The sequence below is a fragment of the Leptidea sinapis genome, chromosome 5 (genome assembly GCF_905404315.1).
Source record: "Leptidea sinapis chromosome 5, ilLepSina1.1, whole genome shotgun sequence".
In the NCBI taxonomy this organism is placed as follows: domain Eukaryota; kingdom Metazoa; phylum Arthropoda; class Insecta; order Lepidoptera; family Pieridae; genus Leptidea; species Leptidea sinapis.
This window is the reverse complement of record NC_066269.1, coordinates 6,495,759-6,600,729: the sequence shown is the minus strand read 5'-3', so window position 1 is coordinate 6,600,729 and position 104,971 is coordinate 6,495,759. Positions and strand designations below refer to the sequence as shown.

The following is a 104,971-nucleotide window of genomic DNA, read 5'->3' as shown; positions in this document are numbered from 1 at the left end:
CGGCAACAATTAGTATTGCTTGAAGGCAAAATATAAGGATGAACAACATTTTTCTGAAAACAGAATAACGAAAGAAATATTAGAAAAAATCTTAATACTCATAAAAGTATTTCGTAAATAGCAATACATACCTTTAAGTGAAGAAAGCGTTCTGATTCTGAAATGCGATGCTATTTGTATTTATAGTTAGCTTCATTAACAAATTACTATTGAACGCCAATTATTTTAATTCTGGGTGCATCAATTAGAATAATTTTTACTGAGAAATATGTAACAATTTTTAAATTATAAAATGAACTCATTTCAATGAAAGAACTTTAGAAGTCGTTTGTAAATGAAAACTTTGCACAATAGGTTTACTTTGAAATCAGTTGTCCTAATTTTTGGCTAATAAGAATGAAAAAGAGTACAAACAAAAGTTTATTTATTACTTTATATAACAATGTTAAAGTTGTGTTATAAAACACAATAGTCATCAATTTTAAGATTAATCATATTGTATTATATTGTATTTTAATAATATTAACAATTTCGATAGGAATAATTTTACACTTTTTTTTAATAATGTTTTCTTTTCAATAATCTCTCTTTTGTGTTGTTGGAACAAGGCGTCATTAATTTTTATTGTAGAAAGATTGAGTAGTTACGAAGGATAAGAATCTTAATGACAAATTATTCTCAACAACTATAATATTGAAGCTACAAGCACCAAATTAAATAATACCTTAGAACTTAATTAAAACGATATATATATTATATAAAATTACAAGCCTATAAAATATATTATCTTTGGTTAACAGTTACTCAATTAATTATGTGTTTATTAATAATATTCCGGCCCTTTTTTAAATAATTAAATTACAAATTAGATACAAATGTGATTTAAATATAAGCTCTATAGTAAAAACATTATATTAAGTACAATGTTTTATTAGGTACTTCATAATAGTACCTACGTTATTTTGATCCCGTCGGTACGGTTCGACGCATACATAACTTAAGTGGAAGGTGTGGAAGGGTTCTTCCTTGGTTGATATAAGGAAAAACATTGCTATTTGTAAAATAATATAAGTTCACATAAATTGAATAGGTATTATTTACAATAAATAAATCGTTAATTAATTTAATGGCTAAGTCGTTCGTAAAATATTCGATTCGTCTCTTCCTAATGAATTAAAAATAACATAGATAATTTATACGTCTAGAGAATCTCTTACTGTTAGACAACCGATAAAATCAAGTCAGGAATATTAGTTTAGCGTGACAAGCTAGGTCTTAGACTTGCGGTTGGTATGAAACTTTGTGTAAGTGTGCGTGAATTGCTCAAAAATAAAAGTTAGTTCTAAAGTCTATTTTTCGACCTTTTTCTTATGGAAAGTAAGGGACAATACGAGCAGGACGTTCAGTTGAAGGTAATTGATACGCCCAGCCCATTACAATGCATTGCCGCTCAGGATTCTTGAAAAACCCCAAAAATTCTGTATGGCACTACAACTGCGCTCGTCACCTTGAGACATTAGATGTTAAGTCTCATTTGCCCAGTAATTTCACTAGCTACGGCGCCCGCCCCTCAGACCGACATACAGTTATGCTTACACATGACTGCTTCACGACAGAAATAGGCGCCGTTGTGGTACCCATAATCTAGCCAGCATCCTGTGAAAAGGAGCCTCCCACTGGTATTGGTCCCAATGGCTTTCACAGCCGTCATAGTCTACCTAGACGTATAAATGATCTAAGAAAAATAAATACTGAATTGAGATGGTAACTTCAAAGGCATATTTTAAATATAATATCATTTATCGATCGGTCTAGGGTCGTAGGGAGTAGCGTCGTGCCCAACATATCTATTATTCTTACGAACTTGAAAACCACGCCCCGGAGACGAGTTATAATATATGACTCGACGGATACCAAATGGATCCACATATCCGAAACTGCCAGTTTTTTCATCTGAGTCACTTTGCTCTTCGTGGTATTGCTTGGGAAGGTAATAACGGAAACCATTTCTTCTGAATGCAACTCCGTCATAGCTTGAAAACTGCGGCGTGTATCCATCACCAAATCTAGCGGCAGGCTGCTGTCTCCGCGACCATTCATTTGCATGTCGGTATGAATTAGGATTATATACATCAACCCGTCCATAGGAAGAGCTGTCACTAGCGAAGTAATTATCTATAGTATTTGTGTTTGTTAAGTCAAAGTCACTGCGACTCGCCGTTGAAGACGCTTCATCAGCTGTTATTGGAGATACAGTAGGTCTGAAGTTATATCTTGTTGTGTCAACTGAATTTGGTGAAACTTCCACTATTGGCGTTGATGATACATCTGGGTACGGTGAAGGGGTTGCCGTAATTGTTCCTTCTCTGGGATAGGCGTACGGTGGAGCCAAAGTAGTTGATAAAGTTGGTGGTAGCTTTGTTGTGGTGCTGAAACGTGGTGTGCCACGATTAACATTACGAGCTGGTGCAGGCGTTATGTTGAACCCAGAATCCGTCGGAGCCGTCTTAGCAATCTTCAAGGATTCCTAAAACAAAAAGATAATAACTATCTTTATTGTAGCATCATACTACATTACGCAATAGCTTGTGTAGATAGATTTAGGTCAATATTTGCTTGTATTCTCATCTTATCTTATCAAATGTTTATAAAAATCTGCGGGTAAAATGTTCAATTAGGTTTATGATTGTTTTCTTTTAATAAAACAGGCGCATTATAAGTTATCATTTCCTTTTTTTCATAACTTCGAATATAATTGTGCAATTATATTGAATATATTCTACCTTCTAATAAGTTTAATGGATGCATTTGGTAATAGTTCTATTATCGATCGATTAGTTAAATTATACGAAAAGTTTAAATGAATGCTCAAATTGTGCTATTTAAAGTAATCTATGAATAGTGTTTATATATTTATTATTGTTGTTTACTATTGTTAGCAGTTTAAATTGTCGGGGACCCAGTGCTCTGTGAACCACTTTGGAGGATCACTTGGCATTGCGGAGAGACATAGCTTCATTGTGTGTCTTCTACCGCATTTATCACGGGGGTGTTCCGAAGAGCTGTTTCACCTTCGCACGATACGCCACAAATTAGGATATCAATCCCACCATCTGGATGTGTGGTGATCCTCCAAAGTGCAGTTTTCAAGGAGCTTTCTTCCACGTACTACAAAGCTATGGAATGTGTTTCCTTGTGCATTGTTTCCGGGGCGATACGACATGGGTACCTTAAAAAAAGCTCGTACACCTTCCTTAAAGCCCGGCAACGCTCCTGTGGTTCCTCTGGTGTTGCAAGAGAATGTGGGCGGTGGTGATCACTTAAGACTAGGTACTCCTACGCTCGCTTGTCCTTCTTTTCCATAAAAAAATAGTATGAACTGCATTTTTAACAGGTTTACTATTTATAGGAGTTTATATGTACAGTTGGGAAAGGATTCTACAGATTTGATGCATCTACAACATGCTAGTAATCATAGATCAAAAGGTCGAAAAAAAGGGGTAGACTGTTAACCTCTATTTTGAGCAAAGCGCGCACACTAATACAAATTGACATACAAAGCGCGAGTGCAAAAAGTAGCTTGTCACGCACACTATAGTAATAAACCTGGCCTCAAGAATGGTTGAATTTCTTAATGCTAAAGGAAAATGATATTAGTATTGACGTTAAATAATTGATTTAAAAATCCTATTATTAAAAAATAAATAAATTACATTACATTCAATCTTATTGAGTTGGGTATGTAACTTACAAAATTTGCTAATATAAATTTATCAGGCGTTAGTTTTCGTTAAAAGCAAAAATGTATGAGGTATGTACAGACTTTTCATCTAATTTGTAAAAGAACATCCCTTATAATACGTTTTTATGCCGTTTATTGGAGATTTCTTAAAATCTACCAGTCCAAATCGGTTCGAATTGTATTCAAAATCTAGTTTGCTGAAGCGCTTTCGAATGGCACCAACCGCGATGAAATCGGTCGAGCCATTTAAAAGTTATAAGAGGCTTACATACATCCATACACACAGACACACACACACATACATACATACAGACGTCCGGACCCCATCGCGGGAATAGTCAGGGAAGCTTCCTAGGACCCTAAAACGTCGAGATCTGTGTAACACTCGATTTTGAAAAACCGGTTAACACCAATAACTTCCTGAATTTATGATAATTTTCAATTTCTTAGCAGGAAGATAAAAATACTTATGACTTACACCAATAGAGCGATCGCCTACATAGACAGTCTTCGATTTGTATATTCTGTAACCTTGATCATCTGCGATGTAGTCTTGCAAACGTAGATAACCATCAGCGCCTACCCATCCTGTGGTTCCTAGAAAACGATGATAAGATATTCATTATTCTTCCAGAACTGGATATTTTTTTTATGAATATGAGGGACGAGACGGGCAGGACGTTCAGCTCATGGTAATTGATACGCCCTACCCATTACAATGCAGGGCTGCTCATGATTCTTGAAAAACACAAAATTCTGAGCGGCCCTACAATTGCGCTCGTCACCTTGAGACATAAGATATTAAGTCTCATTTGCCTAGTAGATTCACTAGCTACGGCACCCATCAGACATCAATACAGTAATGCTTACACATTACTGCTTCACGGCAGAAATAGGCGCTGTTGTGGTACCTATAATCTAGCAGGCTTCCTGTGCAAAGGAGCCTCCCACTGGTAAATGGTAGATGCACAGAATAGAAGAAAGTAAGTCCAGCTCTTATAGTATATGGCCCTTCACTTAGAATCAGTGCATCTTAAATTTATGCCATGTGTAATCCTAATGTCTTGTCTCTTTTATACACAGTTTTTTTACTTTACCAGTGGGAGGCTCCTTTACACAGAATGCCAGCTAAATTATGGGCACCACAACGGCGCCTATTTCTGCCTTGAAGCAGTAATGTGTAAACATTATTGTGTTTCGGACTGAAGGGCGTCGTAGCTAGTGAAATACTGGGCAAATGAGGCTTGACATCTTATGTCTCAAGGTGACGAGCGCAAGTGTAGTGCCGAAGGCGAGGGTTGATAGTAATGTCGAGGAAAAATGGTTTTTGTGGACGAGTTATAAACTCTGCTTTTCATTTCGATTGCGAGGAAATAAAACAGTAGTATAACATGGACATTTTTAACAATTTTAGCAAATTTGACGAAATTATAAACGCACGAAAAAACAAGACCTGTTTCCCGCCGATTTTTTTTAAATCTTACGACATTGACATTAGGCTTGGGCTCCAGACCTATACAGCCTACTATTTAATTAATTTGGTAATATATATTTTTTTAATTAATTAAATAACCTGCCGTATTTTAATTTAAATTTTAATATCTTTTATGTTTTAAAAAACACATGAGGCAAATAAATTAAAGTAAATATTATAAAATAACAAATTCTATCTCTGAACTTTTTATTGTGTTTGACTGTATGGCTCATTTTCTTTGCCTAAGTTAATGCACTTGTGCACAAAAATCGATTTTGTGCAGCCTATATCGTGCACAAATAAGCAATTTCAGAACATGAAAAGTGAAAAAAATATTATTTCACTTTAAAAAATGTAAGATAAAAGTAGGTATATTTCGTGTGATTAATCTCGCCTGGATCAAGCTATATATATACATATATATTTTTTTATATGAGAGGGGGCAAGGGTCATGTGGCTTACCCGATGAAAAGTGAAAACCTGCCGCTCGTCGACAAAGGTATCCGCAATACCAAAGGTCAAAACATCTATAATTATATTCAATGACTCTCAACACTAGTATTAGAAGAGATAGCTACTAAAGTTTGCTTTAAACTATGTACTTCAGCCCATGACTTGGGCTGCGCAGATTCCAAAAATGTAACAATTATATCGAGATTACAAAAATAAAATTTGATAACAAAATTTATGAACGATGCGGGACTCGAATCCGCCACCTCTCATATAACCCTCACTTATGGGATTAATTACACAAATAAAAGTTGAAAACAAAAAATTATGAGCGATGCGGGACTCAAACCAGCGAGTTTAGATTTGAAAGAGCGATTTGTCAAGTCAATTTCCTAATTTCGTAACATACAAATGTTGGGGTTTAGTAGGTTATTAACTGTAAACTAGATTTTGTAGATGAAGCCACAATCTGAGAGTTGAATAAAACATAAAAGATCTTATCAACGATACGTCACTCGAAGGGTTGGTGCAGTTGGAAGTGCGTTCGCATGGAACGAGGTCGCGGATACGAGTCCCGCATCGTTCATAAATTCAATTTTTTTTATTCAAAATAGGATGTGACATCACTTACTGAAAGTCAAATTAAATTTATTATTAATGTACAATTAAATTTATTACTTAATAGCTTGAGGTCGGTCGCTCCATTCCCAATCTGTGGTATCATTAAGAAAGTCATTTATGTTATAGTAACCTTTACCACACAACTGTTTTTTAACAATTCTTTTGAATAACAACTTGTTTTATAAATATTTTCTGGGATCTTGTTGTCAAAGCATACATATCTCCCAAAATAGACTTACTAACTCGACTTAGCCGAGTATTAGGCAATAAAGTTTATGTCTGTTCCTGGTGTTAACATTATAGTTATGACAGTTTCTAGCAAATTCACTTATGTGCCTATGAACATACATAACATTAATAAAATTTGAAAAAAATTGAAAAACAACACAACTTCTGTCGTTCCATGCCAGTGCTCTTACCAACTGAGCTAATCGTTCGAGTGTTTTTAACCGTTGAGATTTTGTTTTTCAAATTTTATTTGTGTGTTAATCCTAGAAGTGAAGGTATCACTTTAAAAACATAACAAATACATTATCAAGAATATATAAAATTTTGTTAACAAATTTTATTTGTGTAATATGTAGGTACTTAGTTAAAATGTGTTTATTCATAGGACAAGAACTTCGATATATTATACGTACCAACAACAGAGCCATCCCTCAATCGCCTTTCCTTCCGATACTGTCCATTGTGTGTCTGGTACAAGAAGTATCGTTCATCATCCTCATCTGTCTGTATGTGGAACTGTTCCGTATCCTGTTGAGAGCTGTAGCCGTCCAAAGCACCAAAGGCGCTACAAACGTACATCTGTTGACAAATTAAACTTTTTAACCGACTTTAAAAAGAAGGAGTTATTTTTATGTTTGTTACCTTAGAACTTTCGACTGGGGGAACCGATTTTGATTATTCTTTATTTGAACGCTGGTGGCTTAAGTGTGTTCGTGTCCATATCTGACAATGGCATCCATGAGAAAACCATAAAAGTCTTAAATTTACTATAAGTATGTGCGCGACAAATTTACGAATAACTCAATATCGCGACAACCGATTTCAATGATTCTTTAATTCTTGGAAAGGATATACTTCAAAGGTAGTTTGGTGAGAGTTTGTTTAGGTTTTAATTATGGGATCCATGACAAAGTTACGGAATTCTTTAATTCTTAGAAGCAAATTAACGATACTCGGCCGAATCTTTTCATGCTATCCGGATATTTGAGCCAACTACCATAACGTCGTTATGGTCAAGTAATTGTCGCAGTCGAATATGATGATCAATGGATCTCCTTAACAACTTACAGTAAGGGTGCGATCTGTGGCGGAATTTCTAACTGTCTCTAATCGAACTGCTATGCGCTTACATTACTGCATTGCAAAATTTAGTAGATCTACACATATTTAGACAAATTATTAGTAAGTGTACTTCAGATTACCCAAAAATCTAAAAAAAAAAAATATATCCATGAACCATTATGACCACCATAAATATAGACTGTTGTTTAGGTAATATTATATCCTTTAAATTTCTAACATCTCTGAAAAACAAAGAAACTTGATTTGACATCTGTCATAACTGTCACCTATCATAATATCAGTCGAGATGACGTTTAGTTCGAAATGAAATGTCAATTTGCAAACAAATTTGGCGAAATTTGCGTGTAAGTAAGATAACAAACGAAATGATAGTTGGATCCGACTCTCGTTTGTCTCTGAATTAAAAAAAAAACTATGACAGCTGCCAGAAAACTTTTCATTACTGCCATTACCCAAAGTGGATGTAAATACTACGTAATAAGAGGTGGGACTGCCTGAGTAAAAATTGAAATTTAGTTTAGTATGAAGCATGCTGTCATTTGACACAAGTTTGAAATAGTATTTACATAACTATGGCGACGAAGTACAATCCAGCTAACTCTGAAAGCGAACAGTTGCTTTAAACTTAGTGCCAGATTTTGGCGAGACGACACGTCGTGACGATGCCTCGAAACACGGGTCGAATTGTGTAAAGACAAATATTGGCGGAATCAACACTAAAGAAAACTCAAATCATTTGTATAATTATGGATTTCCGCAAAGTAACGCCTACTTCAATAAAAAACTTAGTGGATTTCAGCTATCTCCGTTTTTAACAAGATTATAGCCGTCATCTGTCAATCTATCAATGACTGCACATTTCATACAATCGAGTGAATCGCTTTTTTCTTAGAGAGTTTCGCTAGGCTGACCACCATTACCGGTTAATATTATTGGTAGTCATAATATGCGGCTCTTGAATGCATCATAGAGGTTTATGATATGTGGGCAGATAAAGCAGTGTATGTGACTGTACATAATTAGGTATTAAAACACTCTTGTCATGTTATATGAAACGCCTTCTCTTGGCTCGTCCCACACTCGTGTTTACTGCCCTTCATGTACAGTCACTTAAACAACTATATAAGGACTCTATAGGACATTAAACGAAAATTGATACATTTTCTAAAACTTCAAATAAAAATTTATTTCCATGAGGTTAAGGAACGGCCGAAAAACTTTTTGTATGTATCGCGGGTATTTTTAACATTGGATTTAGTTATCTTCGTGGTAACTATAAAAATTGTAATTGATAATTATGTTAATTACAAAGAGTACCTACATAATTAATAATTTACGTGTGTGTAATTAATTCCTAAGATTCTGAAATGAGTCATCCGGTAATTATTAAAATATATTAGCAACGTGTATGTTTTTTTTAAGTCCATTAAACCATCTTAAGTCTGTGTTTATAGTGCGTAAAAATCAGGCTCGTAAGACAATGGTTTACCTAAAACTTAAGCGGATGGTATACGAATTTTATTGAACAATAGGTGATGGTAACTAGGACCCGAAGGTTGCGGCTAATTGCTACAAAGATACATTACGGTTTATCTTAAGTTAATACTAATTAATGAGACGTAACTCCAGAAAAACGTTCCAAAACACAATCATGTCGAAATTGAGTTAAGAACACAGAACTGGTCACATGATTCATATTAACGGATTGAGAAAAAATTTGATATTTGTGGCTTGGAACGTGTTTCAGAAACTACAATTAACTAAAGAATAAGTCTAGATAAAGGTTGGCAGTACCCATTTAAATTTGATTCATAATGCTTTAATAATTTATACGTCAAGATAGAGTATTTTGCTGCTAGACAACTGATGAAAATGGGCCAGGTTTGTTACTTTAGTATGATTATTGTTTTACTAAATGAATAAGGGCTACTGTAATGAAATAAAATGTAATTCAATGATGAATCATTAAAAAAATGACAATACAGGGTAAAGTCAAGGACAGCCTATCAATAATTTTATCATCATCACCAGGGAAAGTCCGTTTGCTGCTGAACATAGGCCTCCCTTGAGTACTTCTATAACATAGGAGAGTCCCAGGCCCATAGGTGTCTTAAGAGGCGATTAAGGGCACCAGTGGGAGGCTCCTTCGTACAGAATGCCAGTTAGATTATGGGTACCATAACTGGGCCTCTTTCTGCTGTAAAGCAGTAATGTGTTAGCATTATTGTGTTTCGGTCTGAAGGGCGCCGTAGATAGTGAAATTACTGGCCAAATGATACTTAACATCTTATGTCTCAAGGCGACGAACACAATTGCAGTCAATTTCATTACCATCAGCTGAAAGTCCTGCTCGTCACATCTCTTACTGTCATAATAAAATAGAGGTTAAACTATTAAACACTAGAGGTAAAACAAGTACACAGGCTCTGATGTCATACCGCGGCTTCTTGCATTTTAACGCAATTATAATTAAACAGCTAGGTACAAGGAAGAAGTACGGTGACAAATGAGTAATGTTACCTTATTCAAAGTCTCCTAGAATAACAAGAGGCCTACAGGTGGAGGTGTGACCTCGGTACAAACGTGGGTCGGTCTCTAAGTACTTGTTGCGGAAACATCATGCATGTCAATTTAGAAACCTCAATGACAAAATGTATTTAAATACTTGTGGGTATTGCTCTGACAGAAGCCGCAAAATAGCATTACTAATTCACATGAAGTAAGAACTTAAAAACCAACCACAATGAGACAGATATTTATTATTCAAACAAAACAAATCTAATTAATATTTACAATATTATTACTACATAAAATAAAAACTATCATTACGTGGAAGCATACCAAGAACACTGGCAGCATTTACGCGTTGCTAGGCTGATCCGATGACCGAAATAGCTGCCAGCGCTTGGGTTTCCAGTAGCCGTTTTAAGGGGCGAAGATAGTATTTTGAACATTCTCCGCGACTCAGGGCCCCACGGGCCAAACGTCTGTGACACCAAACGGTACAAAGATGTATGACTCACTGTGGCCAACATATTTGGACGCTTGCTGTCTTCGGCAGTCGAAGCAGCAGCCCAAGCACCAACTGATGTAACTTGGACATAAGAAGGAGCCAAAGTGTCGAAGCAAGTCGCGTCCCCCACCAGCGCCCTTCCTCGTGCCCAACCACAAAGATATATTTAAAACTTAAGGAAACCAAGTTAACATCTTTTTGCAAATGGTGTACGTATATATAGATATGAAATATTACTTACACATTTAGGGGTGCTTCTCTCCTACAGTAACCTAGCTGACCCGATAGACGTTGTTGTGTTCATAATATAAAAACTTGCGGGTGGAATTATGTAAAATCTTAGCTAACCTCTACACGGCGAAAGGAATATTCCTACTAAATTTTAAGTCTCTACGCCTTATGGTTCCAGAGATATCGTGCTGAGAGTCAATATACATATATATATAGGTGGAAATCCCTAATGTATGTATATGTCGCAGTGATAAAAACAGTGATTTCGTCATATCTCGGAGGATGTTAAAATAACAACACGGTTTTATCATTTCTCGAAACAAAACTAGTGATTTGACCAAATGCCAGAGTTGGTTCCGTGAAATACAACATACTCCGTGATTTGATCAAATCACTTAGGGAATTGACCAAATCTCTGTTATTATCATTTCCCTGCGACGCGCGACGTTTATATATTACACTTTTTAGATTTGTACTTTCAAGTCAAAGTTTGTCTGTGTTGTTTTTAACTGTGCTAATCTGTGGCAAATATGAATAAAGGACAATTTGTTATGCTGTTAGTGATAACCTATCTAGGATTAATTACACAAATAAAACTGGAAACAAAATTTTATAAACGCGCATCGTTTGCGCGGACGCGGAATCGAACCCGCGACCTCTCGCGTTCCGTGCGAGCGCACTTCCAACTGTGCCAACCGTTCGAGTTGACGTATCGTTTATAAAATGTTGTATGCTTTGTTCAACTCTCGGGTTGTGGCTTCATCTACAGGATCTACTATACAGTTAATAACCAGCTTAACCCCAATATTTGCAGATAAGAAAATTGACTAGAGATGTCGCTGTTGCAGATCTACAACAATTTGTTATGTTTTTAAAGTGATAACCCTCACTTTTGGAAGAAAATCCTGTAGATGAAGCCATAACCTGAGAGTTTTACCCAATTACCAATCTGTAGAATCGTTAAGAAAGTCATTTATGTTATAGTAACCTTTTTTACTTGTGTACTCTCTTTTGCCACAACGTGGCAAGGAACTCTGTTCCAAAAATTATGCGGTTACTCTTAATACATACACAAGTTATAATTAGCATTAGGTATTTTATTTATGTAAATAGAAACCTGTGTATTGCGAAGCTTCCTAGAGCGCGTACCGAATTTGTAATACAAATATGACTCATCATATGCTTGCTCTAAAATTCAACAAAAACCTCCCATTCGAGATTTTTACTTAGCGTGCAAATATTTTAATTACTAATCATTATAATTTTAATTGGTTCTACTGAGATTTAGGCAATGACCTTCATTTCTCACGGAAGTTAGACAATCTTAGAGGAATAATACGTTTTGTTTTATAACGAATATTTAAAACCACTTTAAAAAAAGAGATTTTTATCAAAATAACCGTGTGGGATTTTATGTTAGACTCATTGATCCGTCTTTCATGGATAGAGTTGGTAATTTGTTTTTCAATTGAAAATGTAAGCTCCTTGATACATACAATTCACAACTGAAAATGGAACCTATGAAAAACGGTTTTAAAACACTGTTTCCAATTGTTCAGTAATATTTATTAAAAATTTCCAAGTGTTGTTTATTAATAACTACTTTTGTAATAAATAAAAACAAATTTTTAATAAAAAAAAAAGTTTGCAAATTTCGTAATTTTTTTTTTGATTTCTTCGTCCATTATAAGCACAGGCAAAGGGTTCAAGCCCACACAGCCATATTTATTTAATGTTCCATATTTAATTGTAAAAGCCGTATTTGCTTCGTATATAAGATTTTCATCAAATGTAAAAATTTCGATGCTTATTATAGCCACCGTAAGCCAATTGTTACTTTTATAGGATTAATAGCTGACCCAGCAAACGTTGTGTTGCCGATATTAAAATCGCGATACAAAAGTAACTGTTGATCGTATATGGTTGAAAATTTGAAGTTGTATGTATTTTTTAATGCTGACTCATAATCAAACAAATTAAAAAAAAGTCAAAAAAATTAAAAAAAAAAGAAGTTTGGCGCCCTTGACATTTAGGGGGATGAAAAATAGATGTTGTCCGATTCTCAGACCTACCCAATATGCACTCAAAATTTCATGAGAATCAGTCAAGCTGTTTCGAAGGAGTTTAACTACAAACACCGCGACATGAGAATTTAGACATAATGATACTGTACGTACAAAAATTCTAATATACTTATTTAAAAATTGTGACTAAGAATAAAATATTTTCTTAATAAATACTATATATAATATATAATAAACCTTTCTTTACATTACATATCAATATACATATAATATAAATAATAACCGATGCTTTTCTCAAGTTAAACAATTTCAATATTAAATAGTTCTACTTAGATTAGTTTAAGTCATCACTTCTTTCGGGCGTCCCGAGACGCACATGTTTTTTTTAATGAAAGTGGAGGCTTAACGGGCGTAGGTCACTTTTAAATTAGCGCCCACATTAACCTGTAACACCAGATGAATGACAAGAGCGTTGCCGGCCTTCCAAAAATTATCTTGATAAACATCAAACAGAGTAAACACTCATCACGACAGATGGCCGTTGGGCCACTGAAGTCCTCGAATGGCTACCACGTTGACCAAGATGGACCGACGATCTGGTCAAGATCGCCAGAATACGTTGGATGAGGGCAGCGCAGGACCGATCGTTGTGGAAATCTTCGGAGGAGGCCTTTGTCCAACAGTGGACATCTTCCGGTTGATGATGATGATTTTTATCATTATCAATTTTTTTTAACTTGAATCAATACAATCAGTGAGTATGAATATTGTGCTGTGTATTTAAATTCATGGCTCAACAAATTAGTAAGCACATTTCTGAAATCTATATTTTTTTAAAGCCTATCATTAGTAAAACGATGATGCTTTGTCTATAACTACGGGCTCATTTTAATATACACGTGAACTTGCTGAGGTGACCTCGTGGTAATCTTTGGGGGAGGCCTTTGTCCAGCAGTGGACGTCTTCCAGCTGATGATGATGATGATACTAATCATATTTTTATTTAGTTCTAAGAATTTAAAAAGATCATACTTAATACAAATACAAAAATACAAAATGTTTATTTTCTTTAGCAAGTATGTACATAAATCAATATTCATGATTGGAGCCTCCTTTTAAGCACTATAGCGCCTGTGTTAGAAGACTCCGCTTTTCCATAGCTTATTAATATTTATTACATTATTTACAGACAATCAAACTCTTACTACTAAGAAGTATATCTAAAAAGTATGTATAGTAAGAAATAAGGTGTGTAAGGTGTGTGCATTGGGTGTGTTGTGAGTGATAAGTAAGGTGTGAGAGGTATGATGAAGTGTGTGTGAGTCAATGTGTGTTTGTGATCAAATGAATGAATGTTAAATTAATATTATGATTGTGTTAGAAGTTCTTCAGTTTCTGTATAAGTGAGAGAATTTATTCAACTTACTAGCATTGTTTTACATTCATAAAGTTGTTTTGCTTTGCTCATCCGTGTTAACACAAAAATTGCATAATTATTTCTGATTGAAATTAGCACTACACAATTAACTAATGATAGCAATAACGTAAATTTAACATAACAAGTCCATTAAGAGACATTCCAGTATTGTTATTGCAGTTGAATGAATTCATTAATAGTCGACTTATCTCCGTACAATATGAGTCATACTTATGCTAAGTTGTAACTTGAGTATGTTGGCTCGTAGGTTTTGCCCTGCGGTGGTTTTTACTTACTTTAATATACGCTTAGAAGGCTTTAACGCTTACGACAACAACAGCTGTTCAAATCATAGATCATAATTTTGGAATCTAACATGGTTGGGTTTATTTTTATTGCTTGACGAAAAGACGCATATGTTTATCAGTATTTTGTATGTATGTTTCTATTTTAGCTTTGCAGAAGAGACTTGTCTTTGGCATTAACTACGTATTCAGAGGCGTGAGGCACGACGCGGTGCTGATAACCTAGAACGTCTGATGGTCACCGAGAAAATTGAGGAAGAGACCAAGAGGCCGGAGCCCATGACGCTGGTCTGACTAAATATCCGAGCAGACTAACCAAACCATCAGCATCGCACTCCACCCACCATACGACAGACCGAAACAGATGGAGGAAAGCTGTAGAGGAACTTAAGCGGAGTCACGATCCTCAGCTATGAGGGAACGACTGTGAAGAGAAAGAGGCGTGACTGCCTTATTAAAAATTGAAATTAAGTATGAAACGTGCACTGATTTGACATAAGTTTGAAATAGTACTGCTATAGTATTAACTAATTACAGTATGGTGATTGAAGACAAAGTATAATCCGGCTAAGTTTGAAAGCAAACAGTTGCTTAAAACGCAGTGGATTTCGGCTATCTCCGTTGTTTACAAGATTATAGCTGTCATGTGTCAATGTATCAATTACTACTTTTAATTAATCTCTTTTTTCTTAGAGAGTTGCCCTTAGCTGGAATATTCAAATCATTTATGAATTGACCTAGGTATTATATATGCTTATCTTGATTTTTTTGGGGAAACAAAATAGATTAAATATATTAGAGTATTTTATATTGTACACACACCTATAAAGTTTCCATGAATATAAATAGAAAGTTATTGAGCAGTCAAAAAAGAGGAATAAAACAGCAAAAAATTTATAATGCCTAAGAAAAAACAAACTAATTAATGCTAGCTTAAATAAAATTAGAATTACAAGTATTCTCTAAAAATTTTTTAAACTATGTGATCGAGCAAGTATGAAGCTACCTCTGATAACAATTAATAAATATTTACACACTCTTACACAAATTATCTTGTCCCAAACTTGGCATAGCCTGTACTATGGGTGCAAGAAAACTATATAAAATTATCACAATACATAATTGTGAGTGAAAAAATCATATTAATTGAGTAAAACATTAACAAGTGTACATTTCATAAAATTACGTTCGAAATATTCTATTTATGGAAGATATTTACCACTGGAACAGTGAACACATCGACATTGAAAAAGTTTAGATGTGGCGCGCCGATTGCCAAATAAGGTATAGAATTAAACATTTGCTCAATGTTCCTTGGAAATGGATGACTATCGTTCCACTAGACACCTACATAATCTATACATAGATATAAATAAAATTGGAGTGTATGTTTGTAATATAGAAATAACCGTTTTTTACTACATGTATTTGATTGTATATACGGTACATACACTAAAATAACATTTTTTACAATTTTTGTCTGTCTGTCTGTTTGTTCCGGCTAATCTCTGAACCGATTTTGACAAATATAATTGTAATAAGGAGTAACTCAGGCTACGTTTATTTTAGAAAAATCTTTTATTTTAGAAAAATAAACTAATGTTGCAATGTTCAAGAAATGACCTAACTCTAAAAATAATTTATATGGCAAAACAACGTTTGCCGGGTCAGCTAGTATGTAATATAACTTGACGCATGTGAACGAGGTCCAACAAAAAATCACGGGAAATGATACATATCTTAATTAACAACATAGAGTTGTTATAAAAACTATAACATTGTGTTCATTAATATATATTATCATGTTTTTTAGTCTAGCTACTGATTCAGCTGCGAACAATTAAACTGGAATATTTATGTAAACGTGAGATACTACGAATTGAAATTATACGAATGTTATACGAATCGTAAAATATACTTGGATAATTATTTAATAATAATAACAATGAATCCACGACTGCTACATTTAAAATAAGTATTTTAACCTATGGTTATCTTTATTATTTTAATTTTACATTTTCACGTACGAATATATTAAAGTGAATCACAATGGACTAACTCAATTTTAGCGATATTATCTGCCTTTAAGAATAATAATGTTATTATCATCATCAGCCGGAAGACGTCCACTGCTGGACAAAGGCCTCCTCCAAAGATCTGCACTACGATCGGTCCTGTGCTGCCCTCACCCAATCTATCCATTGCATCTTCCGGTACGTGGTCGCCATTCTAGGACTTTACTCGGCCCCAAGGGCTGTGGGTTCTTGCCCTGTCAGTGACTTTGGTTCTCCTACGGATCTCCTCATTTCTTATTCGATATTGCAGGGAAACTCCGAGCATAAACCTCTCGATTGCCCTCTGAACGACAATGACCTTCCTATGTTACGTTAAGTTTTTTCCTTTTCTTAGGGTCCTTTCGAAGGCCCAAAGTTAGCGACCACTCAAATAACAATATAAATTCACTTATCATGCATTGTTCATAAAAGTACACTGTTCATTTTACACTAATAATTAATTTACAGAATTAAAACAATAACATGTTCTAGTAAAAGAAACATCAAACCTCTATTTTGAGCAATGTAATCAACAATTTAAAAAAAACACACACACAAAACATGCCACGCACACTAAACTAATATTTCTGGTCTGTTTTTGTCGGTTTTCTAACAGCACAAGACTCGATCTAGCCGCATAAATTATCTTAGATTAAAAATTAAAAAAAAATATATATTATGCTTATAATTATTATGACATGTTTTTTTAATTCTCTTCTTGAACTTTTTTATATAGGAAGATACCGTTAGTGCTATTGTTGGTTAGTATTTTGTTATAAGATCGTTTAGTTCATCATGATGAACAAATAGGTAGAGATCTTGAATACTGTCAAGAAACCCAAGCTGCAGTACTTTGGTCACATAATGCGTAATGATAAATACGTCCTTTACCAATTCATCATGTAAGGGAAAATCCAGGGAAAGTGTCCTCCCGGAAGAAGTCGTACTTCGTGGCTTAAGAATCTCCAGACATGGTTCAACCTTAGCACAGGATCCCTGTTCCGAGCTGCTGTATCAAAGATAAAAATAGCACTAATGATAGCTGACCTCCGGTAGGAGATGGCACCTCAAGAAGAAGATCGTTTAGTTCTATTAAGGGCTATTTTAAATCTAGTTACCATCTGTATGACAGATAGAAAGAGTTTTACAAAGTTTTTTTTACAAGGCAATGTTACTGTTAAGTAACTTGAGTATTTTACTTTGATCAATTCAATGACAAAACCCCGGGATTCCAGTGAATAAACCCAGTGTGATACTAGGGTATGTCGTAATTGGCTATTCAGCTGCTAAGGTTGAAGTTTGAATGGACTATGTCCGATTGTGTGGGTGACACCCACTATGCAATCATGGTATGTTGAATGTGGGCTTGGATCAAGTAATCCGCATTGCAAAGTAATTAAGGCCTTGAGTAACGAGAATGATAATTCCAATTATGACTCACACAAAATAAAGATTTGTTATATAAATTCAGTAAATAATATAGTATACTAGTTTTATGTATACATAATATTAAACATTCACCAGTTGAAGGCTCCTTTGTACAGGATTCCGGCTAGATAATGGATACCAAAACGGCGCCGATTTCTGCGGTGAAGCAGCGATGTGTAAGCATTAATGTGTTTCGGTCTGAAGGGCTAACTAGTCCATAGCTAGTGAAATTACTGGGCAAATGAGTCTTAACATCTTATGTCTCAAGGTAACGAGCGCAGTTGAAGAGCCGCTCAGAATTTTTCAAGAGTCCTGATTGGCAGTGCAATGTAATGGGCAGGGCGTATCAATTAATATCAGCTGAACGACCTGCTCGTCTCGTTCCTTATTTTCATAAAAAAAAGATAAAAATAGAGATTCGATTTTCGAAACCTTAATAAGTCAAAATGGCGTCGCCAGAAATCTAATAACAGTAATTTCCGTCTTAAACAACAATAAAATACTTCGAACTAGAAAAGCTCAGACGCTCAATGCATTTAAAAATTTATAACTGTTTCTTAGAATAACAACAGGTCGCCTAGCGAAAAAGTATAGTATAACTATACAGTAAAAATCGATATAAGATTTATTTTGTTTGAATAAAATTTTTCACTATTTAGTTATTTTTAAGTTGTTAAATTCTATTATTTTTTCTTCTCTTTTGTGCATATATCTAACAGTACAAAATACAAATATAAGTTGTGTATACATATGAAATGTAATGAAATTGAAATGAAATTTATTTATTTGTAAGAATCGTGGTAACATAGTTTTTAACAATATGTAGATGCACAGAACAATTCACCAAAATGTCGTCATAAAAATATTTGATTGTCAATATTGGAATTTTTATATTATGCGTCTTTAATACACATTACATAGCTTTATAAACATGCAAAATAAACATTAGTTGGTAGGTACCACGCTCAAATAATAACTTTTAAATACTATTATTATTGGCTAAAAAAATCTTTTAAACTACAGAAGCATTTATCTATTACACATAATTTAAATTTTTTATGCATTATTGTTTTAGGCATCTCTCTAATATTTTTTGGAAGGTGGTTAAAGGCACACATTGCAAGACAACGATATATTTAGTACAATATACTTACTTAAACATACATATAAACATCCATGATGCGGAAACAAACATCCATATTCATCATATAAATGCTTGCACCTACCGGGATTCGAACCCGAGCTCTAGCTTAGTAAGTAGGATCGCTAACCACTCGGCTATACAGTAGATATTTGTGTTTATGTGTATATATATATCCTATAGGATGTTAATTTATTGCCCTATGTCAAGTTATAAATAAAATCCCCTACACTTTCATGTTTATAAAATAAGTTTGACGTTTAGCGGTAACGAACAACATAAGCTAAATTTTTTATGTATCGTCAAGTTTACTTTACGTTAATCGGAAAGCTATGAAACACATTTGATTTAAATTGAAACAGTTTGCATTTGAAATGGGCACAATCTTAAATCAGTAGTAACGTGTATAAAGCCGTTGAAGTCGAATAGAACTCTATCTAAATCATTTAAGTTTCAAGTACTCGCTCTAGCTCAGTGCAATGTGGGAGAAAATGCAATATGTTAATTCGCGATGTAGATATCTAGCCTTTCTGTACCGTTAGCAATGGTCCATTGTGCATTACGATGTTTACTTTACCGTTTCAGAGGCTTGCTATCACGATGAAACCATAACTTGCTATGGGTAAATTTATTAAGCGTGCAGTAAATGCTTACAGTAGAGATTTCATCTAATAAGGGACGAGACGAGCAGGACGTTAGCTGATGGTAATTGATACGTACAATTAGTGCCCCATTACAATGCAGTGCCGTTTAGGATTCTTGAAAAAACCATAAATTCTGAGCAGCACTACAATTGCGCTCGTCACCTGGAGACATGATGATGGTAAGTCTCATTTGCCCTGTAATTTTACAAGCTACGGTGCCATTCAGATCGAAAAACAGTAATGTTTACATATTACTGCTTCACGGAAGAAATAAGTGTGGTTGTGGTACCTATAACCTAGCCGGCTTCCTGTGCAAAGGCGCCTCCCACTGGTTTTCTATTCCCCTTTTCCTACAACATTTTAATAAACATATAGTTCGGTCAATGCAGACAAATAAATGAGAGTGATGGTCCATAAATTCGCAACAATCTGTAAAATTGTTCAAAACATAATCTATATAAAAATTAATTGCTGTTCGTTAGTCTCGCTAAAACTCGAGAACGGCTGGACAGATTTGGAAAATTTAGGTCTTGAATTATTTGTGGAAGTCCAGAGAAGGTTTAAAAGGTGAATAAATAGGAAAATGCTCCGAATGAAATAAAAACAACAAATTTGTTTTTCCTTTGATGTGTTGACATAATTTCTATGAGAGAATTAATTGTCGCACGGTTTGACAGTTCTGCTGTGAAACAATTTCATTACTACAGCAGGGTGCATATTTTACGAAGTAATTCTTGATGTTATGATATATTATTGACAAATTCATAAAAAACATTATACAGAACAACATCTGTCGAGTCAGCTAGTTATAAATTAATGTTTTAGATAGTACGGCTTCCTCTAAACGCCATGATAATTTGGAGTCCCTAAAACAATCCGTACGATTGGCAGTGAATAATTTTTCCATGGAAAACGTGCGTAGTTGATAGCTGGCCTCAACGTTTAAAGGACTGTATTGCAGCCAATGGAGACCACTTCGAATAAGCTTTTTAAGTTTTAAATGAGTCCATATTGGCTCACCTAAAGTTCTTTACCCGAAATTATTCTTCCTAACTATTTGTAATCCGAATGATCATTCTTCCTAAAAATTTTCATCCTAAAGTTTTCATTCATACTATTTGTAGTGCTACCGGCGATGCTCATAACACTGATGTTTTTGAAAATTGTAATTAATATCATCATTATTGTAAATATATTTAAACTCCTACTGTTTTTTATCATTCGGATTTCCAACTATCGGAGTTGAAATTTTAGGTGAACTTTGGCACCCGTTTTAAATTGTTTTATATTTATGTATTAAACTAACACACTGTAAGTTATAAACATTATTTGCAATAGAACATTTCTTTTTCTTTGTTTCAGTATTTATGGCAAGACTACATAGGTAAGTATACGAACAAAACGCAGTGCGCCTGTTCCAAGACGTTTTTCATTTCGGAGAACATTTTATTGTTCAAGTTATTATCATATTGTTATAATAAATGGTAGATTGACGCCACGATATGAGTAATAACGCTCGTTCCGTTCCCAGATCCCCGGAAACAATGAAAGTGAGTCTTACAATAAGGCGACGTTCTCACGCGACGAAAGCAACGCGCGTGACGTAATCATGCGTCGACGCATCTGCAAGGCTACCAACCTTTTATAGAAATATTTTGTTAACAATTTGTTATATTTTTAAAGTGATAACCCTCACTTCCAGGATTAATACACAAATAAAAACTCTCGCGTTCTACCAACTGAGCTAACCGTCCGAGTGACGTATCGTCATAAAATCTTGTATCCTTTGTTCAACTCTCAGGTTCTGGCTTCATCTACAGGATCTACTTTATAGTTAATAACCTGCGGAACGCGAGAGGTCGTGGGTTCGTGTCCCGCATCGTTCATAAAATTTTGTTTTCAAATTTTATTAGAATATCATATTAATTAGTAATAATCTATACATATATAATAGATTTCCACGTATATAGTCACTTATCACGATATCTCTGGAACCATTAGAGCTTAAGACTTGAAATTTGGTATGAATATTCTTTTCACCGAGTAGAGGTCAGTTAAGAACGACGAAATTCCATCCGCAAGAGTTTTTTTATAACAGAAAAACGTCTGTCAGGTCCGCTAGCAATTATTATATTTTACGAGAGCTCCTTTTCCGTTTGTTAATTACCCATCTAAGTTCACCTAAAACTCGAGAATCGTTAGTCGCACAAATTTTATGACTGTTTGGCCCCACCCCCTCAAACTAATTGTGTACCACCCTCCATGATGTGAGGTAATATTTTTGAAGTAAAAACTTCTTTAGCGGCGTTGAGCACTTTTCTTGGGATGGTTATAAAATGTTAAAATCGCGTCAGAATACGTGGCCTGATCGAAAATTCGTAAACAACTGAAGCCTATACAATATAAGCTTTATAAATAAAGATCGAGTAAGCAATATTCCCAAATTTTCGGCTTACTTATAACTTTATAATGTTAGTAATTTAAAATATGAAGTCAAAAAGCTCTATCATCCTCCCTGTCCTTTGTCATACAATGCCAAATTTCTTAAGTCTTTTATTAAATACTAGCTGACCCGACAGACATTGTTCTGTATATAATAAATAAAATAATGTTTTTATATGAATTTGTCAATAATATATGATAACATCAAAAATTACTTCGTAAAATATGTCGTAATGAAATTGTTTTACAGCAGAACTGTCAAACCGTGCGTCAATAAATTCTCTCATAGAAATTATGTATGGACACATAAAAGGAAAAACAAATTTGTTGTTTTTATTTAATATAGCAGCATTTTCCTATTTATTCACCTTTTAAACCTTCTCTGGACTTCCACAAATAATTCAAGACCTAAATTTGCAAAATCGGTCCAGCCGTTCTCGAGTTTTAGTGAGACTAACGAACAGCATTTCATTTTTATATATATAGATAATATTACTCAACAATTCAAAATAATTAAATTCGTCAAATACTATATGGTTCCCAAGTTATTCGGTTTCATACTTCTCTAACAGCTGTGTACAATAAAATTCCTAATTAGCTTCACATAAAGACTTATAACAACCTACATTAACAATAATATGATATTATAAATATTTATTAATTGCAGCTTATGTAAGTCAATAAGATTACAAAAACTATTTGAGCCGAGCCTACTGCGTTCCAATTTTAAAACAAGTATTTTTAATTCTAATAGTTTTAATTATTTATTTTGACAAGATAGGGTTGCCTTTTACATCAATTATACGTTTGGATACATTGTGACAGCAGCGAAAACGTCAAAAAAAATTGAGAATGATATACGAGCGTATCTGATGTTAAGTGATCACCCACTCTCTTGCAACACCAAAGGGATCGCAGGAGCGTTGCCAGCATTTTAGAAAGAAGTATGTGCTTTTTCTGGAATGAGTGGTGGGGAAGATATTGTGATTAGTGGGGTGTCGTGTGAATTCGGAATTCCGCGGCAGGAATAAGGTCAAAAGCTCTTCGGAACCTTCTCCCTGTCATAAATGCGGCAGTAGAAGGTACCGTGTACAAAAAGTCATCGGAATACATAATATTATTTAATGTTAAAGTGTAATACTTATTAAATTATAAAAGAAAAAGGAAACAACTTAAAACAGCATACAAGTACAAGTATTAATTATGTTAAAAAAAACACTACAAAAGCATAAACATTTAGGTGCTAACACATTATATGAACAACATTTCAAACTTAATAATTTACGAATACCCTCAATATTAACACTAAAAGTTGCTTTTTATACAGAGTGATTATTTTATCAACTAACAATATAACACTAACGACGAGGAGGGTGAAAAATGAATATTTTATTTCTATATGAATTAAAACATTAAGTAATTGTGTTTTGACAGAAAAGTTTAATTTAAATTTCAAATTTTTTACTGTCAGATCCTGCTTTACGAAGTTGGGCAGTTCATTGTACTCGTAAGTCTCAAAGTGACGAGCGTAATCGCTGAGCAGCTCAGAATATTGGATTTCCAAAAACCAGTAAGTATTTCTGCCCTTATGAATACGAAGTAGCCTTAAAGCAGATGTGCATAAAGTTTAAATTCGTAGAACTCAAATAAGCAAATCAGACGATTTAATTATACAATCTATAATATATTGACAGCAAACGTCATCGTATCGCATCGGAAATCAAATAAGTAAACATTATGTGGTGTTACGTAATAAAATTACAGAACACACGTGCCTAAAAGAACTTTCTAATACTATATTCGCTCTACGGTTTTATGGTCCTGAATCAATTTACACATGAATACAAATTGCTTTCGCTAATGTTAGGAATATAGTCTTAAAACTTCTTAAAAGTGTAACTTAAAATCAACGTTTCATTAATCTTATAAATCTAAGATCATTTACGGCCGTTCCCAATATACTATCGACAGATAGAGATACATTAGTACCTTTTACTGTCAGTAATTCGCTATCAATCGCTGACGCTGTCCCAATATACCCGATAAGTTCCTTCATTCCTTCTTATAATGGGACGCGTGAATTGCAATTTCCATACAAACTTCTATCAGCTGGTATGCTATACGTCATCCCATTGACAGACAGCGTGTACGGATAAGGTGAGTTACCGTCGATAAGTTTATTGGGACAGAAAAGTCAACGATAGTTACGATGTTTATCTCAAGTAGTCGATAGACTGAATATTGGGAACGGCCGTTATTCATCCGGATAGCTGTGAAAACGTCGAAAAAAATAGACTTTAGAACTAACCTCTATTTTGAGCAATTCACGCACACTAACACAAAGTGTCATACAAATCGCGAGTGTAAGACATAGATTGTCACGCACACTAAACTAATATTCCTGGCCTGTTTGTATTCCTTGTCTAAAAGCAAGACACTTGATCTTATAATATGTAGTAATGAACTGATAAGGATTAATATCGTATTCGTGTAAACAGCTTTTACATTAACGCTTTACAATTGCTAATTTTTTAAATTATTAACATGGATACAGTATGTTATCCTTAAGATATAGACGTATGTCATTACGAACTTTTCTGTAGAACTATATAAGATACACAATTCCACCATACATTATTTTGTTATATCCCAATGGATTTAGACAGCATTTTCATTAAAGTTCCCAGACGGCTTATTTTTTCCGACGCTTCCAAGTAATGTCAGTTAATGTATACAAAATTTATACAAAAACTAATCAAATTAATTACTAAAACCTTCTTCGATAACCACGCTATGCATTGGTAAAGTCGGAATGAAAATCGTGGAAGTAGTTATTGAATTTATTGCGAACAGACAGACAGACGCGGCGGCTGAGAGTTGAACAAAGCATACAAGGTTTTATGACGATACGTCACACGAACGGTTAGCTTAGTTGGGAGAGCACTGGCACGGAACGCCAGAGGTCGTGAGTTCGAGCATCGTTCATAAAATTTTGTTTTCAAATTTTATCTGTGTATTAATCCTAGAAGTGAGGGTTATCACTTTAAAAACATAACAAAACGGTTTGCACTTTTAATGCAGATTTAATACACATACTTATTTTTGAAACTGCGTTCAAAGCATGACTTCTGATTAACAATATACTACATGTTTGTGTTTGTATATGTTTTATCGCCCAGTAAAGATAGAATACAAATTATAACTATTAAATAAGAATGCGAAATTCGAATCACATCATAGACAAGTTGCGTACGGAATACGGAATACACGACTTTCCATATTCAAGTTTTAGCTACGAGTCAAAAGCCTTTGAAGAAGTATTCACGTGAAATCATACATCCTGACGTGTTTAGTTACGGAAAGTTACCTTAAAAGGATATAACCGTGGACTACTGTTGCGGTCACTTTCACCCACGCGAGCCACGATATGAGGTCAAAACATTGTAGATTTACGTAAATCACCACATGGCACACTTTACGTTTGTAGGACCCAGATTTGTATCAAGCAAGATACGTAAGAACTACTTTTATTTGAGATCATTACAGAATACACACTAAGTAATATTAATTGCTAATCGTGTATTAAACAAAGGATAGTGACAGTTTATTCAAAGGCAAAGTAAATTTTTTTTTTATGATAATAAGGGACGAGACGAGCAGGACGTTCAGCTGATGTTAATTGATACGTCTTGCCTATCACAATGCAGTGCTGCTCAGGATTCCCGAAGAACCCAAAAATTCTGAGCGGCACTACAATTGCGCTCGTCACCTTTAGACATAAGATGCTAAGTCTCATTTGCCCAGTAATTTCACTAGCAAGGGCGCCCTTTAGCCCGAAACACTACAGAAATAGGCGCCGTTGATTAGATCAATCGATCATTGATCATGGCCGCCGAAGATTATTATAACACTTACTATACTTACACTTATCGAGTTACGGTTAATAATAATATAATAATCAACCTAAATGAAAACTCCTTATAAAGCCGTAAACAAACAAAATTCCATTCAATCTAATTGCCAAACGATATCTGCTGCTTGCTCATGCACAATTAAATATGTAATATTGACACACTTTTTACACAAATTATCTTGCCCCAAGTTAAGCATATATAGCCTGTGTTATGGGTTACAAGACAACGATATATTTAATACAATATACTTACTTAAACATACATAAATTCATATAAACATACATAAATACATTTAAACATCCATGACTCGGAAACAAACATCCTTATTCATCACATAAATGCTTGCACCTACCGGGATTCGAACCCGGGACCTCTAGCTTAGTAGGTAGGATCACTAACCACTCGGCTATACAGGTCGTCGATATATATCCGCATTAATTGTCTGGCAACACACAATGTTGCTGCAAAAGCGAACACTTTTCACCTCATAATTTTAATGGATTATGTGTCAATTGAGGTTTGGAAATATGCAAAATCAGCGTTACAAATAACGTAACAGTTACAGAAACATTAATATGCGAAACTTGTGGCGTGTGGAATATAAATAGCATAACATGCTTTAACTCTTAGATCATTTATATCGTCTAGATAGACTAGACAGCTGTGAAAACGTCGAAAAAAATAGACTTTCGAACTATCCTCTATTTTGAGCAATTCACGCACACTGACACAAAGTGTCGTACAAATCGCAAGTGTAATACGTAGCTTGTCACGCACACTAAAGTATTAGTCGTGGCCTATTTTTATCGGTTGTCTGTCAGAGACTCTATCTAGACTTACAAATTATCTAAGAGTTATCGAAAACGAGTTTTTATGTAATACTAATAAATTTTAATAAAAAAAAAATTAACAAAAAAACAACCGACTTCAAAAACACTATTCCAAAACAAAAGATATAATGTGCACTAAAAAATATCAAATAATTGCGTATTTTATACAATCTAATTAATTAATCTAATTCTAGTTACGATTATTGTTATTTTTGGAATCGGTCTCCTTCCGCCGCGAGCCGCTCTCGCCTCTCGCCTCCTCACGACTCAAGCACATCTCACCTATAGCTATGTATACAGTAACAAACCTATCTTGGATAACATCGACTCCAAAAATATTTTGTGAAGTCGGTTAAAAAGCAATTCGTGCGAAATTATTCCCTAACCATTGCAAAATATTCAAAAATGCACAATGTTATTGTTCAAGATTTCACTTCTGCTGGCACTCCCGGAGTGCAAACCATTTTTTTTTATTTACACTTTAATATTTTTTAGATTTTTTAATTTAAATTTTTAGGAGAACATTATAGCGACGAATTGAAGCAATAAATGATATATTTTCTGTAGTAATATTGACATTTTTAACACAAATTATCTTGCCCCAAGTTAAGCATTTATAGCCTGTGTTATGGGTTACAAGACAATGATATATTTAATACAATATACTTACTTAAACATACATAAATTCTTATAAACATACATATAAACATACATTTAAACATCCATGACTCGGAAACAAACATCCATATTCATCATATAAATGCTTGCACCTACCGGGATTCGAACCCGGGACCTCTATTATTATGCATTATTTATTATGCTGTCTCAACTAATTAGATTTAAACAAATATTTCTAAAGTTTTAATATGCAATTGTTTTAGTATTATTCTCTTACGCATTTCCTCCATTAGATAATCTTAATGAGGTGACGTAATTATATACATGTGACATAACACATGGCAGCAAAACCGCCCATGTAATTGTATCTGGCAATCTGTTTCCATAATCAGTTAGCATGAGATCAGGGCATATCGGTTGTCAGTCAATACGTTGTTCTGCACCATTTGTTGTTCGACAAACTTTGTTTTAGCGATTAGATACAGTGTGTATATGTATCGAAATATTTATAACACGAAACGAAACGCCTACGTTTTCTATTGTGTACCTTTTCGTTGTAAGTTATGTTGGAATTTAATTTTCTAATCTGGTATACTTTTTATAGATTCTTAATGTCAGTTTTGACAGATTAGTATACTGACGTATACTTCTTTTACCCGCCATCTAGGACATCAGTTTTTTTTTATGAAATAAGGAACGAGACAAGCAGTACGTTGAGCTAATGTTAATTGATACGCTCTGCCCATTACAATGCGGTGCCGCTCAGGATTCTTGAAAAAAACCCAAAAAATTTTAACGGCAGAAATAGGCGCCGTTGTGATGCCCATAATCTAGCCGGCATCCTGTGCAAAGGAGCCTCCGACTGAAGAAAGATTATCAGTTCCTAGAGAGTCACTTTCGTTCTAGATTTCGGCGAGTCAACGTCTCCTGAGGATGCCTGGTGTAGAGGCGAAACAATTGTTTAAAGTAGGGTTTTCGCTGCCAATTAACGCGATTGTTCGGTCGGGGGTTTAATGTGGGCCGAGTTTTGGTGGAGGAATCGTATAAACCCTAGCTCTTAGCCATGCGGTTGGACTCTTCCGGTTCAAATGATGATGATGATGAATCATATACGAGCGTTTGTATAAAAAATATGATGGGTTGGCCGCTCTTAAGGCACGACAGCAGCGACCTTGAGCGATATGAGTTCACGGATTCCGGCCCGCCATCTATGTAACAAGGCCAATATTTTCAAAATTCTTGCGTGGAAAACAGTTTATATGCTTACAATCCTCGTTATTAATTACTAATCTGAATAAATATACCTACACAAAAAAGAACAAGTTCTAAGAATAACTTTTCTGACAGTTGTACTAAAAAAATGCGTCATGCCATGCCAAAAAACTTGATTAACTGCAAGGAAAAGTGGTAGTTCAAAGAGGCTCTCAACCTAGAAATGAAACTTAAGGATATGTGTAACAGGATTAAGTAGTGTTCGTAGCTCGAAATGCTAACTAAAAACACCTTGTTTGGGTGTTTTCTGCTTATTCTTGGCCTTAAAGTACAAATGGCCGGATTATTTTATATTTACCTCGAATGAAATCCACATAAACGAAGTCGTGAGCGGCTCCTCGATCTAAATGGAAATACAAAGTCAAGTTGATATGTAGTCACTTCTAAATTGCACTTTGCTTGTGCTTGAATGAACGTGGGCACTTTTGGCAAAGACCTCGTATTAATAATCCATTGTTAACGTAGCGTAGGCTATACTTATTACGCAGCAAACAAAGCAAGGTGAATAATATCCATCTATCTTCATCGTTATTTGACTTGTTACCTCATTACAATAAAATACACAATAGATACCTACAACCAAGTATATATAAACAATTCTTATAATGTGTTTCGCGATATAATCTTGTTTTTCACATTGTTTAAATTCGTACTTGTCTCTTTGGTGCTCCATGGGGGCAATGTGGGCAGCGCAGCACCGATCGTCGTGGAGAACTTGATAACTTGCCGATGATGATAGTTATGATGATATGATTAGCAATAAAAGATATTAATTGTGGTGTGGTGGCGTCCGCGTTAAATTATAAATTCAAGTGTGCACCTCGTTTTGCGCGGTCGAGAACCGTTAAAAACTTTAAATAAATGTACCCTGTGTTAACAAAAATTCAAGCTGATGACAATATTTATAATATTAGCATTAAATTGTACTGATCATAGTAAAATTTGTAGTATTTTTGGCATCACGTTCATATTGTATAGATAAATAATAAATGACCTAGACCGAAATGCAGTAACCACGGCCGACGATTCAATTAATACAGAGACGACAAATTGTTTTCAAGAACAAACTCATTCTGATGCGTTCATGATGGGTTTATTGTTTTCCTCATAATTTAGTGTGCTTACTTCTTCAATTAACAATTATTATGAGTTAACAATATGCTGTCTCACTACATTGTTAAAACTAACTAACTAAAGATAGTATATATTTATCTCTTAGGGATAACCCGCAATAACTATTTTTTATCGTTTACTTTTTACGTGAAATAATGGATTTTTTCGAAGCGATTTTAAGCAATACAGCATTAACCCTTATCCATTTTAGTACATTAAATACATACAGTACATTAAATCTGCATCAATTAGTTGACAATTACAACAAAGAATTTGTTATTGTTGATATTTTCCATCTATCCGAGAGCCAGTTTAAGTGCCAAATTAAAAAATACTGGATACTATTTGATTTATACATTCTTTTAAATACCTACTGAACATCATAAGTACTTTAGGCTAATATCATTGTAAATATAGCCATAATTTAGTGTACATTTGTGAAGATAATTATTTCTTTTATTTTCCTTTTTGTGTTTATTAATATGTTTGATTTTTATAAATTTAATTTACTAGCCATAATATTAAGAACATTGTTTATTTCTCTTTAGTTTCAATTAGTATTGCATAAACATTTCTTTTTGTACCTAACATTGAATACCTCAAAGTTTTTCATAATAAGATGTGGATAGCGTATCTGACTACAATTTTATTAGACTTATATGTTATTTCTTTATGTACCTACTTTGTAAGGTAGGTAGTTGTTTGCTTTTCCTAATAAAAAAAAAATAAAAAAATAACATTATGCATTTAAGATGCTCTATTTCATTCACTTGATTACAAATTGGAACCATCCAATTCTAACGTTCGCCAAAGTTGCGAGAAGTAATATGTAGTACTGACGATAAATCAAAGCTTATTATAGTAATATTAAGTTCTCAGTGAACAATGATTTAATGTCGATAGCTTAGATACTGGTAGATATTACGTAAAGGTGGTTTTGCAATCAGGTCAGTTTAACAAATACCATAGCTTCAGGTTTCTTATAAAATTAGTAGGTGTATCCTAATGGTCAGCGTGAGAGAAACTAACAGTGCGCAGAACATTATTACTAGGGTTGTCACTTGTAGCAATATTGTTTTTATATCCCTAGAACTATAAAATAATAAAATATTCATTATAACTGAAGTATTTTTAATTTTTAACACCATGCACAAAATGTAGGAAACAAATTTTTTTTTATTAATTACTGAATATTTTCTAGCAATCTAGTTACGATTATTGTTATTTTTGGAGTCAGTGTCAGCCAAGAGTGAGATGTGCTTGTGTCGCACGCGCGACGTGAGGAGGCGGGAGGACACCTATTAAAAATACCAATAACGTAACTAGAATTAGATTAATTTATTCGATGTTTTTATACTTGTTAGTGCATATTTTTCTATTGTTGTCGAATAGAGTTATTGAGGTCGGTTTTTTTTTGTTCAATTTAAAAAAAAAAACTAAAGTAAGTAACAACAACTTTGTCAACTTTGCCTATTGGTTATTCTATACCATATAAAAATAAATTGGAGGTTATAATAATATATTACTAAGAACATATAAATATTATAACTAAAATCAATTACTTTGTCACTCTGTCTATGCCGGCTAAACTTCCAGATGGCTAGACCTGAATGGATGGGACTCCTACTGGTAGATACCTAGATAGATATACAAAACTCATATATTATTACAACATAACTCAGGTTATGTTTATTTTAGAGAATGAATTTGATTTTTTTTAAATAACAAAACTCATGCGCACGAAATCCTACACAAGTATCAGATTGTCACCTAATCAAAATCATAGCTGGATTCGTAGATTAAGGATTGGTCTCCGCTGCGCTACCGTAGGTGTAGTCGCAGAGTGCGGCAACTAATACTACGCCCAAATGGGCGTACTTGAACTAGTCTCGAACAATGTGTGACGTTGACGTGCAACATGTTCTGTTAAACCTTGCTAATAATTGAAACTAAAATGCCGGGTTGCCTAATAAAACTTAGTAAAAATCATACTACAAGAAATAAGAAAGACACTGGGATCACATATCTTCAGTAAGTATTTTGTATTTTATTAATTTCAATGTAAAATAACACGAAGCGTTTGTTACAAAATTTGAAAGATGCCACGCACACAAGCATCTAATAAAAAAGCTATTGTTCTTAGGAAGTGCGGTATCTGGTTGGAGTGTAGCCGATACCAACCCTTAATCTAAGTCTGGATTGTTTAAAATCATTATTTTACTTTAAATGTAAATGGCATCGGTAACCTCAATTACTTTAGTTTTGAACAAACGTGATAAAATCGAAAGTATTACAGCCCTAAGGAGTGGGCCACGTATTACACAAGCTACAGGTTGGGTCGATAAGCTGCTCTACATTCACTCTTTGTCAGATATAACCTTCAAGAAGCCCAGTTGTCCGTAAATTGCAAATATTTTTAAACTTCACAAGTTGTTCAACTTACAATAATTTGATATTTTAAGGCGTAATTAATGAATCATATAAGGTATCTACTAGTCTTGCGGGTCGGTACTTTTCCTGTTATATTGTCCGGAAAAGCGATGGCTGGGTCCATGCGTGGATGCATCATCCTCCGCAAACAGTCTTTGTAGGTTGTGTTTTACTTACTTAAGGTAAAATATCATTTAAGTGTTTTGTTATATCACTTTGTAAAGATTGTATTTGAAATAATTTGTGAAATGATGCTGTAAATATTTATTTTAATGAGTGGCTATGAGTTTTGCCTCTCATTACAACACAAATTTTCCGGTGGTGGTAAATTGTAAAATGTATAACAAATAAATTCAAACGTGTAATTTCTCTGACCTTAACGATAAAATTTTGTCGAGTTTTAGTTTCTACTGTAAGGTTTCAATTATTTCCACATTGAATTAAATAGCCACAAGTTTTACACTCACTTCTGTTCTTAAAACTTTCAAACGATTTTGATGACAACCTTGTATATAATTATTTCATCGAACGAATATAGAGTTGATTTATTCTAATCGAAGATCATCCAGGTCATTGAACCATAATAGACCACGGTGTCAGAAGTGGTATCCACAATAACGCCTATAAAAGTGGTTGATATCTTAAAATATTACAAATAATTTGCATGTATCTGCTTATTTATTTGTAACGATTTAACCATTCAAATCATCATCTTGAAAATTTGCACATACGTTGTCAGGAGTACAAAAAAGGTATAGGAGGGTACTTTTCCCAAAAAATCTTTGAGGGGTCCCAAGAGACCGCGATTCAAATGTTAGGCCGGATCCACAAATAACGAATGACAGTGAAATAATACTTTGCAAAATTTTAAAGAATTTTGATTTATAGGTAAGGTCCAATGGCTCCGAGGAAAGTGCTCACAAATATTATTATTATCATTGTAATAATATCGGGATCGTTTCCAAAATTCTCAGAGGTGAGGAGATCAAATTTGGGAATATTTTGAAAACTAAATTGGCCATCGAGCAATACTATAACAACAACAAAATGGAAATCCAATATGGCCGCCTTGCAACCTTAGGTAATTTAAACGTCCAGATAAAGATTTTCACTACTAAGCAACGCATGACAACAGGCCAGGCTTATCACTTTAGTGTGCATGATACCTACGTCTAATTCTCACAATATTCACTCACTTTGTTTTAGGTTGCGTGCGTTGCTGAAAATAGAGGCTAACAGTTCGCCGCTAATTTTATCAAACGTATTCACAGCCGTCACAGTCTATCTAGGCGCATACAATTATTATTTATTATTACTATCTAAGCTTTCAGCACGATCGACGATGGTTTCGAAAGTGATTAAATCTGGAACTCTTATAGTATCTATCTGTCCGTCTGTCACGGTGTCATCTAATTCGAGGATAATCATCCAGTCCACCAGTGATATTGTAAAATTATTTTACTTCCTTTTCTTCTGCCGGGCGGACCGCAATTCTTAAACCTGACACCCTTTTTGAGAGTTGGCGATGGAGGGTTAGACGCGCAATAGGCGGCAAAAGAAGGAAATTGTATATTAACAGTATTATATCGGTCAAAAATTCATCTGTCTACCTATTGCGGTTCGTGTTTTGTAATTTGAATCAGAATACAATCTGACTGTCAGATAAACGGATTGACGAACAGATAGCGGATTATCAGTACGGGATCTAGTGATAATCTGATCTAATAATGGTAACCCATTGGTTATAAAACATTTCTTTTAATATTTGTTATTTCCAAAAAAAATCTGAATGTATTAGTTAAGTAAATCACGCGTAGGTTTTTTAAGTACCAGCGAAATCCTTACATCCGGTTCTCTGCCCTCGAGATGAATCAAGTTATACGGAAATGGAGCTTCAATGGTGACATTAGATCAAAAACAGATACTTAACCATCTTAAAAAGTAAATATAAAAATTGAAGTAAATAATTGAAATTTTCAAACAAACAACTAATAAATAAAGGAAATCATATTTTAATCACCCTGACATGGTCGCACAAGTAGACACGGTAATGTTTTCTATATGGTATGTTAATATCACGGTATCTTCATACAGAATACTGTACTGTAAGTATTTAACGATCAAAGAGATTATTTTTTCGGCTATTGATGAATGCCTCAATAATGTTTGTACAAAGTTACACCTGTTAACAAACCAAGAGCATACAGAATATTGTTTACAAATAGACATTTTGCTTATGATTGGTTTATTCGGACGTATAACGTTTCCCGCGTTTATTTGCAAGACATTGGGAAAATTTTGGAATTGTATTGACAATGTTGTCAGCAATATAGTCAACATTTGCGATATTCTTGGTTTATTCTCAGGTATAACTTTCATCATCATCATCAGCCGGAAAACGTCCACTGCTGGACAAAGGCCTCCCACAACAAACCAAAATTTCCACGACGATCGGTCCTGCGCTGCCCTCATACAACGTATTCCGGCGATCTTAACCAGATCGTCGGTCCATCTTGTGGGGCCAACACTGCGTCTTCCGGTACGTGGTCGCCATTCGAGGACTGTACTGCCCCAACGGCCATCTGTCCGTCGAACTATGTGCCCTGCCCACTGCCACTTCATTTTCGCAATCGTTTGGACTATGTCGGTTACTTTGGTTCTCCTACGGATCTCCTCATTTCTGATTCGATCTCGCACGGAAACTCCGAGCATAGACCTCTCTATTGCCCTCTGAGCGACCATGAGCTTTCTCATAAGGCCCATAGTTAGCGACCACGTCTGTGTACCGTAAGTCATCACTGGTATAACTTTATATCAAGTTTATTTGTAAGGCCGTAAATTTTTATGAATTCTCTATTGAGCAGAATTGACCAACTGAACGAATGAAAATGTCATAACTTAATATGAAATAATTGGACGGACATTGCAAAAGACGTATCCAAAGGTCTTCTAGATTACGAGAGCTATTGCCAAAAATCAATCGCTTTTTATCCGAATCCTATTCATGTATTGCACGCTTATTACAACTACTACTCAAAAATTAAGTAACAATTATGACCGTAACTATTATAACAAGAATGAATAGATTTATTTCATTGGATATTTAATGAGTTTATTATAGATGGAAATAGCTTGGTGTATATGGTGTTTGTTATATTAAATAGCAATGTTGTTTATAGTAAAATAATAGATAGTATAAAACTACCTAAAAAACCTATAAATATGTGGCACATACTAAGAAGAGTTATTAGTTTTTGGCCATTCTTTCGATTGGCATCATAAGAGTAGGGGTGTTTTTTTTTACATTTAAGTCAGTTCGATTCCCAGACGAGGCAAGTAATTTTTAGAAAATCTTTGAATGCAGAATTACTAACTTTCAAAAATAACATAAAGTCTTCTTTCAGTAAAATAGCCTATCTTCGATATTTAGGGTACTTTCCCTTCATGTCCCATAACTTTGGGACACCTGTATATATATATAAAATAAAACGATCGAATTGATAACCTCCTGTATTTGAAGTCGGTTAACTAGGACTCATCGAGCCCAAATTGTAGAAATATATTAAAGCTTCTTTAACAACGAAGTCTTACTGTGGTATCTATGGTAGTAGATTATATAGAGGATAATGATGCATTGTTCTTGTCTATGTTCTAGTCTATGTCAATATTAAACAGGCTAAGACGCTAGTATACTAAGTTTATGGGTCTGAGACATATTATACTTTAAAAAAAAAGTTTAACAAAAAAACAACCGACTTCACAAACACTATTCCAAAACAATGGCTATAATATGCACTAAAAAGTATAAAAATAATTGCGTATTTTTATACAATCTAATTCTAGTTACGATTATTGTAATTTTTGTAATCGATGTCCTTCCGCCGCGACCCGCTATCGCCTCTTACCTCCTCACGACTCAAGCACATCTCACCTATAACTATGTATGTAGTTACAAGCCTATCTTGGATGACACCGACTCCAAAAATTACAATGATCGTAACTAGAATTAGATTGTATAAAAATACCCAATAATTTTTATGCTTTTTATTGCATATTATATCTATTGTTTCGGAATAGTGTTCTTGAAGTCGGTTGTTTTTTTTTTGCTATCTTTTTTATTTTATGATTTTTAGTGAATTTGAACTACACTAACTAACAAATTGTCTAAATATGTGCAGATATACTAAATTTTTCAATGAAGCAATGAACGTTAGTGCTTAATTGAAGAGTTCCGTTACTTTGCCATGGATTCCGTAATCAGAACCTGACCAAACTCTCACCAAACTATCTTTGAAGTATATCCTTTCCAATAAAAAAAGAACTATCGAAATCGGTTGACGCGATATTGAGTTATTCGTAAATTTATCACCCAATTTGCTATACTTTTGTAAAGTAAATTTAAGAGTTATGATTTTTCTCATGGATGCCAATGTCAGATCTACACCAAATTACAATGGGTCTACACGGGAAGCACCAGCTTTCAAATAAAAAAAGTATTATCAAAATCGGTTCACCCAGTCGAAAGTTTTGAGGTAACAAACATTAAAAAAAATACCGGCGAATTGAGAACCTCCTCCTTTTTTGAAGTTGAAAAAAATTATAGTTATTTATTGACTCTTAATGATTAAAAATACTAATTCGAATAAATTTGAATGGGTTTTTAGGCTAACCAACAAATATTGTACTCGTTTCTACTATACAGGGTGCTAGCAGAAACAAATAGTTAGTCTAATTCTTTTTAACGATAATCTTATGCGAAGACGAAGAAAAGTAGTTGTACTAAAACATTTTAATAAATATCCATCCATATTTTCCGTCCAGCTTCTATTCAGCTTTTATCCGCGACTTCGTCCGCGTTGAAAAGTTACTTTCGGCAAATGTTTTTATTTTTTAGAATACTTTTCAAATAATTCACATACAAACTGCTCTTCTATGATACATCGCATATCCCTTGTCACTGTGGACAGTCTCTTTAATAGTATTTCCCTGTGAACTTTAATCTCCTATTTCATCAAGTAAGTCAAAGTTTCAAGTATGCTCGAACAAATATTTAAAAATTATTTCTTATCAAGTGCCTAAATACAAAGTTTCATGGTTATCTTAGACAGTGACAATCTCCATACAAACTGTCATCCCCTATTTCAACCCCTTTATTTTATTTAAGAATAAAACAATAAAAGGTAGCCCATGCCCTTTTTCAAGCTCTAACCTATCTCTGTACAAAATTTTATCAGAATGGGTTGGGTGGTTTAGGCGTGAAAGCGTAACAAACAAACTTACATTCAAATTTATAATATTACTAGGCGTTCCCGCCCGCTTCGCAGGGCGAATTTTAAAAGGAAAAAAAAATAAAATTTTATTCATCTTATTACAAATACAATAAAACAATAAGTAGTCATAGACCATTAAGGATAAATTTCGTATTGAATAGTGGTAGTTTCATATCGATACGATCAGTAGCTTAGGCGTGAGTGAGCCTATAACAATAACCATTTTTATAATATTATATATAGAAAAAAATAAGTATCCTTAAACCATCTAGGATAAATTTCGCATAGAATGGTGATAGTTCCATGTCGATACGATCACTGGTTAAGGCTTGAAAGAGTCTCAAACAAAGACCATTTTCATTATATATATGTGTAGATAGAAGATGGAAGGGATTATTTAATAGTTGGTTATAATACTTAAATATCTACTGAAAGGTGAACGAAGTAAGAGATGACAAGTGAATTTATGAAGCTCATAAAATTGATACAATGATTATGTAATTAAAATGTTATTGTCCGCTGTATGTGGGTAACAGTACGTCGAGGCTTTGTCCACTTTCACTCAAACCAATCGAATCGTTAAGTAACTCGGTATTGACCAACATTATCTAAGAACTAATAATATTAATCTTTTATATTTCATATAATCCAGTTGGGGCTGCTGCTTCGACTGCCGAAGACAGCAAGAGTAGCAAATATGTCGGTCTCAGTGAGTCTTTCATCTAAAGTAAACTTATAATGCCTACTACTCGGCTAAGTCGAGTTAGTAAGTCTTTTGTGGGACGATGTATATGCTTTTACAATAAATTATGCCAGAAAATGTTCAAAACAAAAGTGTTACGATATTCAAAAGAATTGTTAAAAAACGTTTGTGTGGTAAAGGTTACTATAACACAAATGACTTTATTAATGATACCACAGATTGGGAATGGAGCGACCACCCTCAGGCTATTAAATAATAAGTTTAATTGTACAATATTACTTTGTAAACATATTTTTTAGAAAAAAAATGTTCGCTGGGTTTTTTGCGCCCGTTCTTCTCAGGTCTGAGGCATTCGTTTAGGAATGGGTGGTAGTTTTTGACTTTCAATAAGTGATGTCACATGATGCATTTTGAATAAAAATATTTGAATTTAAATTTGTGCCATTTGGTGTCGAGACACATGGCCCGTGGGACCCAGAGCCGCGGAGAATGTACAAAGTACCGCGCTTCAATAAGGCCACTGGAAACCCAAGCGCTGGCAGCTATTTCGGCCAACGGATCAGCCTTGCTATCCAACGCGGAATTGCTGCCAGTATTCTTTGTACGCTTCCACGTAATGATAGTTTTAATTTTATGTAGTCATAGCATTGTAAATAATGTTATAAGATTTGTTTTGTTTAAATAAATAAATCCATTATCATATAAACTGTAAGGTGCTTTTCTAAAGAATCTAATCTAATGTTTTTTGTATTTCAAAGCAACTGTTTTTAATATATTTTTAAATATTTCTTAATTTATTTTAAAAAAGCCGTGTTTGAAGTAAGCTAAAGAATTCACATCGATATTGAGAGTTGATGACATTATTTGGTTATCCTCAACCGTCAAGCAGTCGGACACGATTTGTCGAAAGTCAAATTACAAGTTAAGTTAATTTAAGTTTACAGTGCCATCTACGTATTTATAATTAAGAAATCAAGTAAGATATATATCCTTTAATATCTAATCTTATCGACATACACATGAACGAAATTAATTGAATGCAATACCAAACTCAATAGTGGTGATCAAACTTGGCATTGAAACATAATAGTGTTTGTTTAATTTAATTGAATTGTTCAGAAACAAATATGGAATGCACATCGCATGCCGATCGTGGAACAATGTCACATAAATTAATCAAATTTAAGTTTATCGTTCAGTACAAACAAATATGTAGTTTTGTCCTATTAAACTTAATATTATAAATATAGGCATACACTGTGTTATTACAAAAAAAAAAATATGTGTTGAACATTTGTTTCAAAAAAGTTCTATTACAAATCTGTCTTTCTATTGTTAGCTTCAAAATTCTTGAGACATTTACTATCATATTTAAACACGTATCAAGTTGTGTCTAACGGCTATGGAAGATTTTTTTTTACATTAACTGGCTCTATGGAAGATTTAGATTATAATTATGATGACAGATAGATGACAGCTGACAAAAAATGCGTTCCGTTCCTATAATTGTTTCTTTACACTTGAGTAGGCATATGTTGTACTTAGCGACGTTTTAGCTAAAAACGAGCTAAACAATGTTTAGTAATAGAAAAAGATAAACTTCAATTTATGCGTCGTGATTGTTAGGTCACTGACGCTATTATAGTTAGGTCAGGGTCTAAGGAAGACGCGTCTAAGCCATGTTTAGATTAATTTTTTGTAGTAACACCGTAAATAATTAAACTTTTGATAAACGAGAGAGTCTCATATTTAAATTTAATGCTCATTTTAATAAATACCTTTAAGTCCCGTCCCACATGTGATGAATTCAGCGAAAAAAACTATGGAGTGAAAGAGAAGGAGTGTGTGTAGCGCGACGAGAGAAAGAGAAGGAAGACCATTCGTTTGACAGTATTGTGGTCATGGCTTTAAAACGCTTGAAATTAATATCTGGTTACATTATCTCTGGACCTGACGTCGATGACGTCACATCGTCCCTCTGTTACGGTGTGCATATACGGTGAGTATTACGGGAGGGGACTTAACGTTCCAGCGAGGTCCAGAGATAATGTGACGGTGTACTATAACGGGAGGGGACATTACGTTCCAGCAAGGACCTGAGATAATGTGGCCGTGTAGTATAACGGGAGGGGACTTCACGTTCCAGCGAGATCCTGAGATAATGTGGCCATGTAGTACAACGGAAGGGGATGTCACGTTCTAGCGAGATCCTGAGATAATGTGGCCATGTAGTACAACGGGAGGGGACTTCATGTTCCAGCGAGATCCTGAGATAATGTGGCCATGTAGTACAACGGGAGGGGACTTCATGTTCCAGCGAGATCCTGAGATAATGTGGCCATGTAGTATAACGGGAGGGGACTTCACGTTCCAGCGAGATCCTGAGATAATCTGGCCATGTGGTATAACGGGAGGGGACTTCACGTTCCATCGAGGTCCTGAGATAATGTGGCCATGTAGTTTAACTGAATTGACACATTATTACTTGATGGCGCAGATGTTGTACTTACCAAGAACCCCTCCAGCGGAAATATAGCTCATATTTCATAGAGTCAAAGCAAACTACAGTTTATTAGATAAATAAAAGTTTCTAACTGCTAATTTGATTCTAGGCTTTTATGATGTTAATAAATGATCGTATTCATTTTCACGTATTTTATTTTGAAGTACACACAATGGAAACCATCGAAGAGAAAGGTAGGAAGGTAGTAAAATCTATTGTTGGGATGATATTATATTATAACTTGCTGATCAACGCCATGCCATATGAATTACTAAAAATAAATCAAATATTTTTTTTTGTGGTACAAAAGTAGATTAAGACCGATAACCAGAACTACCAAAATATATACAAAAAAAACTAGATACTGTGCAAAGTCTTGGCCCAAGACAAAACATTTATTTTATTTAAAATACATATTACAATACATATTACGCATATGACATTTAATCTGATATATAAAATTCTCATGTCGCGGTGTTTGTAGTTAAACTCCTTCGAAATGGCTTGACCGATTCTCATGAAATTTAGAGTGCATATTGGGTAGGTCTGAGAATTCGACAACATCTATTTTTCATCCCCCTAAATGTTAAGGGTGGTCCACGCCAAATTTTTTTTTTAATTTTTTGATATTTTTATTTTAAATTTGTTTGATTATGAGTCAGCATAAAAAATACATACAACTTCAAATTTTCACCCATCTACGATCAACAGTTACTTTTGTATCGCGATTTTAATATCGGCAATACAACGTTTGCTGGCTCAGCTATTATAATATATTTTTATTCGTAGTTAACAATTTTTCTAACATTATCAAACTAGATAACACAATCTAGAGATTATTCCAAAGGATATTAACATATCGCATTAAAAATATTTACGACAATATTATAGAGGATCTCTTTAATCAAGAACATTAATAAACTCTTAAATAAGATTGTGGTCGAATAAAAATCTCTACGCAACTTAGAAATTTTAATTACGACTAAAATAATTTAACAAAGAATTAACATGCATTATATATATTAGTATTCACTCAGGTTTCTACAGAAATTTAAAATTATAGTTAACATTTACTGCAAAACAGGCAATGTTGTGAATAATTATATTAAAACTTTTGTACATTTTATTTATCTTTGAGATCACTGCTTTACGTACTTAGCCAATCTCGTTCATTATATACTGATTTTTTACCACTAGGATAGAGTTCTTTACATATCTGCTGCTGCTTTGCATAATAACATCGATATATACTACCACCAGGAGGATTATATGCCCTTCGAGTTTGAGAATAGTTACCAACATAACCGCACCAGCTACCCACGCATGTATACTTAAGAGTTACTAAATAAGTGCCTGTTTTAAGAAGAATTTTATCGTCGCTAATTATTGGTTCCTTTTGCTTGAGTCCCGATATATAAGGAACGTAACGGTTCAAATCGCAAGCGATGTTTCTTTCTTTACTTTCCTCGCAAAGGTATTCATCCTGTGATAGTACGTTATCTTCTAGTGGGCGGACAATATTTGCCGTATCAACTAGTTTGGCATGGCCTTGATTGTCACTGCCATTATTTCTATGGCAAATGTGGCCTCCGTCAGGATAAACCATGCAGTTAACTAAATAAAATTCTTTATCAGGTATATTGTTCTTCAAGAATAGTAATTTGTCAATATTTTTCATGAAATGGTATTTAAGTATCTGACAATTGTAATTTTCCAAATGTTCTTTTTGACAATATCTTAAACTATTGTCAGGATTTGTCAGTTGTGATACTGAATATAATTTTATAGGTTCGCATATAAGGTTTGAACAGTTATAAAATATAGCTGGTTGAGTATTAGGAATGTATGGTTCATTAATTGGTATTTTATTATTCACTATTGTCCGTCGACTTGGTGCAACCGATTTACAAATAGGAACGCCCTGCGAAATAATTAAATTAGTTTTCACATTCAATATAAGAAATTCTTATTTTAGTATTATGTTCACGTCGAATGCGTCTATTTTTGAATATACTAATTTTATGACAGATCTTACCTTATCAATGATGCAATAGACATCTTTACTGAAGAGCTGCAGGGAAATAAATAAGTACTCATTTAATTATAAAAAAAAAACAATATTGTTTAGAGTGAAGGGATTCGAGGATCTAAACGAGGAAATAAATATTTTGAAATTTTTATTTTAAACTAAAAGTATACCTACATGCCTGTAAGGAATTGGCCAAAATTACCAACCCGTCTTTCAAGGCATGTTTTGGGTAATGTTCGAGGTGTAGAAGTATCAGAAAGAGAAATGGAAGAGTTAATAGAAGAGAGAAAGAGTATATATAAAGTGTCTCTAACAACAACTGAGAGTTGCAAATACAAATTTTGTAATTGTAACAAAATCAGACTAATTAAAGATAGAAAGAAATATCGACTTGCCTTACCGAATTGACTGATACAAATAAAATATTCTGGGCAATAACTAAACTTATAAGAGACAGACCCATGACTATAAAATGTGTTATGTAATATGTATAATAAGTCCGCGCATGAGCAATAAAAAATTCCTATCCAACGGTTCGTTACTCTTTATAAATTAGTTTGTGCATTTGTAATATTTTTCAATTTGATTTGAATTTGAGTAAATATATGAAATATTTACAACTAGCCTAATCAATCCTGCCGCCGAATTCCACCTTCGTACGACACACCACAATTTAGGATATGAGCCCCACCATCTGGATGTGAGGCGGTCCTCCACAGTGCGATTATCAAGAAACTTTCTTCCACGTACTACAAAGCTGAGGAATGAGCTTCCTTGTGCAGTGTTTGCAGAACATGGGTGCCTTTAAAGAAAGCGCGTATACCTTGCGTAAAAGCCGCCATCGCAGGAGCAACACCAGAGAGCAAGAGAATTGGCGGCGGTGATCACTTAACACCAGGTACGCCCGTTTGTCCTCCTTTTTTATAAAAAAATCATAATTAGCGTTATTTTTAAGCACCTTTTTTGAATACAGTAAGTAATTCAAAATACTTTTATTTTATTTGAGCTCACAAACATTTTCTCATTTCCACTTTCATATTATTTGAATTTCATAATGAAATCCACAAGAATATGATCTACGCCGTGAGGGTGCGGTATGAGTATGAGTGAGAGCATTCAGCTGATGGTAATTGATACGCGCTGCCCATTACAATGCAGTGCCGCTCAAGATTATTGACAAACCCAAAAATTCTGAGCGGCACTACAACTGCGCTCGTCACCTTCTGATATAAGATGTCAAGTCTCATTTGCCCAGTAAAATTACTAGCTACGGCGCCCTTCAGACCGAAACACAGCAATGCTGACACATTACTGCTTCACGGCAGAAATAGGCGCCGTTGTGGTACCCATAAGCCTGCCGGCATCCTGTGCAAAGGAGCCTCCCACTGGTCAACTACCCGGTTGCCTTATCTCTGGACCTGACGTCGCTCGATGACGTCACATCGTCGCTTTGGTACGGTGTGCAAAACAAGTATCACTAGGATATTATTATTAATAAATAAACAACGATTTTTTTTATCTGTGTTATTGATTTATGAAAAGGTGTTGTGTTGTGATGTTGATTATTATAATTATAATGATGGAAAATCAATGAAAGAATCTGGGTAACTTAAAATATATTCAAAAAAGAATATTTTTTGACTGTTTCATTTATATCACTTAACATAATATTATCACTTACCAATAACAATATCTTCTGTTTATACATTGTTCATCACAGCTATGAAGGGACCCTCTGTAAAAAAAGAAAAAGTGTTATATGAAAGATGTTGTGATATTTACATAAAACGTAAAACATTAGGACAGTGGAAATAATTGGAAGAAAAACGAATTGGTCAAGACTTCGTCAATATGCAAACGGCCTTATGTTACTATATTTTGATTTTCATAACACTAGAAATAAGGGATTGCTTGTAACTAATTCTAGTAGGCTTCATAAGATACATAATAGCTTTAAGGGTAAATATATACACTTTTATATTAAAGTCCCAGTCACTGTTCACGCACTATCTATAAATAAATTTAAATGTTTTATTAAAAAATGGCTCAGTCATAAATCCTACTACTCCGCAGCTGAATATCTAAGCGATCCGATAGTCTGGGACTAGATTATGATTATTATATAGCAATAACAATGACAGTACAACATTGTATATTTTATTAATAAGAGCGCAAAAAAAAATGCTGACAGAGTTTCTTGCGCCGCTTCCTCTCTCTCAGAGCGCCATTTGTTTCCGAAGCGGTGGTAGTGTTAGAAATGACATCTAAAAGAATTCTATAGGATCAATTTTGAGAAAATAATTAATGCCTTTTATGACGTCACTAATATGGCGTCCTAGCCTTATATCGTCGCGTGGGGATTTTACAACTAAACTATTGACTCAGTATCTCTTCAGTCTTTCCGGGTCGATATGATATGATCAAAGACTCCATTTGCAAGGTCGTTGTTTCTTTATGAAAAGTAGAGTGAAATTTTTTTTATTTAAATCGTTTTGGCTCTTTTACCAAAAATTTTTTTACGATCTAAGTTCGACACATGTTTTAAAAAGTACAGTCGGAAAATTTTGACTATAAAATTATTATGACTTTTATGAATATTCCCAAAAAGGATGTTTTCTTATAAAGTTTTATATACGTGAAGTTATCATCTGTTAGTCGAATTTACAGACAACTAATGTGATTATCGTACAATTTAAGATTCAGTCGCTTAGATAAATCAACTTGAGTTTAGTTTGCTCTACTTAATAAGGTTATACGTAGGTGTCACAGGTACTTATTCGCGTCATAATGCGTGCTATGTTGTTCTTTCGTCATGTACATAATGCCATTATGATTTAACATTGAAATTATAATACTATTCATGCATATTCACGGTCGCGAGTGCTTTTGAAATCTATTTCAATTGTATAAGAATAACGTTAGTGTGTACATAGCTAATGTAAGGCCTTATTTTGTTTTTCATATTATTTAGTTTCGTGTTAATATATTTTACTTTGACAAATGTTACGGCTCAATCTTAGAGTAAGGATTGGTTTCCGCTGCGCTCCAAACAGATACCGCACTACCTAAGAACAATAGCTTTTTTATTACGGCTACTTTATATTGTATTGGCTATTTTTAAGGATGCTTGTGTGCATGACATCTTGACACTGAATCGCATCTTTCAAAATTTGTAACTTAAATACGCTTCGTGTTATTATTAAAATTACATTTAAATTACATTGAAATTAATCAAATACAAAATACTTACTGATGATATGTGATAATATGTGTCTTTTTTATTTCTTGTAGTATTATTTTTACAAAGTTTTACTACGCAACCATTTTACCACCAAAGCATTTTTGTTTCAATTATTTAGCAAAGTTTAACAAAACATGTTACACGTCAACGTCACACATTGTTCGAGCCTGGCTTGAGTACGCCCACTTGGGCGTAGTATTAGTTGCCACACTTTGCGACTACGCCTGCTACAGCGGAGATCAATTCTTAATCTAAGGGCTCAATCCTAAATTTGAAGTCGGAGATTGATGTTATACTATTTCCTAATTTGTCATTTCAATAACTGTTCGATGGTACATTTGGTGATCGGTTTCAATCAAATCTTTGAAGTTATTCTTAGCAAAAACAAAACGATATAATTTTAATCATTAAATAGTCATCAATACCAGTTGGAGGCTCCTTTGCACAGGATGCCAGCTAGATTATGGGTACCACAACGGCGCCTATTTCTGCCGTGAAGCATTAATGTGTAAGCATTATTGTGTTTTGCACTGAAGGGTGCCGTATCTAGTGAAATTACTGGGCAAATGAGACTTAACATCGTATGTCAATATGTGACGACCGCAATTATAGTGCCGATCAGATTTTTGGTATTTTCAAGAATCCTGATCGGCACTACATTGTAGTGGGCAGGGCGTATCAATTACATACATCAGCTGAACGTCCTGCTCGTCTCGTCGTATAAAAGTCACCTTTATAATTCTTTAGCTTTTACTTTTGTTACATATTATACTGCAAACAGGATATGATGCCGGTCATTCAAACGAAAGTGAAAAGTATGAACATGTCCTGAATACATTATATGTAATTTAAGCAATGACGCAAGTATTCGATCATGCCTCAGTTATTATTATGCCAAACATTTTTTTTATTTGATATGGTCAGAGTCTCCATAAGCCGCTGAATTCCACCTTCGCACGACACGCCACAAGTTACGTTATCATCCCCACCATCTGTGTGGCGGTCCTCCACAGTGCGGTTTTCAAGGAGCTTTCTTCCACGTACTACAAAGCTGTGGAATGAGGTTCCTTGTGCGATGTTTCCGGGACGATACGACATGGGTACCTTCAATTAAAGCTCGTACACCTTCCACCTGTGATTCCTCTCGTGTTGCAAGAGAATGTGGGCGGCGGTGATCACTTAACATCAGGTGACCCGTATGCCCGTTTGTCCTCCTTTTCTATAAAAAAAAGTACCGATTTACATCTTCTTTCATATTATGTTACGTATTGAAAATATAGCTTTATGCGTGTCTGGATGATCCTCTCACCGGGAAGTCTGCTGCATGGTTTTTTTATATCTTTTGTTTAAGTTATTATATATTTTTTATATATAAGTATTAATAAGTAAAAACTACTTATTAATTTAAATATTTTTGACTTACTCATGTAAGGCATTTAGTATTTGACGTTGTTGCATCACTTTAATATCTTAATATATATAAATTACGTGACACGTTGTTTGTCCGCGATGGACTCCTAAACTAATGATCGGATTTTAACGGGGATTACTTCATGGATTGCAGTTTGGTCCAACTTGAGAGATATGATAGTTTTTATTTTGATTTGGGACCCATAATTATTTTTATTTTCAATATTTGTTTGGTATGGACATATTCTCTATGAGATAATTTTAGTAACGCACGGTTTGACACTTCCTCTGTGAAACAATTTCATTATAACAACAGGAAGCATTTTTTACGAATTAATCTTGATGTTTTGAAATATTATTCACAAATTCCTATAAAACGAATTTTTTTTATTATCTACAGAACGTCTGTCGGGTCAGCTAGTAATAATATAATATAATATTGACACACATTTAACACAAATTATCTTGCCCCAAATTAGGCATATATAGCCTGTGTTATGGGTTGCAAGACAACGATATATTAAAAAACAATATATTTACTTAAACATACATAAATACATACGAGTATAAACATCCATGACTCGGAAACAAACATCCATATTCTCATATAAATGCTTGCACTTGCGGGATTCGAACCCGGGATTGAGGCTTAGTAGGTAGGATCGCTAACCACTCGGCTATACAGGTCGTCAAACGTCTTTGCATATAATTTGTAAATTCTGTTATAAAAAGAGCAACCTTAGAGTTTCTTGCTTGTTCTTCTCTACAGCTCTTGCCAGAGCAAATGTGCGAATTCCGTATGAAAAAATGACATATTTCAAATGTAATTTAATTTACCTACGAAATAAAATATTTTTGATTTGCGTGTTGTAAATAATTAAAAGAAATCACATTTATTAGTGAACTTAAAATTTGTTTCAGAAAAAAGTTTTTTTTTTTTTTCTAAAACAAATTCACGAAATAACTGTTCATTTCACACTATAAATACATTATAGAACTTATACATTTTAGCTCTACTAGAAATGTAATTTCTATATTATACTAGCTGAACCAGCAAACGTTGTATTGCCAATATTAAAATTGCGATACAAAAGTAACTGTTGATCGTAGATGGGTGAAAATTTGAAGTTGTATGTATTTTTTAATGCTGACTCATAATCAAACAAATTTAAAAAAAAAACTCATAAAAATTAAAAAAAAAAATTTAGTGTGGACCACCCTTAACATTTAGGGGGATGAAAAATAGATGTTGTCCGATTCTCAGACCTACCCTATATGCACTCAATATTTCATGAGAATCGGTCAAGCCGTTTCGGTTCGAGTTCAAAGTTTAACACCATGACACGAGAATTTTATATATTACATTCTTACAAATGATGACGTATAGTTACGTGTGTCAGGAAAATGATACTCATGTAGGCGAGAACCAAGTAAAGCAAATAATCATCTCGTTTTACCATATTCGACGTAATGTGGTTATTGACTTCTGCGTTTCCTATTTTGTAAGCTTGTCTCCTAATTAAATCCGTTTAAGTTAAATTTACAGTTAATAGTTATTGTTATGCGAAAATCTTATTTACATAACGACCGCTACATCTATTCACAAGACTAATGTATGTCTTTTGTTATTGAAACGATTGTATTGGCAAAATTGTTGAAGAATACTTGTGTCCATTTTGCCAATACTTTTGAAATTCTTTGTTCAGCTTTCACGAAAGTAAGTTGAAGTATGTATATAATTAATTAAAAGTGTTTTTTGTGTGGGGAAAACTACATGTGGATAATGATTGTCGATAAAATATTTCTACTAATATTATAAATGTGAATGTAAGTTCGTTTGTAACGCTTTTACGTTGGAGCTACTAAACGGATTTTAATGAAATTTGGTAAAGCGATAAACTAGAGCTGGACAAACTGGACTAGAGGGGAGGACAAAGGCTACATTTATCCCGGTAAAATCCATAGTTGCCGTGGAATTTGTGAACAACTGAAACCTACATCGATGAGCTACAACTATACCAATAGTAGGTTTAGTTTGCCACTCCAATCTTCCCCGAAAGAAGATTCATATAATATCTTGGAAACGGGAGCGAAAACGGGAATCGGAACTGGAAAAGGACATGAGATGATCTTCTGTACTAAACTTGCTTATTATTTTTAAAAACTCTTTATCGAAGCGGATGAATTCGCAGGCAACAGCTAGTAACATATAAATAAAATTAATTTCAGTATTATGGTTTATCTTTACAAGAGAAAAAACCTACATTTTATTGTTTAATAATAATAATTATTTATTTGCATAATGTGTGTATACAAGTTAACAAAATAATTCTATACGAATCATCACATTAGCCAAAAAGGCATTCAAATTACATTACCTCCACGTCATTATATAATAAAAAAAATCTAAGATTACAGCACATAATATTTCATTGTTACATTATATTAGCATCTGCACAAAATATACATGTCATATACATATTATGTAGTCAAATTTTAACGCAACATTATAAAAAAGATAATCACAAATTTAAAAAGTCAGATATATTATAAAAATTGTAATTAATTAGCCATTGATATAATTGAGTTTTAAAAGGACCGATATTCAACATTTCAGTAGCATCGGGAAGTTAACTAAATAATTGAATACACATGGCAAGACAATTTTTAGAAAACAAAGTAGTTTTTACTGTATAATATGCTTATGGTTTATAATAGTAAAGTTATATAAAATCTGTACTACGGATAATAAACACTTACTTATTTCAAAGTAATTATGTTTATTATTGATACAATAATGTAGTAACGCAATAGTTAGATAAACAAACTTAATGTGTTCCTATGTTACACCTAGTGTTGTATAATCTGTTATCGACAAGCGGATCAATCAACCGATCTGTAATAGAGAGTGATTATAAGACAGCGTAACTATGTAAATGTTAGATAAATAGCCAAATTAAAAATTAACTATTTAAAGTGAAGCTCTTACGGCCGTTTCCAATATACTATCTACAGATAGTATATTGGAAACTACTACCTTCTTCTGTCAGTAATTAGCTGTCAATAATTTGAAGTTGACCCAATATAAGTACCTAATAAGTCATTCTTATCGCCAGTTCACTGTTGCAATTTACATACAAACTTCTATCGCTGGTAAGCTATACGTCACCCCATTGACAGACAGTGTGTACGGGTAAGGTTAGTTACCGTCGAAACGTTTATTGGGACAGAAAAGTCAACGATAGTAAATGTGTTACGAAATTTAAAAGAATTGTTAAAAAACGTTTGTGTGGGAAAGGTTACTATAGCATAAACGATTTTCTTAATGACACCACGGACTGGGAATAAAGCGAACACGTTTATTGTACGATATTACATTGAAATACATATTTTTATATAAAAAAAAGTCCGCTCAGGTCTAAGGCATTCTGTATTTTGAATGGGTTGGGTTTTCAAGTTCAATAAGTGATTTTGAATCCTATTTTGAATAAACATATTTGAATTCGAATTAAATTAGTGTGCGTGACAAACTACTATATTGATTATCCATTATATTGTTAACACCTTAAGTACAATGTTTCCTGCAAATAAATTTCATTTCATTTCATTTCATTTACTTCTTACACTCGCGATATGTATACTTTATTTATACTCACTTTGTGTAAGTGTGCGTGAATTACTCAAAATAGAGGGTAGTTCTAAAGTTTATTTTTTTTCGACGTTTTCACAACTGTCATAGTAATCTAGACGTTTAAATAAGCTAAGGTGATGCTATTTACTATTGCAACATAATTTGTTGGTACGAACTGCTCAAAATAAAGGATGTTTACATAAGAAACACATTTTTTTAAAAGCTGAAGAAAACTATGCAAGTGGATCATATTATGACGACGACGACGACCCATATAGCCGAATGGTTAGTGACTCTGACTACTAAGCTAGAGGTCCCGGGTTCGAATCCCAGTAAGTGCAATAATTTATATGATGAATATGGATGTTTGTTTCCGAGTCATGGATGTTTATATGTATTTATGTTTAAGTAAGTATATTGTATTAAATTTATCATTATCTTGTATCCATATTACAGGTTATGCCTAGATTGGGGCAAGATAATTTGTGTACAATTGTGTCAATATTATATTATTATTATGTCTATAATTTAATTTCTAAGCCGAATGAATATAATTCTTTGTTAATAATAATCAGGACATCAACTTGAACAAACATTATTGTCGAATACTTTTGTATTATTGTTGTGGCGGCAAAAAGTATCCCGTCTAAGATGAACATCTTCATTTCCCAGATATTCGAATTTATTGACTTTTTATTGCGGTTTGTTGAGAATTAGAGTTATAAATGTGAATGAGAGCCGACTTTGATCATGTTTTTACATTTTATGGGTCTCAACGACGGCTATTATGAAAGGTTTAAAATTGGACGTCGAAATACTTAACACTGGTGTTCACACTTTTGCCATTAACAGTTTCTTCCCGCTATTATGAGTTATAAACATTACAACTATTTTGCTTTTTTTAATGAAAGTAAGAGACGAAACCAGCAGATTCTCATTACAATACAGTGCCGCTCAGGATTCTTGAAAAACCCAAAAGTTCTGAGTAGCACTACAATTGCGCTCGTCACCTTGAAACATAAGATTTTAAGTCTCACTTGCCCAGTAATTTCACTAGCTACGACGCGCTTCAGAGCGAAATACAAAAAAAAATTACCTGAAATGAATGAAAAATTAACACAACCTGAGAGTTGAACAAAGCATACAAGATTTTATAACGTCACTCGAACGGTTTGCTCAGTTGGTTAGAGCACCGACACGGAACGCAGGAGGACGTGGTTTTGAGTCTAGCATCGTTCATAAAATTTTGTTGTTTTTCAAATTTTATTTATGTACAAAAAATACTTTATGCGAGTACCAACACACTGCTGTTATAAAAAAAATATTTTCAATACATTAATACTTGCTAACAAATATTAGGAATTGTTAGATGTTATGAGTTGAGCTCCTACACTGGTGAAAAATGTCTACAAGCATTTATAGTCGAGCTAAAAAGTATTTTAAATGTTTAAAATAAGTGTATTACGAAATTCAAAAGAATTGTTAAGAAACGTTTGTGTGGTAAAGGTTACTAAAACATAAATGACTTTCTTAATGATACCACAGATTGGAAATGGAGCGACCGCGACCATGGTATTAAATACTTAATAAATTTATTGTACGATTTTAGATTGTAACCATATTTTTACAAAAAATGAAGCCGTATTTGTTGCGCCCTTGTTCTCAGGTCTGAGGCATACATTTTGGAATGGGTGGTAGTTTTTGATTATCAATAAGTGATAGTATATCCTTTTTTGAATAAAATATTTGAATTTGAATTTAAATTCGAATACAACATACGAAAACATTACGTCATGACGTCCCGCGGCGCGGAGCACGCTAGTGTGAGCCCCGCAGTCTCCGCACCCTTCTGTCGCCGAGATTCAATATGTTTACAAACAAATGAAAACAAATGTTTTATTTGTTACAATTTGGTAACTAACAATGTTTACTAACATTACCTAACAAGGAAACGCTTTATAACATTGTGAATGTCAGGAAATGTTGTTAAACATTCTTTAACAGTAGTGTGGGAGCACCTTTATAAATTTGATTAGGTGATTGAGGCGCTTACGCATATGCTTAGCGTCGAAATAATATCGTTTTTAGTATTTTTTATAAGCCTATATCGTTTTTTAGGGTTCCGTAGCCAAATGGCAAAAAACGGAACCCTTGTGGTTCGTCATGTCTGTCTGTATGTCACAGCCACTTTTTTCCGAAACTATACGAACTATACTGTTGAAACTAGGTATGTAGAGGTATTCTGTGAACCGCATTAAGATTATTACACAAAAATAGAAAAAAAAAACAATAATATATTTTGAGTGCTCCCCATACGTAGAACTGAAACTGAAATTGTTTTTTTATCAAACCCATACGTGTGGAGTAACCCTATCTATGGATAGGTCTTCAAAAATGATATTGAGGTTTCTAATATAATTTATTTCTAAACTGAATAATTTGCGCGAGAGACACTTCCAAAGTGCTAAAATGTGCCCGTAACTTCAAAAATAAGAGAATGATAAAACTAAAAAAAATATATGATGTAAGTGCCGACAAACGTACCAATTGCCGTACAAACTTCATTCGAAAATTTGTTGGAACGAAATCTAGCTAGTAGTTTATGTTTAATACGTCATAAATCGTAAACCGCAATTTACCTTTCATTCAATCAACTCAAATATAGAAAAAAATAGCTAATTTCATAATTTACTTACTGCTACGGAACCGTAATGGGCGAATCCGACTCGCACTTGGCCGCTTTTTGTAAACCTATATTAGTACAGCTGCCTTGCTACGCAAGTGAGATGGTACTTGTTCAACTACAGTTAAGTTAACTCTATGTAATCATAGATGGCGCTGTATTTAGTGAATTAAATGAAACACGCTATCAAAGATTAATCCAATATTACCTAGTATGATTATTTTTTATGTATCTGTAAGCCATTCTACGTGGCGTCCCTTATCATCCTGGAGGACCTGACCAAGCAAGGGTTCAAGACCAAGGCTGTACACAAAATGTACAGCCGAACCGGCAGGAAATACCCACTGGCTCTGGTTATCCTAACCAATGTCCCCGAGTCGAGGGAAATCTTCAATTATCATTAGCTCTAGTAGAATGTATTCAAGTGACTAGTGCCAGTATTTGTGTATCACTGCACCTTCATAATATGTCGTTCAGTACTTCCTCTGTTTGAAATGATTTACGAGTGCTAAAGAGGCTTAGCTTGACAGCTTAAGAAAATCTTAATTCAAAAATGTTTCCTATATACCCATATCAAATACATAAAAATTAGTAATCATTAAGTTATCGCGTGACTTAGACGCATGTTTAACTGTTTTGCATGACCGATTTACTTTACAAAAAGCTATGACGAGTTAATTACCTTCATCAAAGATGACCGAAACTTCATTGTCAAACACTAATCACCATTGCATTGTTAGTAAACATTTACCATTATGACTCACTAGTTGTTGCCCGCGATTTCGTCGCGTGGACGATAAGACACCAAAAGTACTTTTTTTATTATTCATATTAAAAAAAAGAGTTCAATGAAAACTTAAGACTAATATGCCACAGAAACCTGTGTAGGTTTATGCGTGGTGCAGATGCATCACTTCGCTCACAACGACTGTAATTAAGAAGTATTTATATCAATATTTTATTTTTATACATAAGAAGGTATAGGTGCTGTTAAATAACAAAAAATGAAAAAAATAACCTAATAAACATGAATATTAAGAACAGTTTACACCAGCCATTACATCCCCTTTTTCTCTTAGTGTATACTGCATCTTTTAAATGCGTATTTACACCATTTTTTATATTTGAGAATCTATTCTGTTAATAATGTATAATGTACAATAAGTACAATGTATTACGAACAATAAGTACAATGTATAATGAATAATAAGTCCTTTTTTTCGTGCAAAATTAGAATTAAATCAGGTTTTTGTATTTGGCACGGACATTGTTTTTTTTTATGGAATAGGAGGACGTACGAGCGTACGGGGCACCTGTTGTGTAAGTGATCACCGCCGCCCACAATCTCTTGCAATACCAGAGCAATCACAGGGGCGTTGCCGGCCTTTAAGGAAGGTGTACGCGCTTTTTTTTGAAGGTACCCATGTCATATCGTACCGGAAACACCGCACAAGGAAGTTCATTCCACAGCTTTGTAGTACGTGGAAGAAAGCTCCTTGAAAACCGCACTGTGGAGGACCGCCACACATCCTGGGGATGATATCCTAACTTGTGGCGCGAAGGTGGAATTCGGCGGCAGGAATCAGATTAAACAGCTCTTCGGAACACTCCCCGTGATAAATGCGGAGGAAGACACACAATTGTATTTCAATAGTTTATTACTTTTCAGTTGTTTAAATTTTTGTGTTTATTATTATTATATTTTTAGACCAAATTTTAATCTAAGTAAGAGTCATAGCGAATATAATAATTATGAATAAGCTTTATGATTTGGTACTAGTATGCTCTTGTAACTTACCGAAACCATTTTAATCATTTATTTCTAATTGGACAAAGTTGGTGCAGCTATTTATCTTAGCGGATACTCCATAGGGAGTGCCGCTTGTGCCTCTCTCTCCCCAAGAGAAGGTCGCCTTCGATGAAGGCTTAGAGGGCACCTGCCCAAAGCCAACTGCAGGTGGTGTTTAGTGGGTAGTCCTAGGTTTTCACGTGCGTCCCACATAACCAACGCAGACTTAGGCTGCTATTTAGTCATTCATAAATACAGTTTATGACTCAACGTTAACTATTGCGTGTTCTGAAATGTCCAATTTTTGTTTAGTTTTGTGACTAATGTCCGGCTTACAAACATTTGTTAATCCTTTTATCTCTTTTTTACTACAACCTTTTAATAATCTGGTCCTGTGATTCATATGGTGTTGCCAATGCAAGACAGACAATATTGAGTTGAGTTACACTGGCTTCATTGTTTATTGGAAACAATGTATCTAGACACGATTGTTGTATTTTTTCTTGATATATATCCTTACTGAAAAGTTGAGGAGAGGTCCTGATCATCTGTTTGTTAGGGTCAACTTCAAACACCAGCTCCTCACAAATAAAAACTGTTATAAATGTAACACTTAAGTACTACTCAGCATTAGCGTTGGATCTTTTGAGGCAAATAAAACATTTTTTAATGAAAAAAGTGACGAGACGGGTAGGTAACTTATGGTAAATTATACCACCTGCCCTTTACAACGCAGTGCCTCTCAGGATTTTTGATTGAAACCAAAATCCTGAGTAGCATAACAATTGCACTCATTAAGACATAAGATGTTAAGTTTCATTAACCAAGTTATTACACTAACTAAAGCGTCTTTCGAAAAAGACGCCGTTGTGGTAGATGCCATAGATATGTGATAGCATCCTTTTTTATGACAATAAGTGACGAGACGAGCAGGACCTTCAGTTGATGGTAACTGATACGCCTTGCCCATTACAATGCAGGGTTCTTGAAAAACCCAAAACTTCTGAGTTTTTAAGTTTCATTTGCCCAGTTATTGCACCAGCTACGACGCCCTTCAGACCGAATCACAATAATGCTTACACATAACTGCTTCACGGCAGAAATAGGCGCCGTTGTGGTACCCATAACCTAGCCGGCATCCTGTGGAAACGAGCCTCCCACTGGTGTCAACATAATATTACCTACATATACCTAAATGTACTTTTTCGAAAGTATATTATTTATTAGTGACATCCTGCTCGTACCTCACGTGTCTCCTACCCATATATGCATGCCTGGTAGAGCATATGCAATGGTAGTTAAAACTTAGAAAATATGCTTCAATTAGTTTACAAATTATGTCCAGTTTCGCGATTACATGTAGTCGATTTTGAATGTAAATCTATGGGAAGTGTTTGAACCTAAAAAGTTTTTGATCCCAATCCTATATGGTTCTGTTCCTATTGTGGTTGCTGTGGAATAAAATTTCCAACCCCAACCTTGTACTTTATATTAACCAGCGGACCCGACAGATGTTGTCCTGTACACGTGTTTTTGAAAAATCGGCTTAGACGTTAGGAGATCACTAGCATACGTAGGAGAATGGACTGTATTGACAAACCAAAAAATCATCAAAATCAGTCCAGTCATTTAGGAGGTAGTTCAATTGTCAATCTAAGTCATCCTCGAATCTACTTGAACACACAGAAAAATTCATTCAAATCGATTCAGCCGCTTAGGAGGAGGTCACTGTCAACACACGTACAGAAGAATTATATATATAAAAAGATATAGATATACTATGTAACTATTAAGTATTGCTAAGAATTACTTATACCCAGCAATAATTATACAAGGAACAGACATAAACTTATAATGCCTACTACTCGGCTAAGCCGAGTAAGTAAGTCTTTTGTGGGGCGATGTATATGATTTTACAACAAGATCCCAGAAAATGTTCAAAACAAAAGTATTACGTTGTTCAAAAGAATTGTTAAAAAACGTTTGTGTGGTAAAGGTTACTATAACATAAATGACTTTCTTAATGATCCCACAGATTGGGAATGGGGTGACCGCCCTCAGGCTATTCAATAATAAATTTAATTGTACAATATTACTTTGTAGACATACTTTTTCGATGAAAAAAAAGCCCGCTGAGTTTGTTGCGCCCGTTCTTCTTAGGTCTGAGGCATTCATTTTGGAATGGGTGGTAGTTTTTGACTTTCAAAAAATATTTGAATTTGAATTTGAATTGAGCATAAAATGGGGCAAAAGGGATCAGTGCTTACATATATTACCCGAACGTAAGAACGTTAAGCGTGTTAAAGTTTTACTTACATAAAAGAACACATGTAACTGGTTACTTCTGCAAGAATTCAGTTAATGATAAATGCAGTCCAGGTGCCTGCTTCATTAGAATTTATGATTGCAACTAATTAATTATTCCGTAACAGTATCTCTATATTAATAGATGTTATATAATTATGATAATAATTACCAATAATATTGTTTATATTCATTTGTTTTTGTTGTTTTAATGTTAATTAAGAATTTAAGACGTTAACGTAAGTATTGTTATTATTTTATTACTTTTAATAAAACTAGCTGATGCCTGCGACTTCGTCCGCCTAGATAAAGGGTTTTTAAAAATAATAAGCAAGTTTGGAATTGATGACTATTTTATGTCCTATTCCAGTTCCGGTTGACGTTTTCGTTCCCGATCCCAAAATATTATATGAATCTTATTTCGAGGAAGATTGCTCTTGCAAACTAAACCTCCTATTGGTATAGTTATAGCTCATCGACGTGAATAAACTTTGCACATATCCCGCGGGAACCATAGATTTTTCCGGGATAAAATATATATTAAGCCTAAGTTATTTCCCAAGCTCTGGTCTATCGCTGTACCAAATTATATCATGATGGGTTGAGTAGCTCCGGCGTCAAAGGGTAACAAACAAACTTACATTCACATTTATAATATTAGTTGTTATTTGATACAAGCGGAGATACAGCCTGTAGATTTGATTTATATAGTTTTTAAATTTGAAAAGGGTTGTTTTCTGATAATTTCAATTTATAATTCCTATAGGAGATAAAATTGTTAAGTGCGATTATATAGTTTTTATGTTGGTTAGTGTTAAACATACGAAAATTTCAGTTTAATATATTATAATATTAATTTAGATTACAAACCTGTATTAATCCAGCTCTTATAGGAGTCCTTTTGACGAATAATTTTTGTACCAGTGTTTTAAATTCACCGGATAGCTGTATTTAAATTTTACGAAAGTAGAACTAAAACTGCTATTGTAAGCTAACAAAGAATATTCACAGCATGTTAAAGAGTATCACAACAATGGGAAATGAGGATGTCCTCAATACTTCCATTTAACAAATTGTTGGAACAAAAAGATTCAGAGACAAAACGTTCGCGAGCGCATAGAGTTTGAAAGTATGGATATACGCGTGGTGCGCACGCGCCGGTTCTCTTGAAACTACTTCAGGTTTCCCGCCAAAAGTATGCGGTGATAGTATAGAATGTGTAACATAACCTCATTCACTATCTCTGTGTTATGCAACCTATCGATATTATTGGACTGTGGCGCGAACACAGAGGTGTTAGTAGATGACCCACAAATTGAAGGTCAATTTTTTGCATTAAGTTCATTGTTACGGAACGCTTGTGATGCATTATCAATTTGTAAAACGAGTGATAAGATTAACAATGGTAATTTATTTCATCTGTTTAATTCAAATGGTTCCGATTGTAAATTTCTTATGAATTTATTTAGTTAAATAGTTTGTTATCGAAGTGAAATCTTCTTTAGCATCGTTATGATTTGAAATTCGATAAAACGAAAAAGCGCGACATTAAAAAGTGACAGACACATAAATTAATAAGATTTAACGTAGGCGAAAATGAGATAGGAAGCATTATACAGTGTTTTGGTACTAGGCGATCAGAGTTGAAGAGGAGATTGTCCTATGTATGACGCGAGTACATTTTAAATATATTCTGACGTCATGCACTCGACGTATTATTACATAGACACCAGGAGAACATATATATGTTTCCTGGTGGTGGGTTGAAATCATCTGTCATCCTAGCAACATGTCCTAGGACTGCATATTATTCATATATAACCCTCTCGGGATCCTTCAAAAAGTTTTGATAAAAGACTATAGATTTCTCGAAAGACGGGTACGTGAAGACATTGAAATGAAAAAAACACCCAAATTTTAACAGAGCAGAGAGCTACACATACCAAAAAGAAGGGGAAACTGTCAGTAAATTTTGTCAAAAACCATTTGTCTATAGCAAACACCACCTCCGAGGAAATAAATGGCGCTATACTTCATAATAAGAACTATGACAAATACTATCATTTCATCGGCAGTTCCCCTCATTTCAAATGTAACTTTTACGCAAAAATCTAATGTAAACACAGCTACAATTACACGCGTTTTAATCCATTAAAAGCGTTTTATTTAAAGGTAGCCATGTTGTGGACTGACTTTAGAGGAATTCTTCTTCACAACTAGATGAGATCAGATTATTTGGTTTATTTTGTTTTTAATTTGCTCAGTAAATAAGTGCAATATGAACCTATATCTAAAAACTGCCTAGTGCTTAGCAATAAATCTCATCATAATGTGGTAAATGCACCCATTATAGTATCCTACATGTATCATGAATTGGTGGAACGAAGCAGCAATCATGTCATACTGCCCTTGAGATTCGAATATCCTTATGTGGCCTTATAGTGCGCTAGAATATGGGCCGGATTGAATGGTATTGTCCCGCTGTATGAATGAACTCCATTTACTTCAAAGCCAATTTGGCTTTGAAATCGGATTGCCTACCAGATGACCGTAGTATTGGTAATCTCTCGAAATTTCAAGAAACTTAGATTCTACGACAGAGGAGTATTGTCCAAAAGCGGTATTTTTTTATAATTGTCAATTAATAAGTGATGAGACGAGCAGGACGTTCAGCTACAGTAGGGGATTTTTAGGAGATATTGTGAAAGCTTGATCCTTTTTGGGGGTCTACACAAAGGAGGTCTTGATAGAAAATCCGTGCTTATCCGCACTGGTCAATTATTTCCTAAGCAATACATGTTATAGGCTTCTTGCAGATCTTGCAGATGTCTATTGTGCTGAGCTATTAAAATGATAGCATAACTCGCACCGAGACAATATCTACTCGTCGACCGATATTCAGACCAGCCTTCGAAACCGTTTTAACTCTGCATTTAGAAACCCTTTGACATCCTTGTTGCTCAACAGAGCTGGCCCCCAAAGTATGTAAATATTACGTAATAAGAGGCGGAATTGCCTAAGTAAAAATTGAAATTTAGTTTAGCATGAAAAGTGCAGTGATTTGACATTAGTTTGAAATAGTAGTAATTAGAGTACGGCGATTGGCGACGAAGTATAATCCAGCTAAGTTTGAAAGCGAACAGATGCTGAAAACGTAGTGGATTTCCGCAATCTCCGTTTTTTACAAGATTATAGCTGTCATGACTGCACGTTTCATACAATCGAGTGAATCGCTTTTTCTTAGAGTGTTATTTTAGGCTGCTGGGCCCAATCAACTATCGTTATTTCCGTGATTTAGACAATTTTTTACTCGGTAAAAAATTATTCCATTCAAGGAGAAATACAAAATTCCTTCGCAGACATTATTGACCTTCCATATTACCGACTGAGTATAGCATGTCTAGGTAAAGTAAAAAATGAATAATGTTTCATGCATTCTAAGAATATCAGATTATGCCGGTAACACATAGATACATTTAAGAATGGCGTAGAATTTCTGAATTTAAACTCATAGCATTAATTTCCGCGTCGTGTTTTCGACAGGTTGCAGCTTAAAAAATAACGTTGTTCATACCTCGAAATAATCTCAGAGAAATTCCTAATAATTTCCGATACAAACGTGTAGAGTTTCCGGTGAGCTTATGTTACGCAAAGACCGGAATAAACATAAGGACAAATTATTTCCACATTAGACATTGATTTGAGTGTGACTTGCTTTAAGTGCTCTTAAAAATTGTTCGTAAATTTGGCCTGCATTAAGATCCTAAGCATTGATCTGGCTTCACTTACGCAGTTCATTATTGAATCAAGTCTATAATATGGTGACCAATTAATAGGTATATATACCTATGAAATTGCCGTTCTACGGTACTGGCCATTTCAAATCAAAATAATTTATGTTTGGCTCAGGATTCTAATTTCAAATTATTTTTATTTTATAACATGGAATTCTTTTTCCAAAAGTAATCATTTGTTTATTGATAAGTGTTACGTTTTCATCGCGTTTCAATCTTTTTCGTCATCATGGATACGTTAAAAATTCGAGTAATTATGGAATATGAGTATCGTCGTGGCAGCAACGCGGCACAAGCGGCACATAACATCAACGACGTTTACGGAGCTAACACTACAAACGGTTATTGGTTTGCTCACTTCCGTTTTGGAAATTTCGACCTGAAAAATGAACCTCGCGATCTTCCGAAGACTTTGGTCGATAATGACGAATAAAAGGCGATTGTGGAAGCTGATATTACACAATCTACGGCTGAATTAGCAGCAGCTTTCGACGTTAGCGTCAAAACAATATTGGTCCATTTGCGTCAAAATGGCAAGGTAAAAAAGCTTGACAAATGGGTGCCCCACGAACTGAATGATCGCCAGCGCGAAGTACGCATCGAGACGTGCCTTGTACTGCTAAACAGACACACAAATGAAGGAATTTTGAACCGCATTGTTACCTGCGATGAAAAATGGATTCTGTTTGATAACCGCAAGCGCTCAGCAAGTTGGTTGGATCCTGGTTCAGCTGTGATTCATCACAGCTTCTTACCAAATGGGGTGAGCATTACTGCAGATATATACTGTGAAGAACTGAACACAATGATGGAGAAGCTGGCACATCTCCAACCAGAATTGGTTAATCGCTCGTCTCCGCTGCACGACAACGCGCGACCTCATACTGCACAGCAGACGGTCTCCAAGTTGCAAAAACTGGGGTTGGAAGCTCTCCGTCATCCGCCCTACTCACCTGATCTTGCGCCTACAGACTACTACTCTTTCAGGAATTTGGATAACTTCATGAAGGGGAAAAAATTCAATACCCGAGAGGCAGTACAAAATGCCTTTGAAGAATTTATTGCCTCCCGTCCAGCTGATTTCTTTAAAGAAAGTCTTAAGAAGGGCATCAATAAACTGTCGGTTCGTTAGCACAGATGCATTGGTTGCATGGGTGATTACTTCGATTAATACAAATAAAAAATACATGCATACATAAAAATTAGTTTAAATTTTTTCATACAAAACGGCAATTTCATAGGTAATGCCCTTATATTAACCATAAACGAAAGACAAGCTACGTTTTTAATTAACAGGGTGTGATCAATCGAACGTAGAACATCTAGTATATTTTGATGAATGTAAGTATATTGATATAATTTTCCCCGTATTTAACTTTACCAAATCAAATACCACACGTTCCAATAAAGAGGTTGAACTGTTGTGTGTTATCGTATTTACTACCGATAGTTTTTTATTTTTTGTGAAAATAAGTGACGAGATGAGCAGGAGGTTCAGCTGATGGTAATTGATACGCCCGGCCCATTACAATAAAGTACCGCTCAGGAACTTGGAAAATCCAAAAAATTAGACATAAGGTTAACAATAACCTTCTGACAGAAACACAATAATGGTTATACATTACTGCTTCACGGCAGAAATAGGCGCCGTTGTGGTACCCATTATCTAGCCGGCATCCTGTGCAAAGGAGCCTCCAACTGGTTAAGTACTAGTTTTTTAAGTTTTCCTCATAAAACGGATACGAATAGGAGGACAAACGAGCGTACGGGTCACCTGGTGATAAGTGATCACCGCCGCCCACATTCTTTTGCTGTCACAAGAGCGTTGCTGGCCTTTAAGGAAGGTGTACGCGCTTTTTTTGAAGGTACCGATGTCGTATAATCCCGGAAACACCGCACAAGGAAGCTCATTCCACAGCTTTGTAGAACGTGGAAGAAAGCTCCTTGAAAACCGCACTGTGGAGGACCGCCACACATCCAGATGATGGGGATGATATCCTATCTTGTGGCGTGTCGTGCGAAGGTGGGAATCGGCGGCAGGAATCAGGTTAAAAAACTCTTCTGAACACTCCCTATATCCCCTATAAATGCGGTAGAAGACACACAATGAAGCTACGTCTCTACGCAACGCCAAGTGATCCAGCCGTTCACAGAGCACTGGGTCCCCGACAATTCAAGCTGCTCTGCGTTGCACGCGGTCAAATGGATCAAGCTGATACTGGGGTGCGCTAGACCAGAGATGACAGCAATACTCCATGTGTGGCCGGACCTGTGCTTTGTACAGCGCTAGAATGTGGGCCGGCTTGAAGTATTGCCGTGCTCTATTAATGACTCCCAGCTGCTTCGAAGCCAATTTGGCTTTGCTCGAGATTACGAGACCCAGTATTCCGATACTAGGTGAGGCTTTAAGGGAAGTGTTGTTGAAGAGCGGTGGTACGGCAAATGGGGTTCTTTTAGTGGTAAACGTGCAAACTTGAGTCTTCTGGGGGTTAAATTGGACAAGACTCGATAGAAGACACTAGTTTCTCCCGGCACTGGTCGACGTTTTCCCGAGAGAGACCCGCATGGCCCGTGTATACGGCATCACCAGTGCTGTCGTCTGCATAGCAATGTATGTTAGAGGCGTGCAACATATCATTGATATGCAGAAGAAATAGCGTGGGAGATAGCACACAGCCTTAGGGCACTTCAGCGTTCACGGGCTTGGGTTTCGAACAAAAACCATCGACAACGACTTGTATGCTGCGCCCAATGAGGAAGCTGGAGGTCCACTTGCATAAGCTCTCGGGAAACCTGAATGATGGAAGTTTTGAGAGGAGCGCCTTGTGCCATACACAATCAAAGGCCTTCGCTATATCCAGGCTAACTGCCAGGCCTTCCCCCTTGCTTTCAATAGCCGCCGCCCATCTATGTGTTAGGTATACCAGAAGATCACCTGCCAACCGTCCATGGCGAAAGCCGTACTGTCGGTCGTTGATCAACTGGTGACCCTCTAGGTATACCAAAAGTTGGTGGCTAATTATGCTCTCCATAATTGTGGAGAGCAGGGAGGTAATAGCAATAGGCCTGTAGTTTGCCGGACCATACGCCAATGCAAAATTATAAACAGATCGTCCTGCGTAGTCTGTGGTACGTGATCCAAGCCATTCAGCATTGTGCCCGTTGAAATCACCCAAGACTACGATTTCTGCGGAGGGGATCTGTACAAGCACGTCGTCAATTGCCGTTTGAATGCAGCCCATGAGGTGATTGGTTTCTGTGTTACCACTATGGGACATGTAGACGCACGCATGTGACTCTCCCACTTTAAATAAGCCCGTAGTCGCCTCTTACGACACCCTTGGGCCTGGGACTACCCTATTCTTTTTACGCCCCGGGGAAGCACAGGACATATTTTATATATGCGTCCTTTTTAATCATATAAGCGGATGATTTTCGGAAACCTCTGCTTGTAATAACCTACAGAACACGCGATGTTATCAGAGCAAGCTTAAATGCATCAAACCTTATGGAATACATTAAACCTCTACGAGAATGAAAGATAATGGTCGCTCAAGGCGCAATGGAGAGGGCTATGCTCAGGTTTTCTCTGTGAGATTGCATCAGAAAAGAGGAGAACCGTAGGAGAACCAAAGTCACCGACATAGCCCAAATGATTACGAAACTGAAGAGGCAGTGGGCAGAGCACATACACCGACAGACAGGAGAACGTTGGGGCAGTAAATTCCTCGAATGACGAACACGTAACGGAAAACGCAGTGTTGGTAGGCCCTCACAAGATGGACTGAAGATCTGGTAAAAGTCGCCAGAATACGTTGGATGAGGGTAGCGCAGGACCGATCATCGTGCAGATCTTTGAGAAAGGCCTTTATCCAGCAGTAGACGTCTTACGTTCGATGTGATGATTAAAAGGCTAAAGGCTGCAGTTTCAAGTCAAAGTTTTTTTGCCATCAAGATAAATAAAGGTCAAACATTGTGGGTACTGGCTTGATAAAATTTTAAATTTTTTCCATGAACTTGGTTATATATTTGGTTATCTCAAGTTGAATCTGCAGAAAACCAACATTTTGGTATGAAACAATAACACAGAAACAAAGTATGCAAAGGAGTCATAAAAAATTAAACTACTCACCCAATGCATACTAGTCAATAAGAAATAAATCATAGAATAAATGCTAAACCAATCTAATCAATAATAAGAACACACAAGATAATTTCAGCAAAAGTAAAAAACTTTGACAGCGAACAGCTGATAGTTACTTAATATTTAATTTTATAGCAGGTATCCCTACTTTGGGATGTAGGTATAACTACTCCCTAAAAATGTGCGACTTCCAGGCGCCATAAGCACGTTATGTGTATCACTAGTAATGTTAAATACTATAGAAGAATATTCGTGGTAAATTAAGAGGGAACGTGCCTATTGTACAGATATTTAGTTATATCTATAAATTTCAGTACTAATGTTTGTTGGAAAAATATGGTAAATATACTATTATATAATACAAAATTGTGGCTCAGAGCTAACGGTTGTTAGTTAATTATTTATATAATATGTATGAAAAGGGAAAACTGTTAAAATATTAATGATTAAACGTAAAGCAGTACTTATATAATAAAAATTAAATGTATTATGTCTTTCTTTTGCTCTTATAACGATTAGTTGTATATTTGAGGTTACGGTGTTATATGTTCCACACATGGTCTTATCGATAATTAAAATGAAATATTTAATTATTTCAACGTAAATATACTCGTAACTAGAGCAATGTACAAGAAAAAATCTAAAGTGGAATTGGACTGTACATATAATGAGGTTGGACAAAGGAAAATGGTCAAAGGGCGTATTAGAGTGGTACACCAGAAATGGGAAAAGACAAAAAGGACGTTAAGTTAAAAGATGGGGGGACGATTTACCAACAGGATGGGGAAGGTTAGCTCGAGATAAAGATAAGTGGAAGAAACTGGGGGAGGCCTGCAACCTGATCCAACAAAGTGATTGCTGAACATTAATACAATTTTATTTCATTTTACTTATAGATTATAGAAAACATTTTTTACAGATAGTATATAAGTTAAAATGTAGTATAGTCAGTGAATAAAGGCTTTTATTAATATTATTATAAATAACAATAGGAATCACTTGAACATTTAGTTTCCTTAAAAAAATGAAACAACATTTGAATAAAAAGCATGCATGGCAGTGATACTATAATTGTGAGCAATTGTAGGTATTAAAATAGGCTTATCTTAGTGTTATTCATTTACATATACGTCAAAGATAAGTTTTTAACCAATATCAGATCTAGCACTTTTTAAAACATTCAGTCTTTAACGCCATTTCAATTCAACAAAATGTTTATCTACATTAAAAATGTATTTTACTGCGCTGTTTCAACGGGAAAGTATAACCATTTAAACTCATAACTTTGCAACCCATATTTTGGATCTTTTTCAGTATCTGGCTTTGGAACCTCTTCAGATAGTAAGTCAAGCACTTCTTGGCTAATTTTAGGACGGAAACCTTTCTCATCAGCCTCATAGTCAATCCTTGTTCTTATACCGTTTCTTCCGGTCACATAGTAGTACCCCTGTTTAGCTCCATTTGCAAAGCCTTTTTCAAAGTGACCATGGAATCCAACAGTGTAGTTAAAAACATACAGAACATTTGACATATATTCTTTTGTCACACCTTGAGGCAGTCCGTGTTGTTCACCTGGGTTTTTATGGTCAATATCAGTATTTTTGTCTACAAGTTGCATTTGAGCTGATATAAGTACAGGCTTTTCAGGTGGCACCAATGGGAGTTCTACTGATCTGTAAACGTTATCTAAATTGTTTTGTGGCTCATATTTCTTTGGACTACGTTCTCCAGATTTATTTAATGGACCTTTAATATCTATTTCTTCTGGAGGAATGAGTTCTAGAGATGGTTGTTGGTCATTGCTTTTCAAACCAACGACTTGATCAGTGTTTTGTTGTTCGGGATAATTTTGCCCATTACTCTCAGAATTTAGACTTTTGTCTGAGTCTTGTACAACGGTATCTGGTTTGTTAGTTTCTGCAGTAGGGTTATTTTGAAGAGGGTAATTTGTTTCTACTCCAGCATTCTCTTGAACGTTAGGCTGAAAATATTGATTTCCAGTGTCGTATGTCTGGGGATTTTGTCCATAACTTAATTGGTTTTGTACATAACTTGCTGGATTTTGTTTAGAAAGTTCTTGAGCGTCAGAATTCGGTTGCAATCCCATAGTATTGGAAAGGGTACCCTGGGATTTACTAGGACTTTGGTTGTTCTCGTTATGATTGTAACCCGTTCTTGGATCAAAACCTGCTATCGTTTCGTCGTTAGATTGAGAATTATAATATATTTGAGAATTACTAATCGGTACATCTTGCACTTTCGGAGCGATCGTAGTTGTAGTAGGTAAGCTACAATGAGAGCACGCTCTTATAGGTGATGCCTCGGGTTTGAGTGATGGTGGTGGTTGATTAACTTTAGGCTGTTGTTCCAGGGTGGGAGATGGTGTGGATAGCTCGGTATTTTGCTTAGATTTACTCGATGCAGCTGAAGGTAAAGCTTGTTTGGGATTATCTAAAGGCGGTGAATTTCCTCTTGGTGAACTTTGTGTTGCTGCTGATGGGTCTGAAATTAATAATAAGAAAATTGTATAGGAGTTACGAAGATAAATTATACTTATATACCTATACTTTTTTTTGAATATTAGTTGATGAATAGCGTCACTGATACATCCTATTTATTAGCTCAATTAAATATTATTGCCCCCACTAATCACAATAAGGCCTTTAATGCCATTCGTAGAAAAAAACACACGCTCACGTCTAAGACTCTATTCTCCCATTAAAAGATTGATGTTGGGTTATAATGCTATATATATATATATAAATTATCACATAAGAAATGTATTGGTGTCATAAAAACTACTGTTAATAAAGAAAAAGATAAAAAGTTGATTTTGATATTTTTTCAGACAGTATTTCGTCATTTAAACGGAATTTATTTCATTTATATTCATAAACTAAAAAAAATGTAAATTATAGGCAAAATGTATATTTTATTCAATTAATTAATAAATACTGATATGTATAAGTCTGGTTTATATAATTGTGAAATGATGCATGATTTAATTATTATAAAATATTATATAAAATTTATTTACGTTTAATTCAATTTGTAAATATTCGCATAATTTTTACATTCAATTTAATTTAAATTTAATTCAATTTCCGACAAATATTGGCAGAATTAACACTTAAGAAAACTCAAATCATTTGAATAATTATGGATTTCCGCAAAGTAACGCCTACTTCAATAAATGTGTCTAACACATATAATTAGGCCAAGATTAAGAATTTTTTTTTTATTGTTATAATATTATTATGCGTTTGTTAGTGTTTGCCTTGTTAAATAAATAAATGTTAGTCAAAGTAAAAGTCTGAATCCAGGTCTCATACTTCATTACAAAGAGAATTACGGCCGTTCCCAATATAAAATCTACAGAGAGAGATAAATTACTACCTTCTATATATATATAAACCTCTATCGCTGGTAAGCTATACGTCTTACCATTGACAGACAGCGTGTATGGATAAGGTGAGTTACCGTCGATAACTTTATTGGGAAAGAAAAGTCAACGATGGTTTACATTTTTATCTCAAGTAAGAGACAGACTGAATATTGGGAACGGCCGATAGGCAATATAAATAAGACGTAGTTAAGGTTACTTGGAAAGCGTGAAGCTAATTGGCTTTGTTTTTACTCATTTTTAAACTATCAATAAAATAAATCAATGTTCCTGTTTATCGATATTATAGGAACTATAAAAAGCTTCAGTTAGGAATATCCTATTCCATTTATAACAAAAATCTTTTTGAGTTATGTATATTTTTTTTAAATCAACACTAAATATGTGTGTACTTTTTTTGGTATTAGGTATTATTAACCAAGCTATAGTAGTAGTAAATTATTCTTTATAAGCATAGCATTAAGCCTCGCTAAGATGTAAGTTTACATTTCCTACAAGAATATGCTGTGCAATAATTCTTACATTAAAATAATTTCCATGACAGATTAAGCGCCTGCGCAGATCGAAAAGCAATCTTACTGTTCAACGCTTTTTAAGTGAATTTAAAGAGATAACATATACATTATTTATATATTAGACTTTCTCGGACAGTGCCTTTGCATTGATTTGACAACTCGGCCAAAACTGCATAATTTATTTCAGGTAAATAAGCAGGCAGAATTCAAAAATTCATAAGTGTTTTTCTGATTCGAGTTGCGGGTGGAATAGTGAAATTGATATGTGTAATCTTATAATAAAACTAAAATAATATGTTCTTATTTCTTCGAAGGTGTAATTTAGGGCAATATGTACCAATCTGGAGAAAGCGCTTTTCTCCTTCTTTCTTAAGCCTAGATCAAAATTATTTTTCAATCAGTCAATTATTTTGCAGTCCATCACAGAATACTTGCTGCCTATTCAAATTTTCCAAAATTTCATTACAGTTGGTTTATTTTTGGAGAAGGAAACTACCGGAAACGTAATCTTCGTAAACTTTAGAGATTTTAACTCGCGATTTTTAGTAGGAGCTACTGTGCTGTTGCTCTGATATTAACTCGACTACGTTGGCGCGACAAAATAATGTTTTAGAATTATTAAACCTGAAAAAGGCCTTAGTTTATGTTTCATATTAAAGGCCGGAAACGCTCCTGTCTGTGTTGCAAGAGAATACGTGTTCGGTAGATTTTACCAGTAGATTATCAATTCGCTTGACCGTATTCCTAAAATATCACCCTGGCATCCAACAGCATTTTTTTTAATAAATATTATCCACACATTTCGTAATTTAAGTGATTTGGCTCTCTTATGCGATTTAGTATACAATTTTAATTTGTATACTAAATGCTACTAACTGTAATCTATATTACCCAGGATGCTCAGGATCTATATCCTGTAGATGGCACCACAATTCGAGAGTAGAACAGACATTCCAAAATTTATGGATACTGCGTCATTCGTACGTTTGGATAGTGGTAAACGCGCTGGGGCGTATCCCGAAGGGCACGGTCTCTAATTTTATATATGGATTGGTATGGTAAAGGGGCTCCGGTTTCCGTAAATAGACCACTTAATGGGATCCATTTTGCGTGCAGTGCTGACCAGCCCAGCTCCTTCCAGATGTTCAGAACACTCCTGGGAAGTTCACAGCGACCGACAGTGAGCGACCTCGTATTCTTAATTTTGTATAAATATTATCTAAGCCATTTTTTCATTTTACTTACAAGGCTTCACTCGTATATTTTTCATTGACAATATCTTAAAGTTGCCATTTTCATCAGTTGCATAGACAGTGACGTGATAGACTCCATCAGCAGTTATAAAACCAAACTCTCCCATTATTATCCCGTTTTCATCTGAAAAAAAAACATAAATTCCAAGTGACTATTAAACTAATTGGACATTTAACTCGTGGTCATAATGCCTCCCACGGAACAGGTTTTGTGATAGTTAATATCCTTAGAAAGAATTGCTTGTTTTTTATGGTCTGGAAATCCCAAATAACTAGAGAATAAAAGAATACATAAATTTACCAAATGTATCCGTTGCAAATAGTTATTTTAGAATTATATATTGTATATCTAATTGTGTTTGAAAAAAAATTCGTAATCAAATAATATTTATTAGACACAATGAATGGACTAAAGTTTGATTTAGATGGCAAACTTTTATTAAAATGTTTGGTTTAATATTATAACTAAATAATTTACTTATTTCGAATTATATAAATTTTGATTTGAAATAAGAAATACTATGCTATGCGCAACTGAAGTGGCAGTGGGCAGGGCACATAGTTTGACGGACAGATGGCCGGTGGGGCAGTAAATTTTTCGAATGGTGACCACGCAAAGGAAGACGCAGTGTTGGTAGGTACACACCCACCACCCACAAGATAGACTGATGATATATGATATCCTAATTTGTAGAAGACACAGCGATGTTTCTACGTAACGTCACTTCAAAGTCCAAGTGATCCAGCCGTTCACAGAGTACTGGGTCCCCGACAATTTGAGCTGCCCAGCGGTGCACGCGGTCAAATGGATCGAGCTGAAACTGGAGTGCGCCAGACCAGAGATGACTGCAATACTCCATATGTGGCTGGACCTGCGCTTTGTAAAGCGCTACAATGAATTTTAATGACTGTCGGCCATCGAATTTATATGACCGCAATGACCTCGATGAGTAGTTGTAAATAAAAAATGCGAAATATTTTTAATGTAAAGAAATGGCAAGAAGAGAAGATGATCTACCTAATGGCAAATGAGGCTAGAAAAGTCGCAATATTATCCCAGTAACGCAATTAAAATCGACATAGTTTAATGCATTTTGATCCCGATCACATACTTCTGTCTTCTAAGAGGGAATGTCTGTAATTACACCATACGTTTTAAACCAGAACAGATGCGTAGTTTGCAGCAGTTACTGGTATTGTTGCAGTATTGCCTGACAAACTCTACATCTACTTGTTTACTTACTTTTCCAGTGGGAGGCTCCTCTGCACCGTAAAGCAGTAATGTGTAAGCATTACTGTGTTTCGGTCTGAAGGGCATCGTTGCTAGTGAAATTACTGGACAAATAAGACTTATGTCTTAAGATGACGAGCGCAATTGTAGTGCCGCTCAGAATTTTTGGGTTTTTCAAGAATCCTGAGCGGCACTGCATTGTAATGGGTAGGGCGAATCAATTCCCATTAGCTCACCGTCCTGCCCGTCTCGTCCCTTATTTTCATAAAAAAAGAAGCCACAGTAGAAAAAATTGAATAGGAAGACCATTAAAGACTAAGCGATTGAAGTAAAACCTCACCTATTTTAAACATGACGACAACCAATGTATATGTTTGGTGATATCACTATTTGTATAATTAAATTTGCAGCATATTTTCATAGCACTTAACACAATCTATATTTGATATATTGGTATATGACGGGTACACTGAAATTGACATTTTTATAAATTAACCGACCATAGACTTATGCTAGCGTAGACAAACACTGCGTGCAAGAGAAAAGAATACCTCTAAAGGAGATATAACAAGATAGAAAAGGAAATAAAATATTTTGTGACTGTAACTGATTTTGAATGACAAGTCGTAGACAATTTGTTATTTTAAAATGATATCCCTAACTTCTGGGATTAATTATACAAGGGTTCGAGTCTATATTTATTTTATTATTATATTAATTTGCTTGCTACGGCATAAATATTAATATATTGATTGGTATAATGACATAAGGTGTATGAATAAGTAAGTATTAAAGTGCAACTTTTATTACATCGTCTCATACTTTTTAGTCTGTGTGTTGCATGTCGCGTGACGGTCGGGCGGCGCCTATAGTTCGCAGCAGCTGACCGTGTAGTGTATATAGACTATTATTCATTTGTGCCAGTGCTTCACGCTATTTTGTTTGTTTTTTTGTCAGTGTTTAATGTAAATGTTGTGATTTTATAATTTTCCTATTATCATTCCAATTTTCCAAGCATAAAATTAAGATTTGTAAAGCAATTTTTATACCCTTAATGGAATATTATTCCAAAAATTTTTAGTTAAATATCTGTAATGTGAAAAAAAGTTTCACTTTTACCGTGGTTTCATAAAACCACACTCATTCTGTAATTTCGGTATGATAGAATAAAATAGATTCCACACAACAGACGGTATTTCTTCTACTGCGAACAAAATTCTTTTGAAGAGGTCATTTAGTGATAAAGAGTAAATTTTGTGCCATTACTATCCAATATCTGAAATTACACTTATTTTGGCGCGTAAGGGGAAAGATATCACAGCCAATTTTTACGATGCGCGCGCACAACGTCACGCAAATTCGACACACTGACGTTAGCTGGTCAACTAGACCATTTGTATCATACTTCAGCTACCAAGCCTCTTGTAACTCATATGTCTACTGAACCACAACCAATTGACAAGAATTAAATAGATTACAATATACAATTTGAATTATTATACAAATTTAAAAAAAAATATATATAATTGTATAAAAATAATTTAATGATATTTAAGTACCCGTTATTTAACTAAATTATTCGGTATAATATTTTCATTAGTTTTATTCAATTCCTTCTTTATCACAATATTGATTTTCTACGAACGTAACATAGCACTATTTACCAGTGGGAGGTTCCTTTGCACAGGATGCCGTGAAGCAGTAATGTGTAAACATTACTGTGTTTCAGTCTAAATGGCGCCGTACCTCTTGTGTCAACATCTTGTGTGTCAAGCCACTCAGAATACTTGGGATTTTTAATAATCCTGAGCAGCACTGCATTGTAATGGGCAGGACGTATAAATTACCATCAGCTGAACGTCCTGCTCGTCTCGTCCCTTATTATCATAAAAAAGAGTACAATTGTTTTATTACGCCAAAGAAGAATAACTTTTTGAGTGCGTACATAAGTACACACACACTTTTTTTTGCTATTTAATCTAAAAATATGAATACAATAAGCTATTAAATAAATAAAGATGAAGTTCAGAACATAACGGATGTTGTATAATTTGACACGCAGGAATTACGTTATGTTAATAAATATTTGCTCAATAGTACATGTCAATAGACCATGTCATCACCGCATCTCTCAATCAATATCGAATCGACGACCATGAAGATAATTTAAATGCCATTGTCATTGAGTTCGATAATATTGTATTTTATTAAAAAGATATGTATACATCGTAGTGCTGAGTTTTGCTAAGTATGTTACACATGCTTAGTAAAAATAATCCCAACTAATATTTAAAAAATGTAAGTTTGTTTCACACGTTTTCAAGCCTAAACCATTCAACTGATTTTGATGATATGATTAGAACAATGATAGACAATAGCTTGGGACATAAGACTACATTTTATTGCGAATAAAAGGGTTGAAATAGTGGTGGAAGTTCGTATGAAAGTTTATCAAGATAACACCTAAATATAAAAAAAATATTTGTTCTAGCGTTTTTAATATAAACACCTGTGTGGGGATTAAAAATGGGAACGAAAGTTCTACAGTTGGTAGCTTATAAAAATGTATTAACCACAGCAGTGTGTATGTGTATTATTTGCAAAGTGAGTAAATCGATAAATAAAAATTCTGCCCAAAGTAACTATTGCACGTGTACGAAGTCGCGGGCTAAATCTAGTATTAATATAAAATTAAGCTTGGTTACATCATATAAGCTGTTATACTTAACGTTTATCTAAGACAATTATAACGTTAACAGTAAGGCTGGCTTTAATAGAGACTGCGGAATGTGTTGCAACATACGTATTCCTTGGAATAGTTAAAGATAAAAAATATACAAAAAAACTATTCCAAAACATTAGATATAATATGCACTTAAAAGTAAAAAAAAATATTGCGTATTTTATGCAAACTAACCAAACTCTCACTTAACTACCTTCGATATATCCTTTCTAATAAAAAAATAATGATTTTAATCGATTGGCGCGATATTGAGTTATTCGTTAATTTATCGCGCACATACTTACAGCATATTTAAGACTTTTATGGTTTTCTCATAGATGCCATAGTCAAATCTGGACCAAAAAAAGAATTATCAAAATCGGTTCACCCAATAAATAGTTCTGAGGTAACAAACATAAAAAAACCATACCGATGAATTGAGAACCTCCTCCTTTCTTGAAGTCAGTTAAAAAGTGAAATATCAAGTCAATATCGAATATTTATTTGAAACCTTTGACAGGTCGCAGCTCGGTAATTAAGAGAAAAAACGGTCAAACACTAAAAATAATTTATATGGCAAAACAACGTTTGCCGGGTCAGCTAGTAAATACAAAAAATTTTGAATGGCGTTCGTTCTCTTGCTTTTACAAATTTGATTATCAATTTCTTAATTTTGTCCAATTTGTTGCCATATAGTTTAAGATATATATATCTACCTAAAGAAAAGGAAATCTTTACTTCTCTGTACGACCTGTATAGCCGAGTGGTTAGCGATCATACTAAGCTAGAGGTCTCGGGTTCGAATTCCAGGTGCAAGCATTTATATGATGAATATGGATGTTTGTTTCCGAGTCATGGATGTTTATATGTATTTATGTATGTTTATATGAATTTATGTATGTTTAAGTAAGTGTATTGTATTAAATATATCATTGTCTTGTAACCCATAACACAGGCTATATATGCTTAACTTGGGGCAAGATAATTTGTGTAAAAAGTGTGTCAATATTATATTATATATATTATATTATATCTATTAAATGTATGAAAAGTAATTTATATCAAAGTAATATATTAAAAAATAATATATACTTAGCCAGTTAGTTGTCTGAAAAATTTCTATTAAGTTTAGAATTTATTTATAATGCAACCGGAAATTAAAACGGTTAAAAACTGTGTGACCAAGTTTGAACTGAAATTATGTGTTATTACTAAACTAACACTCAAGTTTCCATATTATATGTACTTGATTTTTTTTAATTGGAAGGCTTAGATCATTTATACATCTAGAAAATGAGAACGTCTATAAAAAATTGGAGTTAACCCCTTTTTTGAGGAATGCGCAACGCACCCTTACAAAGATAAACTTATACGGCCTTACAAATAATTTTGGTATAAAGTTATACTTGAGAACAAACAAAGAATATGCAAAATGTTTACAAATAGACGTTTTACTTCTGATTGGCTTATTCGGTCGTATGTCTTTTCCCGCGTTTATTTGTAAAGCTGCTTGACATTCGGAAAACTTCAAAATAATCATTGTATTGACAGTGTTACAAGCGATATAATCAACATTTTGCATATTCTTGGTTTACTCTCAGTTATAACTTTACACCAAATTGATTTGTAAGGCTGATAATGTATACTACTCGGCTAAGTGGAGTTATTAAGTATTTCCGCAAAGATATAGGCATATGTCTACCTCATAAGAATAATGTACATTTTAATACTTTAAAAAATGACAGTTATAAATCGGTAATGCAGTTACATTATCTATAGACAGAACAGCGTCTGACGGGTCAGCTAGTAACGTATATAAATAGGTTTAAACATAAGTATTAACGAAACAACTTTATCAAACAAACTTAGCTGTTACTTAAATATTTCTCACTGCAACATTTAATTAAGGAAGATATTAACGCGACGATACTATTAGCCTTAGAGGAAATAAAAACTTACTAAAATCTGAAAATAGGATTATACAAAATTTACAAACACTATCAAAACTTTAGGTTTAAATGAATAGTTGGTTTACTGGTTGAATCTTAATAGTGTAGTGCTTCACTAACTTCACTAAGAGACAAGGGATCAATACCAAATAAATACTGATTGTAATTCACGTACTATAGTGAGTGGCCTTAGAGTACTTCTATACGGATGTGAGGCATGGACTATTAAAGGAGACCTCAGGAAACGTATAGAAGCTTTTGAAATGTGGGTATATAGGCGTGTGTTGGCCATTAGTTGGACTCACAAGGTCACGAATGTGGAAGTTCTGCGCCGCGTCAATAAAAAACGAGAACTCATGCAAACAATAAAGATGTGGAAAGTCGCATATTTGGAGCACGTGCTAAGGCACGAGAGGTACGAATTCCTACAACTCATGATGATGGAAAAAGTTGCCGCAAAGGTCGCAGAAAAAAGTCTAAGCTGCGTATCATCCGAGAGTGGATAGGAATCGCGAGTTAAATTACAAAGCTGACTGCCAACCTTCGCTAGTCGGAGAGGCACGCGAAGAAGAAGAAGTAGTCTATATATATTATAATATTATAATGGTGTCGTCTTAAATTGCTATTTACATTCTAGTCTTATAATATTAAATAGTAGTATTATCGGATTATATACTACGATAAAGAAGAAGAGTAGGGTATATGAAGAAAGCCCCATTCAAATTCAAATAATTTTATTCAAAATAGGATATAGTCTCACTTATTGCAAGTCAAAAACTACTACCCATTTGAAAAGCTATGCCACACACCTGAGAAGAACGGGCGCAACAAACTCAGCGGGCTTCTTTTTAACCGACTTCAAAAAAAAGGAGGTTCTCAATTCGTCAGTATTTTTTATGTTTGTTACCTCAAAACTTTCGACTGGGTGAACCGATTTTGATAATTCTTTTTTTATTCGAAAGCTGATGCTTCCCAAGTGGTCCCATTGTAATTTGGTCCAGATCTGACAGTGGAAAACATGAGAAAACACCGACTCCAAAAACAACAATCGTAACAACAATAACATTAATTAATTAGATTGTATAAAAATACGCAATTAATTTTATACTTTTTAGTGCACATTATATCTATTGTTTTTGAAGGCGGTTGTTTTGTTGTTAATTTTTTTTTTATAAAAATATGGTCACAATGTAAAATCGTACAATAAAATAATTTATTTAATAGCCTGTCTCTACTTTCCCAATCTATGGTATCATTGATTTGGTTATAGCACCTTTAAAATACATACGTTTTTTAACAATTCTTTGAATTTCGTAATACATATTTTGTTTTGAACATTTTCTGGGACCTTGTTGTAAAACCATATACAGCGTCCCACAAAAGACTGACTAACTCGACTTAGCCGAGTAGAAGGCATTATAATTTTATGTTTGTTCCTTGTTATGCCAGTTTCTAAAAAATTCACATATGTGCCTATGTAAATACATAACAGGAGAGGGAACGCACTGGCCGTGAGGCCGTGCTTCGGCAATATTCGCGGATAAGAGGTTGCATGGTAGGCCTAACATCATTCTGCAAACCATTCTAAGTCCTTACGATGCGCCGATTATAAAGGCATTTATGCGGCTTCATGTGCCTGTTTAGTTATAATTATACTAACATAATTTATTAAGGATATTTTACTATCAATTAATATGGCAATTTTCTGAAATAATAATAATTATTATTATAACATTTTCAAGAATATAAGTTATTAGTTTCATAATTAGCATTAAAACAATGTGTACATACTAATATATATATATGTTATACTTATTTAAATTACCTTTTTTCTCGTGGCGATGTTGTTCACCATCTATATTGAAGCCGAATTCGTAAGGTCTATTCTCATCGGTGTATTTGTCAGCACATTGACACTGAAGCAGGATTGCTAAGATATTAAGTATTAAAAATATTCTTCTGATAGTTCCCATCTGAAAACATAAAAGGCATAAAAGGCATTGATTTTCTCATGATGATCTCATTGATTCCTTTAGAATTATTTTTGATGTTATTTCTAATATACTAGACACTACTACCGCTTCGGAAACAAATAGCGCTCTGAGAGAGAAGAAGCGGCGCAAGAAACTCTCCCAGCATTTTTTTTGCGCTCTTTTTAATCAAATATACAATATTGTATTGTCATTGTAATTGCTATAAGATAATCATAATCTAGTCCCAGGCTGTCGGATCATTTAGATATTCAGCTGTGGAGTAGTAGGATTTACGACAGAGCCATTTTTTAATAAAACATTTAAGTTTATTTATAGCTAATGCCTGAACAGTGGCTGGGACTTTATTATAAAAGTGTATACATTTACCCTTAAAGCTGTGTATCTTATGAAGCCTATCTAGAATTAGTTACAAGCAATCCCATATTTCTAATATTATAATAATGAAAATAACTATTAAGAGCAAAAAGGTGACAAAAAATAATAATAGATATTAGTTTATACATCCTACTAAGTAGGGAATAGTAGTAGTCAAACTACGAGTTCAAGCTCTAAAGGTTGATGCATCCAATATACGATAATTTATATTTATACAGTTAATTATTTATTACTTTTTATGAAATAATTTATATTATTTAAACACGAATCATATATTAGATGCAGCACCTTACAAACTAATTCTTTGTGTATATTACAGCCATTGTGAAATACTCTATTTGTTATAAAAGAGTGCCCGTTGAGTTTCTTGCATGTTCTTCTCACGAGCTCAACTTTTCTGTCAATTCTGGTACAGATTTACAGAACAGGATTTCCACTGATCATCATATCTGACTACGACAATTACTTGACCTTAACAACATTAGGGTAGGTGACTCAGATTTTCAGATAGCATGTAAAAGATTCGCCCGAGTATCGTAAATTAGCTCCTAAGAATTGAAGAGTTCTGTTACTTTGTCATGGATCCCATAATCAGAACCTAACCAAACTCTCACCAAACTACCCTTGAAGTATATTCTTTCCAATAAAAAAGAATAATCAAATCGGTTGGCGTGATATTGAGATATTCGTCCATTAGTCGCGCACATACTTATAGCATACTAGCTGACCCAGCAAACGTTGTATTGCCGATATTAAAATCGCGATACAAAAGTAACTGTTGACCGTAGATAGGTGAAAAGAAAAAGAAGTTGTGTGTATTTTTTAATGCTGACTCATAATCAAACAAATTTAAAAAAATTATAGATGCCATGGTCAGATCTTGACCAAATTGCTATAAGAACACATGGAAAGTTCTGAGGTAACAAACATATACGACAAGAAGGGTAATTTAACAGACCCTAAAAGACCCTTTTTTTAATTTTAAAACTTTATCTGTGTAAAATACGACAAGCCGTCAAAATGCGGTCGGCCGTAAAAAGTATCTGTAGAAGTCAATTTAAAAATTGTTTTAGTAACTATTCTATTACTAATTAGTAACTTTGAAGTATGTTTTAGTTATAAAAAAATACTGCATTCATTACGAGTAGTAACAATCGAAATGTAATCTGTAGGTAAATCTAAAAAAATCATAAAAAATGCATGACAGCCCTATTTTATACGAAATTTGTTCAAATTACGCAGTATCTATTGTTTATGTTATGTAGGAAAGCGCTAGCTTGTTTAAAAAGGAGGTCAGAACCTCCTCATTTTGAAGTCGGTTAAAACACAGCTATTTTTTTTAAATTCAACCCTAGAATAATTTTGGAAGAGGATTGCATTTAAGGTCACCGCCATGCTAATATGTATTAATGAAATTTTATCGATCTACTGCACGTATGTGTATGTACGCGTATTTGATGCTTTTTAGGTGTTTGATTTATGTACACATACTATGCATAACTAATATGAATTAAAATTAAAATACCAATAATTTATTTAAATTTTATGCAGTCCGTCATACAATACACAGGTTACTGATGCGTGCATACCAACAAAAACTCATTTTTTGTTAGCGTTACTAAATAAATAAATAAACTTCATTTCACTAAACAGAGGTGTACAACAAACGCCAAAAAGCGCCCTTCAAACCAAAACACAATAATACCTACACATTACTGCTTCACGGCAGAAATATGGGCCGTTGTAGTATCCATAATCTAGCCGGCATCCGGTGCAAAGGATGATTTGTTTTCAAATAATTATAATTGTATCGTAAATTAACCATATTTGAACAGACAATTCGACTTCGACTGATTTTAGATTTATTATTGACATTGACTTGTGTTTAGTTAGTAAAGAGTTCGGTAGTGCAGATAATTTCTGTCTGGAAATTTCAATGTTTGCCTCCTAATTTGTTGAAGTAATAGGGGTTAAAGTATAAAATTGCCGTTTTCTTGTAAGAGGTACTTCGAATTGACGTAGAGCCTTCATGGGTTGAGATTTTCAATTGAAAATTTATTTATTCATTTATTAGGCACTTCAACAGAATACATATTAATACATTTACATATAAACTTAACATAATTTACAATTCTAATATGCACACCTATAAAAGAAATGCACAGCATTGACTAATAATAATTTAAAGTAGGTGTTTTAAAATTAATTACATATAAAAGTTAATGTGAAAATTAAATTTAAATTACTAGGTTAGTTTATAGAATGACTTAAAAGTATGTTAGTATTTTATTCTTAAGTGAGCCATGAGAGTCATTGAATATATCTACAGTTGGGTGTTTCCTAACAAGCATGTTGTATTGTTCACCACATGGTACCTATGTGAATATTTAAAAAAAATGTATAACATCCGATTATCGACTTTCAGTAGTTTTTTTTGACCTTAAACAAGAAAGATCGATACTTCGATAATTCGAGTGATTTTTGAATGAGAGTTCCGACGCGGAACTAACGCGGCAGAAACGGCTCGCAATATCAATGTTGAGTTTGGAGAGGGGACTGCTAATGAACGCACCGCGTGATTTTGGTTTAAACGCTTACATGATGGAAACTTTGATTTGAAGGACGAACCACGTGGAAGACCAATTCGCACAGGTGAATATTAATGAATTGAAAGAGATGGTGGAAGCCGATCCGAGCAAAACTACTCAGGAATAAGTGGCATGGTTTAACGTTACCTTACCAAAATATTGACTCACTTGCGTCAAATCAATAAAATATATGAAAAATGGGTGCCTCATGATTGATGGTGAAGAAACGTGTGTTGAAACTTGTGTTGCCCTGTTGTATCGATACAGATATGAAGGAATATTGGATCGAATTGTGAAATGCGATAAAAAGTGGATTCTTTACTTTAACCGTAAGCGAAAAATACAATATCTGACTCCAGGCCAAACGCCGCAACAGTGTCTTAAAGCAAAGCTTACCAATAAAAAGGTAATGGTAACTGTTTGGTGGTCTCAGCATGGTGTTATTCACTATAGCTTTCTCCGATCTGGTCAAGCAATATCAGCAGATGTCTACTGTGCGAACTCTGAACAATGATAGCAAAACTAGCAATGAAACAGCCCCAACTCATGAATCGAACTTCACTATTATTGCTCCATGAGACCTCAAACAGCACGAGAAATCATTTGAACTCTACAGGAACCGCAATTAGAAACTATTCGTCACCCTCCCTATTCGCCAGACCTTGCTCCAACGGACTACCATTTTTTTCATGATTTGGACAATTTTCTACGTGATAAAAAGTTTTGTTTTCAGGAGGCAGTACAAAATGCTTTCACACAGTTTTTTGAATCTAGATTACCACAGTTCTAATGCAAAAGGATAAATGACCTTCCTATTGGATGGCAGCAATGTATACATAAAAATGGTAGTTATTTTGATCAAATAATTATGTTACTTTATCAAGTAGGTAGCTAAAAAAAAACTAATTTCAATTTTTCAGTACAAATCGGCAATTTCATGCTTTAACCCCTAAAATTTATTTGCACATAATATCTCGGAAATGTTTTTAAATATTATATTTTATCAATATTCTCGTGTCCCAGTGTTTGTTACCAAACTCCTCCGAAACGGATAAACAAATTTGTTTGAAAATTTGTGTTTATATCGGGTAGGTCTGAGAATCGGCCAACATCTATTTTTCAAACCCCTAAATGATAAGGGTCACCCACCCCTAAATATTTTATTTTTGTAATTTTTTTTTATTTTTGTTATATTATGATTCAGCATTAATATACATACAAATTTTAACCCGTCTACGATCAACACCTATTTTTGTATCGTGATTTTAATATTATTCTATTCCATTCACAGATCCGCAATAGAGTTGCAAGATGGCAATCGAATATAATAAATAATGCAGCGCCATCATTAACCAAGTAACCTTAATAATGGATCTGTCTTTTGCAATGGGAAGACTCCCAACAGACTGGAAAGAAGCAGTGGTTACGCCTATTTTCAAAAAAGGAAATAAGTTAAATGCTGAAAACTACAGACCAATCAGCTTGACGTGCATATTGTGTAAAGCTATGGAGAAAATCATAGTTGACAGCTTAAGAGAATTCATAACAAGAGAAAATATAATTATTCGAGAACAACATGGTTTTACACAGAAGCGATCAACTGTCACTAACCTTCTCAGCTGTCTTAGACAGTGGATATTAAATTGGGACAAACGTCAACCAACTGATATTATCTATCTGGATTACGAGAAAGCATTTGACAGAGTTCCAACTAGTCGGCTACTTCATAAATTAGAACACCTTGGCATACGTGGTAAACTGCTAGTCTGGATTAGTGACTTCCTAAATGATCGAAAATTTCGCGTGAGGGTTGGGAATGAAATGTCAAGTAATCGTCCTGTTCGCAGCGGTGTACCACAAGGCTCTGTACTGGGACCAATATTATTCACATTATTCTTAACTGACTTGCAAAATGTTATAAGTCTCCCATTTTCATTATTCGCGGATGACACCAAGTTCTTTGGGAACCCTATACATCAACAGGGTGATATACAACAAAATTTAAAAGCTATTGAACACTGGACAAAGGAATGGTTACTTTCACTGAATGTCAACAAAACCACTGTTCTACATATTGGAAAAAATAATCCCCGAGTACCATATTGGTTAGACAATAAGCAACTAAAAGCGGTTGATACACAAAAAGACCTAGGAGTGATCTTAAGCAATGATCTCAAATGGGAAGCACACATTGTGGCTACTGTGAAGAAAGCCAACTCAATCCTATACCTAATCAGAAAAGCATTCTTCAACATCACCAAGAAAACATTTCTAAAAATCTATAAAACTTATATCAGACCATTACTGGAGTATTCATTTCAGGTCTGGAATCCATATTTTGTTAAGGATATAGAATTGTTGGAAAGGGTACAGAGGCGAGCCACTAAGTTGCCTAGGGAACTGAAAAATCTTACATATGAACAAAGACTTACACAGCTTGGACTCAGCACCCTCAAAAGCAGACGAGAAAGAGGCGATCTAATTGAAACATACAAAATACTAAATAATTATTATAATGTCCCAAATTTTGAGAGCATGTTTCCAAGTAAGAGCAATCCTAGACTAAGGGGACATGATATGAAGCTAGAATATCAATTAGCATCATCAAATCCATTGAAACACTTTCTGACCAACAGAGTCGTTCATATATGGAATAGATTGCCCAAGGATGTGGTTAAATCAAAATCTGTTAATCAGTTTAAGAATAGACTGGACAAACATTTGGATAGATATGGCAAATGATATAGACGCATCAGCGAAAGCTGCTTAGTCTATTATAAATAATAATAATAATAATAATAAATAATAATTATTGTAGTACGATAAATTTTATGTACGATAGATTTGGTAGGTCTGAGAATCGGTCGTCATCTATTTTTTATCACCCCATAAATTTTAATTATTTATTTTTGAATTTTTTTATTACTTTAATTGGCAATACAACGGTTGCTGGGTCAGTTAGTAATGATATAAAATGCGTAAAATAGGCCTTAAAAATTGGGTTAGTACACAATTTTAAAGGCGTACAATTATTATCATGTGTTTCAGTTTGAAATATTAACGATTAGTTCTCATGTACTCGTATGCATTGATAAACACCTTAGAACATATATACGTTTAGATAGGCTGTGACAGCTGTGAAAACGTCGAAAGCAATTGCGGTTCACAGATTACCTCTATTTTGAGCAGTGAACACGCACACTCACACGAATCACGAGTGTAAGACGTAGCTTGTCACACAAAGTTATTACTTTGCAGGTTTATAAACCTGGCCTGTTTTCATCAGTTGTCTAGCAGCAAGAGGCTCTATCTAGATGTTTCAATTATGTAAGATAAAAACAATATCGGTGTCCAAATCGTAACTTGATAGAAGTCGCGAGGAAAATATAAGGATAGGGCACGGCATATAATATAAAGCTTCTATAATAAACATGAAGAATATTTTAATATTTCGTTGTCCAGAGTACAATAAATGTATGCAAATTTATCTATAATATAAAAATATTATTATTATATCTCATGAATTGCAAATTAGAAGCTTACCTTGGCAATCTGAAGAAATTGATGGTACTAAATTAATTATAATTATCTTTAGATATCCGCATAAGAAATCTATAAAAATATTTTTACTACAACTGCCAATGCATAAAGAAATAATTATTTACAATAACACAATTATTATAATACAGTTATTATAATATTGACACACTTTTACACTTATTATCTTACCCCAAACTAGGCATAGCCTGTACTATGGGTGCAAGACATCGATATATTTAATACAATATACATACTTAAACATACATTATTTACATATGAATATCCATGACTCGGAAACAAACATCCATACTCGTCATATAAATGTTTGCATCTACGGGGATTCTAACCCGGGACCTTTAGTCCAGTAGGCAGTGTCACTAATCACTGGGTTATATGGTCCACGGAGTAATAAAAAACTGACTGTTAAAATCATATTTAAAATTATGTCAAAATTCTAATATTGTTTAGCTAGAATTAATCGAGGTTATATAAATATATAGTATTTTTCATGAATATCCAAAATATATATTTTACTAGCTGACCCGACAGACATTGTTCTATACATAATATATAAAATATTGCTTTTTATGAATTTGTCAATCATATTTCAAAACACCAAGAATTATTTCATAAAATATGCTCCCTGTTGTTATAATGAAATTGTTTCACAGCAGAACTGTCAAACCGTGTCTCAAAAAATTCTCTTATAGAAAATATGACTATAAAAACAAATATAGGAAATAAAAATAATTGTCGGTCCCAAAACGAAATAAAAACTATCCTATCTCTCAGTTGGACTGAACTGCACTCCATGAAGTAATCCCCATTAAAATCCGTTCATTAGCTTAGGAGTTCACTGGAAACAAACATCAGAACACTTGATTTATATATATTAAGATATTAAATTACCTTATTGTTATCGTGTGTGTACAGCCTTTTTTGCAGCTCGCGAGATGCGGCTGATTGCGTAAGGGTTTAACAACGAACTGTACCAATAGTTTGAAAAGCGGTAATTTATTAACACATCTTATAAGTGCGCATAGATTAAAATAACAGAACCTCTGCGACACTCATCTTAAATACCTATTTTTGTAGTTTTTAATATAAATTATTATCAGATTGAGTATGATCAAAATATTATTTTACTCATGTTTTGTTTTGCACACTTACCAGTGGGTGGCTCGTTTGCACATAATGCCGGCTAGATTATGTGTATCATAATGGCGCCTATTTCTGCCGTGAAGCAGTAATGTGTAAACATTATTGTGTTTCGGTCTGAAGGGCGCCGTAGCTAGTGAAATTACTCGGCAAATTAGACTTAACACCTTTGTCTCAAAGTGATGAGCGCAAATGTGGTGCCGCTCAGAATTTTTGGGTTTTTCAAGAATCCTGAACGGTACTACATTGTAATGGGCAGGGCGTATCAATTACCTCCAGTTGAACGTCTGCTCTTCTAGTCCCTTATTGTTACAAAAAAAAAGAACCAAACAAGAACCATGTATCATCAGCTTCTATATAACCTAAAATACTGTAGTATACTAGGAATGCAATTCAACACACATGCAATTTCTATTAAATCATATTTTTATGGGATTACTAGGATAAAGGAGGTTTCCTGGAGTCACCACCGTCACCATCTCTCCTTTCACGTACACGCTTTTTTTGAAGATGCCACTGTCGTTTTTATTATGAAACACAATCCAAGGAAGCTTATTCCATTATTTGGTTTTGCCTGCAAGAATTTTTTTTGAAAATCCAGTTGAAATTGGAAATACATTTGAATCCAGGTGGTGGGGATGATATATTTTATATTTGGCTGTATGTGCTGTCATGCTGGAATCAACGATAGGGAATTCGAACAGAGAGTTTTACTAAAATATAGGAAGGTATATCACCATCAGCTCGAAGACGTTCACCACTGGACAAAGGCCTCCCCTAAAGATCTTCACGACGATTGGTTCTGCGCTGCCCTCATCCAAAGTATACCAGTAATCTTGACCAGATCATCGGCATCTTCCAGTAAGTGGTCGGCATTCGAGTCTCACTTTACTGCCCCATCGGCCATCTGTCCGTCGAACAAAAGTAAGTAAAAAGGAATAAGTAAGTAATCTGGAAGTTGAAAGGTATATAATATGACCTATTCAATATCATGATTAAAGTGATGCAAAATAGTAAAGATTTAATCAATACCTTCAGGTTTTGTAAGGTATCTGTAATAATATTGATCTTTGACATCAACATAACCATACAAATTGGCGGTAAATTAAATATTTTTGCCAATCAGCAATAGGAGAGTAGATAATTTTTCTGAAGATTACAAAATTATGGTTCACATATTATTAGAAATTATATATTAAAAACGCTTACTTCTATATCTCAAAATTAATAGTATTTCAAAATTATACGCACTGACCTAACCGAAAAAGGTCGTTATTGAGTATTTTAATGTTTATTCTACAATTACCGGACCAATCAAGGCCAAATATTTTGATGTATGAATTTTTATTTGAATTATTCTAAGCCTTTGGGAAGGTTAACTGCCCACAGTACAATGATGTACTACCTACCACATTGTATGTTTTATTGAGTATGTAACTTGCAAGAATATAACATTTTACAAAAGCTACGACATTATTGCAGAATATGTCTTGTAAAGGTATAACGCCATTAAAATGTAACTTGTTAAGAATACCAAGTCTTTTATTGAAGTAGGCGCTAAGTTGCGGAAATCCATAATTATTCAAATGTTTTGAGTTTTCTTGAGTGTTAATTCTGCCAATATTTGACTAATAACTAAAATGAGACTCACATATCTCGTGCCAGAGTTTGGCGAGTCAACATCTCCTGGGGATGTCTCGTGTACAGGCGAAACACGTGTCGAATTTTTTGAAGACGAATATAGGATAAAACCAAGTCTCGCAACTAAGTTGATCTACCGTAAAAAATTGTGAGATCCATGTAATACGAAGTCGGTCAATTTATTCAGTCCCAATTTAAGGGTCCTTCTGTCTTAAGTTTTTACGTGATTACCTAACCTAACAACAACTTATAGTGACCATATCAATTGTAGAAATCCTTTAAGTGGGTTGAAAATCGCCTGAATTTGCTTCGAAAAATAATAATAATGTAATAATAGTAATGCAATTAATTAAATATTGATAACAGTTCTAATAACACGTATAACAGAAATAATCCCACTGTCCACTTTTAGTAACAATCACAGTCGTTAACTAAGCTACAAATTAACACTTAAGATATAGTGCAAACTAGAATTAGTTAATTTGCTAATATTCAAATTCAAATATTTTTATTCAAAATAGAATGCGACATCAAACTTTATTTTGGCATATAAAATAAAAAAAAATATATAAAAAAAACCGATATGCACACAAAATTTCATACAATATGGTTTCGGAGCCGTTTCGGAGGAATTTGGTAATAAACACCGGGACATGAGAATTTTATATATTAAATAATCAATATATATCTAACTAATAATTGTTACAACCTAGCCGTCTACTATAATAATATTGATTATCTTATGTTTTGAGTGCTATCATTTATTTATTTATTATTTATTAAATAATTATTTTATTTAATAATGGAAGCCATTGTGGCTGTAATCGCGACGGCCGCCTTATTGAAGGTAGTTACTGAAAATACCCAACTAATATGCTGAGTAGCAAACCTTTTTGGGACATAACACTGCAAACACCACCTTATTATGTTGATATAGAATAACCCTTACTTTAGTTTTTTCTTTAGTTCTTAATGTATGTTAGTTTTAATAAGTTTAGGCATATTATAGTAATGTTTTAGATAAATTTGTTATATTATTTGTTATTATATTTTGTAAATTTTTACGTATAGTATTTGTTCTAAATAAAGATATACTTACTTACATCATTTAATGAAAGTCAAAAACTACCACCCATTCTATAAAGATTGCCTCAGTCCTGAGCAGAACGGGCGCAACCAACTCAGCGGGCTTACACATACATCCTCCAGAACATAATATCATAACGCATTCATCATCTATTCGCTAGCTTTTCGAATCAACATTTTTTGTTTATGTTGGTGGAAATGCTTAACGATTAACTCGAAATTGTATTGTAGTCTTTAGTTGTCTCACTTTGGATTTTAAGCGGAAATTATAAAAATATACTTTTCAAATAAAATTAAATACTCAGGTGCAATGTAAGAAAATATTTTTGAGCTCGCGGCCTCTTGGGTCGGGGTTCTCTTGGGTCGGGGCCCGTGGCATTTTGCCAGCCCTGCCACCCTATTGTTACGCCACTGATTAATCCCCACTTGCTTTTAAAGTGTGTGTTTGTTGTAAAAAAAATGTCAAGAACTTGAAAAGGCTTGTAATATCTGTCGAACAACCTAATAATAACTAATAACAATAGTCTTGTCGAAATCTAGTGAATCATAGACCAGTTGGCAAGGCTCACTTTATGGTAAATAATACCAAAGTATATGTACCGCACGTATATTACGCAAAGTATATATTCACGCGAGATTAGACATAACAGTCATATCGTATTATTTAAACTTAATTAATTATTATAATCTTAAGACAATCTCTTCTTCTTAGTCGGACACTCTTGTCAGAGTGGTCGTGGTTGCGCTGACGAGGTACATGGTGGAGTGTTCGGTGGGTCAACATCCTTTCTGAGGGTAGATCTCCTGGCGATGTGCTTCCATTTCTGACGGTTAGAGGCGTTGCGAGTACACTGGACTATGGTGGACTCAGTAGCCTTTGTGATGGCGTCTATCCAGCGGGTTGGCGATCGACCGCGTGCTCTCTTGCCTTCCACCTGGCCCTGAACTACCAGTCTCTCCATCGAGTTCTCATTTCTAGAGACGTGACCAAAGAACTTCAGTATTCTTAGTTGCACAATTGACGATAGTCTGTCTTTAATACGAAGCTCTTTGAGGATGGATACATTGGTGCGAAATGCCGTCCACGGGATCTTTAGGAGGCGTCTCCAGCACCACATCTCTAATGCATCGATTTTACAGCGGTCCTGCAGTCTCAGAGACCAAGTTTCGGCTCCATAGAGAAAGATTGGAAACACAAGGCATTTCATCAATCTGACTTTAGTCTTCTTGGTAATCCTCCTGTCCCTCCAAATCTTTCCCAGTTGTTCCACTGCAGACCTGGTGATGGCGCACCGTCGTCTGATCTCGTCGCCACATCCTCCAGTACTTGATATAGTAGAACCAAGATAAATATAGGTCTGAACCACTTCACACTTAAGACAATATTGTAAATTTATTGATCGATTGTGATATATGACCCCAGGAAACTTCGTCAAGAATATGGTGTTATGTTAGAAATATACTTGAACAGAATAATGGCATAATTGTTTTATAATTATGGCTATTTATACGTTTTTCATTATTTTTAACACACTCTTATAAGCTTTTTTTACCAGTGGGTGTTGGCTCCTTTGCACAGGATGCCGGCTAGATTATGGGTACCATAACGGCGGCTATTGCTCCCGTGAAGCAGTAATGTGTAAGCATTACTGTGTTTCGGTCTGAAGGGCGTCGTAGCTAGTGAAATTACTGGGAAAATAAGACGTAACATCTAATGTCTCAAGGTGACGGGCGCAGTTGTAGTGCCGCTCAGAATTTTTGGGTTTTTTAATGATCCTGAGCGGCACTGCATTGTAATGGGCAGGGCGTATCAATTACCATCAGCAGAACGTCCTGCTCGTCTCGCCCCTTATTTACATAAAATTTAGCTTGGTATATATTTATGTATTTATTCATCTATTCTTCTTCTATACCATATTTTCACAAAAGCGATGACAATTGAATAATTTATATAATCTATCCCATTTTTCTTACCGAGACTTTCAAGATTAGTGATTTTTTATGTCCATTTTTATGACCAAGGCGTGTGCTAATACATACTTACGCGCACCTAAAAGTCATTTATTTGTTTCTACAAAATTATCATTAGGCTTAAAAGCCTTAAAAAGAAAAATAAATAATGGTTAAAAAATCTGTAGGCAGTAAAAGAAAACCAACCTTAATTTAGAAAATGATGTTTAATTAATTTAAATTAGGAACCATTACCACGGTTAATGAAATAATATAATTATTTTTGTAAATGACACCATTCCTAATTGAAACTTAAAAAAAATAATCTTATTAATTAAAACATAAAAGTTTTTAATATTGATACGTTGACTATAAAATGTTGCTAGGTTTGCTAATTACGCAATAACTTAAGACAGAAGGATCGTTAAGTTGGGACTAAGTAAATTGACCAACTTGGTATTTAATGTATATCACAACTTTTAACGGCAGTAGAACTGAGTTGCATAATTTTTTTTTTCAAGTTATTATAAATATTTAACTCAAATTAATTAATCTTCCAATATACGCTCGAAAAACTAGAGCTCGTGAGAAGATAAAGAAAATTTTGAATGGCCGCTGAGTTATTTTGTAAGGTGTTTTAATTATCAAAGATTTCACAAATAGTAATAAAAAATAAATTGTATACTATTAAGAACCGTAAACTACATCAGATGCATCAACCTTTAGAGTTCAAATTCATTGTTTCTCTAAGGATGATTCGTGAAAATGATGGTCGTGATTACAGTCATAATTAGTATTCGCATCAAGTAGCTATGCTCCGATTTTAATTATATACATTAAAACTCAGATCATTTATACGTCTAGATAGACAATGACAGCTGTGACGTCGAAAAAAAAAATAGAGCTTAGAAATTACCTCTATTTTGAGCAATTCACGCACACTAACACAAATTGTCATACAAATCGCGAGTGTAAGACGTTACTTGTCACGCACACTAAACTAAAATTCCTGGCCTGTTTTTATCGGTTGTCTAACAGCAAGAGACTATCTAGACGTATAAATTATCTAAGCATTAATAGTTGAGTCAGAAGACTCAACTATTAATGAAGACGGTTCTGTCTAAACAAAAATTAGTTTATCATTCATGAATTTATCAAAGGCGGTATGAAAATATTAAAAAAAACTCCAAATGGAATATTTGACATGTTTGGCACACAGTACACAGCTCCTGAAAATACCTCGTGTAGAGGTAAAACGCGTGTCAAAGTAATTTAGAGAAACTTAGTGGATTAAGCGCTTTTAAGGGTAATTATGATACCCTATTGGTAAAAGTAGAACACGAATAAAAATTAATTACGTTTAAAAAAATCGACTTTAAAAACTCTAACGTATAAAATAACTTAATAAAGATTTAATTTAATGCACCTCTTATGCAAATCTTATACCTTTAAAATAAATAAAATATTCCTATTTGTATGTGCTATTGATAGGCTTTAAGTCGCTGCTTGCCCGCTTGGGTTGTTTGTTTCTAGACGAAGCTATCCCGCTCAAAGTCACGCGTGGCTTTTACATTTGGCTTGGCATTAATCGGTGAACATACATAAAAAAAATACCAATTGAATTGAGAACCTCCTCCTTTTCGAAGTCGGTTTAAATTAAAAGAAACAAGCCAAGTGCGAGACTTAAAATAACAAGGACGTAGACTGAATGAATTGAATACTTCAACTTACTTACTTAACTGTGCTGTCATTATTATCAATATTATTATAAGCTCAATTTGCTTGGTTTTCTATTCCAATAAATTGAGAATAAATCAAATAACGATTTTTAATTTCTTACCAAATATTTATAAGTTCTGTCAAGAGTACTTGTAATATACATAATATTACACATATATCACAAGGAGTGTTCCAAAGAGCTGTTTCCCCTGATTCATTCCACCTTCGCACGACACGCCACAAGTTGGATTTGGATGTGTGGCGGTCCTCCACAGTGCGGTTTTCAAGGAGCTTTCTTCCACGTACTACAAACCTGTGGAATGAGTTTCCTTGTGCGGTGTTTCCGGGACGATACGACATGGGTACCTTCAAAAAAAGCGCGTACACCTTCATTAAAGGCCGTCAGCGCTCCTGTGATTCCTCTGGTGTTGCAAGAGAATATGGGCGGCTGTGATCACTTAACACCGGGTGACTTGTTTGTCCTCCCTTTCCATAAAAAAATATATATTATTACGAATCACCACTTTTTTTCTTATTAAATTAATTATTTATTTATTAAGGCACACCACATCATATACAATACAATTTTATTAATCTTATGTCACAATTAGTAGTCCTATAGTATAGGACAATAGTGATGAACATAAAAATTACAAAAAATACTCACTAATTATTTCTGAAAAATAAAAATAATAATATCACTTCAATAAAAACAAATTAAGAAATGAAAGTACAACTAATAATAAATTTATCTTAATAATTGAAATAATTACTTATTTGACAAATGCAGATTGAGTACCAGCTAAGCGTATTACAACACTTTTTCTAAACTTGACCAGCCCACTACCGAATATATCAAGTTCTGATTTTTTTTATGAAAATAAGGGACGCGAGGAGCATGATGTTCAGCTGATGGTAAGTGATACGCCCTGCCCATAAAAATGCAGTGCCGCATAGGATTCTTGAAAACCCCCAAATATTCTGAGCGGCACTACAACTGCGCTTGTCACCTTGCAACATAAGATGTTAAGTCTCATTTGCCCAGTAATTTCAATAGCTACGGCGCCCTTAAGACCGTAACACAGTCATGCTTACACATTACTGCTTCACGGCAGAAATAGGTGCCGTTGTGGTACCCATAATCTAGCCGGCATCCTGTGCAAAGGAGCCTCCCACTGGTATAGTATCGTATTGGTATTAGTATCGTTCAACTTATTGTACTCGAGAATAATTAGAATTACTGTTTTTATAATAAGAAATTGTTACGCGTTAGTATCTTATTTGGTTTCAACGTAAGTTGTTTTTGGTATTAACTTATTATCAATGCAATGCATCTTTTAGTGAATTCTTCTTGTGTTGCGGATATCCATGGTCGGTTGCCTCACCACTTCCGATAACGTTAGCTTCTTGCCCCTTTTACCCCATGTTATCACTTACTTTGGGTGATCTTCCAGCAAAAAAGTGGTCTATTAGTATGGTTGCCAATGGAATCTTAAGGCGAAGGGTAAATAGAAAACACGCAAACAAGGTGTTTTTAGACACGTTTTGTGGTGAAAATATAGCATTTGGAGCTATGAACACAACTTTTTCCTGTTACACATACCCTTAAGTCTTACTTGAAGATTGCTAATGCTTGCTGTTGGTTAACACAGTTAAACTTAACACTCCAGAGCTATTACGAACTTCCAGTTTTGTTTGCAGGTATACAAGTTTTTTCTCGGCATGATGCATTGGGGTAGTATAGTACCCTCATAAAAGATGTTCTTATAGCTTTTACTTTTTTGTGTAGGTACATTTATTCAGATTAGTAATCAATAATGAGATTTGTAAGCAATTAAACTGTTTGGGCCTGTTAAAATGTTATATTTTCGATGCAAGAATTTTGAAAATATTGGCTTTGTTAGGCGCTTTTGTTTTGCTTAGGAGCCGTGAACTCATATCGCTCAAGGTCGCCAGCATTTAGTATCGCCTTAATGTCACATATATCAAAAGGTGGTAAAACATAAGGTGGGTTATTTTGATATATGTTTAGATTCTAGAAAAACTTTTCTGCTGGCATAGTTTTGCTTTTATCAGAGCACCGGGTTGTCGTTATCAGATCTGTTGATAAATGAGAACCTAAGGTACGCTGAGCACTTTATTAGAGGGCATCGAATGAGACTGAGCTGTTAAGCTCGGCTAAGAAACGCTTGTTTTTGTAAAATAAAAAAAGGAGGAGGGTCTCAATTCGTCCGTATTTTTTTATGTTTGTTACCTCAGCACTTTCAGTTGCGTGAACCGATTTTAATAATTCTTTGTTTCATTAAAAACTGGTGCTTCCCGTGTGGTCCCACTGAAATTTGGTTTCCAGATCTGATAATGACATCCGTGAGAAACCCATTAAAGTCTCATATTTGGTATAAGTATGTACGCGACAAATGGACGAATAACTCAATATCACGCCAACCGATTTCGAAGATTCTTTTTTTATTGGAAAGAATATACTTCTAAGGTAGTTTATTGAGAGTTTTCTTTGGTTCTGATTATGGGATCCATGACAAAGTAACTCTTTCACTTTTAGGAGCAAATTAACGATACTCAGCCGAATCTTTTTTAAGCTATCCGGATATTTGAGTTACCTACCGTAAAATCGCTATAGTCAAGTCATTGTCGAAGTCGAATATGATGATCAATGAAACTCCTTTACGACTTAAAGTAAGGGTGCGATCTGTGGCAGAATTTCTAACTGTCTGTAATCAAATTGCAATACGTTTACGTTCATTGCTGCATTGCAAAATTTTGTAGGTCTACCCATATATGGGATTTAATTATTAAATAGTGTACGTCAGAATCACTTAAAAAATTGATTAACAAAAAAGGCAACTAACCTAAAAAAACTATTCTAAAACAATAGATATAATATGAATTAAAAAGTAAAAAAGATGCGAATATTTATACAATCTAATCTCAGCCGGAAGACATCCAATGTTGGTTAAAAACCTCCCCTAAAGATCTCCTCGAAGATCGGTCCTGCGCTATCCTCATTCAAAGTATTCCGGCGATCTTTACCAGATCGTCGGTCCATCTTGTGGGGAGCCTACCAACACTTCGTCTTCCGTGTCCGTATGTCCGTGACTTTGTTTCTCCTATCTCTTCATTTCTGATTCAATCTCACAGGGAAATTCGTCTGTAATTTAACTAACTATAATTAATAAACAACCTAAAATGAAATCGTTTTTAGAGTTGCTATGCTATATGTAAAATATTATCATTACTAATAGTATTATCAATAATCAATCACATATTATATTGAAAGATAAAACATTAAATTTGATGAATTGATTGATTAGAAAAATGAACATACAAACAGATTGTTTTTTATTTTGCCAGCTGTTGGTATAATAGGAAGCGAAGTAAGTCACGAGTGAAGCGAACATTGATCACATTTACATATAATTTATATGACATTTGTACTTTATCAAAGGTTTATTGATTTCTGTTTGCATTGTTATAAATGTAGGAAGGGCTTCTATGTAATGTAGGTACTAGACATTAGTACCGTACCGGTCATGTCTACTTCATATTTTTTCTTCACTCAATTTTTCTCCTAAATACTTAAGATAATGAATAAAATAATCTCTAGCCTAATACCTAAATAGTTGTGATTACGATTATTTTCAAATGGCGTTATTGCACGCCTCGGGAATGGTGAGGCACTTTCGACATTAAAATAATAACATTAAATATAATCTATTCTGGATATCCGTGTGTGGATAGGTGTATGTGGAAGGGAAATTGATAATGATAGAATAGATGAATTCACTGAGGAATATAATTCTGCACCAGATAATCTGTCTCAACACATCAGACAAGCTGATCAAATCAAATCAATTTATTCACTTAGGTCACGGAAATGACACTTATGAATGTCAAAAAATAATAAAATATTTTTCTTATTGAATCTACCGCTACTTCGTAAAGGGTTGAGCTAATGAGAAGAAGTAGCAAGAAACTCATTGCCACTCTTTTATATCAAGATTTACATTTAAGTACATCGATTTACAAATCATTTCAAATTACAATACAATATGTAAAATGTAAAATGATGCAACAGACACACTAAAACGTCAAATAGTCAATGTCTTACACGAGTAAGTCAAAAAAATAAATGTAAATTAATACAAAAGCTATTGAGTACCTACAGTAGCTGCATCATCCACATACACCATAAATAAGTAAAGGTGTTCTGTGAGCATTTTATAAGCGATTATAAATAAATAAATATGTATATATCCATACATATTATATATACACACAATAATTTTTAAGAATCTGAAACCGTCTCCAGCAACAGGATCATTATGCCACCACAAGCAGCGCCCGTTCACGAGCATGGCGCATGAGCCAGCCATCGCCTCCCTCAACCATATTTTAGGGAAGGGGACGACCCGTCCCATGTCGCCGCCACAAGCAGTGACATTTAAGCGAGCATGACGAAACCTGTTACGAGAACTCAGCAAACAACAATAAAATAATCCAAATCTACATATCATGCAATACTCACGAAATACCTCTACTTAAATTTTGACAATTCTGCCTAAACTTGTAATTAATATTATATTTTTACTAATAGTATCAACTACTTCATTTATGTAATGACTATTTATTTATTTATTTATCAAAGATACAATGTAACATTACAGATTAAATCTAAAGCGTTACAAAGATATTATACTAAAGAAAAAACAAACAATGAAAATTATAAACTAGTTATCTTATTTTATAGAGCTTACAGGCATCAAACTCTCAAATCTTTTCTTACATTCTTTGACCAAACATTCCATTGAGCTGGCAAATAGATCACACTGTGGTGCTACCTCAAGTACAGAGTTTAGAAGACAGATGGCTCGTATTACAGGCGTGCGCTTGAGTGCGTGCAGGTGGCTGCACTAATAGTGCGTGTCGCCGCGCGCGTACGTACGAGGTCGGCACAAAGAAACGCAACAAACGTTGTAATAAGTATACGAAGTCCACTCTGCCCCGAATTATTTTGAGAACAAACTTAGTAAGAGCTACGTACCTACGTAACTGCAGTGAATCAAAGCTCAGATGTCCTTGTAAAAAGAGTGTTGTGTACATAAATGGATAGTATTGACACGGGAGTGGGTCAGGGATTGGAAATAATACTCCGCTTATAGGAACGAGTCTTTATTTGCGTTCACTTTTTCTGAACTTGCACTTCGCCGGTCTGCCGCTGTTCCTCTTGTGGGCGGCGGTACCTTCAACGCGTCACACCGCACCGAACACTAAGTCTCTTCTATCTTCTTCCTCTTGGAACACTTCCACTTTTCACTACTTCTTCTTTTCTTCTTCTTCTTCTTTACACTTTCGAGTCAGAACTAGAACTGCCGTAGGCCACGCTTAGTACGGCTTATATACCCCCGGATCCGTTCTATTTTCAAAATGATTCTCCCATTCCATCTTTAAATTTAAATTGTACTAGAAAATTCTTTTAACTATTTTTATCCTGCTTACACATTTTCCATCCCTTTTTTTCTGTTCGATTTGATCCTGAACTAACTAGACATTTCCTTTAACTTCACAAAACCCAAAAAAATCCATACACTGGTAGGTGTATCGAACCCGGGTCTACAGCGTCTAAAGTAAACACTTTTCCGCTGAGCTACGAGTAATACTGACGGAGCTGTTAAAATTAACAATGTCTTGAAGTTTGACAACTCTCGTCATATACTTCGAAGGGTTGCTATGCAACAGTATCCATATTGCCTCTTATACAAATGTCTAAGGAATTGTTTTTGGACTTGTTCGATCATTAAAGTATATTTGCTCTCATGTGGGTTCCAAACAACTGAGTTGCACTCGAGAATACTACGGACTAGCGCTGTATAAAGGATACGAAGTGGTTGGTTCGTTAAATGAGATGCATTACGTAGAACAAATCCAAGCCGTTGGTAAGCAGCCTCAACAATAGTCTCCACATGTGAGTGAAACGTGAGTTTAGGATCGAATACAACCCCAAGATCTCGTACTTCCTGTACTCGCATCACCGGCACATCACCAATTAAATAATTGAACTCTTGCACGGCGGAGGAGCGTGAGAATGACATGAATTCACATTTCGACAGGTTAAAAAACAGCTTATTATCAACACTCCACTTGTAAACCCGATCTAAGTCGTTTTGTAGAGATAAGGAGTCACCTTTACTCCGCAAGGCGTTAACAAATGACCAGGACTGTTTTGGTTCTATTAACAATTGTGTTGAAATTCTGTGTATATAGTTAGAGTATGCAGAGCTAATATCACTTTTTATTTTTCGTCGCAATTCTGAGAATAATCTATAAAAACATATATCACTAGTACTTTTCCTTTAATGGCCAGATACTCCAACCAGCCCAGCTCCTTCCAGAAGTTCAGAACATTCCTGGGGTATTCACAGACTTCTTGGAGCGACCTCGTATTGGTTAAGGTTGTTGCCCGTTGGTTGGCCACCCCCGCACATTCCAGGATTACGTGAGCGACCGTTTCGTCTTCGGTCAGACAACCTCTGCACTTAGGACTGTCCGTAACGCCGATTGTGAAAAGGTGTTTGTTTAGTGATGTGTGGCCCGTTAGGGTGCCCACCACTATACGGATGTCATGTCTGTTGAGGCTGATAAGTCTACGTGTCAGTTTGGGCGATAGTGCAGGTATCGCCACCTTCGACTGTCTACAGCTTGAGACATTCATCCATCGGGTGTTGTGTAGGTCGTTGGTGAGAGAGCGTATCCATTACCGCATTTGGCTGAAGGGCAGTGGCAGAAGTGGCAAAGGACCAGTCACTATATTTGCCGATGCCCGCCTTGCAAGCTCATCCGCTGCAACATTACCCAACGAACCACTATGTCCCTTGATCCATTGCAGAGTTATCGGATTATAAGAGGCAACTTGCTCCAGGGTTTGGTGACATTCGTGTATTAGTGCTGAGTTGTGTGTGGTACCCTTCAGCGCTGTTAGTACCACCATACTGTCAGAAAGAAATCTGATGCTGTGGCCATGTACCTTTCTTCTTAATATAGCGCTGGCGGCTTCCTTGATGGCTATGCACTCACATTGGAAGATGGAGCTGTGTGTGCCCAAGGGTATGGAAATGTGTATGTTTAGTTCCTGTGAGAATATGCCGGCACCAGTTCCAGTAGCCATTTTCGAGCCGTCTGTGTAAATTCTTAATTCGTTTACACCTGACTGGTCAGCATTTATTATGAACAGAACAACGTCTGTCGGGTCAGTTAATTTTTATATAAATTGATAAAATATGGCGATATCTTCATTTAATATAAATTTAATAAAGTTTTATAAAAAAAGATAACTAATACGTGCTCAGACATGTGTGCACGCGGATGAAGTTGCGGGTATTAGCTAGTATTGGATATAAAACGAAAAAATATTATAATAACAATGAAGATTAATTAATATGCAATTGAATAAAATGTATCTAAATTGTTTAAAACAATCGATAAATGCTGTAAAATTCGTATTTGCTACTGATTTCTAGCAGGAGGAAATAAACCTGTGTTATTTATTACGAATAGAACTCACAATAACGTCTACAAGTTATCCTTAATAAAAGCATTTCATTAAATTATAATAATGAAATGTATTTTCCGTAAAAATCTAATGTAATAATATCTTCTAAATTAGTTATATTTTTTTTTATGGAATAGGAGGACAAACAAGCGTTCGGTTCACCTGTTGTTAAGTTATCGCCGCCGCCCACAATCACTTGCAACACCAGAGGAATCACAGGAGCGTTGCCGGCCTTTAAGGAAAGTGTACACGCTTTTTATTTAAATCATTAGACATTGTTGACATCAGACATCGATGATTGATGTGGCGATGGAAATATTTACCAAAATTCAGTTATTGCCTGTCAGTTATTACGTAGCAAATATTATTGTAAATATTTTTTTTACAAACTATATTATTTCTCATTACATTGCTGTTATCATCTTTTTGAAAATTTAAATTTTATAAACAGTTCATTTTATAATCTGCATGTATTTTGTAACAAGTAAGCTAAACTTATATTTTGTGTACAGAAAGAACGTACACAAGTATAGACTGTTGGGTTTGACATTAAAATCAAAGAATAGCAGTATTTGGCATATTCTTGGCTTATTATATAAATTAAAATTTATAGGATAAGCCAAGATAATCTATATTATAAGTAAATATATTATTCAAACTAATGCTTATTATGTCAACAAATTATTCTGAAATTATCTTAATATATATATTTCTTTTGTGCGTCTGTTGTAACTGAAATCCTCCTAAACGGCTGGACCGATTTCAATAAAACTTTCTGTGTGTCTTCAGGTGGATTTGACAGTTTGGATTCACAGTTGAACTACCTCCTACGCAGCTGGACTGATTTTGATGATTTTTTTGTGTGTTCCAGTGAATTTGAGATTGGTGTGTGTCTTCAGGTGGATTCGAGAATGGTTCAGATTCACAATTGAACTACCTCCTAAACGGCTGGACCGATTTTGATGTTTTTTTTTGTGTGTTCCAGTGAATTTGAGATTGGTTTTGATTCTCAATTCCGTCCATATAATATAATTCTCCGGCTGGTATGTTAATGAACACCTCTTAACGGCTGGACCGATTTTTCAAATTTAAGACATGTGTACAGGACAACGTCTGTTGGGTCCACTAGTAATATATAAAATTGTATAATACTAGCTGACCCGACAGTGTTTTATGAATTTGTCAATAATATTTCATAACATCAAGAATTATTTCGTAAAGTATGCTCCTTGTTGTTTTAATGAAATTGTTTCACAGCAGAACTGTCAAACCGTACATCAATAAATACTCTCATAGAAAATATATCAATACAAAACAAATATTGGAAATAAATATATCATCGGTCCCAAATAAAATAAAAACTATCCTATCTCTCAAGTTGGATTAAACTGCACTCCATGAAGTAATTATTATTATTATCTGTTCATTCGTTTAGGAGTTCACTGGAAACAAACATCAGGACACTGGATTTATATATATTTATATAATATTAAAGATTTCTAAAATCACAATTAACTTATTTTTTTAAAACTTTCGACGTCAAAATTCTTAGATTTCAGTGTAGTGAAAGTAATTTTATTCGTTAAACAATACAATGGTATCTTATAATATATCTCAAACGTCAAAATGAATAACGTTATTTTTGTTAGTGTTTTATTCCTAATCTCCTGGTATTTATTGTTCTTATTTATGATGAAAAAAAAAAAAAAAAACTACTTATAATTGAAGCGTGGTGTTAAAATAATGAAATAATCTAACATAGCATTTTATTTGATTAAAAATTAAGTCGTGTGTAATTGTAACTGTTCTGTTGCATTCAATTTTGCGTAATATTTACATTTTTATTTTAGTTAACCCGACGCTTCGTGACTTATTCAGAGCACGTTTTTATACGCTTTATATTAGCTTCACCTGTATGTTTGTATTTTTGTAACCGACTTCTTTGGGCGCGATTTTGACCCACTTTAAACGGCTAGATTTCGTTCAAACTTTGTAGATTTATCGAGGACCGATGACATTACACTAATTTGACAAAAAAATTAAAAATAAATAATAGTTAAAAAAAACTAAAAAGCACGCTTTATATAAAATTCAACTAAAAAATAGAAAATAAAATTTAAATTGAAAATAGTGTAAAAAAAAAATATTTTATTGTAAAAAAAAGCGTAGGGTGCTTTTTAAGATATTATTAAAATAATAATTCTTCTACACCCTACGCTTCTTTTTATTTATTATTTTTAGTTTAATCCTTTAAGGCTGGGCATCGAGCCAACGGCCTTGAGGAACCAAGCAGAACTAGGTTACCTCTCCCGTTTAATTCGAAATTAGAAGCATTTTTAAATTATTACAAACATAATACAATTTTCTTTACAAAACTATGTCATGTTTAATAGTAAAATTAGTAAATTTCGTACAATTTTCATCTAGATTGAATGATAAGCGTGTAAAAGCTAAGAGGTACTTTGGTGATTTTTTTTCACACTGTTTATTAAAAAAAAGAAATGTAATGAAAAAATGAATTTTCTGCTTATATTTTGTAGATATATAATTATTTTTTTGTAAAATATAAGCTTTATATAAGCCGTCTAGAAATCAACTAAGGTTTCAACTATGCGCTATTTTAGGTATTTCTTGGGATAGCTACCTGCCTTAAGAGGTGTTTTATTTAGATTCTGATGTTATTTGTAGGTATTTATACCTATATATAGGGACGACATAACCAGACAACTTTCAATGCATACTGCTATTTTTCTTGTCCAGGGCATTTACAATGAAAAACTGTGACAAGAAAAAAATATATTTATAGAATATATTTTTGTGATCACCGATTGATACATAAATTTATCATTTGTCACAACAGACAAATTTAAGATTTAAATTAAGTTTTTTAAGATGCTAAGTTCACCTAGTTTTGCATATAATTGAATTGTAATATGGTAAATAAATAAATAAAGACAAAATAATGCAGGTACCTCAGGTGATGTTGATTTAGCATTTTTAATAATTACAAAGTTACGCTAGTAAGAACTAAATATAATATTGCAATAGTGTTAATGTTATAAATTAAAAAAAAAACTTGTAGTACTTGGGTCTGTTTGTCGAAATACAGGTAACTCCTTGATCGGCTCCAGACGCTAAAACTTTATTGTACATAGATACTTTGCTCATTACATTTATTTGCTTTTTGAATAGAAAAAGTACTTTTTGTGAAACAATAAATAAATAAAATAAATAAAAAAATAATGTTATAGAGCATTTTTTTTAAATACAATTAGAATAACTATTGCGTAATTGGATGGATAATTATGGATAATTAGCTACAAGCATTAAAATACTTTCCGATAATTCAATATGAGTTATATTAAGTAAATTCTTTTAATTTGCTAATAACCTCATTATGATTGGTATAAAAAGGTTTTCAATGTTAGATTTGTCATCAGTTACAGATTTGTGCATTTACAAATTATAACATATTTCGTGTGGTGTCATACTCGTAGTTCTTGATATTTCTATTAAAATGAAATTCGTAAGTACTTAATTTTATACTTATATTTCCTATTATATAATATTTTGATTTATAATATGCATTTCATCTGATTGTGGTGTCAACATCTCTTCGTACATATGTCCAAAATAATAAATTCAATTTATTCAGTTCATGCTATGATATCTCGATTTACGCCGTTTAGAAGATATATAGACAATTTTCATGAGCCACACTTAATGAACTAGTACATTCAGGCGTCATTTTACTGTAAATTGTGTATGATATTAAATTCATTCCAGTACAAATTTTATAAAATCACATTTAATACTGAATTAAATCTATATTCTGCATAAATAATAGCTTTAAGGATAAATGTATAAACTTTTATAATTAAGTCCCAGTCACTGTTCAGGCATCATCTATAAACAAATTTAAATGTTTTATTAAAAATGCCTCTGTCGTAAGTCGTACTACTCCACAGCTGAATATCTAAGTGATATAACAGCCTGGAATTAGATTATGATTATTTTAAAGCAATAGCAGTGCCAGTACAATATTGTATTTTTCATTAAAAAGAGCGCTAAAAAAGAATGCTGGGAGAGATTGCTGCGCCGCTTCTTCTCTCTCAGAGCGCCATTTGTTTCCAAAGCGGTAGAAGTATCAAGTATATTAGAAATGACATCAAAAAGAATTCTAAAGGAATAAATTTTTGAGATAATAAATGACTTTTATGCCTATTACATAAATAAATTGTTAATTTTTATTGTTGTTAGTTCGAGATTGGAATAACAGAAGACATTAGAATATTTATGTGTCTATAT

At 34.2% G+C, this 104,971-nt stretch overlaps 4 protein-coding genes across 4 annotated transcripts; 1 reads left to right on the top strand and 3 right to left on the bottom strand.

Annotated features, from left to right (window-relative positions):
- Positions 1–407: 407 nt before the first annotated feature.
- Positions 408–59,223, bottom strand: LOC126964544 (uncharacterized). The gene is made up of 5 exons (XM_050807737.1): positions 58,908–59,223; positions 44,661–44,714; positions 6,929–7,094; positions 4,221–4,339; positions 408–2,527 (listed from the first exon to the last, which is right to left on the bottom strand). The coding sequence occupies exons 2-5, from the start codon at positions 44,685–44,687 to the stop codon at positions 1,796–1,798; spliced, it is 1,044 nt and encodes a 347-aa protein (XP_050663694.1). The 5' UTR covers positions 44,688–44,714; positions 58,908–59,223; the 3' UTR covers positions 408–1,795.
- Positions 41,909–43,484, bottom strand: LOC126964558 (uncharacterized). The gene is made up of 3 exons (XM_050807753.1): positions 43,380–43,484; positions 42,986–43,021; positions 41,909–42,871 (listed from the first exon to the last, which is right to left on the bottom strand). The coding sequence occupies exons 1-3, from the start codon at positions 43,440–43,442 to the stop codon at positions 42,098–42,100; spliced, it is 873 nt and encodes a 290-aa protein (XP_050663710.1). The 5' UTR covers positions 43,443–43,484; the 3' UTR covers positions 41,909–42,097.
- Positions 59,224–62,060: 2,837 nt separating the features above from the next.
- Positions 62,061–62,963, top strand: LOC126964722 (histone-lysine N-methyltransferase SETMAR-like). The gene is made up of 2 exons (XM_050807998.1): positions 62,061–62,172; positions 62,281–62,963. Exons 1-2 carry the CDS (start codon positions 62,061–62,063, stop codon positions 62,961–62,963), a joined length of 795 nt encoding a protein of 264 aa, XP_050663955.1.
- Positions 62,964–66,919: 3,956 nt separating this feature from the next.
- On the bottom strand, positions 66,920–86,539 carry LOC126964516 (protein lethal(3)malignant blood neoplasm 1). The gene is made up of 4 exons (XM_050807687.1): positions 86,455–86,539; positions 78,874–79,021; positions 71,139–71,270; positions 66,920–68,477 (listed from the first exon to the last, which is right to left on the bottom strand). The coding sequence occupies exons 2-4, from the start codon at positions 79,019–79,021 to the stop codon at positions 67,213–67,215; spliced, it is 1,545 nt and encodes a 514-aa protein (XP_050663644.1). The 5' UTR covers positions 86,455–86,539; the 3' UTR covers positions 66,920–67,212.
- Positions 86,540–104,971: the final 18,432 nt, after the last annotated feature.

Coding starts and splice junctions, on each gene's coding strand:
- LOC126964516 (XM_050807687.1), bottom strand. CDS start 79,021: ATGGGAACTATCAGAAGAATATTTTTAATACTTAATATCTTAGCAATC. Junction 71,271..78,873: donor ACATCGCCACGAGAAAAAAG/GTAATTTAAATA, acceptor TTTTTTTTTCAG/ATGAAAACGGGATAATAATG. Junction 68,478..71,138: donor AAATATACGAGTGAAGCCTT/GTAAGTAAAATG, acceptor TATTAATTTCAG/ACCCATCAGCAGCAACACAA.
- LOC126964544 (XM_050807737.1), bottom strand. CDS start 44,687: ATGTATAAACAGAAGATATTGTTATTG. Junction 4,340..6,928: donor GAGGGATGGCTCTGTTGTTG/GTACGTATAATA, acceptor ATCGTTTTCTAG/GAACCACAGGATGGGTAGGC. Junction 2,528..4,220: donor TAGGCGATCGCTCTATTGGT/GTAAGTCATAAG, acceptor TTTTTGTTTTAG/GAATCCTTGAAGATTGCTAA.
- LOC126964558 (XM_050807753.1), bottom strand. CDS start 43,442: ATGGGTCTGTCTCTTATAAGTTTAGTTATTGCCCAGAATATTTTATTT. Junction 43,022..43,379: donor TATTTGTATCAGTCAATTCG/GTAAGGCAAGTC, acceptor ATTTCCCTGCAG/CTCTTCAGTAAAGATGTCTA. Junction 42,872..42,985: donor TCTATTGCATCATTGATAAG/GTAAGATCTGTC, acceptor ATTATTTCGCAG/GGCGTTCCTATTTGTAAATC.
- LOC126964722 (XM_050807998.1), top strand. CDS start 62,061: ATGGATACGTTAAAAATTCGAGTAATTATGGAATATGAGTATCGTCGT. Junction 62,173..62,280: donor CGGAGCTAACACTACAAACG/GTTATTGGTTTG, acceptor CGATTGTGGAAG/CTGATATTACACAATCTACG.